General features: G+C 47.2%; 6 protein-coding genes across 8 annotated transcripts; 4 read left to right on the top strand and 2 right to left on the bottom strand.

The window, feature by feature from the left end:
* Positions 1 to 1346: 1346 nt before the first annotated feature.
* On the top strand, positions 1347 to 45851 carry ACLY (ATP citrate lyase). Of its 2 annotated transcripts, XM_080922727.1 has the most exons (29): positions 1347 to 1438; positions 5665 to 5846; positions 6937 to 7059; positions 8714 to 8776; positions 9232 to 9422; positions 9888 to 9967; positions 11174 to 11304; positions 12044 to 12162; positions 13175 to 13311; positions 13877 to 13938; positions 15181 to 15298; positions 20247 to 20401; positions 20894 to 20984; positions 22001 to 22030; positions 25796 to 25937; positions 26177 to 26345; positions 27273 to 27377; positions 29253 to 29449; positions 29727 to 29808; positions 30941 to 31051; positions 36941 to 37068; positions 37773 to 37866; positions 38761 to 38915; positions 40480 to 40630; positions 40807 to 40950; positions 42898 to 43011; positions 43933 to 44015; positions 44261 to 44337; positions 44898 to 45851. In XM_080922727.1, exons 2-29 carry the CDS (start codon positions 5688 to 5690, stop codon positions 44990 to 44992), a joined length of 3306 nt encoding a protein of 1101 aa, XP_080778853.1. In that variant the 5' UTR covers positions 1347 to 1438; positions 5665 to 5687; the 3' UTR covers positions 44993 to 45851. The 2 variants fall into 2 exon arrangements, with proteins under 2 accessions (XP_080778853.1, XP_080778854.1); XM_080922728.1 differs by lacking the exon at positions 22001 to 22030.
* A 2403-nt stretch (positions 45852 to 48254) lies between these two features.
* KLHL11 (kelch like family member 11) lies at positions 48255 to 63367 on the top strand (the record flags this gene model as incomplete). The annotated part of the gene is made up of 3 exons (XM_080922838.1): positions 48255 to 48802; positions 56175 to 57833; positions 61800 to 63367. 2 exons carry the CDS (start codon positions 48255 to 48257, stop codon positions 57754 to 57756), a joined length of 2130 nt encoding a protein of 709 aa, XP_080778964.1. The 3' UTR covers positions 57757 to 57833; positions 61800 to 63367.
* A 250-nt stretch (positions 63368 to 63617) lies between these two features.
* Positions 63618 to 79513, bottom strand: KLHL10 (kelch like family member 10; the record flags this gene model as incomplete). Its single annotated transcript, XM_080922938.1, has 5 exons — positions 63618 to 63992; positions 64127 to 64276; positions 72225 to 72842; positions 74414 to 74903; positions 79320 to 79513. 5 exons carry the CDS (start codon positions 79511 to 79513, stop codon positions 63618 to 63620), a joined length of 1827 nt encoding a protein of 608 aa, XP_080779064.1.
* Positions 79514 to 80483: 970 nt separating this feature from the next.
* NT5C3B (5'-nucleotidase, cytosolic IIIB) lies at positions 80484 to 90745 on the top strand. Its single transcript, XM_080923147.1, has 9 exons — positions 80484 to 80533; positions 80650 to 80748; positions 81293 to 81362; positions 81465 to 81511; positions 83416 to 83501; positions 84814 to 84903; positions 86379 to 86541; positions 88677 to 88877; positions 90166 to 90745. The coding sequence occupies exons 1-9, from the start codon at positions 80522 to 80524 to the stop codon at positions 90298 to 90300; spliced, it is 903 nt and encodes a 300-aa protein (XP_080779273.1). The 5' UTR covers positions 80484 to 80521; the 3' UTR covers positions 90301 to 90745.
* Positions 90746 to 94073: 3328 nt separating this feature from the next.
* On the bottom strand, positions 94074 to 101979 carry FKBP10 (FKBP prolyl isomerase 10; the record flags this gene model as incomplete). Of its 2 annotated transcripts, none has more annotated exons than XM_080922851.1 (10): positions 94074 to 94811; positions 95105 to 95268; positions 95464 to 95606; positions 95841 to 96033; positions 96544 to 96689; positions 96801 to 96990; positions 97278 to 97423; positions 97538 to 97727; positions 98030 to 98175; positions 101738 to 101979. In XM_080922851.1, 10 exons carry the CDS (start codon positions 101977 to 101979, stop codon positions 94626 to 94628), a joined length of 1746 nt encoding a protein of 581 aa, XP_080778977.1. In that variant the 3' UTR covers positions 94074 to 94625. The 2 variants fall into 2 exon arrangements, with proteins under 2 accessions (XP_080778977.1, XP_080778978.1); XM_080922852.1 differs by having other exon boundaries at positions 95841 to 96030.
* Positions 101980 to 103006: 1027 nt separating this feature from the next.
* Positions 103007 to 108771, top strand: P3H4 (prolyl 3-hydroxylase family member 4 (inactive)). Its single transcript, XM_080924645.1, has 8 exons — positions 103007 to 103515; positions 103612 to 103764; positions 103892 to 104063; positions 104827 to 104955; positions 105789 to 105934; positions 106413 to 106496; positions 108028 to 108172; positions 108359 to 108771. Exons 1-8 carry the CDS (start codon positions 103033 to 103035, stop codon positions 108379 to 108381), a joined length of 1335 nt encoding a protein of 444 aa, XP_080780771.1. The 5' UTR covers positions 103007 to 103032; the 3' UTR covers positions 108382 to 108771.
* The last annotated feature ends 10248 nt before the right edge of the window (positions 108772 to 119019 follow it).

Here is a 119019-nt window from a genome sequence, read left to right as displayed (position 1 = left end):
CAGAGAGTTGGGTGGGTTTTAGGTCTCTCCCTCATCTTCAGGAACAAGGGGGCACTGTAAACTGTTCTTTCTAAAGAATGAGTATGAGGGAAGGGACCCAAAAATGACATCATCCAGGAGCACACGCTGGTAAAGCATGAGAATAACAAGTCCAGCCATCCAAAGGGCCTGGGAGTGGAGGGGCTTGGGAAAGTGTTTGCCCAGGAGAGTGTTGCAACATTGTTGCAGAGAGCTTTTGACCCGGGGTTTTTGCCAGGGGCACAACCATGCTGATTCTCTGCACCCTGGTCTGACACATCACCTGAGCTGATTAAAGGATGATTCTGGCCTCCTTCCTGGAGCTGGAAAATTGTTAGTTTCTGGGACGTCTGGGAAGACATACTGAAACTATGATACAAGCAAAAGAGGCTTCCAGTCCAGGGAAACAATGAATCGAAGTCCTGATTTCCAGGACGTTCTGATTTCATATATTCTGCCCTACAAGTTCTCAGGCACCTGTTAGACTGGGCGCTCCAGTTTTGGGTTTGGAAAATATGTTCTATCTCTCACAAGTAACAGAAAAGGCGAGGAGGCTGTTCATTGCTTTCAGTGTCTTAGTTTGAGGTTGGAGGAGGGAGCAAGAGGTTGGGCCAGTGATGGCCCCAGTCCTAGGTTTTAATCTCAGATAAATGATCTACTCCGCCCAGATCCGCGCTCAGGTGAGCCTGTAAGAAGACTCGCGTTGGGACTGGCGTCCTTCTGGCCTCACTAGTTTACCCCTTCCTCCAATCTATGTCCTACGTCGGGCAGCCTGATTGTGTAGCGTGGTCGTGTAGTCTGGCTCTAGTAAATTCCATGGGGAGGGTTCCAGGAGCGGAGAGGCGCCACGTGTGAAAGGAAAGCACACGTAGCTTTCAAAAGCAGGTCTAGCGCACTGGTTTTGGTGTGGCGGCTTACAAGTGCCTGGGATAAGAACGTCAGTTGCTCCCAGGGGAGGGAGGAAGGGGACGCCAGGTCCTGCGAGAAGTGCTGGGCCAACAACCCCCTCCCTCAGCTACCCAACGGGGCGGCTGGCCGGCCCAGCCCCTGAAGCGATCAGGCCACAGCCCCCAGCCTCGTAGGTTCTTCTCCTAGAGCCGCCCGGCCCATCTCCCCATCCTAGGCCCCGCCCACGACCCCGCCCACTTTCAGAACTACAAGTCCCATCAGCCCCGAGTCAGGCCTGAGGGCGGGGTCACCGCAGCAGCGAATGGGGAGGAGTCTAGAGCTCAGGCTAGGGAACGCGTGTACCCAATCGCTGGGCTGCTTGGCCTGTGAGCTGATGGGGGGCGGGGAGGAGCCCGCTTGGGCCGGGACAAAAGCCGGATCCCGGGCAGCTGCAGGCGGCTGGAGCGATCCGGGGAATTGGGGTGAGCTGGTTCTTACGGACAGAGAGCCGCGCTCGGGCTTTCTCGAAGAGGTGAGTACCGCAATCGTAGGCGCGGGTGCGACCCCCCAGTCCCCACTAAGCTTCCTGCTTCCCTCCCCCAACCCGGAACCACCTCCGGGCTCGCTGGCTGAGCGATCCCGCGCGCTCCCTGCACCTGCTCGGAAGTTTTGTGCGGGTCTCCGCTTTGTAGCAGTCTTCGCTCCAGCCGCGGGCCGCGACTCTACACCCTCCCAATCCTTGTCTAGTTCCTGAGAGTTTGCACATTGCTTGCCACCGACCTTGCTTCTCCTCCCTCCTCCGGATTGCCTTTGCGCGTCCTGCTTCTCAGCTCCACCCAGGGCCAGCTCTCGAGTCTCCTCGGGCTTTTTTGGGACACTTTTTTTTTGGCCCCATTCGGGTTCCCCACCGGATGTCGGGGCGGGTAGTAGAGATGGCGGTGGCTACTCTCCCCACGCCGGCCGCTCAAGCAGGCCCGTCCTGTTAGTTCTGTGGTGAATCCCTTAAGCTCTGTGTCGAAGTGGAGTGAGCGGGCCTTTGGCCACGCGGGGCCGTGCTGCTTCGATGTGCCTGAGGCCTTGCTACGAGGACTTGACTCCGGAGCGGTGGCGCTGGATGAGCTCTCCCTGCTAAGGAGCTCCCTACCGGTGTAGCCCCCAAACAACAGATGGTCAGAGTGCTCAGGAGTCTGGACGAGACAAGCTCCTAGGGTGTGTGTAATGTGTGCGTGCGCGCACGCGTGTGCAAAAGATGCTACCTCTCCCTCCTGTCAGGCCTGGCAGAGGTCCGGTTCCCAAAGCCTGCTGCTGCTCTTTCTAGTCTTGAAGTTCTGTCATGGGGGATCCCTCTGACATAATTTTGGAAAGGACAGCATAAGGCACTTTAGTCTGCCAGCCCACCCTGTCTGTCCTCGATTTAACTTTGCTCAGTATTTCGGGTGTCTTTAGTATTGAGAGATAACTTCCCAGGAAGAATCATTTCCACCTCTTAGAAAGCTGCTTAAACATCCCCTGGGGACTAAGGGGGCGGTCAAAGGAGGCCTTGAAGACAGAGTAAATGCTGTTTTTAAATCTCCATTTAGACACTGTCTGCTGCAGCAGGGAAGAGAATTGTGCCCCGTTCCGCGTTCCTTTTCCCTCCTTAGCCCTTAAAGTAAGAGTGTTTTGTCAACCCTAAGAAACACCCTCAGAGGGTTCCAGAGGAGCCTTCTTAAAAAGCAGGCTTCATTCATTCACCCTTTCCTCTGGGTTGCTCCTCCGGCCTCTGTGAGTGAATTCAGTCCTGGGTCACTCACCGTAGAAAATAGCCCATTCAATTTAAAAGCTCCCTTTCTTGGAGAGACAGAGACATACAAAGACAGAGAGAATGTGTCTGTGTTCATATATGTGCCTATAAAGGTGCATGTGCGTGTGGACTCTTAGGCATGGTTTCCCATGAGGAGTTCCCAGGTAATTGTTACCAGTTACCAGTTTGTTGGGGGAGGGGGTGCTCAGCTCTGCTGTGAAACCATCCATCACAAATTTGACAGCATGGTCAGCGGCTGAGAACGGCTTTGGGGTGTGTGTGAGCATCTCCAATCCCAGATTTGGATGTACTTTGTCTCACTGATCTTAACAACAGAGGTTTTCATGTGTTTGAGTACGTGCAGACTTCCCTCAGGTTTTCCAGGCTTTTTAGATTCTGAAGGAATTACAAGACCTCCAAGATCCATTGCTCTAGAGAGCATTGAATCGATGATTGAAGTTTTGATTGATCTCTACTGAGGCCTCTCTGGAAGTATGAGCTACACTGCTAAGAAGCCAGGCCCTTCCTCCAGTTAGTCTATGAGTCCTTTGTCTCAGCATTCCCGGCTAAGCCACAGTGCTCTGGTGGCACATCTTGTTTTGGTAAACTGGCAGATCGGTCCCGTATCATCTCCCTGTTATTTTGTCTCCTGACTGGAGACTCCCTCCACACCAATCCTGTGCCATCTCGTGGAGACGGACTCAAGATCTGATACTTAAAGAATGTTGTGATTTCCTTCAGTTGCCTAAGGTTGTGCTTTTTGCTTCATCCTTTAGTTGGGTCTTGGGTCTCTGGTCTCATTTGGGAGGTACTACATTCTGGGGACTGTTATCAGTCTTCTGTACCCTGGCCTATGAGGAAACTTGGCTGAGGGGCTTCCTTTCTCCTGTAGTGTGTGATCCTGTTTGTTGAAGGTGTATGAATGGCTGGAAGTGGTCAGTGTCGCCCCCTCCTCTTTCTGATTAAGGTGCCCTGGGCTGTATTCTGTTTGGGAGGTGGGTAGGGGTGGGTGTGCCCATCCGATTTCAGGACCAGTTTTTCTGGTCTGAGTCAAGAAGGTTGGGCAATGGAACTGGAGTGGGTGGGGGTGGAGGACTCTGGGGCAGTGGGGCTGGTTGGGGCGTCTCCTTTAAAAACAAATGAAGATGGGGTTACAAGCCATCCCAGGAGAAGCCCCTTTCCAGCTACCCACTTTGAGCAAGGTCCCAAGCTGAGTGTGCCCATTGTGGTGAGTTGGAGACAGGGAAGCAGCCCAGCCAGGACTAGCATCTGAAGGTTCTCCAGCGTAGCCTGTTGGCAAGGGAGTTCAATGTGGCCCTGTGACACTTGCTTTCCCTGGATTAGGAGAGAACACTAACCTTCCTGGATGTGTCAACCGGCTATCTCTTTAACAGCCCCTTCCTATGTGTACTTGACTTTTTTTCTTGAGCAGATTCATCGGCTTCCATTTTGGCCCTTTGGGAGAGGCAGAGGCAACTTATCTTGATCTAGTCAGGCACTTGTCATAACTGCATTTCCTTTCTCCATCTCTTCTCAGTGTTCTCCACAAGCTGCTCTGGGGGAGAGTGGATGTATCTGGCAAGGTAGTGGGCAGGAAAGATGAGAGAATTCTTCTTATAGACTCTTCTGAGTTGAAGGGGGCCAGTCTTGGGAGAAATGGTCTTTCTGTTAGTTTGTAGTAGCAGTTTCCTAGAGACTCAGTAAGAGTGTTAGGACCCAAGTCCTATCTGGTGAGTCGGGCTTCTTGGGCAAGTTCATTCTGTCCCTCTGAATTTTTTGATTTTTGGTCAAAGAGATGGGGTTATGAACCTTAGTGGACTTGATGTGCTCACATGAGATTTAGTTATTTCTTGCAGTGCTGGGGAGCAGACCCAGGGCCTTGTGCGTGCTGAGCTAGCACTCTGCCAATGAGCTCTGCTTGCAGCTCCTAAGATGAGTTTCTCTACACATTACCAAAGATGGCTTCTGCCTTCTCCCCAGTTTTGGCTCAGCTAAGGAGTGACTAGTACAGGGTGGTCCCCAGAGAGACCTCTGTTTTGCTTAGAGGGTTTTGCTCCAAGCTGACAGCTAAGATGACTCAGTGGGTTAGATGAGATGATCTGTAGGTCATAGTTCCCGGCTCTGTGACTGCTATGTGCTTGGAGGTGGGAGTCTAGTGTCCTAGTAGAAATGAGCTTTGAGGTAACTCTTTCCTCCCACCCCACCAGGCCCTGCACTCTATTACGGGACAGGGGACATATGTGAGTCAGGCTGGGAGGGGCATGAAACCTGGCGAGAAAACAAGGCCAGCAGTGTTCTCCTTCACAGGACATAGGACATAAAGAATAGTTCAGTGTGTCTGGGCCCACCTTAGAGAACAGTATTCACATTTGGATCTGACTCTTGGGAGTTCCTAGCCTCCCCTTTGATCTACCTTTTGCTCTGGACTGAAGGTGGTTGTGGCCAGCTAGTTTGCCCAGAGGGAATAGAGACAAGGTTAAGGTCAAGCCAAGTTCGAGAGGAATTGTACTTTTTTTGTTGTTGTTGGTTGTTCTCCCTTCCCCTTTCCCTCCTCCCCTCTCTCTTTGCTGCCCTTCCTCCCTCCTTCCCCACTCCCTCCCTCTCTTTCTTTCTCTTTTTGAGACCAGATCTCATATGTCCCAGGCTGGCCTTGACTTTGTGATCCTTCTCCCTCTACCTCCCAGGTGAGGGGAATTATGGGAAGACAGACATTACTATATCTGGTGCCACCTTCATAATTTTTATAATTTCTCCACCTCTAGGTCTAAATCTGTGCTACTAACTACGATGACAAGGCTGCTTTGGTGACACCTTTCATCCCCTCCGGCCAGGGTGGCCCTTTTTCTTCTTTTGAGCAAAGCCAAGATGTAGTCTTATTGTTTTGGGGTAGCTGGGAGTAGATCCAACCTGTTGGGGAAGGTAGTGCTTTGACCTTCCTTCCCAAACTGACCAATCAGTTCCCCTTTCTCTTCCAGGTAAACCAGGGCCCTCTGCAGCTATGTCAGCCAAGGCAATTTCAGAGCAGACCGGCAAAGAACTTCTTTACAAGTACATTTGTACCACCTCAGCCATCCAGAACCGGTTCAAGTATGCCCGGGTTACTCCTGATACAGACTGGGCCCATTTGCTGCAGGACCACCCCTGGCTGCTCAGCCAGGTAAGCTCTGCCTGCACCCTGAGCCCTTCTTTCCAGCTCCAGCTCTGAGGAGGAGGACAGCATTTGATTTGTTGGAGGTGTCCCAAGGAGTTCCATGATTGCAGATGTGCCTCCGTGTCTGCAGCTGGCTGAGCAGGGTCCTGAGTTTGCTCTGGGTCCTTCATATGGAACCAGACAGACTGGTATCCAAATCACACCTCTCCATTATGAACCGTGTTGCCTGGGGCAAACCATTTCACTTCTCTTGAGTTAGGTGCCCCATCTGTCAAATAGGGATAACACTTTATGGGCTATAAGGATTAGCAGCAACATTCAGGAAGCATTTAGTGTGCTGTCCAGCCATTGGTAGAAGCTCAGTCAAAAAAAAAAAAAAAAAAAAAAAAAAAATTAGATATGTCTTTTATCCCAACACTTGGGAGGCAGAGGTAGCCTGGTCTACAAAGTGTCCAGGGATATTACACAGAAAAACCTTGTCTTATAAGGTTTCTTCCCCCCAAAAAGGCTTTTACTTCTCTTCCCCAAAGTGGAACATCTCAGGACATTTAAGAAGTGGGACCTTAAAGGCTAGAGAGATGGCTCAATGGGTATGATTAAGTAATCTTCTTGTAGCGGACCTGGGCTTGGCTCTAGCTTCAAAACCATCTGTAATTCTGGCTCCAGGTGATCTGATGTTCTCTCTTGCATACATGTGGGCAAAGCACACCTACACATACAAATGAATAAATAAAGAAGTGGGGTCTTGTACTTTGTGAAAATGGCTGATGTCTAAGCGTGGAGACCAGCCTGGAGTAGATGCTCTTACGATCCCTCCATAGCATCTTTGGGGTGGCTTTGGGAAGCCCTTAGACTTCTTTGGCAGGCCTAGAGAAGGCCTTACAGTGTTTTGTTTTTTCCTTTCTGAGGCAGCTGGGATGGTAGTGAGTTCCTGGCTGTCTCCTGGTGGTCAAAAGATTTGGCTGGGATAGTGGAGGAAAGTTCTCGGCAGGAAGGTGGCTCTAGTGGATAAGTGTGAGCTAGATCCAGAAGCAGGGTGATTAAAGCTATACAACATCACTCCCTACATTCCCTTTTCCCAACCCTTTCATTCCAGAGCTTGGTTGTCAAGCCAGACCAGCTGATCAAACGTCGAGGAAAGCTTGGCCTAGTCGGGGTCAACCTCTCTCTGGATGGAGTCAAATCCTGGCTAAAACCTCGATTGGGACACGAGGCCACCGTGAGTCTTGGTGTAGTGGGGTCGGGGGGAGTAACAAACAACATGGTGACCTCCAGACCAACCACCCTATGGCTCATAACCTAGCCAGTCACATAGCAACAAAGAAAGATGGAGTGTGGATTGCACCGGCTGCAGCCCAGTCTTGCTGGTCATTCCCAGCTCCCTCCTCAGGAGATCAACCCTTTGATCCTGCTTTAGATAAGATGCACTACAGTCGTAACCCCAGAACAATTAGTAAGCTAGAAGCCGTGACCACCCACATGGAGATAGGACTTGTACTTATTCCGAGAACTGCCTGCTCTCCAGTTTCCAAATACAGCTGTGCAAGTTTGGATGACATCCTTACCAGGAGGGTGGAGTAAACCAAGACGAAAACGGGAGCTTCGTAATGATTAGGCAAGAAAGATAACATTGGTTGGAGAGTCATAGATGGAGACAGTTATTAATGCTGAAAACAAAATTCAGTTCTCGAAGCTCAGTGATCACTCTCAGCTGTGAGGATGAGAGAGCTAAGATGAACCCTGGCTTAGGAAGGCCAGGCTATGCTCTGTGGAAGAACTTCCTTCTCATTCTTCAAGGGAGGTGGAAGAGAAGTGGGGCCGGTTTGAGGCTTAACCTAGCTTAGGAAGGATGTGTTTCTATCTGCTTGGCACAGAATTCTGCAGATACCGGTGTTTGTCTGGGATAGGCATGGTCAAAGATGAACTGTTTTTTTCTCCCTATGGCTGCCCTGGGAGGTGGCAGTAGCTACTTTCCTCCATGTTGGGCTTCCTCAAAGCAGCTCCTACTGTTTGTTTCCTTGTCTCCAGTCCTTGTGGGTAAAGAAGATGTTTCAAGTCCAGGGATGGAGAGAACTGACCTTTGGGTTCCCAGGCCCCTGCGGAGAGGGTGGTGGGGCTGGGTACTGAACGGTGTCCCCAGGGAGCACATCATGCTCTCCTCGCTGCAAACTGATGGGAGGGAGATGTCATGGACATCTGAGCTTGGCAGCAGTGTCAGACCTGGCTGGAGCGGCTCATTACCTCTGATGGATCACTGTCTGGTCCCTGACTCAGCAATGACGCACGGCAGGCGGGGGGGCTGGGAATGAGGCCTGTCTCGCCTTTGCTGCCGCCAGGGACCCACTCAAGCTGATTAGCTCTGCAGGCCTGTTGTCTTCAGCCAGGAAACACAGGAGGAAAATTTTTACCTAATCAGCCTTCGGAGCTCCTCTTCCCTACCCCTCAGGCCTAGACTCATGTCCTCAGGCTGAGTCACGATGTCTACCTCAGGGCAAAGTAGTATACTGTCACCATCCTACCCAAGTTCCCATCTCCCTGCTAGACTGCCTGGGCCAGTGAGATTGGTCAGTGGGCAAGGTGCTTGTCACCAGGCCTGATGGTCCACAGGGTGGAGGGAGAGACTCATCTTGACCTACCTCAGATCCCCTTGCCTTGACGTGGCAGTGCACACGTTCCCATCCTCCTCCCCAAACATAAGTAAAAATACTCATGTAAAGAGAGGCTCTCCTGAGAACTCCGTAAGTTCATCTGTGACCCCACTGTCCTGCCTTGTGGAAATGTCACTTTGCCAGATGTCGTGGTAGTGCTTGGGCCTTGCCTTCATGAAGAATGTACCACGAATCTCAGCGGCATCACCCTCAATTTCTCCTTAGGTCGGCAAGGCCAAAGGCTTCCTCAAGAACTTTCTGATCGAACCCTTCGTCCCCCACAGTCAGGTATGTGAGGCAGTGCCAAGTTGGATCTTCTTCCTCCTTCAGCTTTGTGATTGTCCTCCAGAAATGTTGGAAGGGGAGATTAAGGTGCCAAGGGGAGAAGCCAAGGGCACCAGGGTCTCTAAAGCTTCAGCAGAGGCCTGGAGGAAATTATGAGCAAGGAGTCCAGAGATGAAGGAAAGGCTTAGTTTGCAGCAGAACAGCTAAAGCAGATAAGAGAGGAGCCTCCTGCTGTTGGGATGAGGACTTGAAGGCAGGATCCCTTCCCAGGATGGGACCACACAGACCCAGCTTAGGAGGTTGAGGTCTTTGCTTGTCTAGCAGAAGAAGGTAGTGCACAGATCTCCTTGGGGTGAATACTTTGTGTTAGGGTTTAGAAATGACACTGCAGGGCTTGGGTTCCACTCCTGGGTGAGGCCAGTTGACCACCCTTACCAGCTGCATGCGGTCTTTGCCAGGCGGAGGAGTTCTACGTGTGCATCTATGCTACCCGGGAAGGAGACTACGTCCTGTTCCACCACGAAGGGGGTGTGGATGTGGGCGACGTGGACGCCAAAGCCCAGAAGCTGCTTGTGGGTGTGGACGAGAAGCTGAATGCCGAGGACATTAAGAGACACCTGTTGGTCCATGCCCCTGAAGACAAGAAAGAGTTGAGTTCCGAGAGGGACAGTGTGGGCACAACTGGGGACAAGAAGTCCAGTGTGACACAGGAGACCAGTGTACTGGGCTCTGGGTACAAGAGAGAGAAAGCAGAGTGGAGCATCTGCTGGGAATAGCTTTGTCCTGAGGAAGGGAGCCACATGTGTGGGGAGGCTGCTGGCTTGTAATCAGTCTGCAGTATGCCAGCCTCATCCCTCACCTCCTTGCCCCCTGTCTGTCTAGTGCCTCCTCTGGCTCTGAGCTTGACAGCTTCTTTCCGCCTCAGTGTTTGAAGAGTGACAGCCAGGTAGCAGGGTTGGCAGAGGACAGTGGGGGCCAAAGGGTTAGGAATGGAGAAGTGGGGCTGGGCTGTCAGCAGCAGTGAGCTCACTATAGGCGAGGGGGTGGGAATGGGAACTGGCTTCCCAGTCCTGCAGGGACGGGTTAACCGGCCTTCTTTCCCTCTCCCTTCTAGAATCCTGGCCAGCTTCATCTCTGGTCTGTTCAATTTCTACGAGGATCTGTACTTCACTTACCTTGAGATCAACCCCCTTGGTAACGAGCTTTGTTTGCTGGGATGGGATGGGGATGGGTCCCCAAGCCTACAGTAACAGAATGACTGAGCTCTGGTGTCAGAACAAACTCTTGTGGGTACCCCGGGTGTCCCCATAGAATGTGATTTCTTTCTTTGGCCTCCATTTGTCCTGGCTTTCGTCTGTGTCTATTCTGTTGTCTTTGTCTACCGGTTAGGCTTCCCAGGCTCTGGTCTGATCCTCCTGGTACCTGGAGGCCTCTCTCCGGTACTGGTTAATCATTTACTATCCCTAACACCAAGAGCTAGCTGTAGGCTCTCAGGCTGTGAAGGAGGCAGATGGTCTGGCAGAATCTGGCTAGGCCTCTCAGGGCAAAGTCCAAGAAGAGGGGAATGACCAAATTTCAGCTGAGAATGTGGTTCTTCTAATGGGCCAGATGGCTATGTGCTAACTTAATTAGCTAAATGGCCTAGGGAGAAATATGGATGCTCAGAGAGGAATTGCAAATGAATGTGCTGGCCCGGGGCCCAGAGCACTCTGGGGTACCTTGCACCAAACACCGAGACTTCCTTAGCTAGACCACAGAAGCCTAGATGTACACACCTAGGGCTTCTGACAGTAGAGGTTCATGAGTGGGTGTGTGATGCTGTGGTGCTACTTGGGTTTGAACCCAAAACCTAGACCGACAGGGTTTTTTGTTGTTGCTTTGGGTTTTGTTATTGTTTTGAGGTAGGGTAAAGTTTAGTCCACACTAGCTGTAAACCCACTATATTAGCTAAGGACGACCTTGAATTTCTGTCCTTCTGGTTCTCTTGTGCTTCCATACCCACTTCAATGGTTATTATTTATTTAAATTAATTTTAAATGTTTAAAAATTGAATCTATGGCCTCTTCCATGTACCACTAACTCCAGAAAATGGGTAGTTCTGTTTGTTTTTGTTTTGAATGTCAGGGCTATGGGTAGGCCCCTGCTTGAGCATTTAAAGCAGGGAGAATGGCATTTTTTGAAGATGTCCAAAACTTACTGTTACAACAGGTCTTGTTTGACCTGTCTCAGAAGGTCAGTGAGTGGGGAATGTTCTGAGAGGATTTTCCTTGTGCTGGGGTCGTATCGTGGTTATTTGGTGTGTGTGAGAGAGCACCTGTGGAGTCTGGAGGAATGGTTGGGAGGCTGATGGTTGTCTCACCTTAGAGTTGGTATCTGACTCTATTTTGACTTTTCTCCTAGTGGTGACCAAAGATGGCGTCTACATCCTTGACTTGGCGGCCAAGGTGGATGCCACAGCTGACTACATCTGCAAAGTCAAGTGGGGTGATATAGAGTTTCCTCCCCCCTTTGGGCGGGAGGCATACCCAGAGGTAAGGCAGGTTTGGGAAGGAGAGGGAGGGCGATGGGGCCCTAGGAGACAGTGACTAATCCTAGAAGATCATTTGGTCCCCTTCTTGGCTCTGTATTTGGCAGGAAAGGAAAGACAGAGAACCATTTAATTTTCTTAAAACCCCAGAGAGGTTGGGGGTCGGGGTGGAAATCAGCCAAGTCTCTGAATCCTGGCCAGAAAGCCTTTTAGACAAAGCTCTCCGCCAGCCTCCCCGGGCTTCTGTCTTGATTGGCTGCCCTTGATCATTCCAAGTGGCTCTTCCCGACCCTGGTGGGAAGGTTCTTCTCTTGGCCACTGGCTGAGAATTTTAATTGCTGCTTCCTACCCCAGCCTCTGAGAGGTCCTCCGAGTAGGATCAGGTCTGCTGTGAGATCATCTAGCCAGGCTGGGGAGAGGGCAAGGATGTGGGGTGAGCTAAGGGTAGGAGCTGCTGTGGAGAGTGTGAGGGAAGCGTAGGACCTAGTGAGATCTCGATCTGGACAAAAGACCAAGGACTTGATGTCAGGAGATGGAGTGAGAAATTTGTTTCCAGGATCTGGGCGGTTTTGGTTCTTTATGAAGGTCCTATCACATTCTGTTCTGGGCCTGGGGTGGGCACAGCCCACCATAGTGATCCAATAACCTTTAAAGTTGCTTTCAGATAGAGAGCCGTGGTCTTGGGGTTTGGGACCTTGTGAACAGGGTGCTTAAAAGGCCACCTGTGGTTCTCTGGTCCCCAGGAAGCCTACATTGCAGACCTGGATGCCAAAAGTGGGGCAAGCTTGAAGCTGACCTTGCTGAACCCCAAGGGGCGGATCTGGACCATGGTTGCTGGGGGTGGCGCCTCCGTCGTGTACAGGTGACAAGAAGGAGGGGCTCAGGTGGTTACCAGCCAGGTTCATCCACTCAGTTTCATATGTGAATTGCCTGGCGTCTCTAGTTTTTCCCCTGTCTGTGGTCCAGGGGTGTACTGGACAGATGAAAACAGCAACATCCTTGAGGGCTTCAGATGGCTGTAGGGCCAGGGCCAGTATCTTCTGTAACCTTCTGTACTTAAAAGTGAGCTCTCTGTATGGTTTTAGTTCTTGTAATTGATGATGTGTGTTTCATAGAAATGTAACAAACTCAAAAGTACACTAGAAAGTAAAACTACTCACCCATCTCTCAGAAGGTCAGAGAACACCTTACTCGGTCCTCCTCTGGCATTTTAAGGTTTATCTATTTACTATATATAAGTACACTGTCGCTGTCTTCAGACACACCAGAAGAGGGCATCAGATCTCATTACAGATGGTTGTGATCTACCATGTGGTTGCTGGGAATTGAACTCAGGACTTCTTGAAGAGCAGTCAGTGCTCCTATCCACTGAGCCAGCTTTCTAGCCCCTCCCCTGGCATTTTAATATCTAGATAAGCATTTGCACTTTTTCAGTGTATAGAAATTTTGGGATTGTGTTTTATGCCCTTTCAAACAACTGGCAGTTTTTTCTCCGAAACAATGGTAGACATGTGATCTGCCACAGCCCTCCTGCTATTCTGGCTGCAGCAGCTTGCTCCTTGGGGACTCTTGTGACATACTAGTTCTTGTATCTTCTTATGTCTTTGGGCTGTGTCAGGCAGCCACTCATTGTTCATTTTACCCACACTGTCTGGTCAGGACCTTGGTCCCTGAGGCTGGCAAATTGCTCTGCCTGGGAGAGTCTCGCGGCACATCTGCCTTCAAGAGAGGCTCGAGTAGGGTTTGAAGGTTATAGGTCTGGGAGGCCAGTTCTGCAGGCTGACTTCCATGCTTGAGGGCATGATGGGTAACTCTGTCCAGGGCTGATGCTCTTCTGGCCTGACCAAGCACTGAGTTCTGTGTCTCTCTGGCAGTGATACCATCTGTGACCTTGGAGGTGTCAATGAACTGGCGAATTATGGGGAATACTCCGGTGCCCCCAGTGAACAACAGACCTATGACTATGCCAAGACCATCCTCTCACTTATGACTCGAGAGAAGCACCCAGATGGTGAGGCACAGGCATGAATGCATGGGATGTACACACACACCTTCTGGGGGGGGGGGAGCACAGTGCACAGAAGATTCGTGCTAGAAATCACGAGGCCATGGTTCTTTGTAATGTAGGACTAGGCACTAAATTTCAGAATCTTTTTTTCTTTCCCAGTGCTAGTGGACACTGGCAACACCATTCAGGGGCTTACCCTGGGCAAGGGGAACATATGAAATCCACCTCCTGTATGAATAGGGAGTGGGAAGGGGAAAAGGCTGCTGTAATAAATGGAAACTTGGAGCTTAATGATTCTAGGGCTATATATCCTAGTTCCCTTTGAGAGAGAGAAAGAAAAAGTGAGATTCCTACCAGTAGTACCGAGCTGGGCTTCTGGGTACCAGCCAGAAGGTATGGAGTACAGGTTTGAGTGACGGCTGCTGGGTAGTTGTACACTTGAGCAAGCTGAGTGGGTATCTGGGGAGATCATCCTGCTCAATCCCTGAGCCAGAACATCCTTAGTTGGGGCCGAGCTCAAGTCATTTATATCTCTAACGTTGGCTTTGTTTTTTCACTTCCAATCCAGGCAAGATTCTTATCATTGGAGGCAGTATTGCAAACTTCACCAATGTGGCCGCCACCTTCAAGGTAACTGGCCGAGAGCAGTGGGAAAATGGGCTTGGGGATAGCAGAGGTCAGCCTGAGGCAAGTTTCTAAGCATTGCCTTGACCTGGTTAAGGGCTTGTGAGCTAAGGGCTGTCTGCCTTCCTGTTTTAGAGATTGAATCCTGTCCCAGGGTCCTTGTGGAGGAAGCAGAAGACAGTAGCTTCCTGTCTGAAGCTGTGTGTCTCTGCAGTTAGCATTCCCTAAAACTTAATTCTCCCATCCGAAGCAGAGGGAGACATTGAAAGCTTGCCCTCTCATCTCAGAAATGGTTCTCAGAGATTGGACGTGATTGTTCTTATTCTCAGCACTGATTTGCTGTGATGAGGACAGCTTCTGGTGATCTCAGCCAGCCAGACGCCTCTAAGCCTGTGTCCTTGTGCATGGCCATGAGATGGGACCTTGTGACACCCTTTGAAAAAAACCTCAGTCCACATAGATGACAAAGCTACCATTGCCTTGGATTTCACCTCTTCAGGCTATCCTTTCAGAAGGCTGTTTATTATTCCATGTTGTGGCGCCCACTGAGGCTTTAAGGAAACACGCCCCATGCGGTCATCCCATCTGTGTCTTCAGGATAATAGTGTCCACTTTGAAAGTCTGAGCTCTCAAGAAGTGCACGACCATGGTTCATTAGGTCTGCCTACAAGATCTCCCTAATTGAGCCTGATTCGTCGGATCGAGCTTACCTCGATAACTTTAACTTGGGAGTGTCCTGCAGTACCATTGTATAACATCCTGTGACATGCTTTGGGTGGTAGAAGCTAAACTTCAAGTCCATGGTCAGCATACAGTTTAGAGACGCGCAGCTTCTTATTTCTCAGTCTGGTTGGATACCATCATAAGAGCTGTTCCCAGTGGCTTTTGACACTAAGGAAGACCGTATCTTTATAACTGAGAAGCCTTGTGTAGGGGCCCTGGCATGGAGTCCCCTACACTGATTGCACCCTTAGAGGCATGTTGGTGCAATGACTGCAGTCACGACAGACATGCAGGCACTGCTGTCAGCAGTCCAGCGTACCAGAATCTTGAGGGGTGTGGTTCTTGGCTACTGTATGGTCACACATTGGGCCTGGAGTTGTAGGTTCCCTCAGCTCGTCCACAGTCCTTGAACAGTAGGGTCTGCTGTGCTGTGTGAGGAGTGGTCCCTGTGGGCAGCTGTACGTTTGTTTATTGTGGATCTACCTCTTAATCACACGTCTCTCTTGTCCTTTTGGCTTTCTCTAGGGCATTGTGAGAGCAATTCGAGATTACCAGGGTCCTCTGAAGGAGCATGAGGTCACCATCTTTGTTCGAAGAGGTGGCCCGAACTATCAAGAGGGGTTACGAGTGATGGGAGAAGTTGGTAAGATGGGGAGCCCTCCCCCCCTTTAAAGATGGTTTTATTTTATGTATATGAATGTTTTGCCTGCATGTTTGTCTGTGTTCTGTGTGCAGTGCCTGGCACTCACAGATAACAAAGTAGGGCATAGGGTCCTCAGGAACCGGCATTAAAGAGGATTGTTAGTCACCATGTGGATGCTGGGAATTGAGCTTGGGTTTTTTGCAGGAGTATCCAAGTGCTCTTAACTGCTGAGAGATCTCCCAGCATCCTCTCCCTTCTGTCTGGAGCATCTGGAAAAGAGTCTTTGGATTCTTCCATGCTCTGTCACCCCCTGGTGGAGTGTCTTTAAATTAAGAGTGATTGGGCTCTACCTGTAATAAATACAGGCTCTATGCCTAGTAGTGTGCTGGTGTTTTAGCTTGTAAGGTCATGCTGACTACCATGGAGTAATTAAAGGGGACAGTGATTAGAAAGGGTGACATTTCAGTAATAGAGCAGGGGAGAGCAGATTAGAGATGATTTCTGTAGGGAAAGGTCATTTTCCAAGGCTCTACAGTGGACTTGTCTGGAGGATAAGGGAAAGAGGAACAGAAGAGAGGGCTGTAGACTAGGGTCAAGAGGAAGGAGATGGGCTTGTACAGGTTTGGGTCAGGCATAGCTGTGACCCAGAGTTGGCAGCTCATTGTGTGTTTGAGCAGAGGAGTAGCATACATTGACTTAGGTGTGAGAGGGTGGTTGGTGTAACTGTGGACCTTTCCACTCATATCCCAGTTCCTGAGACTTAATTACTAGCTCATAACTTAATTAACTCATTTATTCTATTCCAAGAGTGCCACATGACAGGTTACCTCTTCTGTTTCATGTGTCTGTCTTCTCAGAGTTCGAGGTAAATCTTTTTCCATGCCCAGGTTCTTCTCTCTCTGTCAGAACTCTGGCCGCCTATTTCCTGCTTAAGCTAATAGGCCAATCAGCTTTTTATTGACAGGTGACGCTCCCATACAATACACAAAAGATTTTCTCTACATTTCCCCTTTTTAGTTCAATAAAAGACTCTTTCTCTTTCAATAATAAGCTGTATGTAATAATAACAATAATGAAAATTATCAAGTATTCATAATGTCCTGTCTTGGTGAATTCAGAGTTCTGTACCTAAATCAATTTCTATTATAACCTACTTTACCAAACTAAAAACATCATTTACAACCTTAAAACATTTTTCTAAATCCTAAGCAACTTAAGCTTAACTGTAAGACTATAACTATCTAGTCTTCAACCCCATGGGCAAACTGTAATTCTAAATTTGTATCAACATACAAAATCTATGCCAATGTAAAAATACTTGTCTTGTTGATGTTCTTTGGTCTAAAAGTAGATTCAGTAATTTACTCTTTAGCTGGGTGGTGGCGCATGCCTTTAATTCTAGCACTTGGGAGGCAGAGACAAGTGGATCTTTGTGAGTTTGAGCCTAGCCTGGACTGCAGAGTTCTAGGGATGCAAGGAGATACCCTGTTTCCAAAAAAAAAAAAAACAACAAAACTACAAACCACAAATAAAAACAAATTACCTTTTAACTTATTCTTCCTGTAGCCTCCTTTTTTCTTTTCATTCCTCTTCCTCCTTTCCCCCCTAACATTCAATCGGAGAGAACGAAGAATGGAAAAAGAAAAATCTCTGAATCTAACCTCTCATATTTTGCAACCACCCCCCTTAAATGACAATAAAAATCCATCGTCCACTGAATAGACCAAAAACCATCTACTCTACCTTTTGGGAATGGGGTTGTCACTCCCTTAAAATGCAGCTGTGTTATCTGTTTCACTGACATTTAAAAATTTGAAGTCAATAAAACATTATTGAATCTATCTTTGGGAGATCTCATATCCCCTTTCTGTTCTATGAACATTTTTCTTTTTAATGTTTATTTATTTTATGTATATGACTACACTGTCACTGTCTTCGTCTGAAGACACCAGAGGAGGGCATTGGATCCCATTACAGATGGCTGTGGGCCACCATGTGGTTGCTGGGAATTGAACTCAGGTTCTCTGGAAGAGTAGTCAGTGCTCTTAACCACTGAGCCATCTCTCCAGCCCCAGCATTTTCTTTAGTCCTGTTCGATCTCTCCATAATTGCTTGACCTGTAGGATTGTAATATATATATCTATAACAAGTCTATGCTATAATGTCTAAAAAGTTGTTGTATTCTAATGGGTACATATATTGAACCATAATTAGCTTCAATCTATAAAGGCATTTCCAAGAGAGCCACTATCTCTAATAAATATACTGTTGTGCCAGGAAGCATTCGTGAACCCCAAAAGACTACCAAGGAGCTGATTCCAACGCAGTAACACTAGGATCAGTAGTATGGTGTATCATCATTTGTACATATTTTAATTCTCTAAACTCTACAAAATGAAACATCCAATCCATTGTATTACATTGCTCTAAGGTAGCAGTGAATTTGTACTCTTAATTCAACATATCGTATCTCTATGGGCTGCTATTCTAATTCCTCAAGACTGTTGTGGCCTTTTTTCAAGACACTTTCATTGTGTAGCTCTGGCTGTCCTGGAACTCACTCTGTAGACCAGGCTGGCCTTGAACTCAACAGAGATCTACCTGCCTCTGCCTTCTGAGTGCTGGGACCAAAGGCATGCGCCATCACTGCCCAGCTCCTCCTGAAGGTTCTTTATTCTGATTTAAAGAATCCTCTAACCTCTGCTCTGTGGCCTCCGGTCCAGCATTCAATATCTAGTCCTCTCCTCATCTAAGTCTGTTTCATTCTGATTTCTTAAAAAGGATATATAAAGTTGTAATTGTTGTTGGAAAAATGTTATTTGTATGCTGATATGAAACAGGCTTCGATAGGATCCAGGTGCATTGTGTTGTGGTGTTTTTCTCCATTTTTAACACAGAAAATATTTTTCTTTGACTTTCTAACTCTCATCTTAAGGATTTAACTTTCTTATTTTCAAGCTAAATATTTTTTCCTATGATTTTTTTTATACCCATTTTCTTCTCTTTTATTGTTTTCAAACCTTACAAGTTCAAAAGTTTGGGGCTTTTCAGTCCCACCTCAGTTTTGGGAGAATGTTCCTTTGCCCTCTCTGTCTGTAGTCTCCCTGGGACAACACCTGTCTATGGCAGCTTCTTATGTCTGTTATATCTGTGCTTGGTCTAGCAGTGTTTTGTGCTGGAGCCTCAGTTTCCCCTTCTGTGAAAGCCAAGCCTCCTACTCAAGGGAGGGTATGGGCTGGGAACTGAGCCTATTTGCCCCAGCTCTAGGACAGTTTTTGACTAAAAGCAGGCCTATGGCTCCAGTTCCCTCGACCTGACCTGTCTATAGGTCCCCACCTCTTTTTAAAAGGAATTTAGCCTCCCACTTGGTGTCCAGCTCTGGGAAGTACATGTTTTCTGCCTTTCCAGCCATTTTCACAGTTTTCTTGCCTGGCTTTCTGAATTTTCTCAGGCCCTTAACTTGACTAATGTGCCCTATATTGGACACCATTTGTAACTGTGGGCTTTTCCACCTGTGGCCCAGTTCCCAAAATATTGGCTCTGAGACTTAATTATGTCTTAATAAATGCCTAATGCCTAGGCCATAAGGCTGGGCTTACTCCTTGACTAGCTTGTAGCTTAATTAACCCATTTATTCTATTTTATGAGTGCCATATCCTCATGGCTGGTTACCTCTTGTTAGTTTCATGAGTGTGTCTCCTCAGAATCTCTTCTCAAGCCCGACTCTATTCCAGAGTCAACCTTCCCTCCCCCGTCAGAACTCCCACTTCCTATTTTCTGCCTAAGCTAATAGGCCCCTCAGCTTTTAGTTGACAAGTCATGCTTCCATATAGTACACAAGAGATTCTCTCTACAGATTGGCTTCTGGGTAAAGAGAAGGTGGAATGGCGGCCACCTAGGACATAGTGAAAGCATTTTAGAAAAGTAGTTCTCTTCATGTGAAGTTCCAGAAAGTGATAAATAGAAGCCATTTGTTTGTTTGTTTGGTTGGTTGGTTTTGTTTTTCTATTTTTAGATTTATTTATTTATTATATATAAGTATACTGTAGCTGTCTTCAGACACACCAGAAGAGGGCATCAGGTCTCATTACAGATGGCTGTGAGCCACCATGTGGTTGCTGGGAATTGAACTCAGGACCTCTGGAAGAGCAGTTTGTGCTCTTAACCACTGAGCCAGCTCTCCAACCCTAGAAGCCATTCTTGATATCTCACTGGAAAAGGCAAGGCCTTTCCATCCTCCCATTTTCCTAAGTTAGTATCCATGGCAAACAACCATCCCCACCCGTCCCCTGAAGTGGAACCCAGTGCTAGTTGCCATCTGTTCATCTAAAGTGAAGAACATGCCAGGCATGGCCATGCCCTCTTTTAGTTCCAGCACCTAGGAGACAGAGGCAGGTGGATCTCTGAGTTTAGGCTAGTTGCTCTACGTAGTGAGTTCCAGTCCAGCAGAGCCACATATTGAAGCTCTATCTCAAAAACCAGTGAAGGAGATGCAGAAGGCAGGGTTTTGTGGAGGGAGTGTCCCTAAGGCCGAGGACAGTGTGTCTTAGCACTTGTGTTGGGCTCAGTGATGGGGGAGCAGCCAGGTGAAGGTGCTGGCTCTGGGCAGAAGGAACAGCAAGGGCCATGCCCCGGGGGAGCCAGCTAAGGGTATTTAGAAACAGCTGAGGTGCTGGGCAGGCTGGGATCCAGGCGATCAGAAGTAAGTGCTTACGGGCTTCTGGCACCAGGGTGCCATTGGCACCACTGCTTCCTCTCCTGTCAACAGGTGATCTTTTGAAAGACTGGTTTGATGGTGAAACTTTTGGCAGATGATCTGTATTAGATGATTAGTCTTGTCCTCATAGTGCCCAGCATTGGGCAAGACTGTCAAGGACCCTCTGCCATGTCCTGTGTACTGGGCGTTTTCTCCAGATTGTGAATCCTGGGCCTTTTTCTTTTCTTGCAGGGAAGACCACTGGAATCCCCATCCATGTCTTTGGCACAGAAACTCACATGACAGCCATTGTGGGCATGGCCCTGGGCCACCGTCCCATTCCCAACCAGCCACCCACAGCAGCTCACACCGCCAACTTCCTCCTTAATGCCAGTGGGAGCACATCGGTAGGTGCCAGCTTTCCTCCCCACTGTCCTACACAGGACACAGTGTTCTCCTGGCACTGAAGGAGATAAGAGAATACTGGGAAAGTTGGTGTGTGGTTATGGCTCAGTCAAGGTAGAGTAATGGAAAGACTAAAGATTTTTAAATCAAATCCTGACTGTCCTTGCAGAAAGCAGGGCTTTAACTGGTGCCATATCTACTACCAAGAGCCTCCGTTTGCTCATCTGTAGCATTGGACAAAGTCAGTTTCCATTTTGGCATCATCGTTAGAACAATGCTTTTTGGGATGCAGTTTATAAAGAACACCATTCAGTCAAATGTAGTGCCCACCTGTACTAGGGCAGGAGGATTGCTGCGGGTTCCATTCTAGCCTGAGTTCTACATAGTGAGACTCTTGCCTTAAAACAATACTTGCTACTTTACTTCTTTGGGGCGTTTTGGACCAGTCCTCAGTCATCACCTATGACTCTCAACTCTCTTCTCTCTTTACTCAGACTCCAGCCCCCAGCAGGACAGCATCTTTTTCTGAGTCCAGAGCTGACGAAGTAGCACCTGCAAAGAAAGCCAAGCCAGCCATACCCCAAGGTAACTCCCAGAGGTTTAGCAAGTGCACAAGAAGGCCTGTGGTGTTTTCCCTGTCTCTCCCTGTCTGGGGTCTGGCTGGAAGAGGCAGCGGGGAAGCAGTTTGAGCTTGCCTATGGGAGTGGGCCTCAGCATGAGGTGGGAGTGGATCTCTTCAGGATGAGTGACTGAAGTCTTACCTGTGGGTTTTCCTGGAGCTGAAGATCCACACTGCCTGGTTCCCCTCGCCCCCTACTGTGTTCTACGCCTCCTGTTGGGGGCTGTGAACTGACCTGGGAGGCTGTGGAGGAGACCAGGATTTCAGCAGAAGCAAGAAGAGACAGTTCTCCTAGACTCCAAAATGGAAGACAGGTTCTGGGAGCAGAGACAGCAAGGCTAACTCCTAAACAGTTGTCTGTCTTCCCCCACTTGCTGGGGGCTCTGTATACACTTCTGTCTATGTGCCTTATCTACTAGCCCTTGCACCAGCTCATCTCCATCCCAGCAACGGGTTCACTCACACTGCAGCAAAGTGCACTGAGCCGAGCATGAGGGGCACTGGCTTCCCCTGGCTGATGGGGCCTTGCAGCCTCTTTCATATGATCAGCTACACTACAGCTCAAGATCAGAAGTCACTGCCCTGTAGTTCCCAGGGTGTGGGCTTTGTCCCCAGTGGAGAATAGTGGGCCCAGCGCTGAGCTGGTGCAGTCCCTGTACTATGCTGCATGGGCACAGAGGGGTCAGCATTCAGAGGATGTGACCCAGCTAGCTTGAAGGCCATGGTGGAAGTGTCACCCAGAGGACCTGGAAGGGACTTCAGTGTTTAGTGCACTTGCCTAGCGTGGTTCCATGTCTTGGCCTGCTTCTGTCCTGCCCTCTGGTGCTCTTGCCTCTTTCGTTGGCTTTACTCCTGCTGTCCACTATGACACAGTGCCAGCACCGGAAGGCTTGTCTGTGGAACTGTCTCCTGTTTCTCCCCTCTCCCACCAAAGCTTCCCACCAGCAGTTCACTCAGTTGCATTGGTCATTTTCTTTAACAGATTCAGTCCCAAGTCCAAGATCCCTGCAAGGTAGGATACCCCCACTGTGCCCCAACTCTGCGTGTGGCTTTGTTACCGGGTCCCAGTTTCTCTGTGCTTTGTTTCTTCCTTCCCTGGTGGGTGGCAGTGTTGTGTAGTACATTTCCTGTCCCCCACCTTGGTGTGGCCTCCCCCCCCTCCAGTCTTTGCTCTTTGTCCCTTACCTCCCCCAGCATAGCAGTCTCTTCACCGTGTGTCTGTCTCTGGCTCCTTACCTTGGAGGGAGGTGGAGACATGGAAGGAGCTAAAGCCAGTCCACAGCTCTGGAGACTCAGGGGTGCCAAGAGAGATGGTCCTGGGAAAGCGGGTAATGTCAGCTGAGAACAGTGGATACCGCTATAGGGAAGGGAACCACAGCTCCACCCCACAGCTCCATCTGCATCACACCATTGCTTTGCTTTCCTGCAGCAACTGCAGCTCTGCCACCTGCACCCCACAGCTCCTGATTGCAGTCCAGTGTAGGGTCTCCCAGTTTTGGTAGGAGATCAGAGAAACCCGGAAAGAGAGAAACTAGGAAGGTCAGGCAGTGTCTGTCTCTGAAACAAGTCTTTCTTCAGGGCCTGAAGGGATGTGGGCTTTGGTGTCAGAGATCACAGTTTACGGTGGACATTTTCAGTATGAGAACATGTATACCACACACACACACACACACACACACACACACACACACGCCCATTGACCAAGCAGCTAGACTACTCAGTTACCAGGATCAAAACTTATTTGGGACTTTTTTTCCCCCCAATACTGGGAATCTAACTCAGATCCTTCTTGCCTGCTGACCAAACTCTATACCCTGAGCTCCGCCTAGCGTCTCTGTGTTACTCACATTCACAGTTAGAAGGGCAAGAGAGTCTTTGTTGATGACTTTGATCCCTAGGGAGGGTAGGAATATCTTTTTTAAAAAAGGCAATGACCCTCTATCAGCTTTTTTTTTTTTCTTAAGGTTTATTTTTAATTATGTGTACTTGTGTGTCTTAGCTGGGGTGGGTAGGGTGCGATGGGGTAATGGATGTGAGTACAGGTGCCTTGGGAGACCAGAGAGAGTGTTGGGTCCCTTAGAGCCAGAGTTATAGCAGCTGTAACTGTATTTTTAGTAAGCCACCTGACATGGCTGCTAGGGATTGAAGTCAGGTCCCCTGTAAGAGCACAACTAACTATTCAGCCATCTCTCCAGCCCCTCTGCAAGCTCTGAATCCTCCCATTGTCTGCCTGCAGTGAGAGCCACTGTTTCCTAGAAGGCAAGGCCATTATTTAGATAGAGCAGGGACAAGCTCAGTCTCCAGGGAGCTCTTCTCCCCTAGGGGAAGCAGGCCGTGGCAGGCACCTTTATTTGGTCACTTAGCTGAAGAAGAGGGAGGACAGAAAGGAGACCATGTGATAAAGAGTGCTCAATAGGGCCATTAGGTTGGAAGGGGTGTGTGTGTGTGTGTGTGTGTGGTGTGGGAGGCTTCCTGCTACTGATGCCAGTGGCTCTTAAAGTCTTTGCTTTCTCTGTGCTTAAGGGGGTAAGCACTTGCACTCTGTCCCTATCTTGAAGATGGGTTTATGTGTAGCATGGCACTTGGGCTCAGTGTGAGCTCCCCCAAGAATGTCAGAGCTTCACTACGTTATGGCCTTCTTTATCACACAACTGCATTTTTCTCAAGTCATGCAATCCTGGCTCGCTAAAATCATCCATGTCAATATGGATATCTGCTTCAGTTTCCTGGGGCTAGAAAGTATGAGACTAGATTGTGTGGTGGCTCTTATTCTAAGCTTCCACGTCTTATAGGGACCCTGGCATGACAGTAAATCTAGGTATTCACAAATCAAGATCCTTCTGGCTCGAGAGGCTTCCTGCTGGCCTGCACAGAGATTTATCCAGACCTTGATCTTGGTTAGCCAGGCTTACAGTAGTACAGTACGTTAATATCAGAAGCCTCGGGTTGAGATGACTTGCTCTCAGGGAGCACAGGATGTTCCCAATGGCTGGTTTCTTCAACTAGGACCTTCAGTGAGTCAAGGGGGAAGGTACTCAAGGGCCCTTTCCCCCTGGCTAATGACTGTATTCCTGTAGCCTTTCTGTGTCTAAACAGCCTTCTCCCTGTCTTTGAGATAAGGGTCTCTCACTCTGTAGAACACTGCCTACCTCTGTCTCTCAGGTTCTGGGATTTTAAAATGTGACTCACCATGTCCAGCCTGCTCTGTTAATTAAAGTTTTTCCTGCCTTTACAAAGCCTGTCTCAAGAGTATTGTTCTGACCAGCCAAGAGCCACTTGGGAGATTAACACTGTTGGGACTATAAAGTCTTAAAAATAATGTATTAAATGTGAAGGTGGCAGCGTGAGCTTTTAATCTCAGCACTCCAGAACCAGAGGCAGGCAGACCTCTGAGTTCAAGGCCAGCCTAGTCTACAGAGTGAGTTCCAGGACACTTAGAGCTACACAAGAAAACCCTGTCTTGAAAAACCAAACATAATAAATAACGATAATGATAATAGTAATAATAATAATAATTTTTTAAAAATAATTGAGCCAAGCATACCTCTAATTCTAGCAATCAAAATGCCAAGACAGAAAGATCGTCACAGATTAAGGTATGGTGAGCTCCAGGCAATCTAGGTTACATTAAAAATTGAAAGTAAAGAAAGAAGAGCTGGTGATGTGTTATGTGTCTGCAGTACCAACAGTTGAGAAGGAGAGGCAAGATCTAAGTCTAAGGTTGTCCTTAGCTACATAGAGAGTTCAAGGCCCGCCCCGGTTATGTGAGATTCTGCTTGAAAACCAGCAGCTGGGGCTCCAGATAAGGCTCAGAGGTTAGCGACACTTGCAGGTCTTGCAGAGAACATGGGTTGGTTCCCAGCACTGACATGGGGATGGCTCACATCTGCCTGTAACTAGTTCTAGAGGATCTGATCCTGTTTTCTGGTCTCCACAGGCATTTGCACACGGTGCACTTACATGTAGTCAGAACACCTGTACACATTAAATAAAAAAGAAAAATTTGAAATATTGTTGAGTGTAGTGACATATACCATTGTTTCCAGCACTTGGGAGGCAGAGGCAGGCAGATTATCTGAGATCTGCAGTCAGCGTGGTCTGCACAGCATGGTGTTTGTCAGCCAGAGCTACACAGTGAGGCTCAGTCTCAAAAAGACAGTGAGACCAGAGAGACGGCTCAGCATAAGGGCACTGACTGGATGGTTTTCTAGAGAACCTGAGTCCAATTCCCAGAACCCACATGGCTGCTCACAACTAGCTGTTAAGTCCAGTTTCAGGGGATTCAGCATCCTCTCTGTCATCAGTGGGCACCAGACAAACGTGATGTACAGACATCCATAAGAGACAAAACACCTATACGCATAAGATAATTAATGACAAAATTTAAGCATAAGAGAATGAAGAATATTTAATTGAGTATGCAGGCCACCAGGATACATAGTTTGAATCTGTAACATACCTGAGACACTTAGCATGTGCCTTGTGAGAACTCTCAGGCATCTTTAGCTATGGGGCCCTTTTCTGTTTGAAGATTCCTTTTCTGTTCACCATGGGACTGTTCTCTAGCATGCAGGTCTCATTAGACAGTTGCTCTCTCTACTGCTTCCTTCTAGAAAAACGGAGGCAGGTTTCTCAGAATTTATTATTTTAGCATTACGTTTGCTGTTTTGAAGAACCACCAAACTGTACATGTAGTGCAGGGATTCAGGAAGGGAGCCTCTGTGGGCCTTCCTAAGGTGTGTGCTCTGGGTGCACTTGCTGTGTCTTTGCCCACTAGGAAAGAGTACCACCCTCTTCAGCCGACATACCAAGGCTATTGTGTGGGGCATGCAGACCCGGGCTGTGCAAGGCATGCTGGACTTTGACTACGTATGTTCCCGAGATGAGCCCTCGGTGGCTGCCATGGTCTACCCATTCACGTGAGTCATGCCAAGGCAGGGAGTCTGGAATTGGCTAAGTGGGAGTCTTGCCTTTAGACGAAGCTTGGGAGTCAGCCTCCCCATCTTTGCAGTGGAGGGATTACCCTTCCCAGGGATTGGGGCAGTCCATGTTTCTGGGGGCCCTTTTCCCTCAGATGGGAACTTTTGAAGGACACAGTTTCCCCTCCCCAGACCTAATGGGTTGAGGGTGTTCTTACTCTTGCTCTGCTTTCCTGCAGTGGAGATCACAAGCAGAAGTTTTACTGGGGACACAAGGAAATCCTGATCCCTGTCTTCAAGAACATGGCTGACGCCATGAAAAAGCATCCGGAAGTGGACGTGCTGATCAACTTTGCCTCTCTGCGATCCGCTTATGACAGCACCATGGAGACCATGAACTATGCACAGGTAGATCATGCATCTGGGATATCCTGTCGGGAAATCAGCTTCTGGATGGACTTTACAGTCAAGGTCACTTGTGACGGAGGAGTTGGGGACTGGGAGAGCCTAGGGTTTGGGTGGAAGTACCTAGAGACAGGTGCTTCTCAGAAGTGGCTTAAGAGTTCAGAGTGAGCAATAGCTGCCTCACAGGGTTACTAGAAATCAGTTCCAGCTCATTCTCTTCCACAATGGTTTGAACAGGCTCAAAAGCTCCGTCTTCAGCTGAGTATTATTGTTCAGTGGCAGAGCCCTTGCCTATGGATGTAAGGCCATCTCCAATATATTATTACTTATTTCAGGACAGAGGTTAAAGAATAAAAAGCAGGTGGATACTTCCACATCCTTTTTTCTCAGAAACATGGCCGCCAGGTTTCAGCATACTCGCCCCACACCTCATTCTGTACGAATAGGTTGGCAACATCACCTTTGTTCTTCCCAGTCTTGTGGAAAGTGTCTTGAGTTAACATTTGCACAAATTCCTCATCACCACCTGTCTTAATTAAGGTTTCCATTACTGTGAAGGGACACCATGACCAAGGCAACTGTTAGAAAGGCAAACACTTCATTGGGGCTGGCTTACAGTTTCAGAGGTTCAGTCTGTTGTCACCATGTTGGGAAGCATGGCAGTGTACAGGCAGACATGATGCTGGAGGAATGCAGCCAGGAGGGGGTCTCTTTCCACACTGGGCAGAGCTTGAGCCTACCCCTGCAATGACACACTTTCTCTACTAATGCCACACCTAGTAGTACCACTTCCCATGGACCAAGCATACACAAACCATCAGATCGTCCTAGCACAGGGGTCTAGACGTTGAACTGCCACATTAGAATGGCCACTGAAAACTTCTAACATATCCAGGCTCCCAGTGTTAATTTGAAATGTTAATCCTCTAGATCCGGACCATAGCCATTATAGCAGAAGGCATCCCTGAGGCCCTCACACGGAAGCTCATCAAGAAGGCCGACCAGAAGGGAGTGACCATCATTGGACCAGCTACGGTGAGTGTCCGTTCCAGAAGTCTTCCTAATAGACACTGTTTGTTGTGGGTTGTTGGTGGTAGTGTTTGTTTTTATTTTCTTTGTTTTGGTTTTTGGTTTTTGTTTTGTTTTGTTTTTAGTTTTTGAGGCATGATTTCCATATTGAACCAGACTGGCCTGGAACTTGTGGTAATCCTCCTGCCTCAGGTTCCTCCTGAGATTTGGGATTAGAGACATAACCCACCATGCCTGACAGGAAGCTTACTTCTGTTGTTAATAACTTTTTTATTTGATTATACTGGATTACATAAGTCCATTTTCATGCAAAGAAATAATGTACTTTGAGCAAAACTCTAGCCACACACTCTCTCTCCCTTCCTGACCCTTGTTAGGAAATTGAGCTGTAATAGTCTAAACTTTTGAGGCAAGCGGTTTTACCTGTTGAGCCATGTCATTAGCCTAAGCTTGCTTTTTGATTATCTTGGGCTCAAGATTTCGTAAGTATTCACTGTCTTATGCCATTACTGGGTAGATTTTTTTTAACACTTTACTTGAAATGCTAAGGATGGAACCCAGGACCTCATTTATACCAGGCCAGAACAATACCACTGGGCCATGCTGCCAACCCCCAGTTAGTTTTCATTTCATTTATTTACTTGTTCTGAGTGTGTGGTGAGGGTGGCTTATGATGGATGTGAAGCCAGAGTGAATGTCAAGGAGTCTCTGTTACTCTCCACCTTATTCCTTTGAAGCAGGGTCTCTCCCTGAACCTGGGGTTTTTATGGTTTATTGACTAGACTGGAAGCCAGGAAGTCCTAGTGACCTTACTGTTTCTGCCTCGGGGTTACAAGTATCCGAGGACAATGCCTAGCTGTTATGAAACTGACGAAACCCCACTCTTTATTGCTGTTGGGGTGCTCTTAACCACTAAGCCGTCTCTCCAGCCTCTTAGACCCCCATTTGTAAAGAAAGGTCCCTTGTCACAGTCTTATCCCCTTCATAGTTACAATGGCTTAATGGGAGATATTTGTTGTTTTTGACTCAGAACATCACATTAGTAGAAATTGCTATTTGTTTTAATTTAATTGTGTAAACATCATATCTAGGGCTGGAGAGATGTGTGAGTGATTAAGAGCACTTGTTGCTCTGGTGGAGGACCCAGGCTCTGTTTCCAGCAATCAGATGGCAGCTCACACCTCTGTAATCCCAATTCCAGAGAATCTGCCATTGTCTTCTGGACTCTGCAGACAGTACACACACACACACACACACACACACACACACACACACACACACACAAACACACACACACAAACACACACACACACACACACACACAACCAAGCAAAAATACCCAGAGACATAAAATGAAAATAAATTTAAATAAGAATTTGAAGCTAAGGGTGTGTGTAGTGGTGGGTGACATCTTTAATTTCAGCACTTGGGAGCCAGAAGTAGGAAAAAAGAGAAAAGAAAAAGAAAAGAAAAGAAAAAAAATGTAGGAGCTAGGATTTTTCTTTCCCACTCCGGAGCTAGGGACTCTCTGAGGGCCTCATGCGTGCTGGATAGGGATGCTGAGTTATCATCCCTAAAACTAGGAGTTTTGCAATAAGTAAAGGACTGTTTGTATTGCAAGCAAGACATCATTGTACACCGAGAAGCCAAGCTTTGTGTGGTGCATCTTTGTTGGGTGCTACAACTCATGATGTAAGGGAGAGGACATAATGTTAAGTAGACTGATCTTGCAGTGTGTCTTAGGAGAGGTTCTTCATGGGCAGATGTAGGTCTTTCAGCCACTTCTCTCCACTTTGGCCAGAGGCACAGGGCAGGTAAAGTAGGGTTTTGTTGTTCCTCCTGCACCCTGGTTCATCTTAACTGCTGTTTCTGCCTCTGCAGGTTGGAGGCATCAAGCCTGGATGCTTTAAGATTGGGAATACTGGTGGGATGCTGGACAACATCCTGGCCTCCAAACTATACCGCCCAGGCAGTGTGGCCTACGTCTCACGTTCAGGAGGCATGTCTAACGAACTCAATAATATCATCTCTCGGACCACAGATGGTGTCTATGAGGGTGTCGCCATTGGTGGGGACAGGTAATAGCTGAGAATCTTTTACAGTGGAGTTAGCTATCTGGGCAACAGGCATGGTATGTTACCGCCCTAACACTGAGCCCCTAGTAAAGTTATATAAGTCTATAGAGTGGGGACTGCTTCTTACTGCCCTTCCCTCCATTTCCATTAGCCCAGAGTTTCTGAATCTGCCCTAGACGTCACACCCATGAGCAATCCACGTCTGTAGTGGGTGCTTCTCATATATTCCTGCATCTCCCCATGCTGTCTCCTGATCCTCTGTCCTCCCTGCTCTTTACAGGTACCCTGGGTCCACATTCATGGATCATGTGCTGCGTTACCAGGACACTCCAGGAGTCAAGATGATTGTAGTTCTTGGGGAGGTGAGTTGTTGTTGCCATTGTTATTTTTGAGGGGAGGGTCTCCTTTTGATTATAAATGTAGCCTAGGCTTTGCATTCTTAAAAGTTCAGGCACTCTGGCACTGTGCACCTTAAAGCGATTGTCCTGGTGGTACAGCCAGGAAAATTCTGGGGCTGAGAGTTTGCTCTGTCGGCAGTGAGCAGCAGCGAAGGAGGAGCTGTCTCCCTCTGCCCGTGGTCTCCACCCGCTGGGAAGGATAGATGAGGCACTGAGGCCATCTTTTTCTTTTTTCTTTTTCTTTTTTTCTTTTTCTTTTTTTTTTTTTACGATTTATTACACTGTAACTGTCTTCAGACACACCAGAAGAGGGCATTGGATCCCATTCCAGATGGTTGTGAGCCACCATGTGGTTGCTGGGAATTGAACTCAGGTCCTTTAGAAGAGCAGTCAGTGCTTTTAACTGCTGGCTGAGCCATTTCTCCAAGCCCCCGTCTCCTTTTTTAATTTAGATTTTTTAAAAAAAGTCTTATGTATAGGAGTGTTTTGCCTTTGTGTGTCTGTCTGTACACCGTGTGTGCCTCCTGTCTGCAGCAGTCAGTGAGGGTGCCAGTTTCCTGGAAATGGAGTCATAGGTGTTTGTGAGGAACTGAAGCCAGGTCCTCTGGAAGAGTAGCAAGTGCTCTTAACTGCGGAGCCATCTCCTCAGCCCCTCTGAGGTTTTCTTTTCTTTTTAAGCTCCCAGAGAGTTTTATAAGCCTATTCCTTACTTGTTCTTTTGAAAGAGGCTCTAATCCTGCATCATCATTTACTGTGGATTAGAAAGGGACACCCAGGAACAGCCTTAAGACACCTGCTATCCTTCTTAATTCCTAATGCACCCAGGATGAGTCTTTCAGGTGGAAATTAAACTTACTGTCTGTTACATAGCCCAAGTGTGTGTCCTCAGATTTTGTAGCCAACTTTTATTATATCATGGGGTTGTTGTTGCTTTGTGAGGGTTTTTTTTTTTTTTTGTTTTTGTTTTGTTTTGTTTTGTTTTTTTTCTTTTTGGGCCATGTGGGCAGTTCTTTATGTTGTAGGGCTGGTTCTAAGAAAACTTTGAAGCAGCTTTCGCTAACTTGTGGGATTTTTCTCTCTCCCCATTCCTTTGCAGATAGGGGGTACAGAGGAATATAAGATCTGCCGGGGCATCAAGGAGGGCCGCCTCACCAAGCCAGTGGTCTGCTGGTGCATTGGAACCTGTGCCACCATGTTCTCCTCTGAGGTATGAGTGGGACCGGCCATTGCTGAGTAGGAAGTGAGGTTGCAGAAATGGCTGTCTGAGCTGAACCATGCTTATTATATCCTCCTGGTCAGCCACTAATTCCTTCAGTAAGCCTGTGCTGCTGGCTTGTTAGGACACACCGTGGGAGATAGTGGGGAGAGTTGTTCTTACTGTACTGGGCATGGGTAAAGGTGTGGCCATCGGTTCTGAACACCTGAGTGTGGTCCCCAGAATCTACCAGAATCTACACAGTGGAACGAGAGGACTAGCTCCTCCCACAAGTGGATCTCTGACCTCCACATTCATACTACGTCACATGTATGCCACCCCAAAAGCAAAGGTGACTTGTGGTACAGCTGAGTGGTGGTGTACTTGTAAATCCAACTCTTAGAGGGCTGAGATGGGGATTATGAGCCTGGGGCTGATCGATGTCTGCTGAGCTTCTGAGTTACAGAACCAGGCTTAAGTCTTCAAGGTTCCAGTTTAAAACTGCCCTCTGTTGGGAAGACAGTCAATCACGTGACAGAAATAAAATGCAGGATAAACCTTACCTGTCAAGCTGACTGTAGTGGCATGCCTTCAGTCTCAGCACTCAGGAGGTTTCTTTGAATTTGAGACTAGACTGTTCTACACAGTGGGTTCCAGCCAGGACATGCAGAGCTTCATGGTGAGACTGTCTCAAAGAAACAGAACAAAACAACTTTCTAACCAATTCACTCATTAGCATAGCAAAGCAGCCTGTGGGTTCCTTGATGGTGTGTATAGAGGTTTGATTTCCAGGCTTCCTACAGCAGTGCTGCTGTTGTGGAGGGGGATAACTGAACACAGGGCTCAAATGCTGGCAAATGCTGTAAGTACCACTAAGCTACATCCCTAGTCCACAGTGACGCTTTTTACCTATAAGTGGCTTTTGGAGTCGTACATCTCTTACGGAACAGCTCCATTCCTGTGTATCCTACGGACTGGAACACAGAGCTTCAAAGGATGTGCACTCGGACAGGCCCTGCAACACTGTAATGGAAGAAGCTTAGTGCGCATCTGTACTGGGAGGATATGGACATCATATAGACTTATGCACTGGAACACCAGGCAAGCCTGTAAAAGGAACTCAAGACACAGTTATACTTAGGGCAGGGTATTATGGAAATATCAAATACAAGTCATTGTATTTATTTGTTTTAGATGTATTTATTATGGTTACAGTATTCTGCATGCATTTATGCCTGCAAGCCAGGAGAGGGCACCAGACCTCATTACAGATGGTTGTTTTGCCACCATGTGGTTGCTGGGAATTGAACTCAGGACCTCTAGAAGAGCAGACCATGCCCTTAACCACTGAGCCATCTCTCCAGCCCATGATTCATATTATAAATGTGAAATATGGAATTATTTTTTTCCCGAGTGAGTAAAGGGAGATAGGGTGTTCCAGAATTCTGCCTCCCTCTCAGAGGTAACTGACACAGGTAGGCTTTAAGGTCAGATCTGTGTGTGCTGTCACCTCGCAAATCAGTAGCTCCATTTCCAGGGCTGTAAAACTGGACTTTCAGATGGTTTAAATAAAAATGACTGTAACCAGGCGTGATGGCACAAAGTATAATCTCAGCATTTAGGTGGTAGAGACGGGAGGATCACGAGTTCAAGGCTAACATGGTCATGGTGTCTTACAGCAGTAAAACCCGAAGACACCCAGCAAAAGGCCTTTGCCAACAGCTTTATTTAATTGGGACTGGCTTACAGGTTCAGAAGTTCAGTCCATTATCAAGGTGGGAGCATGGCAGCATCCAGGCATGGTACATGAGGAGCTGAGAGTTCTACATCTCCACCTGAAGGCTACTAACAGAGTACTGGCTTCCAGGCAGCTAAGATGAGAGTCTACTCCAACAGGATCACATCTTCTAATAGTGCCACTTCCTGGGCAGAGCATATACAAACTATCACATCCCACTCCCTGGCACCCATAGGCTTGTTCAAACATAAGAGTCTATGGGGACCATACTTAAACATAGCATAATGCAAAATACATTTAGTCCAACTTCCATCCAAAGTCCCAATAGTCCTTAGTAGTCTCAACAATGTTAAAAGTCCAAAGTCTCTTCTGAGATTCATCTAATCACTTAACTGTAGTCCCCAAAGCAAAACAGGAAACCAATTGGGCAAACTCCAAGCTGCATTTCCAGTTCTGATGTTAAAGTGATCTTCAGATCTCCAGCTTCTTTTTTATCTTTGTTGACTGAAACAAAATAGTGTGGTTCCATTCCCTGTTAGCAGCTTTCCTCAGCAGGTATCCCGTAGCTCTGGCATCTCAAACATTTTGAGGTTTCCAAAACAACTTCAGTGTTACAGCTTCTTGTTTCAATGTCTGGGATCCACACATGACCTTCTAGGCTCCTCCAAAGGGCTTCTGTCATTTTCCCAGCTCTGCCGTCTGTAGCACTCTAAGCTCAGGTTGTTTCACTCCATTGCTGCTGCTGCTCTTGGTAATCATCGCATGGTTCTGGTATCTCTAATACACTGGGGTCTAACACTGCAACGAGGCTTCACCAGTAGCTTCTCATAAGCTTTCTTCTTGGGCCAAGCCTCAACTCCTTTACATGACCCCTTCATTCCTGGGCCATCAACTGCAATTGAGGCTGCACCTTTATCAATGGCCTTCCATGACCTCTCACAGTGCCAAATCTTAGCTGCTCTTCCTGATCCTTTCATTCCCTCAAAACCAGTACCACCTGAGTGACTTACTCATTACCAAGTGCAGCTGGGGCACAAAGTACATGTAACCTTGGCTATTTCTAGAACAGCTTCTTTGTGCTCTCAGAAGATTTTACCTCAGTGATGCTGGTCTCTTCTTAATTACTGCTAATTTCTTAGCTCCAGCTAACCAGCATCAATTGTCCCAGTAGTTTCTTCTCTTCTGGACTCTAAAGCCAGAACCACGTGGCCAAAGCTGCCAAGTTCTGCTGCTTGTTCTGTTACATCACCAGCTTTCTGTTTTCTAATTCCTTCACTGTGTAAGCTTGGCTGTCCTGGAACTTGCTCTATAGACTGACTCAAGAGATCTGCACGCCTGTCTCCTAAACCCTGGGATTAAAGGTGTGCTCCACCAAGCCTGGATTTAAGTTCTTCTTTATCTGGAATTTACTTTGTTCTAGGCTGGCCCTGAACTCAAGAGATCTGCTTGTCTTTGTCTTCTGGGATTAAAGGCTTGCCTGGATCTAAATTTAGCTGGGTGGGATCTTGTTCCAAGGTCACTATTCCCTTAATTCAATTTAATGTCCTTGAACACAGGATTCAGCTCTATTTCACTTCCTAGTGTCCCTTTAATACTGGAACCATATATTTTATATTTTTCCTTTCTCAGTTTGCTATGCTTGTTTAAAATGCTCCTCATGAGACTTAATCAGAGAACAAAGTCTCTGGTGGGTATTTCTGTGACTTCCTTTCTCAATGCAATTAATCTAGTCTTTTTACCTTAGCCTCAGGCAGACACTTTCGACAAGGGCAAAAAGTAGCCACATTTTTCACCAAACACCACAAAAATAGTCTCCAGGCCACATATTGAAATTCCCCACTGAAACCTCTTGGGCCAGGTTTGCACAGTTCAAATCAATCTCAAGAGCTGGAGAGAACGCTCAGTGGTTAAGAGCACTGACTGCTCTCCCAGAGGTCCTGAGTTCAATTTCCAGCAACCACATGGTGACTCACAACCATCTGGAATGGGATCCAATGCCTTTTTCTGCTGTTTGAAAGACAACTACGGAGTACTCATACATAAAATAAATAAATCTTTAAAAAAAAAAAAAACCCAAGATTTCTCCATATCAGTTCTTGGAACTGCCCGCTAAGTATTTGTTTTTACTTTTGTTGTTGTTTTCAAGTCAGTTTCTTTGTGTAGCCCTGACTGTCTAGGAACTCACTCTATAGGCCAGGCTAACTCAGAGATCCACCTGTCTCTGGGTGTTGGGATTAAAGGTGTGTCATCACCCATCTTAAAAGTAATTTTTTAAAAAGAATTACTTATTTATTTATTATATATAAGTACACTGTAGCTGTCTTCAGACACACCAGAAGAGGGCATCAGATCTTATTACAGATGGTTGTGAGCCACAATGTATGTTGCTGGGATTTGAACTCAGGACCTCTAGGAAGAGTAGTCAGTGCTCTTAACCACTGAGCCATCTCTCCAGCCCAATCTTTAAGATTGGATTGCAAGGATTATCGGCTATTACAGAAACTGTCTGGGTAGCAGTTGGTCTTGAATTCTTGAGCCGGTTAGTCTCTTAATTTCAGAGAGGAGAGTGAGGAATGCCCACTGACTGGCACACTGGAACCAGCTACTGAAGGAACAGTTATGAGCTGGGAACTGGGTCTGGAGAGAACCCAGGGGCCCATTTTCAATTCCCAACACCTACAGGACAACAAACTCTTTAACTCCTGTTTCAGGGGACATGCTGCCCTCTTCTGGCCACTGCTTACACACTGTGCACATATATACGTGCAGGTTAAATAGTCAAATACATTAAAAAAGCGATCTTTTAACAAGTAGAGAATTAAAGATATGTTTTAGAAAGTGGCGCTTTTATAAATGTGGTTCAGAAAACACGAGTCGTCAAAGCAATCACTCAGACAGGGCTGCTTTAAGTCAGGGGAGTGCGGTCTGTCTCTTTCCTCTTTAGAAACTTGAGTTTGAGTTTTGAGAAATCCCAGAGTTTAAGATTTCTTTAGTCAGGTACGATGACCTACACATGTTGCTGAGGCAGGAGAATTGCTTGAGCCCAGATGTTCAGAGGTCAACCTGAGCAGCTTAGCAGAAAGAATCCCCTATGAAATACCTTCTGAACTTCGAAGAGCGAGTTTCTGAGTGCAGAGAAGCCATTGTCCCTTTCTACAAAGCATGTCACTGATGCTCTTTGTTCATTTAAATCTGCAAGAACACAGGTTGGGACCAGACTCACCCGGGTTCAAATGCATCCACACACTACCTTGTGGTTGCAGGCACTCCCTTAGTCCTCAAGGAGCAGGACAGCAGAGCATCTAGTGAGTGGAGCTCTGAGAAAGCTCATGGCGGTGGGAAGCACTGGTTGCTCAGATGAGATGTTAGTACAATTGTTTGCTGGGTCCCATCCTAAGTCAGAGGTAGATCCACATATTTCCCCAATTGCTTGACTCTCACCTAACGTTTTTTTAAAAAGTGTGTGTGTGTGTGTGTGTGTGTGTGTGTGTGTGTGTGTGTGTGATACATTTGGGGGTCAGAGGACAACTTGTAGGAGTCACTACTATCCACAAATGTCAGGTGTAGTGCACTGAGCCATCTCACCAGCTCCTGGTAAACTATTTGATGGGTTTTCTCTTCCCCCATGTTCCTGTTTTATTGGATTTACACCTTGTCCCAACCCATGGTCAGAAAGAAGAAGCGGCTGCTACTTGTTGCTATAGAGATGTAAGCCTAGTGATGTAAACGCTGACTTTTTGAATAAGCTTGAGATATTTGCTTTCATATGAACTCTCTTAAGCTTCAAGGCATAACTAAACTTTACTCTTTGCTTGTTGCTGAGAGCTGACCCTCCTTCTGATCCCTCTTACACCGGCCACAGGGATACCAAACGTGGCTTATATAAAGAGGAAGACCTTGAAAATGGATTGACAGCTTTGTATCCCAGATTTACTATACACTGGGCATCACCTTGAAGAAGCTAACTTCTCCCCTCCTTAGGTTCCACACCTGTGACGTGGGAGTTGCCTGTCCTCCCTATTCAGCTAGGGCTCAGAGGAAGGAACATGTGTGAAACCTTTGGCACAGGCCAGCCTGTGATCGGTGCAGATGTTTCCCAGGATCTTTTGTTCTGTCCTGGAGAACTAACAAGCCTAGTAAAACTGTTCTTCTTTGCTTCCCAGGTCCAGTTTGGTCATGCTGGAGCTTGTGCCAACCAGGCTTCCGAAACTGCAGTAGCCAAAAACCAGGCCTTGAAGGAAGCAGGAGTGTTTGTACCCCGAAGCTTCGATGAGCTTGGAGAAATAATTCAGTAAGGAGTGGGCAGGATGTGGTCTCCCACCCTTTCCTGATCCCTCCTGAGGACAGCAGCCCCCTTAACATAGGGCCTCTGGATACTCTTAGTTGTTGGTTTGCTCTAATGCACTATAGGGAAAACCATGTTTCTCCTGGCTATTGCTTTATTTTGGTTGTAAATGTATCAAGGCCAATCAGGCTGGTGTTAAAACTCATTTGGTTTCTGAGGCTGGTGATGGTGAATGTTAATGAGACATGGGCTTGGATGTGATTAGAAAGACTCACCTTAGCCAGGCAGTGGTGGCACACACTCGGGAAGCAGAGGCAGGTGGATCTCTGTGAGTTCCAGGACAGCCAGGACTACACCGAGAAACCCTGTCTCAAACAAATAAACAGTGTCACTCAGAGTATCACTTCTGTTTGATAGAGTTACTAGACATTTACTTTTTCTACTTCTGCCTCCTGAATCTGCCTTGGCTGTTCTCGTCTCTTCCCGTGGTTCCCAGATTCAGCTTCTTATGAAGCTTCATCCAGAGAAGGGGACCTAAAAGGGTGGAGGCAAGGACAGTCCAGGCCATAGTTAGTTTTCAGTTAGTCCTTGGGATTCAGTTGGTAGGAGTAGGACACTGTCAGCTGAAGAAGCCTACAGTGTTTGGGATAAAGTCTAGAAAAAATATCTACAGAAACCATAGTGTCTCCTGTCTTCTCCCTGCCTCCCAGGTCTGTGTATGAAGATCTTGTGGCCAAAGGAGCCATTGTACCTGCTCAGGAAGTGCCACCTCCAACAGTGCCCATGGACTACTCTTGGGCCAGGGTAAGTATCACAGGTATCCGGAGGGTGAAGGTGCATTTAGGGATTTCCTTTGTTTTGAAAACTTGCTCTACAGTCTTAAAACTTGCTTGCTACATATAAAACACAGATTGTCTGCCTCTGCTTCCTGAGTGCTGGGATTGCACTGTACGCTAAAATGTCCCTGGTTTTATTTCTAGGCCAGGTGACAGAATGGGCAAACACAGCCCACATGTGTCTTACCTAATGTTGGAAGGAGCTGGCTTTTGGGGGCTGACAGTCAGCACTAGGGAGGTAGAGGCAGGAGGATCAGGAGTTCATGGTCATGCTGCTGCCGCTGCCACTCTTCCTCCTTCTTCTTCTTCCTCCTCTTTCCTTCTTCCCTCCCCCATCCTTCCTTTTTCCTTCTTCCTTCTTTTGGTATTTCAAGACAGGGTTTCTCTGTGTAACCCTTATAGAGTCGGATCTATTAAGTAAAAGGCATACTGTGGGCTGGCTTGCTAAGTAATCTTGGTGGCCCTCAAACTTTCTGTGTAGAGCCAGCTAGCCTTGAACTCAGTGATCTACCAGCCTCTGCCTCCAGAGTGTTGGCATTAATGATATATACTCTACTATGCTGGCCTCTGCTTTTTTTTTTTTTTTTTAATTTATTTTCTTGGGGTGGGGTTTGGTTTGGTTTGATTCCTCTGTAGCCCTGACTGTCCTGGAACTCAGAGATCGCCTGCTTCTACCTCCCAAGTGCTAGGATCAAGTGTGCACCTCTGTGCCCTGCTGACCTTCACTTCTTGAAAACAGTTTGTCTGGGTATTTACTGCTTGTCCTTCAGAGGGGCCAAGACATTCCTGAGAGACACACAGCTATCATTATTGGAAAAGATAATAATGGCCACCATAACCCTCCATCCCTGTGTCTGCTCAGGAGCTGGGTTTGATCCGGAAACCTGCCTCATTCATGACCAGCATCTGTGATGAGCGAGGGCAGGAGCTCATTTATGCGGGCATGCCCATCACTGAGGTCTTCAAGGAAGAGATGGGCATCGGTGGTGTCCTGGGCCTCCTCTGGTTCCAGAGAAGGTGAGACGGAATGGGCAGGGGTCACAGGGCACTGGGCTCAGAGCCCACGGCCTTCCCCTGATACAGGGCGGGGCGGGCAGAATGGAGAGTGTCACCCGTCATGTGGCTACGGGCCAACAGAAAAGTCACTGTAAACCAAGAGAGTGAAAATGAGCGGCCTCAGGAGAGGTCTTGGGAACGTTTAAAGAAATGGGACAGTATGGTGACCTCTGGGTCAGGAGCGGACCTGGACAGGTATGAACTTAACCAGTGGGGCTGACAAAGCTGCCGGGCAGCCCCAGACGAGCTTAATCCCCTTGTCAGTTTTGTCTGTCATCAGGCTGAACTGCAGGTGTTTGCGTTTGCCTTCACTCCCTCCCGGGGTTAGTCTGCTCTGAGGCGGACAGCCGCACAAAGCGGCAGGCATGCGGTTACACAGCACTGACCATCTCCAGGGAAAGTCTCTGTCATCCTTTGCCTGTAGAGGTGCTGCGTTCACTCTCTAGGCCTTCCCTGAGCAAACCCAGTGTAGTACGTAGATTTCTCTGTGTACTCCCTGCACCCTCCATCCCCCAGTCTCCAGACATTGCCCTTGATTATTAGAGAGGAGATTGAACCCTGCAGGATGTATGGGGTGGGGCCACGTCTCCTTTCTGGTAGCAGGTACTTGGAGAGAGTTGTAACCGCAGTTACAGACCAAATCCTGTTACAGAAACTCATGCTGACCACTTTTGTGACTGATGGCTCCTATCATCCACCTCTTTTTTTCCCACCATTTTTTGAGGCAGGGTCTCACTGTGTAGAACAGGCTGCCCTCAAACCCAGAGATCAGTCTCCCTCTGCCTCCCATGTGCTGGAATTAAAGGCGTGTGCAACCGCCACCCAGCTGACCAAAGTTCATGAACTTTTTTTTTTTTAAAGAATCTTTTGTTTGTTTGTTTGTTTACTTGTTTATTTTTTAAGTGCTTGGTGTTTTGCCTGTGTGTGTCTGTTGTATGTGTGAGGATATCAGATCCTCTGGAACTGGAGTCACAGACAGCTGTGAGCTGCCATGTGGGTTGTGGGGAATCGAACCTGGGTCCTCTGGAAGAGCAGCCAGTGTTCTTAACTGCTGAGCCATCTCTCCAGGTCCATATATATGTCTCCTAAGAGGAGGAAATTTTTGTATGCATAGTGAAAATTGAAGTTTATAAAGGTCCATAGCCTCAAGCCAGAGCCAAGGTGTTTCAGGCAGCATTTGCTGGTGTCGTACAGTAGGACAACATATGTACATCACAGTGTACATACTATGTTTTTAGAACTAAGGCGGTGATGAAGTTGTGTGGTGTGACATGAGCAAGCACTGCAGATTCACAACAGTTGGAGTTTGGTCATTGCACATTCAGAAACCTTTTACGGGCTGGAAAGATGGCTCAGCGGTCACTGCCATGCCCTGCAGTGTTCAGTACCACAGCAGTGCAGGGGGAATCAAGAAGGCTTTGACTTGGAATTAGCGGTGGCATCAGGCTATAGAGGAAAGTGTGTCCTTGTCACTGTAGCTCCTGTTCTAACTCTCCTCCCTATGTCTCCGTGTGCCCTCCTCTAGGTTGCCCAAGTATTCCTGTCAGTTCATTGAGATGTGTCTGATGGTCACAGCTGATCACGGGCCAGCTGTCTCCGGGGCCCATAACACCATTATCTGTGCTCGGGCTGGGAAGGACCTGGTCTCCAGCCTCACCTCAGGGCTGCTCACCATTGTAAGTCTGGCCTTCCTGGGAGGCAACAGCTTTGGCATCATGCTGCCTAAATGCAGCAGTCTCCTGGGAGCCCAGGGTAGAAACCCCAGGCCAGATGCTGCTAGGGGCATCCTGGGCTAGTTTGCCAGGCTGGGAAAGCCATGACCCTCAGCAGTATGGGTTTGTTTCTCTTACAGGGAGACCGGTTTGGGGGTGCCTTGGATGCAGCAGCAAAGATGTTCAGTAAAGCCTTTGACAGCGGCATTATTCCCATGGAGTTTGTGAACAAGATGAAGAAGGAAGGGAAACTGATCATGGGCATCGGCCATCGAGTAAAATCGGTAAACTATTGCTCCTGTTTTGAGGGAAGATAAGAGATTGTCAGCTGAGTTAGAAATGCTTGGCCTGGAGCCATGACATCACAGTTGAGAATGCTTGCTGCTCCTAGAGAGGACGTGAGTTTAGTTCCCTGCACCCCCATGGCAGCTTACTGTAGTTCCAGGGAACCCAACACCCTCTTCTGGATTCTGGGCACCAGCAAACAGGTGGTGCACACACACATACGTGTAGACAAAGCACAGACTTTGGAAAAGAGAAAGAAACACTCAGCTCCTTGACTCCCAGTATGCAAAGCTTGGGACATATAGACAGATACCAAAGGCAAGGTGACTCCCAGTCACACTTTGGGTTAATGGCCCTTACGGTTCTCCGTTCATTCAGCTTTGGTTTTCCAAATGAACTTGTAGGAGACCAAGCACAGGCCAGGGGAAAGTGTTGGTTGCCTTCTGCCAGACAGCACTTCCTGTTACACAGGTCTCAGTGACCTGCAGTAGCCATACCGGGTCTGCCATGGTTGGCTGTGGCTTTCCTGTCATCTGAACTAAGCAGCACTGGTCTGGGGGGTTTGGGGGACTGCAGATGGTCAAAGGCCAACCTGTTGGAGTCAGTTCTTTCCTTCCCCCATGTGGCTAGAACTCAGGTTGTCAGGCTTGGTGGCGGGTGCCTTAACCTGCTGACTCATCTCTGGCCTTGTGTTGGTGAAGCAAGTCAGTTAAACTCGACATACTTGGTGCAGAGAAGTAGCAATAGCAAGCCAAGCCCAATTGAGATAGACCCATAGGGAAAGACAGTCTTTTAAACAGTCATGTGACTGCCCTGAGAGCATGTCCTTTAGGTCACCAGTATTTGGTGTATGTCTGAGTCATGTCACTCACCCACTATCAGCCATGGGGTCTCTTTGTTACGTCTTTTCCTCTTCCTCTTCTGTTTGTATTTTGAGGTGGTCTTTCTGCACCTTGACTGTTCTGGAACTCCTATGTAGACGAGGCTGGCCTCAAACTCACAGAGATCCTCCTGTCTCTACCTCCCATTCCTGGAATTAAAAGTGTGCACCATCACACCCAGCTTAGTCAGGGTTTCAGTTGCTGTGATAAGAATACCCTGATCCTAAACAACCCGGGGTAGGAAGGCTTTATTTCTTCTCACAGCTGTTAGGTCAGAGGCCTGTGCTGAGGAAGGTTAGTGTAGGGACTAAGGCAGGGACTGAAGGCCATGGAAGAACACTGTTGCCTGACTTGCAGTGGCTCTCAGCCAGCTTGCTTGTATAAATCAAGACCGCCAGGTGGCACCACCTGCAGTGGGCGAGGCCTTCCACATCAATCATTAATCTAGGAATTTCCCACAAAGTTGCCTACAGTCCATTCTGATAGAGGCCTTTTCTCATTGGAGATTTTTCTTCCCAAATAACTGTAGCTTATTAACAAAAACCAAGTAGAGCAGGGCAGTCTAAACAGATGGCTAGCTTGATTTGTCACAGTTCTGGATTTTTTTCTTAAAATATGTGGGTGCGTGCATTACTGCCCTATTCCCAGCATGTGCAGAGCTTTTTTGTGGCTTGACTGGATGACCACGTCTGTGGTCAGCAGCCTGGCTTGTGGCCAGAACTTAAAACAGGATAGAGAATGGTTGAATGTAGTCCCTTCTGCCTAACAGTACAGATACTGGTTAACTTCCTAACCATCTGGGGGGGTGGGGTGAGGCTCAATTCCTTTCGTAGAATAAGAGACCACTACAGAGGTTGTTTTGAGGCCCAAATGAGACAGACATAAGGAGACCTGGAAATCCTTCCAGCTTTCAGCATTATCCTTAGGAGTGCTGTGAGGAATTGTACACATAGGTGGGGACCCCGTGCTGGCTCCAAGGTAACACGGGTACAAGTCTGTCCACTTGTAACACAAGCATATCCGTAGCTTGGCTTCTGTGTGAGTGAGTGTTTCTGTCTTTTTTAGATAAACAACCCTGACATGAGAGTGCAGATCCTCAAAGACTTTGTCAAACAGCACTTCCCCGCCACTCCGCTGCTTGATTATGCACTGGAAGTGGAGAAGATTACCACCTCAAAGGTAAGGGGGGGGTCTTATGTCCACACCCCCCACTTCCAGTCCCATTTGGTATGAATTTCTTAGTTATGAAGGTTTTTTTTTTTTTAAAGATTTATTTATGTATTTATTTAAGTACACTTGATATCTTCAGACACACCAGGAGAGGCCATCGAATCCCATTACAGATGGTTGTGAGCCACCATGTGGTTGCTGGGAATTGAACTCAGGACCTCTGGAAGAGCAGTTAGTGCTCTTAACCTCTGAGCCATCTCTCCAGCCCGTTAAAAAGGTTTTTGTTTTATTCTGAGACAGAGCTCAGGTAGTAAAGTTACTATAAAGTAGATGATGCTGTCTCCCACGTTCTGCCCAAATAGAACGTTTTAAAATGGTGTCAAAGTTCATAGTCATAATGTTAGGAGCTTCCCATTACCTTGCAGGTCACAGTGGAGGATTCGTGTGTTGGCTTGTAGGGGTTCCAGGCTGGAGGCAGGCAAGGGCTGGGACAGAGTGGTGCACTTCATTGCAGAGTTTTCTCCTCCCGCTCCACCTGGGCTCCTAACTTGTGAGATGGTGCTCCCCACAGTCGTTGCAGGTCACCCCTTATTCAGTCTTCCCTGGAAAGTTCTCACAGACAATCCCAGACCTAAGACTCATCGAACCCCCAGGAGCTTCTCAGTCCAATCAAGTTGTTGATCTGTTAGTGGTGATTTTATAAACACAACCGGAGAGTCAGGAGATACTTAGAATAAGAATTACAATGCCAAGTCCAGATTGCAAGCTGATGTGGAGGCCCAGAAATCAGCATTAGAATAATAAAGATAATTTTTACATTGTATACAAATAACATTATGCCTGAAAACCACCATAGAGATTGTAACTAACATCAGGAAAGAAAATGAGAAATGATAAAACCTTTTTTTTTCTTCTTTTTTGCCTTCTCAGAAGCCAAATCTTATCCTGAATGTGGACGGTTTCATCGGTGTTGCGTTTGTGGACATGCTGAGGAACTGTGGCTCCTTCACCCGGTGAGTGTCACAGACTCTGCTCCAGCTGTTTTTTTTTCTTCCCTGTTTCCTTCCAACTGTGAGGGGACTTAACAAGTATGTCGGGGCATAAGGAGAAGAGTAAAAGTTGCCTCTACCCCCGCCACCCGCAACACCCCACTTTCCCACTTTGGAACTATAGAACTGCTCTCTGGGAGGAAGTGGTGCTGTCTCTTTAAGAAGATGGTCACGTGGTTCATTTTAAAAGAACCTGTTGTGTGTTTCAGGGAGGAAGCTGATGAATATGTTGACATTGGAGCCCTCAATGGCATCTTTGTACTAGGAAGGAGTATGGGCTTCATTGGTGAGTTCGCTGTTGTTTTAAGGGTTTCTTGCCCTTTATGTGTGAACCTCTACTGGAGATGTCACAATCATCACCGTCATTTTTTTGTTTTTAATTATTGTTTGGGTGGATGGCACATGGAGGTCTGTGTCATCATTCTTAATCCTTATTTAACTTTTCTTATTTTTATCTATCTTCCTTTTATTACTGGGAATAGTTTCCATTACTAGCTAAGAAAAGTACATTCAATCTAATGGTTTCCCTTTTTTACCAAGTCTGACTGATCCACCTATGAAGTGAATCTGGAATTCCTGCCCTGTTTTGGTGTATGCTTTTTGTGTGTATGTATGTGTGTGCCTATGTGTTGTTTGATGGTTTTCTTATCTGCCCCCATTGTACCATCCCAGGCCCAATGCCTAGGGTTACCTCCTGGGAGGGCCTCATGCCTGCTAAGCAAACACCCCACACCACAGAGCTACATCCTCAACCCAGTGTCTACACTTTGTATGTTAGGAAGAGTTCCCTCCCACTTTCTGCCCTTCCCCATCCTTATGAAACTAATAACATTGACTCCGTTTTAGGGCACTATCTTGACCAGAAGAGGCTGAAGCAAGGGCTGTATCGTCACCCGTGGGATGATATTTCCTACGTTCTTCCGGAACACATGAGCATGTAACTGAGCCAGGAACCCTACTGTAGTAAAAGGAAGACAAAAACTCCCTCCTCGACAATATGGCGGACAGACAGCTGGAAGCAGAGTCCATTATAGGCTGGGCCTGAAACGGAAATAGCCATTGATGTACAGGCATGGAAGGCCAACACCCACAGGCTCATTCAGTCCTCACAAAGAAGCTTAGTATTTTTTTTATATATCTATCTATATATATAAGCATAGAAGTTTAAAACCAAGCCAATACTTGTGACATTTGTTCTGCTACCTGCTATGTTGAAGCAAGCACTGTCAGAATAGTGTTCTTCTAGGGCCTTATGATGTTGCTTTCTTTTTTTAATTAGTTAAAAATTTATTTTTCCTCTAGAGGAAGGGAATGCAACTTTTAAGACTGCAGGATACTATCTGTAGGACCACTGTCTGGTACCCCACTTCCCGCCCGTCTTCACACAACATGAAGAACACTGTATTAATCTGATTTTTAAGGATCTTTTTTTTTTCTATGTTATGTGTTAAGGGTTTATTTAGTATCCCACTGAAACGTTCTGTGTTACAGATCAGTGTCTACTTATGTCAAGGGGAGGAGGGTTGGGACCATTATATCCTTAGCCATTGTCACACAAGTGGAGTAGTAACTTAAATGTAAAGCTGTAACATACAAGTGTTTAAAATGGAAACGCAAAGCAAAAAGCTGTGAAATGTCTCATGTCTTGTCTTCTCTGTGTTCATGCAGCTGACTTGTCTGTTACTGAAGTGTGGGTCCAAAAACTCACAGCTGTTCTGCATCTGTAACCCACAAAGATTCTGGGCAGCTGCCACCTCAGTCTGTTCTCTGTATTATCATGTTTGGTTTAAATAAACTAGATAGTAACAATGGTGTGCTGCTGTTCTGTGGCCTCTGCTTTTGAGACAAAGCTGTTCTGAAACCAGGCTGGCCTCTGCTGGGATTAAAGGCATGTCCCACTATGCCCAGTTCTTGGTTTTAGCATTTTAAAAATCTGCCTTTGCCTCTTGAAAAGAAAGAAATAAAAAACACCAGTATATATCAAGTCCCCTGCCCCCTCAAAGGATATAAAACCCCTAAAGTTTAGGCTTGGTGGTCCCTTTAATTCCAGCACTTGGAAGACAGGGGCAGGCAAAATTCAAGGCCATCCTAGTGTATGTAGCACCTTCTAGACTTTAGAACAGCCAGGACTGCATAGTGAACTTGTCTTCAAATATAGAAAAGGCTGATCTAGAGACATGGCTTGGTAGTTAAGGACACTTGCTGCTCATCCTGAGGTCCTGAGTTTAGTTCCCCAAACCACAGTGGGTTGCCCACAACCATCTGTAATTAAAAAATCTTCCAAAAAAGAAAAAAAGCTGTTAAAATACTAGCTTATGAAAAATCCACAACTATACTGCACTTTCTCCTTGGTGAATGGTAACCATAGCTCCAGTCATTACTTAAACCAAAAGCTGGAGAGTCACTTTTCTGCTCTACTGAGTTTCAAGTTCTGTTCATTTACCCTTGAACTCTCCTCTGATCTATATCTGCTCTACTTAACCGGTGCCTTTATTTCCTCTTTTGTCCTGGTACATCCATCCTCCATCAGTGACATTTAAAAATCAAGTTGAGGGCTGGTGGAATGCCTCACCAGGTAAAGTCATTTGCTGCTAAGCCTAACCGTGAAAATATGATGGAGAAGGAAAAGCTCGATAATGGTAGGCATGTGAGGCACGTGGAAGAACTAAACTACACACCTATAGGAAATGGTGTAAAAAAATTAAGCTGTGCCACTTTGCTATCTTGCTTAAAATTTCAAAGTGGCTTTTATTTGTTTCTTGATACAGAGTTTCTTCATGTAGCCCTGGGTGTCTCAAATCTCACTATGTAGACTAGCCTGTCCCAGAATTCCGGTCCCCCGCCCCCAATTTTTATTCTTTTTTATTCCCTTTTATCTAGTCTATATGAAGTGATAATTATGCACTACCTCATTTAATCCTATGTTCTTCCAAAGTAGGCAATGTTCATTTTTAGGAAATCAGATATAAGTAACTCACATTCACCCACTTAGCTGAGACTCAGGCTTGATTTGAGACAGCCTAGCCTAGGATGTCCTTCCACAAATGATTGTGTCTTAAGAGTCCCAACTGCTGGAATTACAGGTGTGTGCTATTGTATCACCCTAAAATTCAAAGTCTTAAGCCTTTAATCCCTTTTGAAAATAACTTTCTCAGCCTGGGGGCACTTGGGAGGAAGAGGCAGGTGAATTCTGTGAGTTCAAGGTCAGACTGGTCCACAGAGTGCTTTCCAGGACAGTCACTGCTACCTGGCAAAAACTCTGCTTCAAAATAAATATGAATAAAAATTGTTTTGTGGGTAAAAAAGATGGCTGATTGCACCTACCATCAACCAAGCCCGATTAATGATCCAAGTTTGAGTTCCATCCTCTAACGGGGAGAACCGACTCCATTAAATTGTCCCCGTAATCCACATAAATACTCTACCACAAAATAAATAAATGTAATTTTTTTAGGGCTACTTATTTGTTTGTTTATTGGTACACTGCCATGGTTTCTTACATAGCTCATGTTAAATTGGGTGTGCCAGGAACATTTTAGTAACCCCAAAACCCAGGAGAAGAATCAGGAGTTATTACATTTAATGTTATTTTTCTTTATACTGCCCCCCCCCCTTCTGGATTGGAGAGATAGTTTAGTAGTTAGGAGTACTAGCTGCTCTCTCGGAGGACCAGTTTGCTCCCAACACCCTTAAATAAAGGCAGTAAAAACACTTTCTCTCCAAAGTCAATCATTTTGTGTTTCGAGACAGGGCTTCTCTGCATCTCTGGCGGTCTGCTACTTGCTCTCTGAGACTTGGTCCTTGAACTCAGGGAGATCAGCCCGCCTCTGCCTCCCAAGTGCTGGGATTGGCACAGGCCAGCGTGGATCTCTGTGAGTTCCAAGCTATCCTAGTCTACAGAGCTAGTTCAAAAACAAACAAAAAATGTGTGTACGTGTAATGGTGAGTATACAAAGCAACTTAAAGTAGAGGAAAATTCAACCAAACAAGCACAGGGGGCAACTATAATGGAAGAAAAAAGGTGGGCCTGAGTTCTATCTGGCTAGGAGAACTGCGCTTGCGTCGCTAGGGGGCGTAAGCATGGCGGAAGTGCGCAGGCGCAGCTCCGCCCTGCGCGCACTATTTAATCCCAGAATGCCTCTGTGTCGCAGCAGAGTTGCCGCACCGTTCGGAAGCTGAGGGGCTCCGTACGGCGGCGTCAAGATGGCGGCGGCTGTGGCAGCGGCTGCTGCAGCTGCAGCTGCTGCTGCATCTTTTCAAGTGCTGGAGATGGAGAGCATGGAGACGGCCGTCGCCGGTTCCGCAAGCCTAGCCGCCGAGGTCCGAGGCAGTGGCACGGTAGACTTCGTGACCGGGGCCGGGATCTCTACCCTTGTCGACACGGGCGGGGGCGATCCGGGCCCAGAGGCCGAGGACTTCGAGTGCAGCACTCACTGCTCCGAGTTGTCCTGGCGGCAGAACGAGCAGCGGCGTCAAGGCCTGTTCTGCGACATCACCTTGTGTTTCGGTGGGGCCGGAGGTCGCGAGTTCCGAGCCCATCGCTCGGTGCTGGCGGCCGCCACAGAGTACTTCACGCCCTTGCTCTCAGGCCAGTTTTCGGAATCTCGGTCAGGCCGAGTAGAGATGCGCAAGTGGAGCTCGGAGCCGGGACCCGAACCTGACACGGTGGAAGCCGTTATCGAATACATGTACACCGGGCGCATCCGAGTGAGTACCGGCAGCGTGCACGAGGTGCTGGAGCTGGCGGACAGGTAAGACGACGGTGGGCGAGCGAGGGTTGGGGGTTCGTATCTGTGGTGCCAGCTCCTTCATTATGTCCGCGGCGGGACTGGCACTGAGGATGCCCCGAGAGTCTAGCTTGTGCGCATTGCACACGGGAGCACAGATTTCAGGTTGTAGGGACAAAGGCAGTGAAAAACGGTGGGTAGTGTTCAACTCTTGTGATGATGACATTAAAAAACGGTGAAAGACTAGCTACGGATTGGAGGAGATGACATTTAAACCGACCTCGAAATGGCAGGACCGTACCATTGGGAATGAGCACACATTACAGGCTTCCCAAAGGCTCTCAGTCAGGATCAGGCTTGCTTAGGGAAAGGACTTTAAAAGAAAATCCAGCGAGTCCGGAAGGACAGGAGGGTGTGTGAGGGATGTTTGAATTTTACTGAGTGTGATCGATGGGAAGCTGAATAGAGAGATGATCTGATTTAAATATTTGATATTTAAATATTTCAAAAGTGGAAAATGGATTGTAGGGAGCCAAAAAGGACACCCCAGAGGTTGGTTTGAAGGCAGGTGGAGATGCTAGTACTGCTAGAAGTCCTTTAAGACAAACCTCTTTCTTGATCGCTAGACACTGACCTCGTTAAAATGTTGGGGGTGGGGTATCCAGCAGTGATCAAAACACAAGAAAAATCCTTTTCCTTATCAAACTCTCATGATGTTTAACTGCGAATATATAATTATTATTGCTGTGATGCAGAATGAGGTGTGGGACTGTTTGTCTTAGGCCCTAACAGAGAGGATTTTGTTTTTTATTTCTTTGTTTTGAGAAAGGTTCTCACTATGTAGTGCTGCCTGGCCTGGAACTCACACTGTAGACCAGTCTGAGAGGAACTATTTTTAAATTGGGTGCATAAAGAATGTTCAGAGGTCATAGCAAAAGCATATAGGTGGCAAGGTACTGCTTCAGGTAGAGAGAGAAAACAGCATGCGTTATATAGCTGAATGAAAGGAGCAAAAGCATCAGAGTGATGGTGAGGATGGATCCCTTGGGTCAGTGATGCTCAACCTTCCTAATGCTGTGACCCTTTAATACAGTTCTTCATGTTGTAGTGACCCCCAACCATAACATTATTTCCTTCCTAGTTCATAACTAATTTTGCTCCTGTAAATATCTGATATGTAGGCTCTATCTGATATTTAACCCCTGTGAAAGGGTTACTCAGTTCCCAAAGGGGTCACAACCTACATGTTAAAAACCTCTGCCTTAGGGCCTTATGGGCCTGTGAAAGGAGCTGATCTTTTTAAAATTAGAAGATATTGAGAATGATGCTGTTTTATTTGATAAAGTCTGTATCAAAAAAAAAAATACTGCTAGGAAAGGGGCAGCAAGGGCTGTAGCAGACTAGGTCACTGCAATAGTGGTGGAGGCTTGGACTGAAGAAGGGAGGTGATGAGGACAGGTATCATCTGTGTGTTTATGCTTTGAGATTTATTTTATGTATATAGCTGGTTTACTTGCATTTATATGTATATATGCACAGTATTGGTGTTTGGTGCCTGAGGAAGCCAGAAAGAAGGCACGTGGGTGCTGGAAATTAAACCTGGGTCCTCTAGAAGAACAGCCAGTGCTTTTAACTGCTGAGCCATCTCTACATGCCGTCTGTGTTTTTGAAATAAAGAAGATAAATTACTTACTGGTGGGCTTGATATAGGAGCAAGAAAAAAATTTTTTTTTCCATAGTCAGGGTTTCTTTGTGTAGCCTTGGCTGTCCTAGAACTAGCTCTGTAGACCAGGCTACAACTCAGATCCTTCTGCCTCTGCATCTCAAGTGCTTGGGATTAAAGACTGTGCCTAGCCAGCCAGAAAAAAAAAATGAAAAAATTGTTGATCTAAGCAATTGGAAAGGTCGGATTATTATTACAGTGTGGAAACACGTTGGGTATTTAATCCCAACACCTTTGGGAAGCAGAAGCAAGCATATCTTTGCGTTTTAGTCTAGCCTGGGCTATATATCCAGCCCAGCCAGGCTGGAAATCTTGTCCCACCTCCTTATTCAAAAGAGATTTGGAAAAATAGGGAGCTTCTGAGATGGCCCAGATAGAGAAAACATGCCTATACTGCAGTCATGAAGGCTTGGCAGTGCATTCCTATAACTCAGCCTTGGGAAAGAGTAGAAACAGGCTGATTCCAGTCTGACACACTGGGTGAGGTTCAGTGACAGACTTTGTCTGGAAAAATAAAGGTGGGTGGCTGGACTAACAGCCCAGTGGTTATGAGCACTTGTTCCTCTTATAGAGGACCGAGGTTGATTTGGTTCCCAGCCCCAGCCTTGTAGCTCACATCTGTAACTACTATTTCAGTGGATCTGATGTCTTCTGACCATCAAGGGCATCAGAGACACATGGTACATGTAGGGAAAACACTCATACACATAAAATCTTTTTTAAAAATTTAGATCCAAAAGGGCAGAGATTAATCAAGGAAAGACATCTGATGTCAAAGCCTAGTACCTCTCTCTACATTCATACTCACACAAAAGATGTGGAAAATAAAGAGCAGATATGAGAGGAAGGTCAGTAGGCATGGTCAAGATGGCTGGGTTGAACTTCAGATTGAAGGACATTGGGTCTCCAGTTAAGCTGTGAAAGAAAAATCACAAGGAGAAACAATGTAACAAGAAAGGATATTTCTGGGAGCTGGAGAGGGCTCAGCCATTAACAGTGGCTACTCTTCCAGAGGGGCCTATGTTGAATTCCCAAAACCTATGTGGCTGTTCACAACCATCTAAAACTTCACTTTGGGGGGGTCCAACTTTCTCTTCTGATATTGGCTGTAGGCATACATGGAGCACATACATAAATGCAGGCAAAACATAAATATAGTTTTAGGATAGGGATATTTCCAAACACATACTTTTAAAGATTTAATTATTTCATATATATGAGTACACTGTAGCTGTCTTCAGACACACTAGAAGAGGGCATCAGATTCCATTACAGATGGTTGTGAGCCACCATGTGGTGTGGTTGCTGGGAATTGAACTCAGGACCTCTTGAAGAGCAGTCAGTGCTTTTAACTGTAGAGCCATCTCTCCAGCCCAATGTAAATATTTATACTGGAAAAAGAGCCAAGAATAGTGACACATTCCTGTAACGCCAACTCTTGGGAGGCTGAGCCAGGAGGAACAGGAGCTGTAGACCTGCATGGTTACACAGAAAAAAATCCTGTCTTAAAAATAAAGAGCTGGTGGCAGTTGAGGCTGCAACACATACCTTTAATCCCAGCACTCAGGATGCAGAGGCCGGTGGGTCTTTGAGTTAGCAGCCTGGTCTACAGAATGAATTCCAGGACAACCAAGGGCTACATAGTGAGACCTTGTCTCAAACAAACAAAAAATTGTGAGCATACCTTTAATGCCAGTGCTTAGGAGGCACAGTCAGTTGGATCTATGATTTCAAGGGCAGGCAGAGCTATTGGGAGATTCAGTCTCAAAGCCAAAAAATAAAAAGTATGGTAGGCATTTGATGGAAGGTAGAGATAAATGCAAATTGGTGGAAACTAGCATATAATTTATAATTAAAGCCACAGAATAGATTAAGTTACTTAAGAGTACATATTAAAAATAGATAAGGGGAAAGAGGACAGGTAGGAGAGTCTCTACAGTATTAAAGAGTCCAGCAGCATGAACTGAGTCGATACCATTGGAGGCCTAAAACAGACGTCAAGTCTACTGTTAAATGGTCAGTCATTGAAGATTGGTGATGACATCATTGAGTTAAGCATTAAAAGGGATTAGGTTTGAGGTAGAGTGCTGAAGAAAATGATTTTGTGGAAGAGTTCTTGAGAAACTGAAACTGTAAGAGCAGAGGAATGGACACAGTCAGTTTTAAAATCAAGGTGTGTCAGACTCCACATACAATAAGAGACTGAGTGATGTACACCTGTGTCCAGCTCTTGGCAGGAGATCTAGGCCAGTCTGGACTAAATAGTCCAGGGACCCTTTCTCAAAAATGATAGGATTGAATCTTGGCTGTGGTGGCGCATGCCTTTAATCCTACCATTTAAGAAGCAACACCAGGTGGTCTTGAATTCCAGGCCAGCTAAGGCTACATAGAGACCCTGTCTTAAAACCAGAGGTGGAACTGGGGGAAAAAATGAAGCGTATAACTGTAGGCAGATTAGTTGGTGGAATGATAAAGTGATAAAACTCCTACCCATCTGATTACTTCTTTTCTCAAGTACAAGACTGGGTCCTCAGGATTGGGTAGAATGGGCATAGGACCGGGAGAATGAAGCTAAAGAAGAGCTATTGTCAAGCTGTGCTTGTGTTTATCTGTGATTTTTTTTTTTTTTTTTTTTTTTTTTTTTGGTCACAGTTGGTCCTATTTGAGGAGACTATGCTGGTGTAGTTGTGTATATCTTTAACCTTTATAAGAGGGAAGCAGAGACAGATTATCTGAGTTCAAGGACAGCTAGGGCTGCACAGAGAGAGCCTGTCTCAAAACATAAAAACAAAGTATCCAACTTTTTCCCATCTTTCACAGGCACTTTTCTGAATGCCTTGTAATGATTGAACTTAATCTCCTGATCCCTGAGGCAGGATCATTTTCTCTCTGCCTACATTATACCATATACTGTCTCTGATCTGGCTCTGTGTGGCACTTGGATTAGAAATAATAGGGTGAGCAGAGTACAGAGTCTCATGCCTCAGCACTGTAATCCCAGCTACTCAAGAGGCTGAGGCAGAAGGATCACAGGTTAGAGGCCAACCTGGGCAACTTAGAGCCTACCACCAAAAAAAAAGGTGGGAAAGCGTGGTTGTAGAGTAGAGCACCAGCCTACCATGTATGAGGTCTTGTCTTAGTTCTTTCCATTGCTGTAAAGAAACACCATGACCAAGGCGAACATTTAATTGAGGCTGGTTTATGGGGTCGAAGGTTCAGTCCGTTATCACCATAGCAGGAATCATTGCTGCATGCAGGCAGACATGGTGCTGGAGAAAGAGCTGAGAGTTCTGCATCTTGATTTGAAGTCAAACAGAAGACTGGCATGTGCAAGCAGCCAGGAGGAGGCCTCTTCCATGTTGGTCAGAGTCTGAGCATATGACTTCAAAGCCCACCTCCATAGTAACACACTTCCTCTAACAAAGCCACACCTCATAAGAGTGCTACCTTGCAAGGGCCAAGCATATTCAAACAACCACAAATCCCCAGTATCATAATAAATAAATATATTATATGCCCAGCACAGTGCTTCTCACACAACAAAGCCTAGTGTATAAGCTATTATTCTTATAGAGTAATGTTTCCCAAGACCTGTCTTAAGGGAATATGCTTCAGAATTATCTGCTAAACATAGGTGTTAGAGGCAGCCTGGGAATCAGGTGACCCTGGCACCCAGACTTGTCTGGAGTACTGTAGATTCTAGAGCCTAGAACCTTTACTTATCACTCTTTGTCTTTGTTTTATCTATAAGGTTAGAATGTTTCTTCAAGGGGGCTAAGAGAGCTTATCTTAATTTATTTGTATTTGTAGTTAAATAGTTAATAAGCACAGTAACCATAATGGTGAATGGTGGAAGTGATGTCATCATGATATTGTTTTTAGTTTAAGGTTCTTCTCTTTTAATATTTATTTATTTATATGAGTACACTATATACTTCTAGATACACCAGAACAAATTACAGATGGTCGTGAGCCACCCTGGGAATTGTGTTTGCTGGGAATTAAATTCAGGACCCTTGGAAGAGCAGTCAGTGCTCTTAACCTCTGAGCCATCTCTCCAGCCCTTAAGATTTTTCTCAAAGGATCTTTCTCTTTTATAACTGGTTTCAGATTGACCATCCATGTGCTAAGTGCTACCAGATTTATAATTTGGGCCAACAATGTGTTATGCTTTATTTTAACTTAAATGAATTTAACTGGGCAATGTTCTATTAGTAACATATCAAACCACTTGACCCAGGGAGTGGCACTATTAGGAGGTGTGGCCTTGTTGAAGGAAGTGTCTCACTGTGTGGGTTTGTTTTGAGACCCTCCTCCCGATTAAGATAAAACTCTAAGCTCCTTCTCCAGCACCATGTCTGCCTGCACTTGGCTATGCTTCCTGCCTAGATGATAATGGACTGAACCTCTGAACCTGTAAGCCAGCCCCAATTAAATGTTGTCTTTTATAAGAGTTGCCTTGATCATGGTGTCTCTTCACAGCAATAAAAACCTAAGACACCTGCATACACTTTGTTGTGTGTCTGTTTTGTTTCTTGGCTTCAGATATTTAAATTTATCTTGTTTTGTTTTAATGATAGCCAGCATTAGGCAAAGTCCCTAAGAAAATCCTACTTCCTTTGGTTGCCTAAAAAGATGAAGAAAATACAAAAACCTCTGACATAGCCTGGGCTTCTGTTCTTTCTGATATCTGACCAAGCAGAGTCTCTAGGAAGTTAGTTTCTGCCTGCATCTAGTTTAGACTGTATGGTCATACTAGATAAAGCCTCTCCACCAAGACCCTTTCTTTCTCAATTGAGAAAAACACAAAGCTGGAAATGGTGGTGCTTGCCTGACCTGTCTCACAGGGAATTGGGGGGGGGGGTGTTGTAAGAAACTCTGTATGGGTGCTAGGAACCAAATTCAAGTCCTCAGATACCATCTTCTGGCTTCCAAGGGTACCAGCCATGTATGTAGTACACAGACATATTTGCAGACAAAATACCCATATATAGACAGTAGAATCCAGGCATAATGGTACATGTTTTTAATTCCAGCACTCAGGAGGCAAGGAAAGAAAGGTGAATCTGTGTTCCAGGACAGCCAGGGTTAGTGAGACCCAATCTTGAAAAACAAAAAAAAAGATTAGAACTAAACCACTAAGCCATCCCTCCAGCCCCCTTTTCTCATTTTCTTAACATTTGAAGCAGGGTCTCACTAAGTTTCCCAGGTAGGTCTTTACCCTGTGATTCTCCTGTCTCAGTCTCCTGAGGATTAGGATTACAGGCCTGTGCCTGTAAATGTATTATGATGTGTTTATTATGTATGGGTGCCACCGTGCACATCCAGAGGTAAGAAGAGAATTTTGTGACTTGAGTTTTCCCTTTCACCTTAACATGGGTCTAGGGATGGACTTCAGTCTCTAGGCTTTCTCTGGCAAGTGTCTTTACCCACTGAGCTATCTGTATAGTGAGAACTATTTTAAACCCCTTCCTCCTTAAAAAAATAGACTTTCTAGCATACTATTTGCTAATTTTCGGGGGGAGAGTAGTCTTTTTTTCAGGTTTGTGTTTATAAGATTAATCCTAACATTTTAATTTGTATAATTCAGTACACATACAATATATATATATATATATATATATATATATATTCCAAAATTAATCTTTTCTCTTTTTTTTTTCTTGATTCTAGATTCTTACTAATTCGTTTAAAAGAATTCTGTGGGGAATTTCTCAAGAAAAAACTTCATCTCTCAAATTGTGTGGCCATTCATAGCTTAGCCCACATGTATACCCTGAGCCAGCTTGCTCTGAAAGCTGCAGATATGATTCGGAGAAATTTCTACAAAGTCATTCAGGATGAAGAATTTTATACTTTACCTTTCCATCTCATTCGAGACTGGCTCTCGGACTTAGAAATTACTGTGGATTCTGAAGAGGTTCTTTTTGAAACAGTTTTGAAGTGGGTTCAGAGAAATGCTGAAGAGAGAGAGAGATACTTTGAAGAACTTTTTAAATTGCTCAGGTTGTCCCAGATGAAGCCCACCTACCTTACTCGGCATGTCAAACCAGAGCGCCTGGTGGCCAGTAATGAAGTTTGTGTCAAGCTGGTGGCTGAAGCAGTAGAGAGGCATGCCCTCAGAGCAGAGAATATACAGTCTGGCACACTACAGCATCCCACTTCGCAAGTCTCACTGTTACCTCGCTATGGACAAAACATGGATGTAATCATGGTTATCGGAGGTGTGTCGGAAGGAGGAGACTATTTAAGTGAATGTGTGGGATATTTTGTTGATGAGGATAGATGGGTAAATCTGCCCCACATTCATAATCACCTTGATGGGCATGCCGTTGCAATCACAGAATCTTATGTGTATGTTGCTGGCTCCATGGAACCAGGGTTCGCTAAAACTGTAGAAAGATATAACCCAAACCTGAATACTTGGGAACACGTTTGTAGTCTGATGACCAGAAAGCACTCTTTTGGGCTAACAGAAGTCAAAGGGAAGCTGTATAGCATTGGAGGACATGGCAATTTTAGCCCTGGCTTTAAAGATGTGACTGTTTACAATCCTGAGCTTGACAAATGGCACAATTTAGAGTCAGCACCAAAGATTCTTCGGGATGTCAAAGCACTAGCTGTTGAGGACCGGTTCGTGTACATTGCTGCCCGCACACCTGTGGACCGGGACACTGAGGATGGACTGAAGGCTGTAATTACTTGCTATGATACAGAGACTCGACAGTGGCAAGATGTAGAATCTTTACCGCTTATTGACAATTACTGTTTTTTCCAGATGTCTGTGGTCAATTCAAACTTTTATCAGACAGCATCATGCTGTCCCAAGAGTTACTCTTTAGAAAACGAAGAGGCAGTAAGAAAAATTGCCGGTCAGGTGTCTGATGAGATCCTTGAAAGCTTGCCTCCAGAAGTCCTAAGCATTGAAGGAGCAGCCATCTGCTATTACAGAGACGATGTCTTCATCATTGGAGGCTGGAAAAACAGTGACGATATTGACAAACAGTATCGGAAGGAGGCCTACCGATACTGTGCTGAGAGAAAGAGGTGGATGCTCCTTCCTCCAATGCCTCAGCCCCGTTGCAGGGCCACTGCTTGCCATGTCAGGATCCCCTACCGCTACTTGCACGGCACACAGAGATACCCCATGCCTCAAAACTTAATGTGGCAGAAGGACCGCATCAGACAGATGCAAGAGATACATCGGCACGCCCTGAACATGCGCAGAGTGCCAAGTTCCCAGATTGAATGCTGAGCTCGCCAATGTTTGCAACTGAAAACTGTTCTTCCTGTTCTGTGAGGCTGGAGATGCTTGGACTGTTACTTGGAAAAGTATGTTGATGACTTATTTTCTACTTGGACTTATTATTACCCTATATAAAAGTAGTTAAAAGACAAATAGGAAACTCAGTTCAATGTGGTAATTTTTGTTAGGTTGAAGTCCTGACTTTGTTTGTGTGCTGGCAAATAAGATCTTATTAAAGAAAGTGGGGGAAAGCAGGTCTAGTTACTTGGCCTTTTTTCTGCCAACAACTAACTCCTTTGTCTTAGGACTTACATGGGGCTCTAAGCACCAGTGTTATTTGCACATTTACTTTGATACTCTTAAGTTTTTTGTGGATTGTTTTCAGTGATACCAATTTATACATTAAGCTTTCATCTGCAGGAGACATGTGCAATAGTGAAACTGGATCTGAAGGTAAAAGCACAATGTTTCAGCAAGAGTGGTCTCAGAATGTCAGCACCAATGAATGTTTTGCTGTGTGTGTTTATCTACAAATGCTGTTTTTGTTCGTTGGAAAGGGTGATCAATGAGAAGTTTGAGTGGCACATCCTCTGGTTTGTTTGGTTTCTTCCACAGCAATTTATAGACTTGAAGCTGTCATTCTGAGATGATTGTTGGGAAGATAATGTTTACCTGGTTGTTTAGAGAGGGAGTTACACAGGTGAAGTGTTCAGTGTAGCTGAGAAAGCAAATGAACAAAACACTTAAAACACTTTGAAGGGTTGTCACTGTGTTGATGAGGATGCAGTGTGCTGTGACAATCAACACACATGCCTTCAGTTCGATTTTTGTTCCACTAGATATTATGTAGACTCTTTATCAGTTCTTTCTGCAAGTAAAGCTTTCAGATGGCAAGGAAGTAACAGTTTAGGAAATAACCAGTAAAAGAAGCCATATTATTTCTGGCCCCTGATTGCCATAATATTTTACCTAATTGCCCTAAACTTCTACTGGAACTTAGAGCCTAGAATATCGAATCTTAGAATATAGTTTTTGGCTTTTAAAATTTTAAGGCTTTGACATACCACATTTAACAGAAAACTATCAAAAGGTTATATAATCATCTTTCAGAAAAGGTTTTTAGTCGGTACCTTTTTTTTTTTTGAGACATGGTCTCACTAGGTAGCTTTGGTTTACCTGGAGCTCACTAGGTAGATCAGGCTTTGACCATATATAGATCCTGAGGGACAAGCTTCCAAGGGCCAAGAAGCAGTTTTAGCAGCAGCTGCTTCTAACCCTTCCAGTTCTCTGCTTTTGTTAAGCTGTGACAATGATGTTGGACATTCACATTCCTGTAATTCTTTATACTTGTTATCATTTTCTGGAGCTGCTATTTTATAGTTCATATTCATGATCTTTAATTTTTTCAATTGCATTAAGTATATCTTTAAGTCTCATTCTTTCTTAGTATGTTCGAAGATTAGCCCTCTTCTTTTGAGCCTTGTATAGGTTATCATATTGCTTTTGCACTGTTTTTGATAATAAATTCCTGCTCAGTACTTTAGATTTTTTTGTTTATTTGTAGATACTTTATATAATTTCCCATTTTTCTTTAAGAATCTGGATCTAATTTGTACTTAGTTTCAAAACTCTGTTGTGTAGGGCTTTAGACTTGGCGCTCTCGCCCTTAAGCTTTTGTGGGTAATCTTGATCTTGTTCTGTGACTGTTTCAAATTTTGATATCATTTAATCCTATATAGTATTGATAGATACAGAGATATCATTCTTTTCTCTGTTTTTCTTTTAATGCAAATATCTTACAGGATCTTCCCTTTCACTTTGTATGATCTAACCTTGTATTCTTGCTGGTTTTATTTCTCTTTTTTTTTTTTTTTTTTTTTTTGAGGCAACGTCTATGTTGTGTTGTCTTGGCTGGCCTGGAACTCTTTATTTAGACCAGGCTGTCCTGGAATTCACATAGATCCACCTGCCTCTGCCTGGGATTAAAGGCATGTCCTGCCATGCTGGGATTGATGGCTCTTTAGTACACTAATTTCAATTTCTACTTCGGTTTGTTTTGTAAGTAGTTTAAGGTGTTTAGTTTGTCTTTAGACCTTTAGAGAAGAGACTTTATTAACACATCCTCAGTTACTGGTTCAGATGATAATGTCATTGGGATCTTCCTGGAATTTCTTTTCTGATTAGTCATTCCTTCCAACTTAATGGCAGATATTTTCTCTCCCATCATATCTTTTCTAAACACTTTTAGGCTGGATTGGCTCTGAGACTGTATGAATACTTTGTTGTTTTTTTTTTTACATTGATATGGATACAACATTGACAAGTCAGTAGCGTGATCTGTTGTAGTCAAGTCAGTCCAAAGACATTTTGCATAATTTCTTGATTCATAATAGCATTCATGAAGGCTGTTCTCTCCTTATGTCAGTAGCTTGTATGTACATAAGCATTTGTAAACGTTTCAAAAGCTATAATTTTCACTAACAGCCAGTGTAATGCAATCTTTGTTTGTTACCTTAGTATTCACTTCACGTTCAAAGGTTTTGTAGATTGGGAAACACAGTTGCTTTGAGCATCCATGGTGCTTGGGTCAGCATTGCTCTCCAGTAGAATAGAGGCACACTCCCTTCTTGACATTGTAGAGTCTCCACCAGACCTGTGCAGCCACTACTCATGGATAGTTATACACACAGCGATATATAGAGTAATTGGGAGTGCAGATAATCCCGGAGAAGCTGCATCGCTGAAAAGTCCCATCATGTCATGGACTTTGACCTCATGGAAGTCACATCAAGTAATACCCATATTTCTGATTCTTGTACACTCCTGAGCTTTATGCAAGTTAGCATTCAAGCTAAATCTTTCAACAATCAGTTAACACAGACAGAAGACCTGTTTTAGGTGCTGGAGAGATGGATCAGCAATTAAGAACACTTGCTGCATTGGGTTCCCAGCATCCACTTCATTAACACAGCTTACAAGTCTCTCTTAACTCCTCTTCCAGAGGATCTGCTACCTTTGGCCCCCGTGGGCACCTGCACTCACACGGACATACCAACATTCATACATACATATGTATACAGAAAAGGTTTTTATTTCAAAAAGGCTCTTGTTGAAGTTGGGTATGGCAATATTCACCTGTAATTTTAGCATTTGGGAAGCAAAGGCAGGAAGATCAGGAATTTTGAGCCAGACTAGTTAGCATACATGTCAACAACAAAAGTGTAACTAATAAAAATAAAAACACATAAATGATAAAAATAAAGACTCCTGATAGTACTGTAAAGCCAATATGTTTTTTCTTTAAGAATGTCTTTACTGTTTCACTCATTCTGGAATATTCTGAAGAAGTTGAAGTCTGTGCCTCCCATATTCCGTTAGTTAACTTTATTATATGATAGAATATCAGAAGCACAACCAGAAACTTCGGCCGTTTACTATAATGCTAAATATCCTTGGATTCCATACTGACAACTTACTGGAGTTTCTGCTAGTGTTCTTGCCTAGGGTAAGGGTTTTTAATAATTGTTGGAAATCTGCTTTAAAACCATTTTAACTTAGACTGGAGCAAGTATGGGAAACTGCAAGTCCCCTTCCACTTAACAATTCTTAACCTTTCCCCTAGCTTCTTTGCAGTTTTCATCCTTGGATTCCTTTTGGTTGGTTGGTTCGCAGTGCCAGGAACTGAGCACAGGGCCTTGCACATGCTAGGGAAACACTCCACCAACTGAGCTGCTTCCCCAGCCCTTTCTGCAGTTCCCTTCATAGCAAGTTTTTGGATTCTAAGCACCACTCCTTGGTTGTAAAAGGTCTGTGCACCTAAGTCTTTGAAGCTTGCCCTTCTCTCAGTCCACAAATCATTTAGTATCTCATCGGGATCCAGCTTTCTCCAGGAAAAGGGTCTTGTGTCTTTATTGGCTTTTTGGTCCCAGAGTTGTATTTTGGGATAGTCACCACCAGGTTGTTATAAGGCCATCTTTTTGTCGTCTTTTCATCTCATAGCAGACAATATAACTCCTAACTTGATTGAAACCACTGTCTCTTTGACTCAGCAGGCAGCCTAGGCCTTGGCTGAATGAATGAAGGGTAAGTCCTTCCTTGCATGATGGTGTGCAGGTTTTCCTGATTGCCGAGTTTCTAATTTTTATACGTGAATTCACATGTGTGGCTTCACCACCATAACTTGCCACCTAAATATTCTTAACTTGTTAGGAAGGACAGAAACTAGATTTGCTTAAATCTGTTCAAGGCTGACATTCGGAAATTTTAAACTGGACATAACAGTATTTGTAATAATAATCGTTCAGGTCTAATGTGGCTCTTTGAGAAAGAAATTTCTTTTATGAAAAGTTTTTCTAAAAGCTTTATTCAAGTGAACCTTTGTTTTATTGCTTTTTGTTTTTCTTAGTTGGAAAGAGAAGAGTCCGATTACACCAAAAAGTAAGGGTGACCCATTATTATGAGTAAGGCTACTTCCCACATCATAATGGGACCTTTCCTATCTTCCTTTTAAACTGAGAATGTCAGTCGTGAGCTTTGTGTTTAAGCGATCATCACTTGCAGCTGTTTGCATGATTAGTCTTGTGTATCCCAATAGCTTTGCTTTTTCTGTGCCAGTTCAAAATAACATTTCTGCTAAGAACATTTAAAATTAACTGATACCAGTTTTGATTTACCTGGTTGTGTGTAGTATTTCCGGGACCAAAACTTTCCTTAAACTGCTGAACTTTTAAAAAAAGACTCTCAGTCTGTGAAGCCAGAGAGACCATTTTGTGCTTTAATCCTACCATAGCTGGTAGGCAGGTTCTTGTGCACACTTTTCCCTCTCTGACTACAGCATGTGGTGTGTTTGAAATATTTCCCTTTCTGCTTCCCGATTCTAGTGTCAACACTATAAGTAGACTGGAGCTGTGTTATGTATTTTAGCTACTCAGTCTAATAAAACCTTGAACTAAGCTTGTGTGCAAAGGCCATATTAGTCACATTTTGTGTCTTTGAACATGTATGGTGTTGTGAAAAAACTATTCTTCTACACTAGAAAAATACGGTGCTTCAAGCCTCGAATATTTGTGCAACAATTCAGTCTGTTCTAAGCCCTCAAACAGTTTGGCACAGCTCATCACTCTGTTACTTTCTTGAGAAAAGTCGATTTTGTTGTTTTACTTAGAGCATATGTTCTGGTCATTGAAAACCAAACAGTTATGGAGGGTTGTAATGCAACAATAGTAAGTTTACAAAGTAGTCATTTGCTGCAAGGCCTTCCTTCACTTAGCCAAATTACTGCTCACTGCAACCCTCACAGAGCCTCCCGCTTACTCTCTGACCCTTGCTAGGAGGGCGGTACCTTGAAGCACCTGTTAATCTTCCCCCTCCTGCTTCCTGCACTTGTGAAACTCAGCAACTCAGCACTTGCTTGGTGTTTGGGGGTTTTACTATCCATGGGCTGGGGCTTGTTGTGTTACTTGTAAGATAAGTATTAGTTTATAAACAGTTTTTGGCTAGTGGTACCCAGGCCCCTATGCAAGATATAATCTTGATTATCTCCTTTTACATTAGAGGAGGTGTAGTATTTAGAACACTCTAAGATATTATGTTTTATGTTCCTGAAGCTATCTTGCTCATGTTCAAGTTACTAATTGTTTAAATGTAAGTTTTCAATAAACGTATTTCTTTAGAGCTGGTTTTGTATTGTGGTTTTTTTCTTAATTATCCACTGTTGAATGTAATCACCTTCCTTACTCCCTCATTCATCCAACCCTTGCTTCCCTTAAGTTGAACATTTTCCAGTACTCTTACAAGTTTAAACACTGCATTTATTTAAAAAAAGAATTAATTCTTATTGCTTAGACTTTTTATTAGCTAAATGAAGAGGCTCATACAGGTAGGGTACTTGTCGAAGCGGAATACTTTACTTCATCTCGCAGTGCTAATCCTGTGAAGTTGTCCCGTCTAGCTGCATACTCCCCAACATTGGCTAGCCCTGGTACCACGCAGCAGCTCAGAGCACTGCGGTATATGCTCATGTCATGAGCGTCATACCACTCATCGGTCTTTTCATCATAGCACTCAACATTAAAGGTGGTGGTAAAGCCATTAAAGCCACCCACCACAAACAAGAGGTCGTCCACTACCTCGATCCCAAAATTGCTACGAGGGTTAAACATAGTGGGGATCGTGCGCCAAGTATTAGCCACTGGACTGTAGGCTTCTGCACTCCTCAGTCGATTGGCTCCATCAAAGCCACCTACCTGTGAAGAGCAAAAGAAACAAGGTTGACTGCTATTCACTGCTTCTACTCACCGAGGAAGCCCTTGTGGGGAGGACCAGACACTATTAGAAGGAACTAAGGGTGCCACTTTATCATTGTATAATAAAAACTCACTGCATATACATGTTCCCCGTAAGCAATTACACCTATTCCACTCCTCCTGCTCCTCATGGGTGCAATGACTGTCCATTGGTTGCTCTCGGTGTTGTACACTTCTGCTGTAAACAGGCATTCGTTTCCATTAAACCCACCACAGATGTAGACCTGTGTGGAGAGAATTCAGGATTGCTAAATTATACTGGGGAGTACACAGAAGACAGGTGAATGTCAGGGAATGCTTTTTGTTTTTTTTAACTTGGAGAGCTATCGTCTAAGGACATGAACAGGTCATAGTAGCTGTCCCAGCCCAGAGCTTAGCCTGTTGCAGGCTCCAACTTGCAGATAGTTGGTAGACATGATTAGCAACAACTTGTATGTTATTTTATGTGTATGGGTATTTTGTTTACAACTATTTCTGTACATCACATGTATGCAGTGTCAATGAAGGCCAGAAGAGACACCCTCCCCCCGGGATTAGAGTTATAGATGGTTGTGAGTTGCTATGTGGGTGCTTGTAATTGAACCGAGGGCTCCTGGGAAAATAGCCAGTGCTCTTAACCACTGACCCATCTCACCAGCCCCTCCCTCTGCTTTTCATCTTGTAGACCAGGCTGGCTTCCCTGCCTCAGCCTCCTGAAATTAAAAACCTATACACCACACCTGACTTTCCGTTGCTTTTTGTTTGTTTTTGGTTTTTTCTCTCAATTACATTTATTTAGATGCATGCATGTGTTGCTGCCAGGACATGCGTGTGAAGGTCAGAGGACACTTGCAAGAGTTGAGTTTTCTCTTATCTCTCTCCTAGATACCAAAGATAGAAGTCAGGTTGTCAGATTTGAGACACCCAAAGGGTCACTTTTATGTGTATAGATGTTTTGCCAGTATGCCTGTCTATACAACCATATGCATGCCATGTCCTCAGAGGCCAGAAGGTGTTAGATTTCCTTGTGTCTTAGGGATTTACTGCTGTGAACAGACACCATGACCAAGACAATTCTTATAAAGGACAACATTTAATTGGGGCTGGCTTACAGGTTGAGAGGTTCAATCCATTATCATCAAGGCAGGAAACAGTTGCTTCCAGGCAGGCATGGCACTGGAGGAGCTGAGAGTTCATCTTGTTTGAAGGGCAAACAAGACTGACTCCCATGGAGTTAGGAGGAGAGTCTCCTTGCTCACCCCCATAGTGACATACTTCCTCCAAGAAGGCCACAGGTCCTAATAGTGCCACTGCCTGAGCCAAGCATATTCAAACCACCACATTCCACTCCCTAGCTCCCTTAAGCTTGTTCAAACACAAGTCTGTGGGGACCATACCTAAACATAGCAAAATACATTTAGTCCAACTTTCAAAAGTCCCCATAGTTTATAGCAGTCTCCACAATATTAAAAATCCAAAGTTCAAAGTCTCTTCTGAGATTTATCCAATCACTTAACTGTATTCCCCATAGTAAGACAGAAAACCAGCTGGGCAAACTCCAAACTCTTCCTCTCCATGTCTGATGTCAAAGTGGTCTTCAGATCTCCAACTCCTTTTTCATATTTGTTGACTATAACAAATTTCATTCTCTTGGGCTGGTTCTACTCCCTGTTAGCTTTCCTCAGCAGATATCCCACGGCTCTAGCATCTTTAACATCTTGGGGTCTCCAAGTCAGCTTCCCTTTCCAATGTCTGGCATCCAGACATGATCTTCTGGGCTCCTTGAAAGAGCTCTCGTCACCGTTCTTTGTAGCACTCTAAGCTCAGGTTCATCCATTCTACTGCCACTGCTTTTCTTTGTGTTCATCCCAAGAAACTGACATCTCCAATACACTGGGGTCTTCTGCAAAACTAGACTTCACCAATAGCCTCTATTAGGTTCTCTTCATGGTGCCAAACCTCAACCTCTTTGCATGACCCCTTCAATCCTGGGCTGTCAACTGTAACTGAGGCTGCACCTTCACCAGTAGTCTTCCCTAGCCTCTCACAGTGCCAACCTCAGCTGCTCTCCATGACCCCCCTTCATGCCTTCAAAACCTGTACCACTGGGTGACTCTTACACATTACCAAGTTCGGCTGCAGCACAAGGTTCAACCTTGGCTATCTCTGAAACAGCTTCTTTGTCATCTCAGAAAACACTTCCCAAATTTCATCTCAGTGATGCAGGTCTCTATTTTTAGAGATTTACTTATTTTATGTATATGAGTACACTGTTGCTGTCTTCAGATGCAACAGAAGATGGCATTGGATTCCATTACAGATGGTCATGAGCCACCATGTGGCTGCTGGGAATTAAACTCAGGTCCTCTGGAAAAGCAGCCAGTGCTCTAAACTGCTGAGCCATCTCTCCAGCCTGATGTTGGTCTCTTCTTAATCACCACTAATTTCTTAGCTCTAGCTAACCAGCATCAATTGTCCCAGTAGTCCCTTCTGTTTTTGACTCTAAAGCCCGAGCCACATGGGTGAAGCTGCTGAGTTCTGCTGCTTGCTGATGCTGGAACATGACCCCCCTCATTCTATTACCAGTTTTCTACTTTCCAACTCCATCACTGCTGAAGCTTGGCTGCTCTGGAGCTTGCTTTGTAGATTGACCTTGAACTCTGAGATCTGCATGGCTGTCTCCTGAGTGCAGAGATTAAAGATGTGTACCACCATGCCTAAATTTAAGCTTTTCATGATCACTATTCCTCAAGATCTAGATCAAAAGAGTATGTACTCCATTTTTGGATTGTAGTTCATTTCAGATTAAAATCTCAAATGAAAACAATAACCAAGTAATAATAATGCCTAGATATGACTGTCCCTTATTTAACTACAAAAGCATAAACTGTAAGCTTAGTTGGCAGGAATCTTGCTCTGAGGTCACCACACCCTTAATCTGTTTATCTCCTTGAACATAGGATTCAGCTCCATTTCACCTCCTGGTGCCCTTTTATTACTTTAAATTTTTTATTTTAAATTTTATATTTGTCCTTTCTCAGCTTGTTTCTTTTCATTAAAACTCTCTTTGTAATACTAAACTTTAGTAACCAAACAACAAAATTTTTACCAGGCTGTTTTGAGACTTCCTTTGTCAAAGCAATTAATCTAAATCTCTTTACCTTAGCCTCTGGCAGACTCTTTGGACAACAACAAAACAAAAAAAAAAAAAAAAAAAAAAACAAATACACAAAAAAGTCCACCCGTATTCTTCACTAACATATCACAAAAACAGTCTCTAGGCCATATACTAACATTCTTCACTGAAACCTCTTGGGCCAGCAGGCCTACACAGTTCAAATCACCCTCAACACCACTGTCTTCCATATTTCTACTAGGATGGCCCATTAAGCCCCACTTAAAGCATTCCATAACTTTCCAAATTCAAAGTCCCCAAATTCACATTCTTCCAAGAAAAAAAAAAAAAAAAAACATGGTCAGGCCTATTCCAGCAATACCTCATTAATACCCCACTCCTAGTACCAACTTCTGTCTTAGGGTTTTACTGCTGTGAATAGACATCATGACCAAGGCAACTCTTACAAAGGACATTTAATTGAGGCTGGCTTACAGATTGAGAGGTTCAATCCATTATCATCATGGCAGGAAACTTGGCAGCTTCCAAGCAGGCATGGCACTGGAGGAGTTGAGAATTCTACCTCTTGTTCCAAGGGCAAACAGAAGACTGACTTCTATTGTGGTTAAGAGGAGGGGTCTCTTTACCCTCCCCCACAGTGACACACTTTTTCCAACAAGGGCACACCTGCTCCAACAAGGTCATATCTCCTAATAGTGCCACTCCCTGGGCCAAGCATATTCAAAACACCACACCTTGGAACTGGAACAGACTGTTAGCCATCATGTGGGGATTGGAACCTAATTGTCTTCTGGAAGAGCAGCTATTGCTCAGAAACACAGAGTTGTCACTCCAGACCCCCAGGGGTCATTTTTAATGCCAGTCTATACTATCTTAATTTATTCTCTCTATATATACATGGATTATATGTGTACATGAATAAGTGTGTGGATGCCAGTATGTGTATATATATTATATATATATATATATATATTATATATATATACAGTGTGTGTGTATGTATGCATGCATGCAGAGGCCAAAGAACAACATTGGATCCCCAGGAATCATCCATTTTTTAAAAAAAACACGTATATTGTGTATATGGGCACACATGTACACATGCATTCACAAGTATCTCTGTGCATTTGCCATTATGCACATTTGGAGGTCAAAAGTCTTCCTAGAATTGGTTTTTCCTTATGCGGCAAGCTCCTTTATATGCTGAGCCATCTGGGTGGTACCATCCATCTTTTTATTTTTAACTTGTTTCTGTTTATGTGTAGGTGTGTGTGCTGTTATGTGTATGTGTGTGCATTGAGATTACAAGCTTGCTCATCTATATGGGCACCACATATACGCAGGTCGAAGGTCAGATTCCCCTAGAACTGGAATTACAGATGGTTGTGAGCTACCACATGGTGCTGGTAACCAAACCCAGATCAAAAGGGAGAACAACAAGGGCTCTGAACTGCTGAACCATCTTTTCAGCTTTCCAACTTCTTTGGTGGGCTGTTTGTTTTGAGACAGGAGTTAGTTCTCACTGCCTTGCAACTTGCCAAACAAGTTAGGTTAGTTGGTCATAGGACAACAGAGGTCTGCTTGTCTCTGCCTCCCCAACACAGAGAGAGATAACACACAAATGCTCTCATGCCCAGCTATTTTTGCATGGACTGTGCTAGGGATCTAATTTGGCAAGGCAATTCCTTCACCAGCTAAGCCATCTCCCCACCTACATGATTTTTGTTTCCTTTTGAGACAGGGTCTTGTTTTCCCCAGGTTAGCCTCAAATTTCCCGGGTAGCCTAAGATCATAGCCTTAAATTTCTGGTTCTCTCGCACTCCCCTCCCCAGGATGACAGCCACATGCCCCACACATAGTGTTAGTTGGTGTTGAACAGTGAACCCAGGACTTCAATTTGCTAGACAACTGATCTCTACCAATGTTCTCAGCTGCTCTTCTTTGTGCTGTTTTGTTTTGTTTTGAGACATGGCTTGCCTCATAGCTTGCCTGTGTAGCCCTGACTGGCTTGGAACACACTATAGAAACCAGACTGGGGGCTGGAGAGATGGCTCAGTGGTTAAGAGCACTGACTGCTCTTCCAGAGGTCCTGAGTTGAATTCCCAGCAACTGCATGGTGGCTCACAACCATCTGTAATGGGATCCGATGCCCTCTTCTGGTGTGTCTGAAGACAGCTACAGTGTACTCATATATATAAAATAAATAAATCTTAAAAAAAGAAACCAGACTGGCTTCAAACTCAGAGGTCGGCCTGCCTCAGCTTGTAGAGTGCAGGGATTGAGGTGTGTACTACCACACCCAGCCATGCATTTTGTTTTGTTTTGGAAGAGTCTCACTTTTTAGCCTATTCTGTAGGTCCTAGAGTTATGTAGACCAGTTTTGCCTCAAGCGCTGCAGAAATTCGTCTACCTCTACCTTCTGAGTGCTGGGATTAAAGTGTGTGCCACCATGCCTGGCACACTGGTTTTATTGTTGTTTGTCTTGTTTTTTAAATAAGGAAAAGAGCACAGTCAGCCCTGTTTACCTCAGGTTCCACACATCCATGTATTAACACTAGGATTGCAAGTATTGGGGGGAGGGTTAAGAGAGATGGCTCAGTGGGTAACAAGCCCTTGTCACTGAGCTGACATGGTGGAAGGAAAACTGTCCTCTGATCACATGTATCCCCCCCTCCACACAAACACAAATAATTAAATAATGAAAGAGAAAAGTATTGAGAAGGGTTGGAAAGATTGCTCAGTGGGTAAAGCAGCTTGATCTACATAGAGGGAGGAAGAAACCTATGGCAAGTTGACCTCTGACCTCCACATGTACACCACAGGACAGTTTTACACACACACCTAATAAAAATGTGGCTGAAAAAGAAAGTCAGGGCCAGACGGGAGCAACACACACCTTTAATCCCAGCACTTGGGAGGCATAGACAGGCGGATCTCTGTGAATTTGAGGCCAGCTTGGTCTCTACAGAGTGAGTTTCAGGACAGCCAGAGCTACACAGAGAAACCCTGTTGAGAGAGAGAGAGAGACAGAGAGAGAATGAAACCGGAGGAGAGTTGGCCCAATGGTTAAGAGTACAGATCACACTTGCAGAGAACCCACATCTGACAGTTGTTAATGTAACTCTTAACCACTTATAACTCCACTACAGGGAATCTGATGCCTCTGGCCTCTAGGCACTTGGATTCTTGTGCACATACGCACACATAGTTTTTTTAGAACATTCAAAAAAGATTTTAAAATTTATTTTATGTTCATTCGTGTTTCGCCTGTCTAGGTGAGTCTGACAGATCCTCTGAAACTGGAGTTACAGATAGATATGAGTTGCTATGTGGTTGCTGGGAATTGAACCTGAGTCCTTCTGGAAGAGCAGAGCAGCCAGTGCTCTTAACCACTGAGCCACCTTTTGAGCCCCTTTAAAACTTAAAAAAAAGTATCAGTGTGTGTGTGTGTGTGTGTGTGTGTGTGTGTGTGTGTGTGAGAGAGAGAGAGAGAGAGAGAGAGAGAGAGAGAGAGAGAGAGAGAGAGAGAGAGAGAGAGAGAGAAAGAGAGAGAGAAGCCAGAGGAAGATGTTGGATCCCCTACAACTGGATTTAAAAGAACTTGTGAGCTGCCTGCTTCATAAGGGTGCTGGGAACTGAACTTGGATCCTCTACAAGAGCAACAATTAACAACTGAGCCATCTCTTCAGCACCCTATCTCGCTCCCCGACAGCCCCCCCCAAATAATCCTAGCAACTCTTCAGAGAGGGATGTGTCCAGACTGGACACAATGGCTCACACCTGTAACTACTCAAGAGGCTCTGGCAGGGACATCACTGAAGTTTCAAGGCTAGCTCTGGCTACTGTGTGAGACCCTGCCTCAAAGAAAAAAGAGTCAGAGTGGCACATCACTAGAACCCCAGCACCCTGGAGGCAGAGACAGGAGGAACTTTGGGAATTCCCGGCCTGTCGGGCGTAAATAGAAGTGTCTCAAATAAGTACATGGGGGCTGGAGAGATGGCTCAGTAGTTTACAGCACTTGTTAATTTTTCTGGTTTTGTTTGTTTGTTTGTTTGTTTGTTTGTTTGTTTGTTTGTTGAGACAGGGTGATATCATGTAGCCCTGACTGTCCTGGAACTCACCATGTGAATGAGGCTGGCCTCAAACTCACAGAGATCCATCCACCTGCCTCTGCCTCCCTAGTGCTGGGGACTAAAAGCGTGTGCTAGCATGAGCAGGCTGCACTTGTTGCATTTGCAGAGGACCCAGAGTTTGATTCCCAGCAGCCACACAATGGCTCACAATTGTCCATAACTGTTAACTCCAGGGGATCTGATGCCCTCTTCTGACTTCCCTGAGCACTAACTAGCCATGCATATCGTTCATGTATGTATGCGCAGGTAAAACATTCATGCACATAATCATTTTTTAAATAAAAACTCTGCTAGTGAGATGGCTCAGTGTGCAATGACACTTGCCACAAAGACTGAAGACCTGCGTTTGTCCCTGGGCCCCACCTAGTAGAGGAGAGCATCTACTTCTGCAAGTTGTCCTCTGACCCCCACATATGTTCAGCATGCCCCCTCCCAAAATTTAATTTAAAAAAAAAATGTAAATATATGTATGGAAAATGTACAGACTTTTCTCATCGTTATCAAAAAAAAAAAAAAAAACACAGTATAGTGGTTAACATAGTATTTACATAATGTCAGGTGTTATATGTAGTCTGAAGCGAGTTGAAGTACGTGAGCGCATGGTATACAACAGTGCTCTTGGAGATGGAGTCAGCCTGTGTAGCCCAAGCTGCCCTCCAACTATAGCAATCGCCCTGTCTTAGCCTCCCAACTGTGCTAGGCTTATGGGTGTGTGTCCCCACACCCAACTGTGCACAGGCTATACACAAGCACCATACCATGTTATATGAGACTGGAGCGCCTGGATGCGGCTGTGTACAGGGGACCGTCATCCAATCTTCAGTGGATACCGAAAGACAACTGTGAGTGTTGCCATTTTGTCTTCCAGCCTCATCCCAAAAGGACGAACAGTATCCATCTTCCCCTTCCACCCTGGTTCTTTACCTTCCCGTAGAGTGTTGTGGCGCTTGCGTCACTCCTCTGCTCGTGCATGGGGGCAATGAGTGTCCATTGGTTGGTCTCTGGCTCATACCGTTCAGCAGTGTTGAGACGCACGTAGCCATCAAACCCTCCCATGGCATAGATGAAATTGCTGAGGACTGTCACGCTGACATAGCAACGTCTAGAGTGCATAGGGGCCACTTGGTGCCAAGTTTTCTTCACGGGGTCAAAACGCTTAACACTATTGAAGTAGTCTACGCTATCAAACCCCCCAATGATATAAACATAGCCTTTCAGGTAGGCTGCCCCATGGTAGGCTCGAGGACTTTCTTCCTCGCACGTGACGTTCACCCATCTGTCTGCTCGAGCATCATATGCCTCAATGGCATTGGTGGGGCTTCCGCCACTCCAGCCACCAATAGCAAATAGGATGGCATAGGGCAGGCGGGGCCTGGTAAGTGGGTTGGTGAAGTCAGAATTGGAGGGTCCGTTCATGTTCAGGTCATACATAGCCTTTAGGGCGTTGATGATGACTGGCTTACATTCCTCACTGTCTTTGACATAGTCATTCATCTTAACATTATTCATGAAGTACTCAGCATGCATTAGGGCCAGGCGAACCTAAGAAGAAAATACAGAAATTTATTCAGGTGAGGCAAGGACATCGGGAAGTCCCATCTCTTTAAGCCCAGCTGTATCATCTGCCTTTTGGTCTCTGGGAATATTTTGTTTTGTGCTTTAAAGTGTGTATGTGTTTATGTGTGTGTGTATGTGTGCATATGTATGTGTATGTATGTGTGTGTATATGTGTGTGTATGTGTGCATATGTATGTGTGTGTATGTGTGCATATGTATGTATGCGTATGTGTGTATATGTATGTGTGTGTATGTATGTGTGTATGTGTGCATATGTATGTGTATGTGTGTATATGTATGTGTGTGTATGTATGTGTGTGTATGTATGTGTGTGTATATGTGTGTGTATGTGTGTATGTATGTGTATATGTATGTGTGTATGTGTATGTATGTGTATGTGTGTATATGTGTGTATGTGTGCATATGTATGTGTGTATGTATGTGTGTATATGTGTGTATATGTATGTGTGTGTATGTGTGTATGTATGTGTGTATATGTGTGTATATGTGTATGTGTACTGGCAAAGGCCAGAGGAGGGCATGGGATCCCCTGGAGCTACAGTTGTAGGAAGCTGAGAGTCTGAGTGCTCCGAACTGAAGTCAGGTGCTCTGAAGGAGCAGGACATGCTCTGAGCCATATTTCCAGCCCCTTAGTTTGCTTTTTAAAAACGGAGCAAGGTTATCCCAAACTGAGCTGCCTTGTCTGGCCTCAGTGGGAGAAGAAATGTCTAGCCTAGCAGAGTCTTAAGTGCCAGGGTCAGGGGATACCCAGAGGGGGCCCCCAACCTGCTCAGAGGAGAAGAGGAAGGGGGAGGGGGAGGAGGGAGGGAAGGATTGTGGGAGGGAAGGATTGTGGAAGAGAGTGTGTATTCAACTCATAGATGGTTTTATTTTGTAGAGGAGGCATACATATAAATAAATAAGCTAGACAGAAGGAATCTGAGGATAGCATTCCTTAGCCACTGGGTAGAGCTTTTAGACCAAAAGAAGCTGTGTGATTGTCCAGAAATTAAATATAGCTCCATATGTCAAATAACGGTAATTAGCAACAAGTAACTATACTTGCGGACTACTCTCGTGACTTCGTTCCTAAGACGGCTTCTACCTTGGAGTGGGGAGCTTGTCAGGAGGCAAAAGGGTGAAAGACCCTTTGGAATTCTGTGGACTCGCCTGCTGCTTTCCCCACACTAAGAGGTTAATTTTGGCTAAAGAAAGAACTAGCAACATCAACGGGAGGGGACATTGCCAACACAGCCTTGGGATCCATCATGCACCTGACACTTTTCCCTTGCTCATGTTTCCATTCCACAAACTCATACTGCGCACCTACTTTGAGTTGACTTTCATATGAAGGGCTAGCAGGGCCAGGGACTAAGGCATGTCTGCCCCCAAGGAGTTCACAGTCAGCAGAAAATGGGGATACATATCTATACGGCATTACCATCAGCAGACAAAGAGAACAAGAGACCTATTTTGTGGCTCTTAGGGACAGCCCCTCTGAGTAGAGAGGTCAAACAAGAGCAAGTAAGCATTTGCAAAGAGTAGCTAAACTTGACCTTAGGAAGTAAAACTGAAATATGTTGCTTCCTATTTTGGGGGTCGTGAGAAATCCACTTTAAAATGGCCTCAAATACTGCGTCCTCCTGCTTCACGTTGAGTTCATCTTTCTCAATGATGTCCTTAAGCTCAGTGACCGAGAGCTCCAGAAACTCCGCCGAGACTTTCACCATTTCCTCGAAGTTGTGCAGGATGAACATGTAAGCCTTCTGCCTCAGCTCAGGGCAGTAGTAGTAGTCCGTGAACTTGCAGATGCCAATACAGTTATCTAGACACAGCTCCGACTTGAGGAACTCACAGCAACCCCTAACAATCCCCATGATGTTAAACTGGTCAGCAGCAGCCAGCAGCTTCTCCACGTTGTCAGGGGTGATAGGTACGGTCCGAGTGTATGCATACTCAATAATTAGCTTCATCATGTCGGGGGAAATGCCAGGAATGTTGTAAACCTTCTTCTCAGTGTTGTTCCAGCCACTTGTAAACAAAGCTCTGGGAAGGAGGGAAAAGACGAGAGAAATTAGCACAGAAGCATTCTCCTCCTTGACCTTTTGCTCTCTGAGGACGCCTTGGACACACTCCAAGTGATGCGAGGTGACGGGTATGTAGTCGATATGTCTTTGTCATCTCTTTTCAAAGTGTGTGTGTGTGTGTGTGTGTATGTACATGAGCAGGCACATGCGCAGGTATGGTCCATGTTGATTGTCTTCACTTCAGTGTGTATTGTGTATTTATGGTTTTTTTTTTTTTGAGACACGGGTCTCTCACTCACTGTGGAACTCACTGCTGACTGACTAGACTGGCTGGTCAGCAAGCTCCCAGGATCAACCTGTCTTTTCCTTCCTGGAATTACAAATATGCTCCACCACTGAGGTGGAGAGGGAGATTGGGGAGCAAGTGCACCTTCGCAAAGACGAGTAGAGGGGGAGGGGGAGGGGAGCGGGGTGGGTGAAGGGGATAACATTTCAAATGTAAGTACAGAGAATATCTAATAAAAAATTAAAAAACAAAAAAACAAGCAAACAAACAAAAAAACCAAATATGTGCCACCATACTTGACTTTTGTGTGGTTCTTGGGGATCTGAACTCAGGTCTTTCTGCTTGGGCAGCAAGCACTTCACCCACGGAGTCATTTCCCCAGCCCACCTCCCTTTTTTCTTTTATAGTTTTTGGATGGATAAACTGAGGACTAGAATGCAAATAAGATCAAGGTCCAGTCTTGGTCTGGAGAACTGCCTTGGCATTTAAGAGCACTTGTTGCTCTGGACCCAAGTTCAATTCCCAACACCCACGTGGCAGCTCAGCCATTCACAACTCCAGCCCCATGAACTTCAATGCCTTCTTCTGACTTCTACACGCACCAGGCATGTGCATGGGGCCATACATCCACACAGACAAAACGTTCATACACATAAAATTTAAAAAAAAAAATTCTTAAAGGTCCAGGGCTCAGAGAATAGAGGGAGGATGACCCAAGCAGTGAATACTTGTTGCTGTTGCAAAGGACCTGGGTTTGATTCCCAGCACCATTCTAACTTTAGTTCCAGGGAATCTGTAACCCTCTTCCAGCCTCTGTAGGCAGTAGGCACACAGTATGCATAGGCATACATGCAGACAAAACATTTGTACACACAAAATTAAATCCAAATCTGCCTTCTCCCATCGCCCACCCAAATCTCCCATGTATACAGAAAATCCAGCACCAGAGTGGGCCTTACAAAGAGTCTATGTCCCCCTTGCATTCAAAACCTTCCCCTGACTTTGTTGGTAAGAAGGAAATACCATTCAAAAAACCAAAAGGAAAAGAAAAGGCTGACGTGGTGGCATAAGCCTGTAACCCCAGCACACACACACACACACACAGTGGAGTGTCCATGTGGCAGAGCGGCCATGTGGCGTGTCAGAGGGCAACTTGTGGGACTTGTTTCTCTCCAGTTAGCTCCCAGGGATGAACTCAGATAACCATGCTTAGCAGCAAGCACCTTTACTACTGAGCCAGTGTCCATATGTATGTGTATATGTGTATACATATATGTGTATGTGTATATGTGTGTGTGCATGTACATATATACATACACACATATGTGTGTGTGTTTTAAGATTTTTTTAAAAAAATATATGTGTAGCCCAGAATGGTGGCATACACCTTAGAACAAGTACTCAGGAGAGAGAAGCTGTGGGATCTCTGTGAGTTCTAGGCCAGCCTGGTCTACAAAGCAAGTTCTAGGTCAGCCAGGGCTACACAAAGAAACTCTTTCTCAAAAAAAAAAAAAAAAAAAAAAAAAAAGGAAAGGAACAAGAAGCAGCAGCAACGCTGCCAGGTTGTGGTGCCTGCACTGCAGAGGCAGAGGCAGAGGAGAGGCAGAGGCAGAGGCAGAGGAGAGGCAGAGGAGAGGCAGAGGCAGAGGAGAGGCAGAGGCAGAGGAGAGGCAGAGGCAGAGAGGCAGAGAGGCAGAGGCAGACAGATCTTTATGAGTTTGAGGCTAGCCTGATCTACAGAGTGAGGACAACCAGGGCTACACAGAGAAACCCTGTCTCACAAAACAAAAACAGGCAAACAAAAAGGGAAAAGAATAAGCTTGCTGAGAACAGAAATGTTCACCTCTTTCTTTTCCCTTCAATACCCAGCATACCCCCAGTGAGAAAATATGAAATAAATGACCACAACTATGTGTTAGACACACACCTGTAAATAGGTACATTTCTGGGTATTGAATAAAACAGAATATTTTGTTTCTTCTAAGAGGCTTAAGGGCCAGTGGGGCTTAGGTATCAAATTCTTCTTTAGGACCCGTGCTTGCCAACCTACAGCTTCTGCCAAATGCAGCCCAAAGCCAGTCCACCCCTTGCTTTTGTACTGCCCCCAGGGAACAAAGTTTTTCTTTACATTTTGGAATTACAGAGGAATCAGAGTGTTAAAAGAACATTTTGAGACATTTTAAAACTACATTCAAATTTCAGTGTCCATAAATAATTTGTATTAGCCTATTCTTTTTTTTTTTTTTAAAGGCAGGGCCTCACCTATATAATCCTGGAACTCCCCATGTAGACCATGCTGGCCTAGAACTCACAGAGATCTGCCAGCCTCTGCCTCCCAGTACCAGGATTAAAGACAGACACTAACATCCTGACCTTATTTGGGCAGTTCTTGACAGAAAGGCAGAGTTGAGCAGTTGCCAGAGAGTACATGGTCTACAGAACTTAAGCTATTTAACGCCTTGGGACTGTAGAGATGGGTCTCTTTTTAATAGAACATCAGGTTCCACAGTCTGTAACGCCAGTCCCAGGGGACCCAACTCCCCCTCATGGCTTCTTCAGATGCCTCTTCATGTATGTGGCACAGACATACATGCAGGCCAAATACCCATAAACAAAATCAATGAACAAATACAAAGTTTTAAGAAAGACATTTACTATCTTATTGTTGTTGTTTTGGCTTTGTTTTTGTTTGTTTTTAGAGATAGATTCTCACTCCGTAGGCCAGGCTGCCCTTGAACTGCTGACCCTTCTGCCTCAGTCTCTCCCAGTTGCTGGGATTCGGGCCTGAGCCACTATGCCTGGATTACAAGCTGGTCGTTTGGGAGCGTTATCTAGAGTGTAGAATCAGGTCCGTCCGACCTTTTAGCACTACGGTGCCGCGTCGTCACCTACAAAGCTCAGACCTGAGAACAGCTCAAGCCAGTTAGAGACAAACGCAGAACCCCAGCGCTGGAGAAATGGTTCGGCTGTTAGGAGTACATACTGCTCTTGCAGAGGACTCGAGTTCAGGTCCCAGCACCCACACCCAGAGCTCGAAACTGCCTGTAACTCCAGTTCCATCATCTTCATACACTCACACATGGCCATGGCCATACATATAATAATTGTTTTCCAAGTCTAAAAGTTTTAAGGACTTGTCAGCATGAGACCTGCAGGCCACGGGGTGGCCCTCAACGGAATAGAGTTTCCTTTAGGGTAAGGATTGGAGTCTTCTTAATCGGGTAACTGAGACAGTCTTGTTATGTAGCTTGGGTTGGCCTAAAACTTACATAGCCAGGTTGACCCTGAGCTCATTTTCATGCCTCGGCCTCCTGAGTGCTGAGATTTCAGATCTGTGTGGTAAGATGTCTAAGTCTCAACCATTGTATTCCCCCCTCCCCCAGTCCCCTTTGTCTTCATTGTTCTTTTGGGACAGAATCTCACTAACTTGCCTAGGCAGGCTCTAAACAGTTAGTTGTTATTGGTGGGGATGGTCGGTCTGAGTCCCGGGGCTCGAATCCAAAGCCTGGTGTGTGCTAGTCACTATTTCTACTATTGAACTATATCCCCAGTTCCCCAAGGCCTCGGCTTCTGAGGAAACGGGATTACAGACCACCAATCGAGGTCTGAGTAAGAGCTTTTAGCAAAAGGTGAACACGTTCCTCCTATTTCTCCCCGGCACCAAGTACCCTGACTGTTCCAGCTTAAAACCAAAAGAACCCGCTCACTTCCTGAGTTACAAGCATTTCAGCCCAAACACCTTTTCTTTTGAGATTATTTCCTGGCTTCTCTACCCTTGTGTCCCCTCTCCATCCTCTGCATCCTTTTTCACTGATCTCCCTGCTTCCAGTATTCTCTTCTGGGACTGAGGCAGGAGGGTCACCAGAAGTACTAATATCATCTCGGTTGAAGTCCAAGATCCATGGGTGTCCATGGTTGAGGTGAAACTTGAAGAGAAAGTTGAAAACACAGCAGGACACAGAGAGAGGCTCTGGCCCTGGCTGTGACTGGGTAGAAGGCAGCACAGCCAGGTGACAAAGAGCCCAGAGCTTCAGTGTCCCTACCTTTAAGATGGTAAATGGGAAGCTGAAAAGCAGGTGAAGAGCCCCCAGGGGGAACCCACCCTGTTCTCCCCTACCCCCTGGGCTTAGCTGGGACCTCCCCGTGTACCTAAAGTAGGAGCTGCAGCTGCAGAGGATGTTCTTGTGGGCATTGAACTCGAAGCCATTGACTTTGATGACCACGTCACAGAGCTTGCCCTCAAGCCGGAGCTCATTGAAGATCTCACAGGTCATCGCGCTCATCTTCCTCTCCATGTGAGGCTGGTGGAACCGGGTGGAGGCCGCCGCGCTCTCCGTCTCCATGGCACCTTGGGACCAGGGGAGAGAGGCTGCTCTCCTGGGGTGTTGGGGAGGGTTATGGGGGGCCCCTTTAGCCAGCTGTCGCTCCTTTTCCCTACTACATCTTTCATATAGGGACCATCAGGCAGCCCAAGTTCCAGAATCCTGGGCAGTGAGATCACTCAGGATTGTGCTCTCGGGTTCTGGAACCCCCTTCTTGCCCCTTCTTTTCCTCCCCCCTCCCTCTAGAACATACAGGTAGACCACCCCACACCTCCTTCCTCGTCCTCAGACCTAGGGCAGAACTGTGGCCACCAACACATTTGAGCCATTTACTGAGCCTGCTGCTTATTGCATCCTCAGGTTGGGTCCCCCACCATCCCTGCAGCATCCTTCCAAAGCTCTCGCTGGGCTCCCCATGTGTGCAGAGCCAGAAGCAAAGCCGATTAAATGTCATGCTGGCCAGGGTCTTCTAGCCCCCCGAGATGCCTTTACTGGCTTATTTTGCTTAGTAGCTTAGTGATGATGAAGGGCCCAGCTAGGAAAGTGTCTCCTGGCTGCATTCCCTGTCCAAAATGCACTTGGATACCTGGTGGGTTGTTATTTGCAGTGTTGGTGATGAAACCCAGGGCCTCATATCTTCAGGCAAACACTCTCTTACTAAGCAGTGACCCCCAACCTGGGGTAAAGACTGCACTTGCTGTTGTGTTCCAGAAAAAGTGAGTGACAGGCACCCATATACACCAAAGCCTCTTGATAGCCAGCCCACATATAGTCCCCCCTCCCCCCGCGTCTTGGTCCTCCCCTCCCCCTTCCAGCCTCCCAATGCCTCCCCACCCCCAACCCCACACAGTAGAACACCTCCCCGCACCCCCCACCCCCACTTTCGCTTCTCCAGCCAGCATCCAGAGCCAGCCTGGAAACGGCCATCAGCTCCTAGACCGACGACGCGACTAGCGAGAGGCGACGCCTGCGCAGTGTGGCTGTAAGGCGGACGCTGTCTTCCGAGCCGCCCACCAGGCCAGCGGCGCGATGGCGGAGGAGGTGAGGCCACCGGTGGGGACGGTCCCGCGTGGCGGGATCGCGGGTGCGGGGAGGCCCAGCTGTTCTGACGCCCATCGCGGCGCTCGAGTCAGCGGGTCTCTTGGGTCTCACGACAGGTGAGCAGCCTGATGAAGGCCACAGTCTTGATGCGGCAACCGGGACGGGTGCAGGAAATCGTGGGCGCCCTTCGCAGGGGCGGAGGACACCGACTACAGGTACCGGGGCTTGGGGGTACGGCGGGAGGTTGCCAGTCCTGCGGCCTTCCTGCCAACTGGGGTGCGCGCTCTGCTAGCCTGCGCCCCCAGGGTGATCATGGACAAACAGATTGACTCTCCTCAGGCAAGAGCAGAGCCTACCTGCCCCAAAAGCCAACTTTCAAAGTAGTCAAATGTGGTCCTGCCGCTTGGTTTCAGAAAGCACGTGGGTGGAGTCTGGCTCCCCTCTACCCCCAAGCTGAAGACAGGGAGGTCCACAAAGATCGGAAGGCACCTTAAAAAAGAACCAGTACATTTGAGAAAGATGCCAGTGAAAATCGTCCCCACACTCTGGGGACTTTGCTTTCTTCAGGGTTAACTCGTGTACTGACACAGGATCACTTCTTTTCTTTCTCCCTGTTTCTCCCAAACCTTGCAAAGGCTTTGCTGCATGCAGCCTGGGCAGTGTGGCCTGGTTAGACTTCCTCGGCTACCCCAGGCTAAGACAAGGGCCAGGGTAGACTAGTGCCTATTCAACCACTATAATCTCCCTTTTGTCTCTTAGGTGATTTCTGATTTTGATATGACCTTGAGCAGATTTGCTTACAATGGACAACGATGCCCCTCTTCCCACAGTAAGTACCCTGTCAGCCTTGCTTGTAGGGCTCAACGAGACAACTGCTAAGGAGCAAATAAAGGGAGTTTTGTATTTTGTTTTGTTTTGTTTTGTTTTTCAGATATTCTGGATAACAGCAAAATTATCAGTGAGGATTGTCGCAAAGAGGTGGGTCACTTCCTTCTTTGCTCAAAAAAAAAAAAAAAAAATGGCAGTGGTATGTTTCTGGAGTTGAACCACAGCCTCCAGGACAGAAATCTTAAGAAAGTCCATTCCTTAAAAACATGGTGTGGAGGCCTGTAATCCCAGAGGCTAAAACCGGAGGATACCAAATTCAGGGTCTGCCCGGACACCAGAAAGAGTTCAAGGTCATTTTGGACAATTTAGTAAGACCTCAAAATAAAACATTTGGAAAAGGAAGCTGGGTGTTGGTGGCATTCACGTTTAATCCCAACACCCAGAAGGCAGAGGCAGCAGTGTAGCACTTATAAATATTTTTATTTTTCTTTTAATGTACATGGATATTTTACCTGCATGTATGTCCATATGCACAGAGTGGCAGAAGCAGCCAGAAAAGGATGCTGGACCCCCTGGAACTGGAGTTACAGAGGGTTGGTTCCCCACCCTGTGCATGCTGGGAACTGAACCTGAGCATTCTGAAGCATCCAGTGCCCCTAACCACTGAGCAATCTCTCCAGCCTCAAATAATTTTCTTTTTAAGAGTTTAATTCTTTCTGTTTTCAAGACAAGGTCCACTATGTAGACAAAGATAGCCTTAAGTATTGGAGCTCTGCCTGCCTCTGCCTCCCAAGAGCTGGGATTAAAAGCATGCCACCACCATGCCTGGTGGTTTATGTATATAAGTGTTTTAGCTACGTGTACATATGTGTGCCATGTGTGTGCCAGGTGCCACCAGAGTCAGAAAAAGACATCATATCCCTTGGAACTGAAGTTACAGGCGGTTGTGAGCCACCTTGTCAGGGTTGGGAATTGAACTCCAGTCTTCTGCAAGAGCAGCAAGTGCTCTTAACTTACGAACCACCTCTCCAGCCTATGTGTTTGAGACCAGTTCTCATGTACCCTTGTTGGTGTCCACCCTGTGCATGCTGGGAACGGAACCTGAGCACTCTGGAGCAGTCAGTGCCCTTAACCACTGAGCCATCCCTCCTGCCTCAACTAGTTTTCTTTTTTTTTTTAATTTTAATTCTTTTGGTTTTCAGCCTTAAACTTACTACGTAGGTAAAGATAGGTTTGGACTTCTGATCCTCCTGCCTCCATCTCCCATGGGCTAGAATTATAGATACGTGTCATCACACCCTATATGTGTTTCTGTGTTCCTGGGAAAGAAATCCAGATACACATGCACACTAAGCAAGCAGTCGGCCAGCTGAGCGGCATCTCCAGCCCTTCCCTGACCCTTGTTACTTATTTGTCTGACTCAATGGCAAGTGTTTATTATGTGTACAAGCATTTTGCTTACATGTATCTCCATACACCACATGTATGCCTAGTGCCCCTTGAAGTCAGAAGGTGTCAGATCCTCTAGAACTGGAGTGATAGATAGTTGTAAGCCACTATGTGGGTGCTGGGAATCAAACACATGTCCTCTTCAAGAGCAGCAAGTATTCTTAAGTACTGAGCTAACTCTTTAGCTCCCGTTGAGTTTTGTAATGGTGAGGATTGCTCTTTAGGTGAGGTCTCCACCAAATGAGCTACATCTCTACACCCACTCTTTCTTTTTTCCCTCTGTATATGTATATATTTTGACTTTGAGACAGAATTTTACCATGTAGCATAGACTTACATATGTACCCAGGCTACATATCTACCATCTTCCTCGTGCCAAGGAGCAATAAACCCCAAGAATGCACTCACACCGCACACTCTATATAACAGGTACATGTGAGCAATCGAAAAAGCGTGAAGAGAAACTTGAGTTTCCTAAATGGTGTGTCCCCATATGGAAGTTTGAAGATCTCTTACACAGAGCTCCGTCTTTGATGTGGTTTTCATCTCAAGCAGGGACAGTTCAGTGTGCGCTAATGACTTTTCCCCTTTGTTGCCTGTCCCAGCTCACCGAGCTCTTTCACCATTACTATCCCATTGAGATCGACCCACACCGGACCATCAAAGAGAAGCTGCCTCACATGGTGCAGTGGTAAGTGGCGCTGAGATTAAGGATGGAGAGGACCAGGCTGCCTGTATCCTTCAGTGATCTCACATGCTTCCTTCCCGAGGGCCCTGTCACTGACCCAGCTCTAAGAAAGAACATCCACCCACACCCAGGCTCTCTGCTACTGTGATAGTGGAAAAGCTCAGGAACTTCTTGGAGGAGAAAGTTAGAAATGCCTTGGCCCAGGAGATAAGCAGAAAGTGACCTTGTCTTGGTGTGTTTTGTTCTGATGTTAACAGACAATGCATAATGAACAGAACTTTCGGGAGGCTGGGAAGTCCCAGATGAGGGGACCAGCTTCTGCCAGTGGCTTTGTTGCTGTGTCACTCTGTAGCAGAAGCACTAAGAGAGGGGAAGAATGAGGGGGCTGGTGGCTGAACTTGCTTTTATAACCTAATGACAGTATTCATTCTTGAAGGCGAGCCCCATGATCCAATACCTCTGCATTGGGAATTGGCATAGACACTTTCCTCTTGCTGTGTGCTAACATCCCATGACAAAGGGGACTTAGAGAAGAAAGTTTATTTGGGGCTTCAGGTCAGAGGGCGAGTCCATGACTATAGACATGGGTTTTGAAACTTCCAAGCCCACCACCGCCCAGTGACACACCTCCTCCAACAAGGCCGGACCTCCCAGTCCTTCTCGAACAGTTCCAACAATCTGGAACTAAGCATTTAAATGGGTGAGCCTATAGAGGTTATTCTCATTCGGACCACCAAAGAGTTTCAGTTTACAGCTTGGGGGATACAACCAAACTGCAGAATCCTGATAGCGACAAACACCCTAAGCTGGGCCATGGTGGAGCACGGACATCATCTCGGCACTTTGGAAGTTGGGGCAGGAGAATCAAGGTTGTCCTTGGATACATAGGAAGTTGTGGGCTAGCCTGTGCTGCCCAGACCCTGTTCAAAAACAAAACCTAGGTGGGTGGTGGCAATGCATGCCTTTAATCCCAGTGCTTGGGAGGCAGAGACAGGCAGATCTCTGAGTTCAAAGCCAGCCTGGTCTACAGAGTGAGTTCCAGGACAGAGAAGGCTACACAGAGAAACCCTGTCTCAAAAAGAAAAAAAAAAAAGAAGGAAAAAACAAAACAAAAAGCAACCTAAACCTAGCATGCCTGGACAGAGCCCTGTGGGGGAGGGTGTTAAGTTTTTCTAAGGATGGCTTAAAATTCTTCAGTAGATGGCTCTGTGGAACAGAATGTACTTCCTTCATCAGTGGGTGCTGGGAAAAGGAGCAAGGCACTGGGCTTCCTAGGGTGACCGGAACTCCGGGCTTGTGGGTTGTTTGTTCCTAGGTGGAGCAAAGCCCACAGTCTCCTGTGCCAGCAGAGGATACAGAAATTCCAGATAGCTCAGGTGGTTGGCGAGTCCACTGCGATGCTCAGGTAAGCTCTTGGCTGTGGAAATAGCTCCACCCAACTAGCCCAGGCGGCTTTGCGGGCTGGGGTGTGGCTCCTTGGTTTAGCATTTGCCTGGCAGGCTGGAGGACTGTGAATTCCATCCTTGGCACTGAAAAACAAAAATAAAAGATGAAAGCCAGTTAAAACTGTTTGACCCAGGCAGAGGAGGAAAGATAGCCCTAGAAGCCATTTGCCTCAGGGGATGCGTGCAATGTGGCAAGAGCTTCTCCTACACTCCAATTCCTTTTAAATAATGATTTAAAAGTAGACAACAATAACAAAGCCTCTGGTTGGCTGGCATTTTTTTTTTTTTTTAACTTCAATTTTGTTTTTCAAGGCAGGGTTTCTCTGTGTAGTCATGGCTGTCCTGGAACTCGTGTAACCAGGCTGGCCTCAGACTCAGAGATCTGACTTGACGTTGCGTTCTCTAGTGCTGGGACTGAAGGCATGAGTCACCACACCGGGGTACTAACATTTTTTTTTTTGTTGTTTTTTAAAAGAACATTTAGTGTGTGTGTGTGTGTGTGTGTGTGTGTGTGTGTGTGTGTGTGTTTTAATTAAATTATATGTGTATAGAGAGATAAGATGTCTACATATATAGTCTTTGGCTTAAATTCTTTTTTCTTTTTAGTGTGTGTGTGTGTGTGTGTGTGTGTGTGTGTGTGTGTGTGTGTGTGTTTGTGTACAGAGAGAGACTGGAGAAGCAAGAAAAGAACTTAAAACTTCTTGCCTGAGGTGCTAAGGAGATGGCCCAGTTGGTAAAGTGCTTGCTTCATGAAGCATGCAGACCTGAGTTTCATCTCAACACCCATCTAAAAGGCTGGGTGTGGTAGAGTAAGTTTGTTATCCTAGCACTGAGGAAGTGCAGACAGGCAAATCCTGGGACTGACTGACTGGCCAGCCGGCCTAGCCTAACCACTGAGCTTCCATCCCAGCAAGAGAGCCTGTCTCTAAACAAGGTGGGAGTCAGTCAGTGAGATGGCTCAGCCTGATTCCTGCCATCCCCAGAACCCAGGTAAAAGTGGAGACAGGAAACTGACCCCTGGCAGCTGCTCTTCACCTCACAATGGAAACACACGTTTTCAAAACTAGAAAATAGGATGAGTTCCAAACACTGGTGGCGCACACCTTTGGTCTCAGCTCGCAGGAGGCAGAGGCAGGCAGAGCTCTGAGTTCAAGGCCAGCCTGCTTTACAGAGTTCCAGGACAACCAGTGGTACACACAAAAAAAAACCCTGTCTTGAAAACAAAAACAAAACAAAAAAGATGAGTGGCTCCTGAGGAAGGACACTCAAGGACCGTCACACTTGGGTCACAGGTAGACACATAACACATGCAAGTAGACACACTCTCTCTCTCTCTCTCTCTCTCTCTAATAATATATAAAATACCTAGCCCAAGTAGAAAATAAAGACCAGGAGCCAGGGCCATGGCATTCACACCTGTTTGGTCTCTTTGCAGGGAAGGCTATAAGACGTTCTTTGACACACTCTACCATAACAACATTCCTCTTTTCATCTTCTCCGCGGGCATCGGTGATATCCTGGAAGAAATTATCCGACAGATGAAAGTGCTCCACCCCAACATCCACATTGTGTCCAACTACATGGATTTCAGTGAGGATGTGAGCCATGTCTTAGCTGGGCGGTTGAGGAGGGTTGGGCTACCAGCCTTGGTGCCTTCTGCTTGCCCAGCTGGTCTCTCTGCCCTCTGCTGGGCATTTTTAGTCCCTTCTTCTTTCTTTGAGACAAGAGTCTCTGAATTATCCTGGTTAGCCTGGAGGTCCTGAGCTCAGTCAGTCCTCTGGCCTTGGCCTCCTGAATGGCTGAGATGGTCGGTGTGAATCAGAGCACTTGGCTTCATGGGTGATTTACTTTCTTTTCTTCCTTCCTTCCTTAAAAGATTTATTTATTTATTATTTATATAAGTACACTGTAAGCTGTCTTGAGACACACCAGAAAAAGGCATTTGATCCTATTACAGATGGTTGGGAGCCACCATGTGGTTGCTGGGATTTGAACTCAGGACCTCTGGAAGAGCAGTCAGTGCTCTTAACCACTGAGTCATCTCTCCAGACCTTACTTTCGTTTTTCTTTTTGAAATAAGGTCTTTTTATGTAGCCCTGGCTGTCCTAGAACTTACAGAGTAAACCAGGCTGACCTGAAATTCACAGAGAAACGTGCCTGTGTACTCCTCCTGGGCTGCCCCTGCAGCCCCACCCCCATACTAGAACTGAAGCATCCACCACAGAACCCAGCCTTTGCATTACTTTAAATGGATCAACAGTCAGCACTCTGTCATGAGTCCTCATTTATAGGTCACCCTAACCCTGTGACACCATTATAGGCCGTGTATCACCCTGGTGGTTACCGAAAGGCTTTCACTTAAGACTTGTGTGTTGAAAGCCAGAAGTAAGCTGCTCCAATTTACCCAGGTTTTCACTTCTTCCCAATGGGCAGGCATGGTGGCATATGCCATTAATCCTAGCATTTTCAAGATGGAGGTAGCAAGCTCAGGAATTCAAAGCCAGACTCACCTACTTAATGAGCTGAGATTCACTGGGCTATGTGAGACTCTGTCTCAAACAAACAAATCAGTGGTAAAACTTTGTCACTCTTAATGGCCTATAGCCAAGTGCTTAGCACACGTGACCCAGAGAAGACCCTGGCCTCCTAGGCCGAAGCTCTTATTTCTGAGTGGTTTCTGCATCTGACTGAGCAGCATTCTGGCTTTCACCAGAACGGAGGAAACCTGGTGGTCATTATTTAAAACAAGAATTACAAAGTTCTGTAAAAGGCCAAGTAGTGTGGGGCCCTGGTGGCACAGGCCTGTGATCCCATCTGCTTAGGAGACTTGTGGCAGGAACATTGAATCTGTCCGTCTGAGCTACAGAACAAATTTCACAGTGATCCTAGAAAGTTTGGATAGAAAAAAGGCATGTCTCAATGAAAATTGGAGCAGGCATGGTGGTGCACTCCTTTAATCTCAGCACTTGGGAGCAGAGGCAAGGGAATCTGTGAGTCTGAACCTAGTCTGATCTACATGGTGAGTCAGAGCTATGTGTAGTGAGACCCTGTCTCAAAAAACGAAAGAAGGGGGTTGGAGAGATAGATGGCTCAGTGGTTAAGAGCACTGGCTGCTCTTCCAGAGGTCTTGAGTTTAATTCCCAGCAATCACATGGTGGCTCACAACCATCTGTAATGGGATTCGATGCCCTCTTCTGGTGTGTCTGAAGATAGCGACAGTATACTCGTATACATAAAATAAATAAAATTTTTTAAAAATGAAAGAAGGAAGGAAAGGAAGAGAGATCGGCATGGTGACATACACCTTGAATCCTTGCACTCAGGAGACAGGCAGTTGGATCTCTGAGTTCAAAGTCAGCTAAAGCTTCATGGAGAGACCCTGTCTCAGAAGAAAAGGTTAGGGGTTGACCTCAGTGGTACATTGTGGAAGGTGCAGGCTAAATCCCAGTACTTGTAGGAGGCAGCTATGATACTTAGGCTTCTGTGGGGGTCACTCTGTCAAACCCCCTCTCAACTTTGCTGCCACCAATGAAGCCAAAGCAAGACCCAAGCAAATGAGTCTAGTTGGGTTCCATGAAAACATAAAGACAGACCAAAGGCAACCCTGGTTCTCTGCTCCAGTGAAGCTTTGCCGTTGTCTCCGGCTCTGGGAACTGCACCTTCTCCCATGACGACAATGGAAGATGTGCTCCACGGCTCCAGCCCTGTTGTCTTGTCTCGTGTGATGTTTTAGGGTTTCCTGAAAGGATTCAAGGGCCAGCTAATCCACACCTACAACAAGAACAGCTCCGTGTGTGAGAACTCCGGGTACTTCCAGCAACTTCAGGACAAAACCAACATCATTCTGCTTGGAGACTCCATAGGGGACCTCACTATGGCTGATGGGGTCCCTGGAGTGCAGAACATTCTCAAGATCGGCTTCCTAAATGACAAGGTAGGCGGTGGCTGGGCCTTCCCCTCTGGCTCCCACATGGATTCTTTTTCACAGGCGAATACCTTTTATGTGCTAGATGTTATGGCAAGTATTGGGGCCAGAGAGGAGGGGCATAAATCATGTTCTCCATCTTTCGTGCACTCTCCCTCTGTTTCCCCACTCCACCCTTCCCTTTCTCTCTCAGGAGTGGGTGTTGGTGGTAAAACAAGAATTCATGTTTCCCAGGCTGGCCTCAAACTGTGTAGCTGAGGCTGATCTTGAACGTCCAACCATCTTGCCTCGATCTCCCAAATGGCCGTGACTGTGCAACCATATCTCAATTTATCTTCTCTCTTTTGGTGGACTCCTCTCTCTGTGTCTCTGTCTCTCTGTCTGTCCCTGTGTGTGTGCGCGTGTGTGTGCGTGTGCGTGCGCATGCGCGTGCTCGAAGGAACACAGAACTGGGAGATGCCAGGTAAGTGCTCCATCATTCAGTGAAATCCCAAAGCCTCAGCACTGTCGTACACTGCTTCGCACCATGGCCTGGGGCTTGATAGGAAAGGTTCTCTCCAGCCATCATGTGTGCCCGTGCGCTCTTCATCCGTAAGGCTCCATTCTAGTCACACAAATACTGCTGACCCATGTGGCCCTCACTACAAGGCTTTGTGTAATGACTCCTTGTGTTTTTGTGGCAGCAGGGGAGCAGATTCTTCTTCTTCTTCTTTTTTTTTTTTCTCCCTAAGACAGTGTTTCTCTGTGTAGCCCTGGCTATCCTGGAACTTTTTCTATAGTCCAGGCTGGCCTCAAATTCCTCAAATAGATCTTCCTACTTCTGCCTCCTGAGTGCCGGGATTAAAGGCGCACCCAACTTTGTTGCCTGTCTGACTCGTATCTTGAAGACTTGGCTGAGACGGAGATGCCAGGGTTGAGAGTATGATTCGATAAAAGGAAACAGAAGCAGCCAAGATTAGCAGGGAAGGTCAGAGTCCAGGCCAGGAGGGCTCAGGAGAGGTGCCAGGGTGGACCCCATCAGCAGAGACTGGAGCCCAGTGGATGTCAGAGCCATAGGGACATGAAGATGCTCTGTGACACCTGGGCCTAAGTTCTTGTTACTGTGTGTCAGACACTGGCCAAGTGTTCATTGTGGCCGTTCAGGCCCCTCACTGGCCTGCCTGGTTCCTATAAGCTTGAGCTCCTCAGTTTTTCACCAGAGAGCTGGGGAGGGGTGCTTACAAGCCTCTGTCCCAGGCCCAGAGTATGAAGTGCAAAGAAGGGCATTTGGAGGAACGCAAATCTGCTTCCCTGGCAGGTGGAGGAGCGGCGGGAGCGCTACATGGACTCGTACGACATCGTGTTGGAGAAAGATGAGACACTGGACGTGGTCAATGGGTTGCTGCAGCACATCCTGCGCCAGGGGGACTGCGGGGAGCTACAGGGCTCCTAAGGCTCAGCCATGAGGAGGAGGAGTCCCTCCCCAGAAAGCCTCCCCTCTGAGCACAGAGAGAAGCCCAGGGCAGACAAGAACTGCTGGGCCCTTCCACACCCCCTGACTCCTTCCTTCTGCTTGGAAGAGGCCTGAGGAACACCTCGCCTGTGGGAAGGCAGCAAGTGTGCTTCCAAGTAAACCGTGGACCACAGCCTTCTAGCCAGTGTGAGCCTTCTACAGATCATCTGGTCCAAAGGTTCTCTCTAAGAAAGTTTTTTTTTTTTTTTTTTCAGAGCCAGGAATCCCAATGGCTCCATGGTGAAGCCACTGCCTAGCATGTGGAGGCCCCGGGTTCCTTCCCCAGCACTGTACGGGGTGAGGGGTGGGGGAGAGAAAGAAAAGCTGTATGTCAGACAAATATAATGTGTGAATCAGATGAAAATTAAAAACAAGCTGAGCGATGGATGTGGACGTCATTAATCCCAGCACTTGGGAGGCAGAGGCAGGCAGACCTCTGAGTTCAGGGGCAGATTCCAAGACATCCAGGTCTACACAGAAACCCTGTCTCAAAAAACCAACCAACCAACTAACTAAAAACTCCCAAAGTAGCAGGAGTAGCTCTAACTCATAGTGTGGAATAGGGGTGTACATTGTGAACCATGACCCTCAAGACGCAGGAACGTGTAGTGGAGATTCCTGGAGCTCCACAGAACTGTGCCAGACCCAGACAGCCTGTGAGCTGGGAGATAGAAAAGTAAAGGATGCAGAGACGAAAGAGAGATTTGGGAGGATTGACAGTCAATCCTGCAGCGGCTGGAAGCAGCCGGTTTTATTTATTTTCCAAAGCCTTTTTATACTTCACAGTACTGTGGGCAGCAAAGCCACAAGCTGACAGAAACAATTGCTGAAGTCTACACAGGACATCTGTCCTTATCGAGAGGCCTCCCTGTTCCTTCCACCAAGGTCAATAGAACGTTCAGACCCTCACCTTGAGTCTCAAGTGCACCTCCTCCTATCTTTCCATACCTCGGCAGGCCGGGAACTCTGCCAACAGACCCTGACCCGCTTTGACTCTGCCTTTTTTTTTTTTTTTTTTTTTTTTTTTTTAACCTCTTTGCTTCAGAGAAGCTGGCAAACAGCTCCCCACACAGAACAAAGTATGAGAATGGGAAAAGTGTAGAAACCCAGTGTGGGTGCAGTTTGAGTCTGCCTGCAACCAGGATCCTGGACGAACCTAGGAGTGTGTCTGTAGATCTGAGAGGGTAGGGATGGGAAGGTGTGATCCTGACCTGGAGTGGGTACAGCCCTGAAACTTGAAATTCGGTTGAGTAGGGGTGGCCTGTCTTAGACATACCCATGTGTACAAAAGATCCACATCCCAAGATCTAGGTTTTTTTTTTTTTTTTTTTGGCGGGGGGGAGTGTGGTAGGCATGAGGAACAGCTGTGACTGGTTCAGGATCATCTCAGGAGCTTTCTGGGGGCTCTGGTGACCAAATGCCAATCACTGGCCTTGGGCAACAAACTTAAGATGTCTTAAGATCTTGGGAACTATTAGTTAGCTTTCTGTTAAAAAATACAGCAATCAACTTAAAGGGGAGGGAGGGTATTTGGCCTTATAGTTTGGGAGGTTTCAGACTGTACTACTTGGGGACAATTGCTTGGGCCTGTAGTGTCAGAATAGTTATGGTGGGGGTGCATGATGGAGGTGGGCTATTTGTCCTAAGGTGACCTGGTACAAAAGAGACCAGGGCCTTAGGATCCCCTTCAAAGAATATACCAGTTGACTGAGTTCCTTTTATGTCGCTGTAACAAAACAACTGAGGCGGCTTATAAAAAACAGTTAATTGGACTTGTGGTTTTTTTAGAGCTCATGGTGGTGGCCAAAGAAAGCAGGAGCACCTGAGAGTCTACGTCTTGATCCACAAACAGGAGGCAGAGAGTACACAGGGGAGAGAGGTAGGGCACAGAGGATGCTTTGAGGCTTGTGACAAACGCCTTCCAACAAGGCCACACCTGATCCTGCCCAAACTGCACTGCTAACTGGGGACCAAGTATTCAAATATATGATCCAGTGGGGCCAGTCTCATTCAAACCATCATGCCAATAAAACTTTCCACTAGGTCCCCACCTTCTAACAGCAACCTAGGCGGGAGACCAAGCCTTAGGGGACAGTCCAAACTCTAGTACTGGGCAAGAAGATGCTGTTTAGGAATAGTTTGGAATGGGAATATGGTCTTGTCATTTTCTGGAAAGCCCCACTCTGCTGAGAAAGCACGGGGCATTTCCATCAGTGTGCAGATTGAGACAGGCAATTGAGGGCAAACAGTTCTGTCTCGGGCTGTAACATCTGAAGTCATTTCCCTCTGGCAAGAGGGAGAAAGGGAGGTGGGAATGTTGCAGTACTGAGAACAGATCTGTATAAACAATGGTCATCTGGACTGCGTGGTTTAGTTTGATTTTTTGAGCTTTGGAGGTTGCCTGAGGTCATGGACACTATTTTTGCCTTCAGCTAAGACAATGGGCACCAGAATCACCATGCCTCTCCTCCAGACCCTTATCTCTGAACAGTAGCCCTCATGATCCCAGGTCTCTCTGCACCCACAGGCATCTGATTAGGCCCTGAAGAAGACAGATATGACGAGCTCTATCTAGAGTCTGGAGTCCATGAAACCATGGCAACTGCCTGGCTTATCCCCTTTCTGCCTCTGCCCTTGGTGTAAAAGTGCTCTCCTGAGCTGGGGAGACTGCTCAGCCTTGATAAACTGCTTACTATGCAAGCCCAAGTCCCCGGAAGCCACGTTAACAAGCAGGCACTGTATGTGCCTATAAACCCAGCTCTGATTTGCAAGCCAGCCAATCTGGTTTAATTTTTGACCTCCAAGTTCAGCGAGAGATCCTGTCTGAAAATGCAAAGTTTATGTTAGGAGCCAGTGAGATGGTTCAGTATCCCAACATGGTGGTGCACTTGGAGTCAAGGAGCAGGCAGCTCTCTTGAGGCCAGCCTAATCTACAGCAAGCTCCAGGATAGCTAGGGGTACAAAGAGAGACCTGCCTTTAAGAAGAGGTCAGGGGAGGGAGGGCTCTGTGACTAAGAGAGGGCCTAGGCTTGATTCTCAGCAGCCACGTGGCAGTTCACAGTTGTCTGTAATCCAGTCCCAGGAGATCCAATGCTGTCTTCCAGCCTCTCTGGGCATCCAGCACATATACGGTCTATAGTCATACTACGAGTAAAACACTCACAAACACAAAAAAAAGAACAAGACAAAAGTGAGAGCCCACGTTGCTCTTCAGGAGGACCACGTTCAGTTCCCAGCACACACATGGGAAAACAATGAGCTGTAACTCTGGTCCCAGGGGTGTCTGATACCCTCTTCTGGATTCTGCGGGTGTCGGGCATGCATGTAATAAAAGATATGCGTGCCGGCAAAACATCCATCCATACATGTACACATACAAACTAATTAAAAAAAAAAAGTAGAGAAAGATTGCCGAGGACACTGGGACTCAACTAGTTCCACACGCATGCAGACATAAAATAAAAACAACAAAATGAAAGCCAAACATCTATCTGTCCACTTCCTGAGGCCTTCAGTTTGATCTTTTATTGACACAAAGGAGAAAGGACTGGATCCGTTTAACCTTTGAATCCAAAGCTCTGCCCATCTTTCTCCCATCAGGTGAGCACCAAGTGCAGGTTTTGGAAGCCCTCGAGCCTCAGCAGGCGTTCCTTTTACACAACCTTTCATTTTAGAGAAAACTTTTAAGTGAAAGACCTGACCCCTGTGGCTTGGGAGGAGACCGAGTGAGAAGGGTGGCCGCAGGTTCCTGGAGCCACCCCTTCCTGAGAAGCAGGCAGAGCTGAGGCAGGAGGATGCAGGCTCTCCTCACCCAGATTCATGCCCCTGCAGAGCTGCCATGACAGAGAGAATGGGGACAGACAGGGACAGGGAGATGGGACAGGACAGGACAAATAAAGGGCACATCTGGGAAAGTGAAGAACCGAGGCCCTTCTGGAGCCTAGTGACATGGGTGGGAGGAGATGGGTATGTGGGGTCAGCAGTAACCCAAACCAAACCCCAGTGCCCTCTCCCTGATTTGGATCTAGCACAGGAACCTTAAGGAAGATGCTTAAGGTTGGAAAAGAAAAATGAAGAATGTCTGTGCCAAGGACTAGAAGCCATGGCCCATGGGAAGGTCATAGCTGTCTCTACTGATATCCAATGACCCCCAGAGTTATTCCCCCCCTGAGGGAGGGGTCTGTTGGCAGGCCAGTTCCATGGCCACTGCCCCTCCCCCCAGCCAAGGGCCTTTGTGTCTGAGGTCAGACCTGAGACTCTGGCCCTCAGAGCTCCTCATGGACCCGCTCCTGGTCCTCATCTGACTTCAGCTTGAGTTCCTCAGCTGTGATCTTGCCGTCCTGGTTTCGGTCCTGGTTCTGAAACATGTCACTTATGGTTTTGTCTGGATCTTGCCCAGGCATGAGGCGTCCTTTGCCTTCATTCACTTGAGCCTTGATGAAGGAGGAGAACTAGGGGAGGGGGAGAACAGAGGAGGACAGGGACAAGGTGGTGAGGCTCACGGTCAACAGCTGAGGATGGCCTTGGGAAGGGGCCCCAGGTTGCAGGCTCACATTGTTTCCCCAGGCCTGGTACCCAGAGGATTCGGGTCTGAGATGGAGGGTGGGAGGAGGAGGGCAGGCTGCACGCACAGTGTCCAGGAGAGAAGGCATGAAGCTCAGCAGAGGGAGAGGAAGGTGGGTAGTGAGAGGGCAATGAGCACGCTGGCTTCCGGGTAGGGGTTGTGACTAAGTTCCTGACCCACCTCTTCTGGGGGCACCTCTCCATCTTTATTGAGATCCATGTCTTCAAAAAGGCTGGCAGGAGGATCCTGGTACCACACAAACAGGTAGCCTGTGGGTAGGCCATCCTCTCGGGATACCAGCTCCACCTCAAAGAGCAGCACAGCACTGCCTGGAACACCGCGGGCTGGAGAGACAGAGGGAAAAGAGAGAATTCCAGGGAGACTTGAAGCTGAGTTTCCACATTCTCTCATGGAAGGGCATGGGGTGCTTATGAACCGTCCTGAAGGTTTCCCTGATCCCACCCACCAGCTGCCAAGGCCTGAGATGGTTGGGGGTAATCCATGGGAGTAAACACGGAGTCTGGGTCTCTGTCTCTCACCTCCACTCTCCCCGTGGGCCAGGTGTGGGGGCACAATGAGCTGCCTCCTCTCTCCTACACACATGCCTTGAAGGCCCCTGTCCAGACCTTCAATCACTTTGTTGGCTCCGAGGGTGATCTCTTGAGGGGCTTCATAGTCGTGACTGTGGGGAGAGTGGGTTCCCAGTTCTCTCTCAATGTCCCTGTCATCATAGGCAGTTCTTTCTCCTCTAGCCTGACACAGCCATTCCTCTGCATTTCACACCCATGGTTCCCCGAGGTTCAGTGAGATGGGGAGTAAGAGACTGTGAGACCCAGAGAGAGGAGAAGGGGCCTGACAAGTCAACCCACACCTAAGCCCACCATCTGCCCAGCCCTGGCCCTGCCCGAGAACCCACGAAGAGAAGAGCCTGGTGCCATCCATCAGAGAACAATTGTAGTGGTAGCGAATGAAGTCCCCGCTCTTGGATGTCTCATTGCAGCTCTCGGGAGGCTGGGACAGCGTCTTGATTTCCACAGGGTCCGCAGGGTTGTGGAAGTCGATGACATGAACATCGAATACGAGAACAGCTGAGCCAGGGATCTTGTCTCCTGAGGCCAGATGGGGCAGTTAGCTGAGGGCTCTGGGTGAGGGGCTACTCACTCTCTCCATGGGGTCCAGGCTGGACACCCCTTCCCAATCTCAAGAAATCATGCAAGGTCAGATGGCACGTTCCAGAATGAGTGCTTCCTGCTTCCTACATCTTGATGTTGGAGGAATGGGACAGAGAGGCCGGAAAACCCTTTTCCACCCAACACATTGCAAGCTCCCTGCTGTGAGTGATACTCAGTGCATTAGCAAGGAGGCTGAGCTCCCAAGCATCTCTCTGCTCAGTGGTGCTAGGCTGTTTATCCTTAACTGTTCTGTCCCCAAACTCAGGCTTGCTGTCCTTCACTGTGGATGAAGGTTGGGACCTGCCCTGGAGGAGCACCAGAGTCTGCGTGGTAGGGACCCAATGGGAGACCAAGTATAAGCTGCACATGTTTAAGCAACAAGAAGGACAACAATCCCAGGGGTACACTTCAGAGGAGCTGAGGGGTGGCCTAGGGACCAAACCCTACCTGTCCCATTCTCCCCGTAGGCAAGGTGAGGGGGCACAGTAATTCTCCTTCGCTCCCCTATGCAGGCACCTTGCAGGCCCTGGTCCATCCCAGGGATGATGTAACCCTGCCCGACATAGGTATTGTAGGTGTGGTTGCGGGAGTAGCTGCAATTACAGGGGAAGGGGTGGTGAGGGAGTCAAAGGGACACCACCCCTTCCAGGCAGTTCAGAGTGCCCCTCAGTCTTCACCCTCCCACCTCAGGACACCCCCCTGACCTGGAATCAAAGAGGGTACCATCCATCAAAGAGCCATTGTAGTGGTAACGCATGAAGTCCCCGGCCACAGCTCTCCGGACACAGCCCTTGGGCAGCTCCAGTGTCTCCAGCTGGACCGTGTCCTTCGGGTTGTGGACATCCATCAGCAGGACATAGAAGACCAGGGAGGCCTGCGGGGGTATCACAGTCCCTGGGGAGGGCACAGGGCTTGAACCATACATTTGGGGAGCAAGCCCAGGCACAGCAAGGGGACTCATGCAAAAAGATGTACTGTCTCCTACCTCCACCTCCTTTGGTTGTCCCCAAAGCCATCACCCACCCATATTGAGCCTCTGTGTGAATCAGAATAAAGCAATCCTGTCTAGGAAGAGGACTTTCATCTCTACTTGCCTCCTTGGCTGGATGCCCTTGGACAGTATACAACCTGAACAATTCTAGGTGGAGCCTAGTTTTTCCTCTTCTAGAGGATTCTCTTACCATAGCCTTTCTCCCCATAAGCCAGGAAGGGAGGGATGATGATCTTTCTTTTCTCCCCAGGGCACATGCCCAGCAGCCCCTGGTCCATGCCTTTGATCAGCCAACCAGAGCCGACGTAGGTGTCGTAAGTGCCTCCCCTACTGTAGCTGCAGAGAATGAGACAGAGATCCTGTGGCTGGAGGCGAGAGAGGCAGGGTACAGCAGGGCTCCCTTCTCTCGGTCACAGTTCCCAGCCCTTAGGGCTACCCCCCAGGTTCTACCTGCTGTCAAAGGCAGTGCCATCCAGCAGAGTGCCGTTGTAATGATAACGCACAAAGTCACTGTTCTGCACCATTCGAGGGCAGTGGGGAGGCCGAAGAAGGATGGTTGACTGCACTGTGTCTGCCTTGTTCCACACATCCAGCAGGACCACGTCAAAATAGAGGGTGGCATCAGGAGGGATGAGGCCCGCTGTGGGGAAGCAGCAGAGGCCGAGTTTACACAAGTCCCCAGCCCAGTAGAGACACACTACTTAGCGGTACACCTCAAACTCCAGCTGCTGCACCTCTGGCTCCAGCTGCTATCCAGCTCTTCTCATTCCAGAGCCAACCAAGGGCCACAGACACCCCACCACTGCCCCACCCCGGCTAATCAGATTGTGGGCAGTTATGACCTTGGCCTAGTCACTCAGAACCTCTGAGCTTTGGCATCCTGTTTATTCCCACCCCCTGCCCCCACCTCCACACCCTATACCCATGCCCCGGCCTCCTTACCTACGCCGATGCTGCCGTAGCCCAGGTGGGGAGGCACAATGAGACGGCGGCGCTCATTGACACACATGCCCATGAGACCTCGGTCCATGCCGGTGATGAGGCGGCCTACACCCACAATGATGGCCACCAGGGTGCTACGGTCATAGCTGGGGAGTAAACGGACAAATGAGCATTCATGCAGCCACACAATGCCCCCTCTGCCCAGTCTCAAATATACCAGGACACAGTGCAGACACATGCACTCCTCACTTCCTCTTTTCTCCAACTCTTCTGGGCGAGCCTTTATGCCCTCTCAGGATAACAGGCTGGCAGGGCATGGTAGCTCACACTTTTAATGCCAGCACTCTGGCGGCAGAGGCAGGTAGGTCTCGGTGAGTTTGTGACCAATCTGGTCTAAATAGGGAATTCCGATCAGAGTGACATAGAGAAACGCTGTCTAAAAAAATAAAAATATAATAATAATAGGCTATTACAAGAGGGGAAGTTCCAGAGGAGGTCAGAAGCATTTACTCCCCTGCAAGGGGGGGGGGGGCGGAGTGGAGCAGACACAACTGTCTGCTATCTAATTAATTAATTAATTAATTAATTAATTAACGAATGTATATGAGTATACTGTAGCTGTCTTCAGACACACCAGATCCCATTACAGATGGTTGCAAGCCACTGGGAATTGAACTCAGGACCTCTGGAAGAGCAGTCAATGCTCTTAACCACTGAGCCATCTATCCAGCCCTCCCCCCTTTGTTTAAGAGAAAAATTGAGCCCTGACACTCATCACACCACCTAAAGTCACGGATCCTGTGTTTCTGCTATAGAGCATCCCTTCTCCAAGGAACTGGAAGCAGAAGTGGCCATCGGTGAAGAGAGCAGCCTTCCTCGGAAGAAAGCCATTCTAAACTCATCCTGGCTTTGGTCTGATTTCACAAGTAAAGAGATAGTTCTTTTTTTTTTTTTTTTTTTTTTTTTATAAAGGAAAGAGAGATTTATATATGTGTCTGTGAGTGTGTGCACACCAGTGTGTGGTGAATGTGTGCACCTCTGTGCATGCACTGGCACCCAAAGGGCACTGTATGTCGTCATCCGTCTCTCTATAACTAATCTTTGGAGGCAGGTTATCTCCTTGACCCTGGGCATACACAGGATGCCCAGGTACTCAAGTGGGTACCAGTCCTCACGATTGTACAGCAAGTGCCCTTAACCATTGAGCCATCACTGTAGTTACCTTCACCCCTGATCTTTGAGTCAGGTGTCATTGGTAGTACTGGCTTGTCCTGGAACTTTCTATGTAGCCAAGGATGACCCTGAACTTATGTTCTTCCTGCCTCTGCCTCCTGGATGCTGGTATTACAGGCATGTGCTTCCATACCCAGTTTATATGGTTCTGGATGTCCAGCCTAGGACTTCATGCATGCTAGGCAAGCATTGCACTGGCTGAACTACTTACTCTTCTAGCCCTAAGAATGGGATATTAAATTTTTTTAAAAAGATGTATGTGTGCATGTATGTATGTATGTATGTATGTGTGTGTATTTGTATGTATGTGTATATGTATGTATGTATATGTGTATGTGTGTATATGTATGTATGTGTGTATATATGTGTGTATGTATGTGTGTATATGTGTATGTATGTGTGCATGTATGTATTATATATGTGTATTTGTATGTATGTGTATATGTATGTATGTATGTGTGTATGTGTCTATGTATGTGTGTGTATGTGTGTATGTATGTGTGTGTATGTATGTATGTATATGAGTGTGTTTTGTCTCTGCATCATGTACATCCCATGTCTGGTGTCTATAAAGAGCAGAAGAGTGAGTCAGATCCCCTGCAACTGCAGTAACAGATTGTTATGAGCCACCATAAGGGTTCTTGGAACCAAACCCACCCTCTGCAAGAGTAAGTGCTTTTAATCACTGAGCCATCTCTCCAGGGCCAGGAGATTCTATTTTGGCTGAAGGTAGTATAGCCAAGGCCTAAAAGTTTTCCAATTTCAACACTTAGAAACTGCTTCCAAGCCTGGCTTAAGAAGTCCCCAACAGGGAGGATACCTCCAGCTCCCAGCCCATCCCAGTTCATCACTATTGCTGGAGGGCTGAGCAAGGTGGTACACGCCTTTAACCTTTGCTTGAGAGACTGAGGTGTGCCATCTCTTAAATTGGGACCAGCCTAGTTTACATAGCGATTCTTAGGGCAGCCGGGGTTACATAGTGAGATCCTGTCTCAGATAGGGAGACTGGAGGATGTCTCAGAATTCAGAGCATCTGTGGCACTGGCAGAGTACACCAGGCACACATTCATAGACATAAATCTTTCCCAAAGGCTACTGGGCTGTGCTCTCAGCCCTCTTCCTCATCTTACCCACAGTGCAGGCTTTATGTCTGGTCTGTTTCCTTTACAGTACTATACAAAAGCCAGGGATGCTGGACAGGTGGGATTAAAGGCATGCGCAGAGGCAAGTAGCTCTCTGAGTTCGAGATCAGCCTTGTCTACAGCGTGAGTTTCAGAACAGCCAAGGCTGTGCAGAGAAACCCTGTTTGATTCCCCTCCCCACAACAAAACAAAACAAAAAGCCAATGCTGTGCACAGAGTTTCTATGAGCTAAACACCAGCGGGCTTTGGGTTCTGTCAGAGCCTAAGCCAGTGTGTCCTGAAGCCACTGGAGGCCTGCAGGCCCTGTGGAAGCCACTGTCATTCATTGTCACCATTCCCACCCTGAAGAAGTAGGTAGTGTTCCCACTTCATGTTTCAGACAAGGAAAGTTAAGATTCTTCCTCTGTCACAGCCTGGGTTTGAACTCAGGGCCTCACATCATGGAGAAGGTTTTCTCATCCACTGTACAAAAAAAAAAAAAAAAAAAACCTTCCTTCAGAGTCATAACCGCTAACTGTGGGCTGAACTGTATATTTCAGAGGAGACTAAAAGGCCACTTTTCTTTGTGGTGTAGAGTTTCAAGTGTGATAGGGCCTGAAGTTTACCTTAAAGCCTGGAAAGAGGCTACCACACAGCTCTGGTCTGTCCCCCCAAAACCAATGGGCATCTGCCTGGCTGACCAAGGTCTTGGGTCAGAATGGAAGAAGCCTATCCCATCAAGCCAAGGCTGGCAATGAAGCTTGGCTCTAAAGCTAAAATGGAGAATCTGAGTTTCCAGAGGCTTGGAGAAGATTCCCCAGGATGGCATGTCAGAATCTGTGACACGTGGACAGTTTGGTCACAGTACCAGCTATAGTCTACCCCCAAATTATAATGCCCACTCTGCTTAAGGGTCTCCCTAGCTGCTCTAGGGTCCTTACACCCTAGAGAAAATGTTATTTCTCTAGTCTCCAACCACAAAGGCATAGAAAACTGGAGGTACACAGGGAGCCAGGGTGTGTGGAAAGGCAGGCGGCCCCAGGCTGACCATCCAACCACTCACCCCAGGGATTACATATAGTAGGCAGTCTCTTTGCCCTCTAACACTACGCTCCAAGGTAAGTTAATGTGGCACGTCATCTGAGCATCAAGAGTTCCAGGAATTGGGGAGCGGGGATCTTTTAGTTGAAATTTGGTATTAAACACAGGAGACATCCTTTGAGGTGCTTTCCCCAGGATGTTGTTTGTGGCTAGGGATTATGGAAGGAATACGGGGATGCAAAACTCAGAAGGGGCAATATTCTCTGGGAGCTCAGGAAAGCGGTGCCGAGTCTGGGAGAGCCCAATCTTTTACCTGGAGTCAAACTTTTTCCCGTCTTCGAAAGTGCCATTGTAGTGGTAACGCACAAAATCTCCCATCTGCACTTCTCTGGGGCAGGCTCTGGGGATGTGGTATCTGTCGATGACCACATCTTCCAAGGGGGCTCCGGCCGGGCTGGCACGGCCCAACCCCCTCTCCAAGGTCTGTAGAAGCAGCAGCAACGGCAGTACGTGGAGCCGGTGGAGGGTGTGGCTGGGAGCCCCCACAAGGAACATGGTGCTCAGATCAGGGACGCCGGCAGTGAGAGCGGACGCCAGCCGCCAAACTCCTTCCCCCTCCTCTCAGAGCTGACTCCCCCCCTTCCTGTCCTCTCTCCCCACCCCGCCCTGGCGGGTCCACGTGGAATGGGGGCTGGGGAGACTGAGCTGGCCAGGCGGGGTGATGTCTTGTGGTGGACTAGGAGGAGGGGGCCAGGTTGAGAGTCTCTTGAGTCCCAGGAATTTGACACAAAGATCTCTGAGTCTCTCCCTCCCCCAAAACTCTATCGGGGCTGAGACCCGGGGCCTGGCCCAGAGGGAGATTCGGGAAAGATGAGAAGTTGGAGTGGACTTCCAAAATGAAAAAGTTTTTCCAGAGTCTCTGGGTCCTAAAGCCGGTTGGCGGAATCTCTAGCTTTCCTGGCATTCCAAATCTAGACCGCTTCTTGTGCAGGTGAGGCTGTAATCTGAGGGCTATTTTAGTTCTTCATCCGCTCCAACTCTCTCCCGCGAAAGGTTGTGGGAGAAAGGAGTTAGGGAGAATGTTCTCTAGGTGAAAGGCTGTATTGTCTTGCAAAAAGCCTGGCTGCAATAAAAACACAGGAATCTGGCTCAGTCGGGAGGCTGATGGTGTCAGTTCTAGGTGTGCAAGGTAACACGAGGTGTGCTCCTCCTCGACGCCAGCGCGGGTGTTTGTTTACAGGGCCATCTAGAGGGTGCAAAGGAGACTCTGGGAGAAAAAGACCATCCTGAGCATGGATAAAGTGGAGTGAGGTGGCACTTAAGGAGGGGGACACTGCCGGTGGGGAGGGGCTTTCTGGGCGTGAAACGTAGCCCCACCCACCCGTGTCGGCCTGGGAGGGCGGATGGTGGTGTAAGCATTACTAGTGAGGGAAGTCCAGCCCACGTAGCGGACTCGAGCGTCCGAAAGAGAGAGGCGTCCCAGCCCCTCGGCTCTTGCCCTGGCCCGGCGCTAAGACCCAGCAGAAACTCCGGGGCGGGGGGTGGGGGGACGGGGCTGGAGCCCGACGGTCGCCAGCTGCTCGGTGAGCCTCCGGGCGCGGCGCGGGCATGGCTCGCGAGGCGTGGGGGCTGTTGTGGCTGCTGCTGGGCAGTGCCGGCGCGCAGTACGAGAAGTACAGCTTCCGAGGATTCCCCCCGGAGGACCTGATGCCTCTGGCCACGGCCTACGGCCACGCTCTGGAACAGTACGAAGGCGAGAGCTGGCGCGAGAGCGCGCGCTACCTGGAGGCGGCGCTGCGGCTGCACCGGCTGCTGCGCGACAGCGAGGCCTTCTGCCACGCCAACTGCAGTGGCCCCGCCGCCTCGCAGCCCCGGCCTGCGCTCGGCCCCGACGACGACAACAACGACGGGGATGGCGAGGACTGGGCGCGCGAGCTACGGCTCTTCGGCCACGTCCTGGAGCGCGCCGCCTGCCTGCGGCGTTGCAAGCGGACGCTGCCCGCCTTCCAAGTCCCCTACCCGCCGCGGCAGCTGCTGCGCGACTTCCAGAACCGCCTGCCCTACCAGTACCTACACTATGCGCACTTCAAGGTGGGCGCGGCCCGGGCCGCCGTCGAGTTTCCCCAGAACGTGTGGCCCGCGGTGCGTCCGAGGCCCCACTGACCCACTCCCCACGCTCCTCACCAGGCCAACCGACTGGAGAAGGCGGTGGCTGCGGCCTACACCTTCCTCCAGAGGAACCCCAAGCACGAGCTGACCGCCAAGTATCTCAGCTACTACAGGGGGATGCTGGATATCGGAGATGAGTCCCTCACCGATCTGGAGGCCCAGCCCTACGAGGTGTGGAGAGAGTGGGAGGGATGGCTAGTCTTGGTGCGCCTTCCTATAATCTCTTCACCCAACACACGCACACACCTTATGAACCTTAGGGGTTCCCTTGACTCCCCCTTGCCATGTTCCTCTCCAGGCTGTGTTCCTCCGGGCTGTGAAGCTCTACAACAGCGGGGACTTTCGCAGCAGTACGGAAGACATGGAACGGGCCCTGGCTGAGTATATGACGGTCTTTACTCGGTGTCTAGCTGGCTGTGAGGGGGCCCACGAGCAGGTAGACTTCAAGGACTTCTACCCATCCATAGCAGGTACCTACCATTCAGACCACTGTAGGTATCCATGGTACCCTGGCTTCCCGAGCCTTAGGCCTCTTAATGCATGACTGTGTCCTTGGACAGCATTCAGCAGATCTAGCAAAGTGCTTGGAAGCTACGAGCGAGATAGGCCTTTTCTGTCTCCAGTCTGGTGACAGAAATGCTGGTATACAAAGCAAATTCTGGGACGGCTATGTAGAAAAATAGATCGTCTCAAACAAACAGACAAACAAACAAAAACACCTGGGCATGGTGGCACATGCCTTTAATCCCAGCACTCAGGAGGCAGAGGGATCTCTGGGAGTTCAGGGCCAACCTGGTCTACCTAAGTCCCAGGGCAACTAAAGCTATACAGTGAGAACTTGTCTCGAACAACAAGGACAAAGATGAGGAATTGACACCAGTCCGGTAAGTGCAGAAAGTAGTTCTGGTTGGAACCACAGCTAGTCTGTGGATCTGTAACCACAAGGCCTCTCAAATGGGGTAGAGATAAAGCAGAAAGAACTATCATTGGGTTCCCATCAATTCTCCCAGAACTCACACTCTGTCTGTCTGTCTGTCTGTCTGTCTCTCGTCAGATAGGGGTTCAGTTATGGGGCAGTGGGGAACAAGTGCTTCTCAGCCGCATGATATACTGGGTGCCAAACATTTCCACACACGATAACCCACGAACTCTTGACAAGGGAATCAGGCTCCATAGCAGATCTTTGTCTCCACAGGGTTAGCACACGGTTCATAGTGGCTGCTTCCTTCCTAGATCTCTTCGCAGAGTCCCTGCAGTGTAAGGTGGACTGTGAAGCCAATCTCACCCCCAACGTAGGTGGCTTCTTTGTGGACAAGTTCGTGGCCACCATGTATCACTACCTGCAGTTTGCCTACTACAAATGTGAGCTTCGGGGATGGACTGGGTAAAGTGGGGTTAAGGGGGTTAGGGAAGGACAGTACGTGGGGGCTCCCAGAAGCAGGAGAATGTGTGTCTCCGATGGAAGACTCCTGAGAAGGGGAAGAAAGGCTAAGTGTGGTAGAGGCATTGGAAGGAACCCAGGCAGAGGGTATGAAGCAGGTGAGAGGCCTCAGTCAAGGCCACTTGAGGGTAGTCTAGGTCAGCAACACTGCTCAGCACTGGACAGTGTATGTAGCCCATACCCCTCCTCTCTCCAACATCTTGCCATTGACATTCCTAGACCCATTCTTCATCAGACTAGACTGAGGTACCTAAAGGGCAAGAGACTTATTAGCCCTGTCACTAGGGATTCACAGGAGGTCCTCTACCATCTGGAGTTAGGGCTGGACCGTCCAGGGTTCCTACAACTCAGGGATGTCACATTTCAGGGACTTGAGCTGTGAGTGGAGGGGCTCTGAGGTCAGGGACCAGGAGACTCTTCCTGAAGGCTGTGGCAAAGACGCTGAGGGCCTGTAATCCCCCCGAACTGCTGTCCCTCTTCGGCAATATCAGCACAAGCAGTTTATCTAATCTGCGCTTCCAGTCCTTTTTCTGTGAAACGCAGAGACTGATTGAGGGTCAGTGACTCACTGCCTGGTAGGAGGACAACACCCAGGGCCTGCTGGGTTGTGCTCGCTTGGGCGGGGTGAGGAGCCAGCACATATTCTGGGAGGCATCTGGGGGAGTAGAGGCTGTGGGTTTAGGTTGGAAGGTGGGGGTGGGGTTGCCTTTAAAGGGAAACATTAGGGTTATCCCCTTCTCTTTCCTGCCTGCAGTGAATGATGTGCGCCAGGCTGCCCGCAGCGCCGCTAGCTACATGCTCTTTGACCCCAAGGACAGTGTCATGCAGCAGAACCTGGTATATTACCGCTTCCACCGGGCTCGCTGGGGCCTTGAAGAGGAGGACTTCCAGCCCCGGGAGGTGGGCACTGGTCTCATGTGCAGTTTTGTGGTTTGTGTTTTTGTTTGAAAGACCTTGGTTTCCTTGGAAGACTGGAGAGGAAGGGGAAGGAATGAATGTGGTCTATGGCTAGAGTCTAGACTTCAGCACAGTGTCTGGGATGTGGAGGATGCAAATAGGTGCCCACACATGCCTGCTTCCACCTCAGTGCCATCCTTTGAGTCCCCATCCTGGGAGCCCGTTAACATGAACCAATGAGAAAACCCCTTGGGAGTTTAGGCCAAGGCTCCTGGGGGCCATCCCCACTTTCCATGCCCGTGGCAGACATTACTAATGGATTGACGAACTCTTCCTCCTGGAATCCTCAGAATTCTTAATCCCATGTTCCGAGTAGCTAGAATTTGTCTTCGAACTGATCCATTTTCTCCTCATCCCTGAGCTCCCTCTTCCTATTGTCTGGCAGCAGGCTTGACCTCACCCTGTCTTTCCCTCTTCCTAGGAAGCTATGCTCTATCACAACCAGACCTCTGAGCTTCGGGAGTTGCTAGACTTCACACACATGTACCTTCAGTCAGATGATGAGGTGAGTGGCTCCCCATGAGAGGCTGGACCACGATGGGGACATATTAGGCTCTTTTCCTGACACCACTGTGTGTTTCAGCTCTGGCTGTTGTGAAGTAGGGGTTTCTTGCCCCCCCATCTGTACCTCTCCTTTCCCAGTACCTCAGTGTTCCCAGGGCCCTTTCTCTGCCTATTCCAGGACTATACTTCCTGGGACCCCGCTCAAATGGTAGCTCCTCTAGAGAGCCCTTGCTGGATGTCCTGGCTTTCTTCTGGGCTTACACTGGCTTCCCCACCTGCCTGGCCACCTGGTCTGAGACCTGGTCCTCAACCATCTCGCCATGGCCAGCTCAACAGCTCCATCCCAGGATAGGAGACTAAATGATCCCCAGCTACAGCACCTGGCATTTGCTTGTGCTCAGAAACTGAGTTTGAGCCACTGGACAAATGGCTGAATGAGTGACTGATACTGGGAGAGCCAGTTCAGAGTGAAGGTTTGGCAGCCTGGGTATTATTATTATTATTATTATTATTATTATTATTATTATTATTATTATTATTATTAATATTATTCCATGCATCGGTGTTTTGCCTGCATGTATGCCTGTGTGAGGGAACTGGAGTCACAGACAGTTGTGAGCTGCCATGTGGGTTCTGGGAATTGAAGTCAGGTCCTCTCTCCATCCCTTGGCCTGGGTTTCTTGTGGGATTGCTGTGTGGTTTATTTATTCATCCCCTCAGTATATTCCCTGTACTCACATTCAGTGAACTCGGGAGCAGCCTCCACCACACCCGACTGCCTCAGCGTCGGGTCTTAAGCAGCATAGCAAAACCCTGATTTTTATGAGAAGCGTGCCCCTTTGACTTTTATTGAGGTGACAATTAAATGAGATTATTTAAAGCACATAGTACATGCAGCTGGCACCCAGTAGACGCTCAGAATCTGCAGCAGTTTTGATGACTGTCACTCTGAGTCTGCTGTTTGCCAGATGTCAGGCTTGGCTTGCAGTAAGTGGCTGGAAGAAACAGTCTCCCAGAGGTTCTCGTGAGGGGGCATAGCTACAGAGACCAGCATGGGCACCAGCGAGGGTGATACTTGAAGGCCTCAGTCTGGACTGGACATGTGGCTTTGGTGGAATCCACAGGCCCATCCAGGTCAGGGCTGCCAAGGCATTCCTGGCAGGGGAGCAAAAGCCAGAAGACAAAATGCACACACTAGCAGTGTTCTCACCGGGTGTGGGGCCGAAGGTGGGGCTGAGGCGCAGGCAGTGCTGACGCTAGCACCCCGCCTCTGCTGGTTGAGCCCCAAGTGTCACTCAGGGAAGCAGTTTCAGAATGGGACCCAGCAGGACAAACCTTGACATCCTATTAGATGCTATCTCTGGGGAGGGAAGAGGTCTCAGGCCTTCTGGGGCCTGCTTGCTCAACTCCAAACCTGCTAAAGTGGGTGGGGGCTGAAAGATGGAGTAGGGGGTGTTCTGATCTGAAGGGGAGCCTATTTGGATGTGGGTCTGCTGTGACTCAGTTTCTCCCCCAACCCTGGGCTGCTCTAGATGGAAGTGGAGGAGACAGAATCACTCCCGGAGCCTGAAGAACCTCTATCTGATGCTGAGTTCGAGGGCGAGGGCGACTATGAGGAGGGTCTCTATGCTGATTGGTGGCAGGAGCCAGATGCCAAGGGTGATGAGGCTGAGGCCGGTCAGTACTGGATTGTGCTGAAGGGATAGGAACACAGCTTGGGATGGGCACTGGGGACAGGGTTCTCTCCCCTGGGGTGTGCAGGTGGGTAGGGTGCAGCCTGTTAGTGACCTGTTTTGCTTGGGCAGTGCTCAGATGCCTGTTGGAATAGGCAAGACTAACTCTTGCTCTCTCGTTCCTTTTCAGAGCCAGAGCCTGAACTGGCATAAGATAGTGACATGGTGACACTCTTCAAGCTCAGGACACCTGGCTGGGGGCAAGAACTATTTATTAAGACTTTAAATTGCCAGCTGTGGTGGCACACACCTTTAACCCTGGTACCTGGAGGAGGCAGGCAGAAGGAGGCGGATCTCTGAGTTCCGGGCCAGCCCGTTTTACACAGTGAGAACCTGGCCAGTCCGGGCTATGTAGTGAGATCTTGTCTCAAACAAAAAGAACTGAATGTGGTATCATCTCATGCCTTTAATTCCAGCAATTGGGATGCAGAGGCAGGTGGATCTCTGTGGGTTTTAAGCTAGCCTGACTTAGTGAGTTCCAGGCCAGTGGAGGCTATGTTGTAAGACCCTGTCTCAAAATAAAACAAAAGGAAAAACCTCAAAGGGGACACAGTTGGCCTAGTTCCCACCCAGACTCTACCTTACCTTTCTCCCTATGTCCTTGAACCCAAGACTGGTGGCCTTATTGCTGGTTGACAAGTGAGCTATTGGGGTCCCTCTCCTCTTTTCTGCTCCTGCAGAAGTTTCCAGCTTCTGGCTTGAGTCTCACAGGACCAAGGCCAGTCAGGTGGCAGTTGTGTCTGAGATGCAGACTGGGTTTCGAAGAACATTGATTAGGCTTAGAGCTCTGGTGCTCAATAATTGTTTACTGTTGAATGAATCATAATGCCTGAGGCCAGTCTCCAAGGTTGAGGTATGTGGGTACTGGTCCTTGCTGCCCTCTCTCTGCCATTCTTCCTTATCTGTGCAATGCCAGTTGGTGTACCCTATGGCCTTGGCAGGTCCTTTACTCTCCTGACATCTGATTAAGAGCCAGGGATCCCTGTTAGCTGTGAGGAACCTCAGACCTGCCGCCAGGGGGCATGAAAACACAGTATTCCATGAAGTCTTAGGAAGATGGTGGTTTCAGATTTCTAATCAGGGATGTTTGTATTTTTCTAGTCCCTGGTCACTTTTCTTGGTGCTCAGAGGGATATGAAGAGGGGATTAAAGACATTTCCTACATGTTTTTCTTCCTGGAATCTCCCTAGAATTAGAGTAAATATGTCCTGTCTGGCCATTGTGGGAACCTCAGCTCAGTAGCCAGAGGAGCTCCCCGGGAAATGGTTTGAAGACCTTGGACTAACTGAAATGCAGAGGGACAGCCAGAGTTAATTTATCCAACCTTGCATTGGTTCTGGGGGACAGAAGGGTCAGGGACAGAAGGGCACTTTTAAGGGGAACACAGGATCAAGGTCAAGAAGGTGTCCGTTCTGTCTTACTCTACACCTCAACAATTCTCAGCAGGCAGAGACCTGTATGGTGGAAAGTTGAGGTGACCCAGGGAAAGGCATGAAGTTCTTATTGCCACCCCCTGCTCCCAGGTGCCAGATGGCCAATCTGGGACTCAGGCACCTATGTGTCCTAGAGGACTGATGTCCCATCTGTCTCCCTCCTAGGCTCTGCTCCAAGTCTATTGACCTTTAGAGGTAGAACTGGGTTCTGGATAGGTAGCTTCCCTGTAACCTCCATCTCTATCATAGGAGAGTCCAGAGTGGTTTCCTGACAGCTTCCAGGTACCAGGATGGCTCTGCCCACCTTCTCCCTCCCAAGCTGTTGCGCTGTCAGCATCTGGTGGCTCACCCCCTGCTCCAGGGAGGGGCTGCCCTCCAGGTTTGGCACCACATGCTGCAGGCAGTGGGATGTGCTTGAACATGTCTGCACAGATGTGTGCTGTTGTGAGCACCAGCTCTGGAATCTGGACTGCTGGGTGTGGGTCTGAAAAGTGCCTGTGGGTCAGAAGGCAAAGGTGTGTGTGTGTGTGTGTGTGTGTGTGTGTGTAAGGTGTGTGTGTCCAGTGTGGGCAAGCATTTGTGTGCAGAGAGGTCTGACAGTGCCCAGAATGTCTTTCAGTGTGTATCTTTCTATCCATATACATGTGTGCCCAAATGTTTTGGGAGGGCTCCAGGCTTGTTGCAGGTTGCTAGGCATATGATTGTGAGCAAAGTAGGCCAATCACCCCGCCCTCACAGAGTTGTGTTCCACTGGAGGCAGGTAGTGAGCAATCGATCTTAGATAAACTGAATATTCCAGGACTCAGGAGGCAAAAGAAGTCTTACCACAAGTTCCAGACCAGCCAGGGCTACAAAGGAAGACCCCATCTAAAAACAAAAATTGAATTTTGCTAGATATATCAGATAAGAAAATAGAGCTGGGTAAGAGGGACCCAGAATGCTGAAGGGTCACAGATGACATGTGTGACTATGTTTGAGTGTACATCTGAATGTGTGTGTGTGTGTGTGTGTGTGTGTGCGCGCGTACATGCCTATTAGCTACTCCTAGGACTCCTGTTCAGGCCCTTGGCCTTGTATGCCTAACTTAGCTCCCCTTTCTCAGGGAGCTGGCAGCCCCTCCCATCTCTCCCTAATGTGAGCCTCTCCCATTACCAGGCTAGCTCGCTCCCCAAACCGGTGAGACAGAATCCCAGGCAGTCTCCGAGTGGGCCCTCCAGCCCGTTCTCCCAGCCGCACCCAGTCCACATGCTCTTCACCTCTCCTCACCCTTTCTATGACATGACACCCCACCAGCTCTTCCATTCTCAACAGTATGCTGGGTAGAGAGGTATGGGATGGGCAAAACACGCTAGGCTGTGACCTCGCACAATCAGACCAAACTCAAGAGATGCCACATGAATGTTCTGGATCCAGAAACTGGATCCAATCCGTGTAAAAGCAGAACTCTGTGGTTCAGGGTGCCTCCCAGGTACCAGACTTGATCATTGTTACCCTCACAATTGCCTCTTATTTCGGACATGCTGGAGTGATGTTCAGAGAAGGGAAAGTGAAGTGTTATAATCTGAAGGAAGGTCAGATGGAAGGAAAAGGCCCTGGGCTTTGGGTTGTCCACAGGGCCAAGGAGAAGAATGGGCTATTGCACCCCTTCTGTGTTTAGCCTACAAGGAATTTGAAAAGGAAGAATGAGGAAGGGAAGAGGGGAAGAAAAGCAGGTAAGGAAGACAAAGAAAAGGAGAAGGAACAGAGTCCTGGTGTCAGGCCCATAGGTAGGTGTAGATCTCATGTTTGGGGGCCTGAAACAGAGTTCTTTGGGTCATATAGGAGAGCAGCTTCCTAATTTCTGAGAGTGGTGGTCAGCAGAAGAGAGTCCCATTAGCTTTCCAAATTCTAGTAACTTCCCTTCTCAGCTTGAGAAGAATTTTTTGAGGGCTGGAGAGATGGCTCAGCGGTTAAGAGCACCGACTGCTCTTCCAGAGGTCCTGAGTTCAATTCCCAGCAACCACATGTTGGCTCACAACCATCTGTAATAGGTTCCGATGCCCTCTTCTGGTGTGTCTGAAGACAGCTACAGTTTACTCACACACATGAAATAAATCTTTTAAATAAAAAAGTTAAGCTACTCAAATTTAGTAGTGGGGTGCTGTTTCTACGTCATGGTATTGAAGTTAGTACTGAAAACAACTCTGATGGGATCAGCCTTGAAAAGAACCCTAAGAAAGCTGGAGAGACGGTTCAACAGTTAAGAGCACTGATACCCACAAGCCAGCTCTGTACAAGTGACTGTAACTCCAGTTCCAGGGGAGCTGATGCCCCCTTCTGTCATTTGCAGGAACTATACACATGTGTTACACAAACACGCTTGCAGACAAAACACAACTTTAATACAATTTTTAAATCTAAAAAATTTAAAAAGGAAGAATTTTTAATGTCTGATCTGATGTTACCTGTCTCCGAGAATAGAGTCTCTTCTAGGAATAAAGAAGGGGACCTTCTCCATGTCAGATGGTCCTGTCAAGCTGGCTCTGGATCTAATAATTTTACCTAGAAAAGACCTGGTGACCATAGAGCCATCATCCTTGTCTCTAACTCTGGCCTTCCTTCAGGTTCTCTTTTATAGCATCTCTCCAAGTCAGCCTTGGAAAATGGCCTTGATTTCATGGCTAGGGCAACTGAGGCCTCAAGAGTCTGGGTTGGGCACCAGGTCCAGAGCTAACTCTGATCTGGACCAGCTCTGACTTCTTCTCTTTATGATCAGGTTCCAAGATGACTGGGATTTATGGGAGTATGCTGGGAGCTACAGCAAGCAGCCTCAACCGAAACAAAAATCCCAGGCCCAACCTATGGTCCGATCACCTCATAATCACTACCTCCCTGGGTCTCAGCTGGCGCCAATGGCTCCTGGATAGCATCTTTTTTTTGTCCTCTGAAACAGCCCTTGGTTTAGAAGCACCTATTCTGCCCATGACTCAGGTGGGGAAACTGAGGTGAGGTTGTGCTTACTTACTTGCCTTCCTCCCACATACATATGCTTGACCCCTTGACTACCTGGAAGAACTCTCTAAGGTCATAAAAACAGAAGCCAAGGGAACTTGACATTTTCCATTTGGGGTCATTGCTTTCATCTTTCCTTAAAAAAGAAAGGAGGCTGGAGAGATGGCTCAGCGGTTAAGAGCACTGGCTGCTCTTCCAGAGGTCATGAGTTCAATTCCCAGCAACCACATGGTGGCTCACAACCATCTGTAAGGGATCACATACCCTTTTCTACATCTGAAGAAAGCTACAGTGTACTCGTATGAATAAAATAAGTAAATCTTTAAAAAAAAAAAGAAATTAATCAAGGGGGGAGGGGAAGGGGTGCAGGGAAGAGGGGCGTGTCTATCTCAGAGACTGCCCATTTTGTATGGCGCTCTTGAGTCTCATTCTCAGTGCTGTGTAAACAAGGTATGATGAATGATACAGAACTGTAAAACCAGCACTCAGGAGAAGGAGGCAGGAGGTTCAAAAGTTCGAGATTATCCTCAACTATACTGCAACTTCAAGGTCAGCCTGGGCTTTCTGGGAGAGAGAGAGAGAGAGAGAGAGAGAAGAAAGAGGGACTCTGCCATGTTCCTTGGACAAAATCAGAGGTGACCATGCCTGATTTCCTTTCTTCTTTGCCCCTTAACCACTTGACTAAATTCTTAGGGTCTTCCTGGAGGAGAAGGCTGGTAAGGGATAGGTTCAACCAGTCCAAGTGGGAAGTCTAGCTCGTCTCCCTGGCTTGCCCAAGTGTGGAGTAGGTGGGGTTATTTGAGGGCCTCCCAGTCACACAGAACCATTACATTCTTTTGTTATCTTGGAATGAGATTATATACTCCATCACAGACCTAGGGTCAGGCCTGGAAGTCAGAAAATGCTCCTCTGATGACTTTAACCTCCAGTAGTCATTTCTATCACTGTGTTGTTTATTGATTTTTAATAGATTGGTATACTCAAACACAGAAGAGCCTCGTGGTGTTGGGAGCTCCTGTCTAGCTGGCTTGACTCCTTCATTCTTATCTCCAGCTTGGCCCTGCCCTCCCTACTCCATGCCCTTCCCCCTCACTACTTCCAGGTTCTCTGTTGGGATCATAAATTATCCATGAGCTGTAAGTTGGCCGCTGCTTCAACTGGAGCTGAAGTGCTGATGAAATATTCAAGGACCTCGACTCTCACATTCCCCAGGGGCCTGGCCCTAGATTTCTGAGTCCTGCCCCAATTCCTTCTGAGTCACTGAGACCTTGGAGGTGTGCTTGGTGGTCTCTTTGCTTCATCCAGCACTGTGGCTCTGTCTGCTGGGTACTGTTGGCGGTGACCTAGAGGAAATTAGGTCCCGGTCCTGGTTTAGAGCCTAGGAGGGTGCCCTAGGCATCTGCAGGCACCCAGCAGCCTTCCACCCTGGCTAACTCCCAAATGTTTCTAAAGTCTCACTTCGAATGACAGAAGTCAAGCTTGAAGAATCAGTCTTTGCTTCTTTCTCCCACCAGGACCCTACCCTCCCTGGGTTGAGAGGAGAGCTTGTTTGGGAGATGACCTAGTGGACAGGAAACAAAGGTTCTGTTTCCAGCCCTGCTATGCATTTGGTGTTCATGTGGTCTTAGACAAGCCCCTCCCCCGGCTCTAACCTCAGTTTTTCAGGTGTGCACGGGAGCGAACGTCCATTTCTTTCCAAGAACTCCACAGTGGGAGGTGTGTGTGTGTGTTCGTGTTCGAGCTCACACAAGCAGGTGTGACCACATGCACAGGTGCAAGCTTGCTCAGGAGTGATGGCCTGCCTGTCTGTGGGAAGGGCTCCTGGTTAGCACAGGCATTTCCCAGAGTTTGTGGAGGGAAGGGTGAAGGGAGGGGCAGGCGGGCTGGCAGGCTGGCAGGGCAGGTGGAGCCCCACCTGTGTCAGCCTGTGCATGGAGTCGCCCAAGCCAGGAGCAGGAAGCTAGGTGACTCAGGTGACAATGTCTCACTTGTCCCTCCCTTCCCCCCTAAAACTACTCAACTGGGATCTGCTGGTGGTTGCTCCAAGAAGGAGTTCTCAAAAATCCCACTTCAGAGCATACCCATGTCACAAGCCTGTCTGGTGTCTTCACTGGTTGGGGTTGGGACGGAAGGGGAACAGCTGTTCTGGGACTTCATTCTAGAAGGCTTGTAGTGGGTAAGAGGAACAGCCCAGGACAGACATTCTCTAAAGAGATCCAGGGTTCCTCTAGGCTGCCCTTCCCCCACCTCTGGTATCTGGCCCTGGCCCGTACTATTTCTGTTTCCCTATCTCTGTTTTCTTGCCTCCCTGTTTTCTTTTTGGCATTCCACCCCGCCCACACGCCTTGCTTCGAAGTGTCATGTCTGTCGCTAGAGCTACCTCTGTAATTAGGAGCCTTCCTTGGCTGGGAGCACACCCACAGGACTAGCTGTGGGCAGCATCTGGCCACAAGGCTGCTCAACAGAACCAAGTGGCACAAGGAAGGCCAGAGTGCACTCACCCCTCCTCAAGACTGCTCCAGCTCCAGCAAGGTGTCCAGAGACTTCCAGGGTCTTCTGCCCCGTGTCCCTAGGGATCCAGCCTTGAAGGGGTCATGCCTAACAAGTCCCACCCTCAACATCCGGGGGCAGGGGCTAAAAGACCTTCCGAGGCTGACAGATAGGTTGCAGATCAATATGAGTTTCCGTGCAAACGAGCAAGCTGTTAAAAAAGCAATCCCAGCACAAGAGAACCCCCACAATGGCTACCAAAGGCCAGGAAAGACTTTAGAATTCTTGCTTGGTCAGAACATGATAGCCCCAGGGAGATTTGCCCCCCAGCTTCCATCCCCTGAGACATCTACCTTCCCTCCTGTCTTTGCTCACAACACAAGGCTGCCTTCTGCCCTACCCAAGACACAGGAGTTTGCGTATCCCCAGCTGCATTCTTCCTTCCACCCAACTCGTAATTTCTTTGCCTTACCACACAGAAATGCCAGAACCTTTGGGACCAGTGGGCAGTGGTGAAAGAGTCATAGGTTTAGAAGCATACTCTATGCTGGACAAGGAACTCCAGGGTTTCAGGTACCTGGTCTGCAAGGGGTGTGAGTTCTGTGCGGCCTTCTCGCCTAGCTGACCCTGAGTGGAGACTCAACCTCAGGAAGGTCAGGACAGAGATGAACCGTTGGAGCTTTTAAAGGTTAGGACTGGGACAGAAGGCCTCTTCCCCAGGCCCAAGGATGGTTTTGGAATGATAGCTAAGCACGCTCAGGACACCATTAGATTTTTAACATTGCCTTTGATAGAGATCGGTCCAGAACAACTTCAGCTGTTTGTGATTTGTTCTTTATCACTGTTAACCAGGGCAGAGGCCCCTGCATGATTCTTAGGCCACCTGAGGCTGAAAGGTCTCTGTATGTGTGTGTGTGTGTGTGTGTGTGTGTGTGTGTGTGTGGTCAAATGTTCAAATACAGCTGTCCATCAGGAGGGCTCTCCACGGCATAAAGATTAAGTTCAAACGAAGAACAGAAACACAGGCTGGTGAGCTGGCTCCGGTGGGTAAAGGTGTTTTCTGTGCATGCCTGACAGCCTGGGTTGAATCTCCAGCACCCACATTAGAAATGACAGGAACTGTTGAACTCGGCAAAGCTGTTGTATGACCTTCCCAGGCAAACTGTGGCACGCCCTCCTTCATCATGCATACATACAGTAATTAGAAGAAGGACAGAAACTTGTCTGCTTCCTTTTATGGCCCAGAGGCCTATAAGGAGGTACAAGGAAGAAATGACATCAACAGAGGAGGTGTTCTGACTGCCATGGACACTATCTGATTGATGCTCACCTTTGCCTTAAAGAGGTTCTCCAATGCACAGTCCCTCATCTTGATCATTGGCTTCTGTCTCTGGGGAGCTTGGGACGGGCTGCTTGGTGCCCTATTACTCCCGACTCTCAGGCTCCAAAAGGTTGCAAGGTTGAATTAATCAGATACATCTTGGTGGCCCAAGGATTTAGTGCCTACTGAGCTCCAGGCAAGAGAAATGAGGTTAAACTGCAGGGACACGAGTTGAAGCTAGATATCAGATGAAAATCACCTCTGTCAGAAAAAGGAGGCAAGGCCATTTGCTATAAGGGAAACTGAAGAATTCCCCCCCCCCTTTTTTTTTTTTTTTTTGGAGATTTGTCAAATACAGAAATCCTTGCCTTTAAAGGCTGGGAAGCAGAAGATTGGGTTGAATGCCCTCGTGCCCTTCACGAGGAGCGCATGGTCACAGCAATGTTCAGCCTATGTGCCCCCTTCCCTCCAGGAGATCAAATCCCCTATGCAAAAAAACCGATTCCAGGAGTGACTATTTTCTGATTCCTTTATGTAACCTCAGATGCACATGAAGCCCTGGTGTTTGGCAGGCACACAGTAGGAGATTAAGAAACACACAGGAAATCCATCCATCTGGGAAGAACTGGCTCTGTTTTCTACGTTGGTGCCTTCCCCCCAACCCCAGCTGTGTGGCTTGTTACATACTAAGAGCGGGGTGACCTTCTGCTGACACACAGGGTTTATTCAGAAGCCCCAATCCTTCCTCCGATTCCACCAAGGCTACTCTATCCCTCTCTCCAGCCTTCCCCTGCTGCCATTCGGCTGAAGGGAGGAGAAAGGCAGCAGGAAAACCTGCAAGGGGATTGGAAGCCCTGTGTGACTGGGTGGGAGGAATGGGTGAAAGTGGAGGCCTGGCAGAGGCAGCAGCTTCCTGAGCTCTGGGCTGATCACTGTGGAGGGAGGCAAGTGGCATGGCAGGTGGGGGCATGGATTAGGTAATCTGGCAGGGATGGGAGCCAGGGAAACAGCAGAGGGGAGGGGTCCTAGCAACTTGGCATGTGCAGCTACAACAACCAGATCGGGGATGCTGCTACCTTCTTCCTTCCAGAAGACTTACTGACAAGTTAAGCCTCTTTCCTTTCTCTGTTGGGGGAATGTGGTCAAAGATACTGCTAGGATATCTTCATCTGGAGTTGTTTTAGCCCACTAGTCTTATTCGTGCGTGCGTGTGTGCATGTATATGTGTGTGTGTGTCTGTGTGTGTGTGTGTGTGTGTGAGTTCAGGAAATCCTTTTCTAAACAGCCACTCCCCCAACTCCCACCCACATAAACCGTTTCCTCTTGTCATTCTGTAAGCTCTCTGAGAGTTAGGATGCTTTTAATTTTCTGTGCAGCCAAAGTCTACACTGGCGCCCAGCATACAGTTGGTGCTCAGTAAGTACTCTTGAATGTATGCCTGTAGACCCTTGGCTCATGTTTCAGCCGCAACGGCGGTCAGTCATCAACCACAGGAAGAAATACCCCCATCTTCTTAGTCTACCTATTGAGTTCTTTTGGATAGCTCAACAGCCTTGCCCACTGAAGGGGCTTGCTGCTTTTTTTGTTTAGACCCAAGTTCCCTTTCTTTCCATCGACTACTGTCTGACTTTCCCCCCAAACCCACCAAAGCTTCCTCACACCATCATCTAACCTTTGCCGGAATCACTGCTCCTTTGTCTGTTTCTCCCTGGAGCGGTATCCACCCCCCCTCCCCGCCCCCCGACACAACCCCACAAACACACACTGACCCTTCTGTTCTGGGACTTGAAATAAGAAGGTATCCAACTTTTGAGTGCACCACATTTCCTAGTCTTGTGATCTTTGGAGCTTAGTTTTTTAAGTCTCATTACATTTTATTTACTTTTACATGTGTGGCACTTGTGCCAAGGCAGGAGATCAGAGGACAGAGGACAACCTTTCGGACTTGGTTGTCTCCCTCCACCAGGTATCAAACTCAGGTTGTCACATCTGCAACAACTGAGACATCACACAAGCCCATTAAAAAATATTTTCTTAATGCAGATCATCCTGAACCCTCTTTGTGGACCAGGGTGGCCTTTAACTCACAGAGATCTGCCTGCCTTTGCCTCCCTGAGTGCTGAGGTTCAAGGCCCATGTCACCACTGCCTCCAGCATGTTTTAAGAACTGTCTCGAACTGACCATCTCATTGGTTTGAATATGGACATTCCTCGGCTGCTTAAGTGCTACTACAAAGCCTATTTATTTCATTTAATCTCTCCAACCTAAGATAGATAAAGCTAATGAACCCACTTTACAGAAGAGATACAGGGTGAAAGGTATACTTACTGGCCTAAGGTCATACAAAGATTAAGGGGAGAAACCCAAATCCAGGCCTTCTAATTCTAAGCAGAAGGGAACAGGGAACACTCCATCTTTTGAAGGGGGGAGAAATTCCAACTTCGCACAAAGCCTATGAAATGCTTGACAAACATCTCATTACAATGTTGAGGCAAGAATGAATAAGCCTGACGCTGAGTTGGCTGGCTAGTGAAGGCGTCAGTCCTTTCCCATGC

Source organism: Micromys minutus, assembly GCF_963924665.1.
Source record: "Micromys minutus genome assembly, chromosome: 10".
In the NCBI taxonomy this organism is placed as follows: domain Eukaryota; kingdom Metazoa; phylum Chordata; class Mammalia; order Rodentia; family Muridae; genus Micromys; species Micromys minutus.
This window is presented reverse-complemented; position numbering and strand designations above follow the sequence as displayed.

Coding starts and splice junctions, on each gene's coding strand:
- ACLY (XM_080922727.1), top strand. CDS start 5,688: ATGTCAGCCAAGGCAATTTCAGAGCAGACCGGCAAAGAACTTCTTTAC. Junction 11,305..12,043: donor GGCGGGAGGCATACCCAGAG/GTAAGGCAGGTT, acceptor TCTGGTCCCCAG/GAAGCCTACATTGCAGACCT. Junction 29,450..29,726: donor GTCGCCATTGGTGGGGACAG/GTAATAGCTGAG, acceptor TGCTCTTTACAG/GTACCCTGGGTCCACATTCA.
- NT5C3B (XM_080923147.1), top strand. Junction 80,749..81,292: donor GCGGAGGACACCGACTACAG/GTACCGGGGCTT, acceptor TTTGTCTCTTAG/GTGATTTCTGATTTTGATAT. Junction 86,542..88,676: donor ACATGGATTTCAGTGAGGAT/GTGAGCCATGTC, acceptor GTGATGTTTTAG/GGTTTCCTGAAAGGATTCAA.
- P3H4 (XM_080924645.1), top strand. CDS start 103,033: ATGGCTCGCGAGGCGTGGGGGCTGTTGTGGCTGCTGCTGGGCAGTGCC. Junction 105,935..106,412: donor AGGACTTCCAGCCCCGGGAG/GTGGGCACTGGT, acceptor CCCTCTTCCTAG/GAAGCTATGCTCTATCACAA. Junction 108,173..108,358: donor GGGTGATGAGGCTGAGGCCG/GTCAGTACTGGA, acceptor GTTCCTTTTCAG/AGCCAGAGCCTGAACTGGCA.